The following is a 136,895-nucleotide window of genomic DNA, read 5'->3' on the forward strand; positions in this document are numbered from 1 at the left end:
AAAAACACAGACAACTTGCAGAGGAGCTAATTTCTCCTCCTCCTGCTCCTCCACAGCTGCAGAGCAGAGAAATGCAGAGCCAGACAGGGCATCCTGGTGATGATGCTGGCTGGCAGCAGCTTCTGAGGGTCTGTGGTCCAACCTCAGCCCCCATCAGTGCCAACTTCATAGCTGCAGCAGGTTGTTGAGAAAGCCTCTACCCGGCCTCAAAAAGGCCTCAAAAGGAGCTCCTTGCCAACTCTTTTTTTTCTGCGATTCCCTTCCCCAGTGCGGACTTACCTGCATTGGAGGCTGGTCTCCTCGGCGAATGGCTGAGGCTGGCCAAATGACAGGGAGGCTAAGAAGGAGATAGAGAGCTGTTTACAAGTGCAGTCTGCAGTGGACCCACAGCCCACAGCCAAACAACCAAAAACTCCCCCACCAGCACACACAGAAGGGGAAGGGGGCCAGTAACACAAAAGAATGGAAGCTTGTGATGGCATGGACCAGCATGAAGAAGAGGCTTCTCCCGAAGACTGAGGTGCCCTTGCAGAACCTCTTCACAGCTCTGCAGACTAAAAGAGGAAAGACCCACTGCATCAGAAGAGGTGCTGGAGCTGGATAAGGCAGCCCAATCTGTTGATGCAACAAGCAGCACAACTAAGAAAAGGCGACAGTTGAGAGTTGTAGGCAATTCTCTTCTGACAAGTACAGAGGCATGCATTTGCCAGCCTGACACACTCTCTAGGGAGGTGTGCTTCTTACCAGGGGCTCATATCAACGATGTCACCAAGAAACTACCAAACCTCATACAGTCCTCTATAAAAGGACTCTGTAAGCTCTGTAAAAGCTTCTTGGCTTTTAAGCTTGGAATTATTAACTTTTATCCCTATTTTTTAAATGGAATTTTAATTGCTTTTAGACAGATAAGAGAAATATATTCTTTCTCCAGAAAGAATCTTCCAGAATATCACCTTCACTTTCAAGCCTGGAAGTCTGGATTGTGCTGCAGTGCTGAGCCTAACAAGTCCCCTAGACCATTTCTCTTGTTAGCTGACACTTGGTACACACTGCTTGTTGCATCTCTTTCCCATTCAGGGTCAGATGCTGGCCTGAGCTCGCAGCTTCCTTCCGCAACCCTCTGCCTGGCTGGGGATGCCAACAGAGTCCAGATGTCCCACCAGCTGCAGGCTGCAGCATGCACAGGTCTCCTTTCAGCAGATGGCAGATAAGCCTGCCAGCAAGAAAATGCTGATGCTTCAAGATCTGATTGTGGCTGTTTTTCTTGACTCACTCATGCCTTAATAGTCCGTGAGTAATTCATCCCAAATTCAGGTCATTCTAGGGGCCTCCCAGCCTGATTTTGTCCGTGCTGTGGGAGAGGTGGGTGGTATCCCTGGTGCTGCAGCACTGGTAATAGCGAGATACCATCTGCAAGTGGTGCAGAGGGGTGAGGGGACAGGGGAGAGGGGCAAGTCTGCACCCCAGTGGTGCACAAAGCCTCAGCAGATGTGCTGAATCCTCTCTGGAGAGTCTCCACCCCCCAGCAAGAGCTGTGTCGTGGTCTGCATGCTGGAAATCTCCAGGAGCACCTTGCTGAAGGCTCAGCTCCTGCTTTACCCTCTCTCCACCAGACTCAAGTAATAAGGGAAGTAACGTGGCCCCAGACTTGATGCAAGGACCAGGAGTGGCCATCGTTCCACCACGAGTCTCTCTGACATCCTGTCTCCAAAAGGAAGGCAAGCTATTTTGGTGTGAATATCTGCTGCAAGGCAGGAGGAGTAATTTCTTGTCTCGGCATACTTGATCCTGTTTTTCCACCTTTTCTTCTTTCCTTGTAGGGGAAAGGTTTGAGTCACCGCTCATGTGAGACAGGCTGGGAGGGCTTCTGGCACTGCCTACAGCTAGTCTTCAGTAAAGACCAGTCATTACAGCTTCAAATCTAAGTGGAATTATTTAGGCTTTCCAAAGACTGTATGTTTGCATTTCAGCAAGCGTGGCTTGGCCAGACCTGGCAGGTATCAACACTGGGAGAGGAGACAAGAGCCACAGCATGCAAAGTCAGAACAGGGTTGCTGCAGAGTGCCAGTGCATGGGCACATTGTCAAGGAGTGGAGAGGTGGCCTCAAAGACAGTGCTGCCAAAAATGACAGCCACAGCCCATGCCACCCCTTGTTGTCCCTGCAGGGATGGTCAAAGGCCGGCCAAAGGCTGGGAGGAGGTGCAGTCTGTGGGAGAAGTGCAGGATGGGCAAAAACACATAATGAGGGCTGTGATAAGCACACATAGAGATAATTGACCAGATGGAGGTAACTGAAAATTGGGTGGGCACAGATAGCAAGAAGAGAAAGTCACCTCTCGCTGTGATCCTGATGGGCGTCCTTTGTGCTTAGTGAGAGAAGACATGTCCTCCCACCAAAACTGCACCCCATGGCTGGTGGAAGAAAAAGATAGCTTCATCCCCAGCTTCTTCCCTCCCTGGGGATGGATTTCTTTTCTGTTTTTTAAAGAGCATTTCCAGCAGTCATTATGGGGACTGTGAGGTTTTGCATTTCCAGGCAGTGGCTTGTTACACACCAGAAGGCAAAAAGGAAAGCCAAGCAGAGCTGGGTGAGTTTTCCACCGGAGCTTGCTAGGATGAGCTAGGCTGGGTCCATGCACTCTGCAGTGCCCCATTCACCCTGTGGAGCCCCACAGCACCCTGGGCACCAACACCAGCCCCATGCAACACTGCCAGCCCCACACACCCTGCTACGCCCCTGCACCAACACCAGGCCTGTGCACCAATACCAGCCCTTTACACCAAGACCAGTCCCTTGCACCAATATCAGTCCCTTGCACCAATGCCATCCTCATGCACCAACACCAGCCCATTGCACCAATGCCAGCCCCAGTGCAGGTGGAGAATGGTCCAGAGGCTGCATGTCCTCCAGTCCACAGGGGTCACAGGTGACATCAGATGGTGCTGTGCTGCATCAAGTGATAATAATCAATTTGTTACAGCTCTCAACTCTTCCACGGTGCCATGAAAATATTCCCAAGCAAGCCTAGGTAGAAAGGGTGTCTCCTTTCAGCGCAGACTCCAGCCCTCAGGTAAATTACATGTTCGCAGGAGAAAGAGGGAGTGGCGACCTGTGACGCTCCCAGATGCATGGAGCCAAGGCAATAATAGCCCGATGTGTGGTGGGCGAGACCAGCATGCTCGGGCGGCAGGGACCTCCTGCCTGGTATACATTGGGAAGAAAGGCACCCACGCCTCTTCTGCTTCAGCCCCTGGACCACGACGGGTAATCCTTCCTCCTTGGGTGCCTCTGCCTTTACACAGACTGCTAACAAGGGATCTGCAGAAGAGAGCTGTAGGTAGTTGAAGAGCCCTGTGGATACAACAGTGGGGCTTCCCCAGGAGTCCTGGATCTGAGGGGAAGTTGTTTCTGCTCACAGGAGTCGCAGTGGGAGTGCTCAGGAATCAGGAGAGTCCTGCTGGTGGAAGAGGTTTAACCCTGCTGCACCTTTCGGACATCATCGGGAGCTCTCAAGGTCTGCTGAGCCGAGGGACTCTTCACAAAAACAATATTTTTGCAGGTTGGCTGTTAGGAGGAAAGGACCTTCCCAGGCAAGGCTCTTCCCCTGAATTTGCATGCTGTTCTTGTGACTTTATGCCACAAAAATGCTTTCTGTCTCTCTGCTTTGCTAAAAGTCTGAGTCTTAAAAGTAACAAGACCAGAGTTGTCTGGGGCCAGGAAGCTGCAAGAGGGCTGTGTTGAATGTGTGTGGCTGTTGTCCTTGCTGTGCCTCTCACTTCAGTCTGTGTGTCCCAGAGACCCGCATGCTTCTCAGGAGTGCCCCAGGAACAATCCTTCAATCGCCTTTCCCTGGGGAAGGAGAACCCTGCTGCACTGCAGGGATGTCAGCAGCAACCGGTGATACAATAAGGGGGTTCCAGCCCCAAACCACAGCCTGGAGGGTTCAGAGTGGAGATGAGGAATCCTTTGTCCCCCAGAGTGGGGAGCAGCCACGGGAGGTGAGGTGTCACCATTCTGGGGAGGAGTCAGGGCTCTGCTGGGCCAAGCCACTGCCACTCCTCATGCTGGCAACAGCCTGTTGTGAGCAGGTGGGTGGACAAGGGGTGTCCCGAGGTCCCCTCCAGCAGAGAATCAGTGCCTGTGTGATCCTCCATGTATCTGCTCTTGGGACAGCAGAGGGAGCAGGTGGCCTTCTCCCTAGCTGCAAAACCACCTCCTGCAGCATGGGAAGCCGGTTCCTCCAGCAGGAGAAGAGACTATAAGGATTAGCTGGAAAACAACAGAAACCTGCTTGCAGTTCTCCTTTCTTTACCCGGGAAGATATTTTCCAGGAAAGAAATAAGGTGGATGCAAAATACCTGGCGCTGGCATCCAGCCATGGCCTCTGCTTCCCACGCAGCCCGGCACTGGCACATGCATCCAGTGGGGATTTGATGGGGCTCCTTGCTGTGGACTCCACACAATTTAACTATTTAAGCATGTCACACGACTGCTGAGGCAGTATTTCTGTTGCAAATTTGTTGTCTCCAACAAATAAAATGATAGTAAGATGGTTTGTGGTAGGAACATGCCAAAACAGATACTTCAAAATCCTTCCCAGGAAAAACACTGGGTCTCCTGGGAAAGTATTTCACTCGGGTTTGCAAAAGCAACTCAAGTGTGTCCCAAGGTCTCTTTCAGCCATAAGAAGAGCCCAACCAGATCACATTATTTGATTTCATATTAAGAACAAAACCTCCACGGTCCTGCAACTTAAAATTGGGTAGTTTACTCCTGATTAGTTCAGTTATCAGTTCAACCAAATAATCTATTCTTCTGACCATCCGAGCCATCATTTTAAATGAATCCCCTCAAAGACCAGATTTGCCTGGGACAGCGTATCTGTACACATACACATGCATCTTCCTGAACACAGGGATCTAACAGAGAATGCATGATTAAAATCTGATGGAGTTTGGACTCTGGCATTTTTCAAGATAAGGAAAATGAGCAATTTCTAGAACCAATTAGAGGATTTCAAATTTATAATTGTTTCACCTGTTGAGTGGTCAGATTGATATACTAACAGAAGCATAGTGCATGCCAAGCAAAATGTGTGGAATCCTTGGCTTCTGTGTCAGTTCCATCAATGTCTCTCATGCTCACCATGTTGACTATTTTGCAGAACACCGTGATGTGGCTGTTCATCACCGTTGCTTATTTAACGTGCATCAGTGAAAAGTCAGATGCGAGCCCCGAGGTGTCCATGGATGTTGTAAGTCCTGACTTCTCTCCCTACTTTTCCTGCTTGGGCATGCAAGCTACCCATGCTGGTAGGTATGATCTGGACAGGATCCATTGTCTTGATGCATGTGTCTTCACCAGGGTTTGGTATCAGGGTTTGATTAGAACTTTTGTCTCCCTATGTTTACGTACATGGAAATTTACGGCAGGCATTTTATGGAGGAGTTCAGCCAAGTCAACAGATTTGGTCAATGCAGCTGTCTCTGGCTTAGACCTTTACTTCCATTGCTGCCCTGCTCTTCACAAATGTTGATTGCAACATGAAAAGCAACAATGGGTCTTTCATTACCAGACATGCTCAGGGAGTGAGGGAAACTCACACCTGCCAAAAATTTTAGCTGAAGTCATGACATCACCGCAGCGTTGGTGGAAGGGACATTGGGAGTACTGTACTCCACCCTCACACTGACAGCAGGAGTTTCCACCACTGGCTCAGGGCAGGCACTGTTGGCTTCACCCAGCTGGTCTCCCTGACATCCTTCAGGACAGAGACCCCCACCTCTCTGGGGATCCATCCCATGCTGTCCTTCCCTTCCCACAGGGTGAAATTGTCCGCTACCACGGGTACCCCTACGAGGAGCATGAAGTGGTGACAGATGATGGCTATTACCTCACCATTCAGAGGATTCCTCATGGCAAAGACAACCCAGGAAGCATGAGCACCTTCCACAAAGCAGAGGCACAGGGCTCCAGCATGTTCTGTCCCCGTAAGTGCCACAAGAAGGTCTGTCTGCTCCAGGGACCCTGAGAGCTTTGCTGGGCTAGAGTGGGCCATGGTCACAGCTGCCTCATCATGGGCTGGGTCCTCAAGAAGATAACTTTCCCTGTAGGATTAGCCTCGGGAGCAGAAGAAATGCAAGTGCCCACCATGCCAGACTTCTTGTTCTGAGAGGATCTGCTCCAAAGAGGAAAGAAAAGATAAGAAGAATGAATGGGACAGAGAAACCTTGCCACAGGTTTTACCCCAGCTCAAAGCCAGCCAGGGGAGCACCAAAAAGCATTTGTCAGCAAAAAAACCCCATGTGTCCAATCCAATGCCATCACACCATTTTGGCTCCTTTCTGTTCTTCACTTGAACCACTGCTTCAAAATGGAGGGGGTGGTGTCCCATTCTTGGCAGGGTGTCCCTTTCCTGGGAAGCAGGAGGACTGGTGTATGAACACGGCAAATAAATGTAAAAAGCCAGGTTTCTATTCAGGACGCTTTGTCCTCAGCTGTCCAGGGCAGAAATGTGAGTCTTATATTGAGGGTTTAAAATCCAACAGAAAAAAAAAAAGAGGAGACAAAGGAAGAAAAAAGAAAAAAAAGAAAGGAAAGTCACTTTTATTTTGAACTTTTTCATGCTGCAACCTGTGATTGCCCTACCATGTGAATTCAGATATCCTTATGATGGCCCTGTTGTGGCTATGAAGTTGGACCTACTTTGAGCAGGGGGTTGGAGCAGAGATCTCCAGAAGTCCTTTCCAAACTAAACCTTTCCATAATCTCTCTTCCACTGTCTTCCTACAGCACTTCAGGCTTCCTGGTCCTTTGTAAAAAAGATCTTAAGTTTGTTCTGGGGAGGTGAGATTCATCTATATGGCTGAAGTGGGCAGAAGTGGGTTGGGGACATGGTCCTGGCCCCTCTTGATCCGTGTCTCTTGCAAGGGGGCAGCATGGTGTCACCGTGTCATGAGAGATACTTAGACTCAACTGGGTTTTCAGTGTCTCTTGGTCAGAGCCAGAGTAACTGAGCCAAACAAATGGCACCATGAGAAGGGTAGTCTCCATGTAAAGGGCACAGCCAGTGTCCAGACAGACTTGGGGCTTGCTTTCTTTCCTCCTGGGAGCGTGATACACTGAGGTCCATTCAGTGTGGAGTCCAACTTTATTTTTCAGCTTCACTATATCAATTTTCTCTGCCCTGGGATGACCAAAGAGCCCACTTCAAAAACAGCTCTCCAAAGAGTGTGAGGACATAGGTGACCATCTCCTTGCGCTGGAGTCACTTCCCCAGGGGGTTACTGGCAAAAGTGATACCTGGGTGCGAATGGTCAATTTTGAGAGTGGTCAGAGAAAATGATCCTCTTCTTCTTTCTTCAGCTCCAAAGCCCGCAGTACTCCTGCAGCATGGCCTGGTGTTGGAGGGAAGCAACTGGGTTACCAACTTGCCCAACAGCAGCCTGGGCTTCATCCTTGCTGATGCCGGCTATGACGTCTGGATCGGAAACAGCCGGGGTAATAGCTGGTCACGAAAGCACAGAGATTTTGAGTTTCACCACCAGGAATACTCAGCTTACAGGTATTTTCTGCAAAACTGAAGGGTGAGAACGTATCTGCTAGCCTCAGCAGTGTCCATAGGCTGGAGGAGCAGCACCGCTGACAGTTGCACCATCTGCCAGTGGGCATAAACCAACACCACCAAGACACCATAGGGGTGCCTATATCTTCCAGAGCCCTCAGCCACTCCCCAGTAGTCATGACACTACTTGCTGTGTCCTGCCTGTCGTTCCCAAGGTCAGCAACAGCAATTTTGTCATGTGCCCATCTCCATTGCAGCTTTCATGAGATGGCCATGTATGACCTTCCAGCGACGATCAACTATATTTTGCAGAAAACTGGACAGGAGCAGTTATACTACGTGGCTTACTCTCAAGGCACCACCACAGGTACTTGGGCGGTGATCAGATCACTGTCAGAGTTATGTTTGCTGTGCCCCCCTGGTTTGGGAGTGTTCTCCTGAGAGCCTGGATGGGAGGGTAATGTTCAATCATGTCCAAACCATGAAGAAGAAGAGCAGGTAAAAATCCCTGTTTTCTTTAACAGAACAGTTCTGAGCAATAACAGCCCAAAACCAGTTGCAGTGATGGGTTTTGGTGCATCCCACTGCTGCCAGAGCCTCAAGAAGGGCTTACAGGAGCTGGAGCTGGGTTGAGCAGTCAAGCTGGGAGCTGAAATGTAACAGCAGCAAAGGCTTCAGGTCAAGTCACCAACCTGCTAGAGCCAGCTCTGAGGGTCTTTCCAATGGGCACACACACTTGAGAGCCAATAACTCCTTCAGAAATAACAGGGCAGGGTCTGCTTCCTTCTCCCTCCTGCAGGTTTCATTGCATTTTCATCCATTCCTGAGTTGGATCGCAAAATCAAAATGTTTTTTGCCTTGGCTCCTATTACCACAAACTCAAATATGAAGTCACCCTTGGTAAGGGTGTTTGACCTTCCCGAGGAGCTGGTTAAGGTACGTATGCTCATCTGGTGTGAAAGGGAAGGAGGGACTGGGAAGGTCTTATCACCTGAGACATGCAGTGCTTGTACATCACTTCCATTTCCCTGCACTCTGTGTGCCCTTTGCATTGAGCAGGTACATTTGTTCCTACACTCTTGAGCCTGTGGGGCATTAAACAGTGTAAAGTATTCTCCTGTCCAGCCCTAATCAGAGAAGAACTATTTCTAGATATTGTGTTTGGGTCCATCCTCCTAGGAGAAACCTCTTCTAGGAAGATCAAGGCTCTTCCAAGGCCATGACCACTTCTGAAAAGCCAAAATTATAAAGCACAGCAAAGCTGTGGCAAGGAAGACAGCAGAGAGGTTAGTAGGGGTTAGCAGAGAGGTGAAGAGCATCTGGAGGAAAAAGAGGAACGTGAACAACACTGATCAACACCTTTGACTTTCACAGCTCATTTTAGGACGCACGGTGGTCTTCGATAAGGGCGAGATCTTGAAGCAAGTGATATCCAGTTTGTGCAGCTACCCCATTTTTAAAAGCTTTTGCTCCTTGGTCCTTTATTTGCCTGGTGGGTTTACCAGCAGCTTAAATGTGGTATGTACACTCCAGCTTACCTTTTAAGTGATCCAGTATCTCATTGTTTGAGCTCGAGTTGTCAAGTAGCTGCCTTCACCTGGCTTTTGCATCTTTGATTTGTCAAAAAATCTGGCCATTGTGTCAGCGTTTTCCCATCTGGCCACTGCGTTGGCCATTGTTCTTGCATTGGCACCAGAGGGAAGCCCAGAGTGCACACAAGGTCATGAGTTCACAGGCCACATTGTCTTCCCAGTGGGGAGGATGCCAAAGGGGAGAGTGCAGAAATTTATTCAGTGCTCCAGGGTGTCCCAAGGTTTCTCTTTCACTAAGTGACTTGTAATTTCACATATGTTTTAATATCAAAATCGGCTCTTATGGAACAAACTTCAATCTGCTGCTAGGGGAGGTGGACCCTCAGACTCTTCAGTCTGCCATCTCTTAGAACATGTTTATCCCCAAATCAGGGTCTTTCCCTTTGCTCCACTGCACTGAACACAGAGTCATAGAAAAATTCAGGCTGGAGGCAACAGGGTGGGGGGTCTCTGTTGCGCTCTCACTCCCACCAGGGCCAACCCTACAGCTACAGTATGTTCCTTGGAAACCTGTCCAGGAGAGCTGGGTGGGCCCAATGATGCCCCACTCACATGGGGAAGGTCTATTTCCTTGGGGCTAGCCAAGATTTTGAGGTCCAGATCCTGCCACAAACCGCCTATGTGAGTAAAATTGGAGACAAGTCCACATAGAGTGCCAAGTAGTAATACTAGATCATGGATGGAGTCAGACCTGGGCCACTGTTTCTCAGAGAAAGTGTTGGTGTATTTTCATAATATTCCAAGGAGGAAATGCATTAGAAACAACACATAAAGCTACTATGATGAATTGCACATTGTCTTTGCAAAAGGATCCTGAGCACAAGGTACAGAGTTCTACTTTGGATTGAAAACCACATAGACTTATAACATGACCTAGCATCCCATGGGAATTCCTTGGCTTACTGAAGGGAGCTCTACAGCACCCTTCATGCTTCTGTCTGTGGTGTGTGTTTGCACAACACATGGCTGAGCTGTGCCTTCACAGAGCTAAGAACAAGCAGTTTGTACAAATGCAAGCTCCAGCTAGCCTGTGTGAGTGAAAGACTTCGGTGGCTACTGAACAGGATCATTTTCATTTCTAATGGGATTTCCCTCCATGCAGAGAATAAATGTCTCCAATGCTTTCTTGCAGAGCCGCATAGACGTCTACCTGTCCCGCTACCCTGATTCAACATCACTAAAAAACATGTTACATTGGCGCCAGGTAATATTTCCTGCTGCAGAATAAGACCACATGCAACTGGTTCCCATGTTCTCTTCTCTCTGCTGCCAAGGCCCTCTTCTCAGTGCCTGGGTATAATGCTCCATTGCTCTCCCTGCAAAGGTACATTAGAAAGAAAGGGGTAAAATCACATGAAACACTGGGGCAGCTGCAGTTCTTTTGGCCATGACTTTAAACAAAAGATGACCAAGAGTCTTTGGAGCTGGTAAGAGATGGAGATGGAAGCAAAAACTGGTAATAAACAGGCACAGGAGATGCTAGAGTAAAGGCTAAGAGCTGAGGGTCAGTAGAGACAACTAATCATACAACAACTAATCATTGAAAACATGCAAAGACTCATATCCTTCTGTTGTAGACGTTGACCGTGACAGACAAAGGATACTTGATAAAGGTCTGATCTGTGTCTTCTCTGAGGCTTGCTCTTGATTCTATGCTAGGCGTACTGTGGGTTTCTGTGGCCTCAGCCTCCAGGCACCTACTTCCACAGCTTGCCAGCCACCTGAGAGAGGAGGGATGAAAGACACGAACAATGGCAGGCAATCTTGCAGACCGTGCTGAGATCTTTCTGGGGATTGAGCTCTACTCCCTAATGACAATGTCACATGTAACAAATAGCATCCTTGAGCTTTAGTGGCAGGAGGGAGCAGTGTGGTTCCCTAGTCACTTCTTTTATTTTTCATATGGTCCCCTTTAATGCATGTATAATAAACACAACTCTCCTCCTTTTCCAGATCTATCAAACAGGGGAATTCAAATATTATGATTACGGTAGTGACAACATGCTTCATTACAACCAGGTAAGAGAAATCCATTCTCATTTGACAGTTTTAAAAGAGAAAAAAAAGAAAACGACAATGAAAATATTGCAATGGCTGAGATGGAATTTTATGTGATTTATGGAATTTACATTATATGGTCAAACAGGTTTGTACCTTTCTTGCAAAAAAGAGGTCTGTGATGTCTTTTATTGATGACTTTTTGACCCTTGGTGAAAAGCAGAGGAGCCCAAAGCACAGTCGTAGACTCATAGAATCATAGAATGGTTTGGGTTAGAAGGGACCATAGAGATCACCTGTTTCCAACCCACCTCCCACCAGACCAGGTTGCTCAAAGCCCCATCCAGCCTGGTCTTGAACCCCTTCAGGGAAGGGGCATCCACAACTTCTCTGGGCAACCTGGGCCAGGCTCTCACCACCCTCAGAGCAAAGAATTTCTTCCTAATATCTAATCTAAATCCCTCTTTTAGTCTAAAACTGTTACCCCTCAAACTATTGCTACACCCCCTGATAAAGAGTCCCTCCCCATCTCTCCTGTAGCCTGCTTTAGGTACTGGAAGGCTGCTATAAGGTCTCCCCAGAGCCTTCTCTTCTCCAGGCTGAAGGAGTCTGGTGATGTCAGGTCATAGTGGTGATAGTCAGGATGTCTGGTGACAGTTTCTGTACCATCTCTTAGTATAGGGGAGAAATTCCAAGCAGCAATCAGTAATACTTTGAAGTTTTGGCTTGCTCGTGACCTCCCAGTCTTTCTTTCCTCAAGCAACACTATTTGTCTTCCAGACCACACCTCCCTTCTATGAGCTGGAAAATATGAAAGCCCCACTTGCTGCATGGTATGGTGGCAAGGACTGGATTTCAGCCCCTGAAGACGTAAACATCACGCTGCCTCGTATAACCAATGTGACGTACAAAAAGTACATTCCTGAGTTTGTCCACTTTGATTTCCTTTGGGGTATGCAAGCATACGAACAAGTGTACAAAGAAATGCTTGAACTGATGGAGAAGAGTGCCTAGAGTCATATCAGTGGCAGTAATTGTTGGTTTCTTGTTTAACTTCCAGGGCTTCTTTTATTTGGGGGGGAAAAAAAAAAAAAAGTGAAGAAAAAAAGACAGGGAAAAAAGACTCATTAAACTGCTACGCTTGATTTGGATCGATATTAATCCAATGTTTGGGAAAGCACATAGGATTTAGGTTATATAGGTTGAAGTCCTTGCAGGAGTCAGACCCTGAATCTCCCAAGTGCCTCACTCACATGGTCTCCTACAACAAGCAATTTCAGTGGAATTTGGCTCCTGGTCGTCACTGTGGGCTCTGGTCCCTCTACACTACAGTTCCCAACTGCAAATACCTGGACAGCAGCTCACCTCCCTCCTGGATGCTAGTGTTTCACAAGAGTAGGTATACTTGGATGGGACCACATGGTGGGTTGCGTGATGAATCCTGCTGGTGTAGCTTTATCCGCCTTCTGGTGACTCTTCCACACCAAGAATCCCAACATCGTGACATTCATTGCTCTACATACAGCCGGAAGGAGCTAGAAACTTTCTGCCTGGTGATAATGAAAAGACCTCATGTTTCATTTCCATGAGAATTGTCCATTTTGCTAACGTAGGGAATATCTTTCTCAAATTCATGTTGATTTGGATAACAACAGCCTTGCTTGTACACAAAAGGGTTTTCAATAAGTTCTACCATTTTGCACCATTTTGAGCAATATGCCCAAGACATAAATGCAGATGGAAAGGTCACCTTTTGCCAACTCTCAGGAAATGCTTTTGTTTTCCTTATGTGAGAGAGAGAGGAAGAGTCTGGTGGAAGCCAGTAATAAGTCTAACTCCATTTTCAGCTTCTGGATTACACTTCTTAGTAATATATTGATTAGGGGAGGAATTGTGAATTTGCCTGTTTGTGTTACTATATTCTTAAAATATGCCTAGGAGCAAGCAAGGCAGAGGATAATGCCCTCTTTCCACAAAGATGTACAAATAAACATAATAATAATAATAATTGTAATAATAAAGTAAGATAGGGTCCACTGACCTCTGTGTGGTTGTACTGCCTTAAACCTCTGGAGGAGTATGGGGGGTTTCAGCACAGACATCTTGCCATGCACAGGCAAGGGAGAGATGCTTGTCCGATGCTCCCCCTGCTCAGGGAAAACTTTCAGTGGCTTGTAACACTGGCAGATGCCCATGACCCATGATGCAACTCACATCCCCCACTCTGTGCCCTGCAAAGAAGAGGTGGGTTGCAGAGGGCAGGTTGGGGGGTGAGGAGGGGTATAGAGACCAGGATGGTTGCTGTCCAGAGGCAAACTGTGGGTCTTAGCAGCACACTCTCATCCAAGTGTCTAGAGATGGTGGGATGGGGCTGTTGGTGCATGTCCTTGTAGGTCATGTTTCAGTTATCATCAAAGGGGACTGGCTATAAAGGTGTTTCACTTTCCATCCTTACAACTAGAATTGACCACAGAAAAATACAGGACAGGGTGAGGTAATCTCAGGGTGTAAGAATTAGGCTATATGTTAGATATGATCTATCTGGAGTGACAGTGATTAGCTACCCTACTTAGTGTATTTGTAATGACATATTTTTCCGTGTAATTAGTTATTTACTGCAGGGCTCTGCCGTGGAGCAGCATTCTTACAGGGCTGAACTGTGTTCGTGCCATGGATGTCAATGCAAACACAAGAAGACTTTTCTGTCTTTGCAAATAAACACCCAAAGCTTGGCAAGATGTTTCCTGAAAAGACTTCTCAAAAGCTTGCAAGAACTTAGTTATGTTTAGGTAAAAAGTAGTAATGTTTTACTTCTGAAAATGTATAAGAATTGCAGGGTTTAGTCTCTTCTCTTTCTGTTCAGGTTGTAATGTCTCTGCCACTTCTGTAATTATCTGTTGCCTTCATTCATTGGCTATCTCCCATGACAGAGCGTTTTGGTGAAGTTCTCTCTGAATCAGGTTCTGGAAGCACTCTGCTCCCTGCGGCACTGGTACTTGCTTCCCATCTCCTGTTAAAGGATCAACAACAGTTGAAGCAGTGCATTTTGGAAGCAGACAGAATGGCAAATAATGAAGGTGCTTGCAACATAAATATTGTAATGTTCTGTCTTCTGGGATTACCTTGATCAATAAGTGGACTGAGTTACATGGCAAGCTGCGTTGATCTTTCTGGGACTGGAGTCCTTGCATGTCCCAAGTCTATCAGGCAAGTCAAAAGTCATCAGGCAGGTCCGTGGTGATGGCACAGGCCCAAGGTCAGGCTGGGATATCAGCCCATGATGTTGGGGTCCAGATCAACTCAATCTCTAGCCCTTAGACTTCACAACGCAGCACCAGGCCTTCACCACCTCAGTGAATGTATTCATGGCACAGCAGCGCTCCCTTCCTATTCTTCATGCATGAGCAAACCAACCTCAGTCATATGCCTAAACATGCAGAGGATGGTGGTCATTCAGCCACTTAATTTTCTTCCAGATGTGCTTATGCAAAGTCATTCTTGATCTGCTTGCATACAGAATACAAGGCTAGAAGGGATTAAAACTGTGTCACATCCCATTCAAAACACAGTAGTTGCACCATGTTTGCTGACCTATAATTTTCTATCATCATCAGGGTCAATGCCAAAAAGGGGAGCACACACATGAACTGTGGAGCATACAATCAGCTCCATGAACTGGGCAGCATATGGCCAGCTCCAGGCTGTGTCCACACTGGAGGGGTGGTGAGCACAGTGTTCTTCCCACTTGAGGGTTATGGACAGGCACATGCTTAAAGTGAAGTTGCATTTTGTAAGTAACCCTAGGATTGCTTTGGTGTCTGCTTTAAGCAATGCACTAGCCTGCACTCTTATTTAGAAACTGATTTGTACCAGGGTTAATCTAGGACAAGGTTTCGAGTTATGTCAGATGGTGTACTGCCGTTTCATGATTTTTTCATCCTTAACAGCAAGCCTGATAACAGTTTCCAGCAGTCACCAGCATTGCTGAGTAGATTCAGAGTTTTATTCCGTTGAGGACTGTGGGAAAGTAAGGGAAGATTGGCAAGGAGGGCTGTAAACATGCTCAAGTGACCCGCATGTGGGGTGCTGGAAAACACATATATTGCACTAATTGTTGTTTAGTTTTGTGTGCTCAACAAGTAGAACATCTGCACTTAGATAACACAGGCCTGGGATGGATTCAGGGGCACCTTACTGAACACGCCTGAGATTCCTGCCCTGATGTTGAAGAGATCAAAGCACAGCAGAAAACTCTGCCTGCCGGAATCCTGGAAATACAGGTGGGAACAGCAAGTGGGAGCTCTCTCGCTCTCTCACTCCCTTGCTAACAAGGACTCGCTTGCCAATAAGGACTCTCTCTCACTCTGCCATGCCTGCGTCCCCTGCTTGCCTGACTCTGCCCAGGTGCTGCTTCAGAGGTTCCCTGATCCATGAGGTATTGAGATTAAATTTGTTCTTTGCCTTTAATCCGTGGTTTTGTGGTTGTTCCTGCGTCCTGCCTGCATCAGCTCACACAAGAACATGTCGCTTTCTTATTTCACAAACTATGAGCGATTTCTGTGTTATTTCCTATGCTACTTCCAGATTTTCTTTTGAGATTGCTAGATGAATGGTCAGAAGAGAGACCCAGTAACTGTTCTCCGAGACTTGCATTTTCGTATATTGGTACTTTAGGCAGATGGGAATGGGGTAAGGTCATGGAAAGTTACGGTTAGCCAAAATCATGATAAGATATAACTTCCTTCAACACTCTTCACAAGCCTTTGTTGGTGTCCATTCCTGACCCTAGACCATGTCATGTGGGACATGTTACTGCTCCCTGAAGGTCTCTGATAGCCCTGACCAGGACATTGGCTAAGCTGACCAAATCAGCTTTTCTTTAATACAAAGAGCACCATGATACCAAATTTGAAAAATATTAGTATTTCTTTATTGAGAAAGTTTGATAAAGTTGTCCCAGGTCTGTTCATGAACAGACCAAAATCTTTTAGCTTTAAAATACTCTTTAAAGCTAATTGTACAAAGAAGAGAACTCAGAGAAGTACAACAAGTTCAGGGTTGTTCTGGGGTCCTCTCAACAAAGAAACAGGGGAAGAATTAGCTGAGGCACACCACTGGTGACCACATGTCAGTTATTTCACAATCAACATTTTAGGAACATTATGCTTTTGTTGATTCAGTTTCATTACTGTGTATGAAATGATTGCATGAACAATTCCAGCAAGGTGTTGTGAAAGGAATTAGTTGTTTCATCAGGCTTCACTGTAACTCTAGCATGCGTAAAACTCCTACTTAACTCCTACTTAATCAGAGATGCTGGAGATATCTCAGCCATGCTGAGGGGCTTTAAACTAGGAGAGGTACAACCAGATAAGCACTGCTTTGCTTATCATGTTCTTTACTTGGGGAAGGTTCTTTTCCAAGGTTACTGCAAGGGAATCATGCTTATCTGGCAGGACTTACACAAGAGTTGATGTTCTTTTATTGCTAAAATCAGAATGATACTCTCTTTCCCAGTTCAGGATGTCAAGACCAGATGACAGCTAGTTATTAAGCATCTCCCTACTTACTCTTGTGCTTGGCAAGAGGTATCGGATAGAAGGTAACTACCAGCACACAGTCTTGGGAACACAGTCTGGCGGCTTGTATGTCCATGAAAGCACCAGGGGAAAAGACCAGAGCAGGACTTAAAGGAATGTTATGCAAGGGCATGATTAACACCAATCAAACTGGTAAACAATGAGGAATATGTTGCTTGCACTGTGATGCACCACAGAGGTGACTCATCAGCAGAGGACCTGCACCTGTTAACAAAAGGACAGCAGTGGGGATACAGGACATTTCATGGGCTGTTTCTCTTCCTGTTATCCCAGCAGCAGGATGGGTCACAGTCCTATGATTCCTCAAGCAAGAACATGAAAGACACCCTGCAGCAACGTTGCCTAATATTTATGAACCGTGAAGCTAGCAAGATGCAGAAGCAAAACATTATGCCATGGTAACTTTTGACTCTTAAAGGACCTTAGAGGTCAAGAAAGAGCTGGCCTGTGGACCTCAAGCAGAAACCATATGGAGGCATCAATAGCTGGCAATCCTTGCCTTCCATGTCACACTCAGGTGACCTCAGCCAGACCACTTGGAGGCCCACATTTTGGCCCCTTTGAGAATGTGTGTGTGAGAGTGCTGGTTGGTACAGTCTACTTCGTTAGAAAGTTAAAAAAAATACCTTTCTGTTTCTAAATGCTCTTGAGTTTTCTTCCATTAGTTCCCACAACAATACTGTAAAAACATCCTGTGAGTGTGGTTATACAGCTTCATTTTAAGATGCCCGTTAAAGGCTATATAATATTCGGTTGTGCACCCTACCATGTATTATGGGGTCCTAACATGGTAGGTTAATACTAGTGACTATTTACAATTCTGTTAGGTGTACAATGACAGCAGTACCCTGATGGCATTGCTCTTTCCACCTAAACTCACACCTATGTGTCAAAACACCCAGCTGTGGTCTCCAAACTTCAAGTAACTCAAAGGTCTTCATTTCTTCCTTTGACTAAGCTATACAAGAGTTTCTTGGTAAAAAGCTAGCTGGTCGTTGTTGGCAACCTCTCTCCTTCCTACCACAGTTATGATAGGCACTGGTGCTAAATCGCACATCAGCCTCAGCACTGATGTACTACTCTGATAGCCTCATCCAAGGGCCTGAGGATGCTGGAGAAGTCTCTACTGCCTTTCCAACCTCTATTAATACTGGTACTTAGTACCTCTGCCAGATAATTAGTACTCACTGGAGGTAGAAGGCAGCAGACTTGGTAGTAGATGAAGTACTAGACCATACAAGTAAAAGGTGAGACCTGTCTTGATGCTGTTGAAGGAAACCTGATGGTATAAAATAGAAAAACACAAGATGGGTAGGGGTTTCTCCATTCACAGGTTGTTTTTTAACTCCTCTCAGGATGCACACTGGAATTGCCCTCTACTTAAACTGTGAAGTCCATTTTATGTAGTGGGATTTTTGCACACACGGGAGTGGGAAGACATTTTCAAAAGCCCAAAGAAGACACAGCGACAGAAGCCTTTTTAGGACGGACAGGCAGGGGAAATGAGGAGGAGGTATCACTCTCTATGTCAATGACCAGCTGGAGTGCATGGAGCTCCACCTGGGAATGGATGAGGAGCCAACCGAGAGCTTATGGGTCAGGATTAAAGGGAGGGCAGGGATTGGTGACATTACAGTGGGGGTCTGCTACAGGCCATGCAACCAGGAAGACCGAGTGGATGAGGCCCTCTATGGACAGATAGGAACAGCCTCACTTTCACAAGCCCTGGTCCTCATGGGGAACTTCAACCACCTCAGCATCTGTTGCAGGGACAACACAGCAGGGCATAAACAATCCAGGAGGATCCTGGGATGTGTTGATGATAACTTTCTTCTTCAAGTGATAGAGGAACCAATGAGGAGAGGAGCTATGATGAACCTTATTCTCACCAACAAGGAGTGGCTGGTGGGGAATGCGAAGCTAAAGGACAGCCTTGGCTGCAGTAACCATGAGAAGGTGGAGTTCAAGATCCTTAGGGCAGTGAGGGGGGTGCACAGCAAGCTTGCCACTCTGGACTTCAGGTGGAGACTTTGGCCTCTTGAGGGATTTTCTTGGGAGGGTTCCACAGGATAAAGCACTGGAGGGGAGAGGGGCCCAAGAAAGCTGGTGGATCACCTCCTCCAAGCTCAGGATCGATGCATCCCAACTAAGAGGAAGTCAAGCAAAACGCCAGGAGGCCTGCATGGGTGAACAAGAAGCTTCTGGAGAAACAGAAAAAAAAGAGGCCTACAGAGGGTAGAAGCAAAGACAGGTAGCCTGCGAGGAATACAGAGAAACTGTTCCAACAGCCAGGAATCAGGTTAGGAAAGCTAAAGCCCAGCTAGAGTTAAATCTAGCCAGGGACATCAAGGCCAACAAGAAAAGCTTCTATAGGTATGTCAGTGGTAAAAGAAAAACTAGGGAAGATGTAGGCCCTCTCCAGAAGGAAATGGGAAACCTGGTTACCCGACATATGGAGAAGGTTGAGGTTGAGGAACAATTTTTTGGTCTCAGTCTTCACCAGCAAATGCTCCAGCGACACTGCCCAAGTTGCAGAAGGCAAAGGTAGGGACTGGGAGAATGAAGATTGCCCACTGTAGGAGAAGACCATGTTCAAGACCATCTAAGGAACCTGAAGGTGCACAAATCCATGGAACCTGATGAGGTGCATCTGCGGGTCCTGGGAGAACTGCTGGATGAAGTTGCCAAGCCAGTATCCATCATATTTGAGAAGTCATGGCAGCCTGGTGAAGTTCCCACTGACTGAAAAAGGGGAAACATAACCGCCATTTTTAGAAATGATAAAATGGAAGAACCAGGGAACTACAGACCAGTCAGTCTCACCTCTATGCCCGGCAAGATCATGGAGCAGATCCTCCTGGAAACTCTGCTAAGATACATGGAAAATAAGGAGATGATTGGTGACGGCCAACATGGCGTCACTAAAGGCAAATTGTGCCTGACAAATTGGGTGGCCTTTTACAATGGGCTGACAGCATTGGTGGATAAGGGAAGGCAACAAATGTCACCTACCTGGACTTATGCAAGCATTTGACAATGTCCTGCATGACATCCTTGCCTCTGAATTAGAGAGACATGGATTTGATTGATGGACCACTCAGTGGATCAGGAACTGGCCAGATGGCCGCCCTCAAAGGGTTGCAGTCAATGGCTCAATGTCCAAGTGGAAACCAGTGACAAGTGGTGTTCCTCAGGGGTCAGTACTGGGACAAGTGTTGTTAAACATCTTTGTTGGAGACATGGACAGTGGGATCGAGTGCACCCGCAGCAAGTTTGCCGATGACACCAAGCTCTGTTGTGCAGTCAACACGCTGGAGGGAAGGGATGCCATCCAGAGGGAGCTGGACAGGCTTGAGAGGTGGGCCCGTGCAAACCTCATGAAGTGCAAGGTCGTGTACCTGGGTCATGGCAATCCCAGGCACAGATACAGGCTAGGCAGAGAATGGATTGAGAGCAGCCCTGACGAGAAGGACTTGGGGGTGTTGGTTGATGAGAAGCTCAACATGAGCCAGCAATGTGCACTTGCACCCCAGACATCCAGCTACATCCCAGACTGCATCAAAAGCAATGTGGTCAATGGGTGAAGGGAGGTGATTCTCCCTCTCTATGCTGCTCTAATTAGACCCCACCTGGAGTACTGCGTCTAGGTCCTCCAACATAAGAAGGACATGGACCTGTTGGAGCGAGTCTAGAGAAGACCACCTCTGCTATGAGGACAAGCTGCTATGAGAGAGTTGGGGCTGTTCAGCTTGGAGAAGGCTCCAGGGAGACCTTATAGCAGCCTTCCAATACCAAAAGGGGGCTACAGGAGAGATGGGGAGGGACTCTTTATCAGGGGGTGTAGCAATAGGATGAGGGGTAACAATTTTAGACTAAAAGAGGGATTTAGATTAGATATTAGGAAGAAATTCTTTACTGTGAGGGTGGTGAGAGCCTGGCCCAGGTTGCCCAGAGAAGCTGTGGCTGCCCCATCCCTGGAGGGGTTCAAGGCCAGGCTGGATGGGGCTTTGAGCAACCTGGTCTGGTGGGAGGTGTCCCTGCCCAGGGCAGGGGGTTGGAACTCAATGACATTTAAGGTCCCTTCCAACCCAAACCATTCTGTGATTCTGTAATTCTATGATTTCATGAAGTAAGGTAATGAAACGGTAAGGGCTCTGGCCACACCTGCTGTCAGGAAGATAGTGCCCACACATGCAGTCCCTTTGTGTCAGTGGTTGTGGCACTGACAGAAGATTACACTTTGCAGGATGGAGTAATACATGCATGTTATGGGCTGTGTTTCACAACTTGCATACCGTTCATAGACTATGATGGGTATGAACATTAGAAGTCACCCTAATCTGTGACCAGGAAATGTATACTCAAGCAGAGCACCTAGTAGCCAACTGAAGGCTCGGTCTTTTAGGTGGCTACCAAGCAGTTACAGAAAGGCGTAAGTTGTAAGGTCATGAGCTGGAAGCAGAAAATGAAGACCTTTACTCTGTGTAATACCTGTCACTTCAGCCAAACAAGTTGCACAAGTTCTCCTCCACTCTGCCATCCATCGGCAAGACACTAAGCTCTATGCTTTTCCAGAAAACATTGCAGAGGTTTTGCAAATTGCCAGTTACAAATACAATACCCCTTGGGTGTAAGGGCTGTGTGGAGGTTGCCTTGGCCACTGTCACTTTTGAAGAGTGGTATAATCACTGAATGTCTCCCACCCAGGCAGCTGGTGAAGCCTGACCTCTCCTTGAAGTGTCCACGGAGCGGTCAGCGTGCTCCTGAGGCCTTGTGAAGCTGGTGGAACCCAGGTCCTTTCATTGCCCCAGGAGCTCTTCTAAGAGGCATTCCCAAGGGTGCTCTGGGAGCTTGGAAACGACCCTTTACGACATTTTTTTTACTGTGGCTGCCACAAGCTTAAGGTGCAACTCCATAGCTGAAACTCCTTGCTGCACCACTCCAGCTGCTTTTGGAAACGTAATCCTTTGCAAGCACGAAAGTCATGACCACATGGCCAAGCAGAGGAAGTTATCAAAGATATGACCAGCGTACACATCGCTTAATTGGAGGACACGTGATGTGGTCCAGCATGGTGCCAAGGTAGCAGGGCTCTGACACAACGTGCTCTTTTTAACACCGGTCATGATAGAGCCACCACCATTCACACCACCATCCTGATCAGATACGACAGTGGGCTCTGCGTGGTAATGTATTTTCCTCTGCATAATTCAGATTCGCATTGGAGTTATCCTGAGGGTGAAAATGCATCGATTGCTTTTTTTCTTGGTAACTTGCTTCTTGGTAATACCATAGAGCGGGTTACTGGGAATATTTCAGAGGACAGATATGTCTCATGGTGTGGGAGATGCATTGGGAGGAGGAAGAAGGGAGGTAGAGAGTAAGTAACCAGACAGCTGGTGTGAAGATTTGCAACTCATGCTACTGTGCTGAAGTTAAGCTCTAACTTTTAAGAGCCTGGCGAAGCATTAGAAATCATATATAATATTAACTGTGTATACTAAGAGTAGATCTCTGTCTGCTCTGGGCAGGAGTCTCTAAGGTAATCAAAATTGTTTCCGTTTTTTTCAGGCTACACTGATTTAATAAATAGTCTTCCTGTGAGGCTCTACCAGCTCCAGTTCATAAGATCCTTCTGTTAATAGTGGCTTTCTTGGTGCAAAAGCTAAGCAATAAAGAAACAGCAAAAGTGCATTCATAGTGGTAGCCCAGCCAACCTAAATGTGTTCCTTGTACGGTGTAAACTCTTATTTCAGATTCATTTCCTCTATGTAACAATTGGCCTGATGGCATTTTCTATCACTTTAGTTCTTGCATTAGAAAGCTGTTTTTCTTCTTTTTACTGTTAAAAAAACAGAAATGGGTCTTGCCTAGTACCAGATCCAGTCTGTATGGAGGAGTATGAAGACCCATGTGTGGACTGTAATGGAAGGTGGAATTGGGAGACTCCTCTGCTTCCCTAGCCCAGACCATGATATATGCTCTTCAGATACATAAAGAACTTAACCCACCATAACCAAGTAGAAACAGACATTCATAACAATATTGTTTATTATAATAACTATAATAGTAATAATATTTATTATTTCACACAGACACAAGATGTGGCTGTTTATTGCAATCCTGGTTTTGATACAAGCACCTACGAACTCAGCAGATGCCATCCAGCAGAAAAAGGTTATAAATCCTGAGACTTTCATGAATGTTGTAAGTCAAAAGTTTGAATTTCCACTCTCTCTGAAAGTTTATGGACGTTTAGCTGTGGGAGAGAGGGATGGAGGGTATGTATGTGGAGGGGGCTCAGGTCACCACATGTGCTGGTTTTGTTGAGCAGTGTGATATGACGTTACCTCCATACAATCATTAACAAGCACTGCTTCCTGAAGGAGTCCTCTTCCTCCCAGTAGCATTAAGTGCAATTATCAGCAAGTCAGTTAGAAAAGGGAGTAACCCCAGCCTGGATTTGATCAGACATCTTCCTGGAGGGTAGAAAGCTGTGTGTGGGTCCTCTCTTTCAGCTGCAGCAGGCTTCTTGGGGTCATGTCCAGGCCAGTCCTGAAAGTCTCTAAAAGTGGGTTTAGATGATCCCAAGACATGGGCAATAAAATTGCTGAAATTAATCTCTTCCATCAAATGTGTGACAAAGTAACTATACAGCGACGTGTAGGCAAGGATCACAGGATTTTACCAGACCGAAACTTCCCAATCTGTGGAGTTTTCAGCATAAATAAAGCTCAGGCAGAGCCTCAGGAGCCCTGCAACAAATCCTACAGGGCTTGTCTTATTGCCCTTCCAGTCAGTCCAGCTTGGCAGGTTCAATATGCCTTGCTGTCTATCTGCCCCATGCACCGGCTCAGAGCGTGACATGACATGTCCTGCCACCGGTGTCAGCTGTCAGTAAATCCTTTTCATTTCAATCTTTGGTTTTGGAAGCATTTCAAAGGCAAATGCTGCAGGGGAGCCCTGGTACCACTGGCTCCCCCCTGGCTCCACTGGCGTGAACCCACGGATGAGCATCTCTTCTTGGAGAGGATCCCAAGAGCATCCCCTGGGCATCTCACTGGGGCAGGTGTGGGATCCAGACAGACCATCCTCTCTCAGAAAAGTCCTCAGCTGATCCAGAGACATGCCGGGCAAAGCAATGTCCCAGGCTGCCGCAGCATTTCAGTTTTGCAAAGGCATCCCAGAGGATGAGGGAGGTACTCTTTGAGTCAAATGAGCACCTCAGCTACAGAAAGCTTTCTACCTGAGTTTTTCTTTCCCCAGAGCCAAATAATCTGCCACAGAGGGTACCTCAGTGAGGAGTATGAAGTACTGACTCACGATGGCTACTACGTCAGCCTGAACAGAATTCCTCATGGGAGAGAAAATCCTAGGAATGGAGGTATAGCTCTATTTCACAAGGAAGCCAGGAAAAAAAAAAAAAAGCCCAAAACACACCCCCCCCTTTACATTATGAGCAGGTGAAGGGATGAACCTTACCAGGCCAGGGGAGTATTTATTGTTAAAGCAAAACTACCAAAACCATGGCACTTCTCCAAGTTACAGTCAAGGCTTTAACAGCCAGCATAGGAAAGCATACATGCAGCACAGCCACTGCCTTTCATATCAAGCAGAGACTTGGTTTTAAGGCTCAGAGGGTGCAGGCATATCTTAAGAGAGCTCCTTGTTTAATTTTTTCCCCACAAATTTGTGCCTTTGGGGGCTGAACGATCTCAGGGATGAGCCTGTACATCTGAGCTTTCACATGGTTGTTATCAGTGGTCACAGTGCTGAGCACGTGGGAGTCTGAAAGGCTCAGGAGGGACATCTGCAGCCCTTCAGCCTGAGACAATGAGGGTGACAACCACAAGATGACTATGGCAAGGATTTCTTCACAAGAGATGTCATTAAAATGCACATTGTATGTCCTCTAGCGGTGCAAGAAAGAGGCTTTTTTGGCCTGAATTTGGGGTGAGTAGACAAATTCAGTTCAATGAAACGTGCTGTTTCCTTCACATCTAGAGGCCAAGCCAGTCGTGTTTCTCCAGCACGGGTTATTTGGAGAAGGGAGCCACTGGGTGCAAAATCTGGCTAACAACAGCCTTGGCTTCATACTAGCAGACTCCGGCTATGACGTCTGGCTGGGAAACAGCAGGGGGACAAGCTGGTCCCAGAGACACCAGCACCTTTCAGCTGACCAGGCCGAATTCTGGGATTTCAGGTGGGTTGCAGTGGATTATAAACGCATGGCAAGCTTCTCTAGGCACTGTCACTAACCTCTAGGCAGAGGTGGGTGCCTCCAAGCAGGCAAGCCAGAGCACCTAACCCCCAGGTATGGCCTCCCCCAGACCTCCCAGTGATGCGCCCAGGGAGGTTGGATGTACCTGAGAAGACATGTCTGCTGACATGGTGCCAACACCTCCCTGCAGCTGCCCGGCCCTGCCAGGAGCAGGACACTCATCCTGCAGAGACATCAGCCCTATCTTGTGGCCTCTGTGGGGACCCTAGCCAAGCCCCACCACCAGCAAGGTGTCTAAAAGTGTCATTGCAACCTCCCCTTCTAGACATGGTCTGCAGAAACCTTCTCGCCAAGAGCAGCATTTTAAACTGCCGCTGCTGCTCTGAGTTGATCTTCAGAGAGCACTCCTGGATTTCCCAAGCTCATAAATATGCTTCCAGTAAAAAAAAGCTAATGAAGTAGGTCTGCATTCCACCATGTTGCACTAAAAGGCACATGGGCAAGAACTGGTGCTCCATTCCATTTTAGCAAAGAGCATCTCTAGGAGCAGAGTTAGTGCTGTAATCCTGACGAGAGTCAGCTCTGGGTCTGCAGAGCTGCTGCGTATTGCGCTTGAATGCACAGCTGGCCAGGCTCTGTACAGTTTCTTTACTGGTAGCCGTGGCTATGGGAGGACGAAGCCATTTCGGGGAAGGATGAGACCATGACAGAAGGGATGCCTTCAGACCCTGTGCAGTTTCACCTAGCTCATAGGAATTTTCTCCTGGAAAATCAGCCCCAGATATTAAGCCCTTCAGCATCCGAGCAATGCAAGGCAACCAAAATTCCCAGGTAAGTTTGCTCTCCTGTTGTTACCTTATAACCAATGTACTGTTCCTGTGTTGCAGCTTTCACGAAATGGCAATGTACGACCTCCCAGCCATGATCGACTTTGTTCTGCAGAAGACTGGGCAGAAGCAGATATATTACATTGGCTACTCCCAGGGCTGCACAATCGGTGTGTTAGAAGTGGTTGCACATCACATTGCCTGGACCACCTTGAAAACATTAGTTTTGGTGTTCATAAGCAGAAAGCAGAGAGGTCCCATCTTTGTGGGCTGCCAAGCAGGCACAATTGGTAGAAGGTCTCTCACAGTGAGAAGTCCCACAGCAGCCATGCTTTCCATACAAGGCATCTGGGAGGACCAGCATGCTCCTAGGGTAGTAAGAAAGCTCCTGGTGACCTGTGAAGCTCCTCACTGCAATTACAGCAACTATAATTCAGCCTAGAAAACCAAATTGTAGTGTTCCGCGTCAAAACCAAAGGCATTTACATGGAGGTCACAGCTTCTGCTTTCTGATGAAATGCATGGTGCTTCTTTTGACCAGCTGGGCCACCATGGGTATGAGATAACCTCTGTGACAATGATACTCTTTAGTAGAGGTTGATGGAAGATGACAGTACTGCTCACATCACCTGGTAAATGGGGCAGGACTTTCCATCAGTGGTACTCATTGAAGTGCCTCATCCACCACTTCTAGCCGTAGGAATGAAGGCATTGTCTCCTTTTGGACATCTCTAGCACTAATGTTAAGCAGAAAGGTGGCAAGAGATCCCAGATTTCTAATTGGAGATAATTCCAGCTAAGCAGATCTGTGTGAACCCTTGGAGTAAGCACCTGAAGAAAGATCGACCGAGTCTTAGATTGTTTTTCTGTTTTCTCAGCGTTCATTGCATTTTCATCCATGCCAGAACTGGCTCAGAAAATCAAAATGTTTTTTGCCCTGGCTCCAGTACTGACAATCAAGCACGCCAGAAGTCCCATCATGAAAATGTCCTTCCTTCTGGACAGGCAATTCAAGATGTTTCAGGTAGGGGACTACTCCATGCTCTCCTCCCCTGAACACACTGGTGCTAGAAAAGGGGTTGTGCCCAGACACAGTCCATAGGGCTATTCAATGCAGCAGAAAAGAGTTAATTCCCACTAATTTATAAGCACAGACACAATTGAGGTGCAGATGCACTGGTGCACTCCTGCATGGTCACTTTGTTGAGTGTATGCCTCCCTTACATCTGCAGGATCTTCAGGTGTTGGAACTGGTATTTCTATGGGGGAACTCGTTGAATTCCTGCACAGACCACCTGGAAATGAGCAGCTTTACTGTATTGAGTTTAATGACAATGAGAAATGAATCCAACACTTGAGGAAAGCGGGGGGAAAGAGAAGAGTCCCGAATATTTATTTTCCTGGTGTGCATTTGATCAGTACCACCTCCTGCCATAAGCTGTACACATCCCAGCGAGGCAGGAGTGAAGGAGGAGAGGGTTTGACTTTTGTAGGCACCCTGTGCCACACATCCCCTCACCGCCCAGCTGGTGGGACAGCTCACGGGGATGCCAGCTGGGGGCTGGTTGGGGGAGGCAGTCCAAGGGGATGCAAGGGAAACGCAAGGAAACAACCTTGCCCTTTGCTTCTGCAGCTTCTGCTTGGCAGAACAGACGCCTCACTGCGGATGAGGAAGCTGTGGAGGTTTCTCCCTGAGCTCTGCAGGCATCCACTGCTGCACAAGCCCTGTGCCAATCTTCTCTTTCTGCTGGGTGGCTACAATGAGAAAAACCTCAACATGGTGGGTGTGCCACCACCCCGTGTGGGAGAGAGGGATCCAGAGCTAGGTGACACTTGATAGCATCTCTGAGTTAGGGCTGCCTGCCACTGTGACCAGTTGTACCTCCCACCAGCACCCCTGGGGTGCAGCCCCTGCTCCTGCTCACCCTACATCAAGTCTGCTAAAGCAGCATCTAGATGACCAGGAGTAGTCGCTAAGGCCTTGAGCAGAGTCCCTGAGCCCAGATGAGGTATCCACAGGAGCTAGGGGTGCCTCATCCTTCATCATTCATTCTCCCCCTGGATCTGTCTTGGAGCAATTGATTTTTAATGAAAATTATATTCCTAAACCTCACTCAACTCTAGACAGTGTGACTCATTAGTGGCTGTTTTGGGAAATGCATCATCTGGCAACTACTGTCCTCGCTCCTGTCCATTGGGAAGCAATGATAGCTTGAATATGTTTCCTTGCAGACACGGCTGGATGTGTACACATCCCACTACCCAGATGGAACATCTGTCAAAAACATGATACACTGGGCCCAGGTAGGTTCTCTGAAATGCAGGTGTTTCACCTGTGGGATGGTACCTTCACCGAGAGTCTGGTGTGTCCAGGGCAGGTGTGAGAGGTCAGGGATCTTGGACCTTAGCAGCCTGTGAAAAAGTAAAAGTAACAAATTAGGTGTACAGAAGAGGCGCTGGATGCAGGATGAGCTGCCCCAGTCCCTTTAGGAACCAAGAGACACCGGGGTGTGCATGCTGGGCTGTGCCAGGCAGGACAAGGGAAGGGATAGGAAGGCCACAGTTGGATGCTGGGACCAGATTGGGGCCCCCAGGGATCCCCAAGGCACAGTGAGCCCAGGTGATGTGAGCCCATGGTGATGGTGGGTGGAGGCCAGGGCATATGAGGAGAGGCTGGGGGAGCTGGGCCTGCTCAGCTGGAGACGAGGAGGTGAAGGGGGATCCAATGGTATGTCCCCCTGCCCAAAGGAGTCCTGGAGACACCAGGGCTGGACTCTGCCAGTCTGAGAAACCCACTGCAGCACTGGCTCTGCTGGAAACAGGGCCAGGCTGGAGACTGCCACCCTGGTGTCTCCTTGCAGAGCCAAATTATAGGCAATGGGGAAGGCAAAAAAGGTCTTTAAAATCAATGGAACTATTGTGCAGACATCCGAGCTTCTGCCCCTAGCATAGAAGTAACTTTTAGAATAACTTGGCTCGCTGGTGTCTCTGTACTGAGGCCCAAGTGTCACAAGAAGGTAAGGATGATCCAGCTGTTGAAGGAAAGCTAACCAACATGAATTCCTCCGGCAGCATCCTGCATACACAGTGCTGCTGGTGATGAGCAGGTTTTCAGAGGCACAAGCATTGCACTGGGGCAGCCAAGGAGTCATGCAACACCTTGGTTTGTCAGCCCGTAGCTGGGGACAGGCACGGAGCTGGAGGTTAAAGCATTACCCTGTTAAAAAAGGTGGAAAGCCTGACTTTGTAGGGATGCCACCTCCTCCTGCAACAACCTGTGCGAACACCCTCTCGTGATGTGGTCCCTTGAGTAGGCCAGGAGACGCCGGACCCATGCAGCGGTGCTCACTGGCCTCCTGGTGCAGATCTGTCCTCTTCTCCCAGGTGATGAAATCAGGAGAATTCAAAGCCTTTGACTACAGCAGCGAAAACCTAGCTGTGTACCATCAGGTAGGAGGCTGCAGCAGCAGTGCTGGTTGCTGGAGATGTGAGGGGACCGTCCTGGGTGATGCAGGAATGAGCTGGCTTGTAGGGTTTGGCCAAAGCAATGGTTCCTCAGAGCCCTCTCTGTCCCTCCAGGAGACACCTCCCTTCTACCGGGTGGAGGAGATGCCCGTGCCCACTGCGGTGTGGTCAGGGGGGGAGGACTGGGCAGCTGACTGGAGAGATGTACGCCTGCTGCTGTCCCGTATCACCCACCTCGTCACCTATGGCCACATCCCTGACTGGAACCACTGGGACTTCATCTGGGGCTTGGATGCTCCTGGGCGCCTCTACAGCAGCATCCTGAAGCTGATGGAGGAGTCCCAGTAGAGCGGCGGCTCCCCAGGGATATGCTGATGGCCTGGCCCCTCTCCCTCAGCAGGGACAGTGGAGGGAGGTGGTGGGACATCCCCTGCTGTCCCCTCCTTCCTGCTGGCCTGACATGCTTGTGGTGATGGTGCTTCCCCCAGATTCCTTGGTCATCAGGGTCTGTCTTCCTCCTTGCTTGGGAGCTCCTTAAGGACCAGTGGCACTGTGCTGGGATCAACTGAGGCCTCAGGGCAGGCAGAAGCCCAAGCAGCCCTGCTGGAAGGGCCCCCAGGTGATGGTGGACCCATGTCCTGGGCTGCATGAGAAGGACGCAGAGACCCTGCCATGACCCCACGGTTGGCTGCCAAGTGGGTCGGGGATTAGAGCACCCATCCCCCAAGGAGATGGGAGGGAACTGGGCTTGTTGGGTGAGGCCACAGGGAGGTGAGGGGGGGTCTGAAAACAGCCCCTGATTGCCACATAGACAGGGATGAAGGGTCAAACCCTTCCCAGGTGATGCAATGAGGGGCCTCAGATCATAGCCCAGGCAGAGTCAGGTTGGATGTAGGGAAACCTTCTTCCCCCAGATAGGTCCCCAGGAAGGTGGAGGGTCTCCAGGAAGCTGGTCAGGACTCAGCTGGGCCAAACCGGGCACTTTCCTGCACCATTTAGTCCCAGGAGGTCCCTGGGGATGGCTGCATGGCTCAGCACCAACACGCTGGGAATACCCATCCTCCATCCCTGGGAGGTGGTGGTCCCAAATACCCCGGGGCCAGGTCACAGGGCCACTGTCCCCCCATGAAGCTGCTGCCAGGCTGGTGTCCCATGGCAGTGTGCACCACTTCCTCCATGCAGTCCTACCCAGATGTGGGGAAAACCCCTCCAAAATAAATGCTCAAAGGGGATTCCAGGACCCTGTGCTGCAGCTCTGACACCCCGCCTCTTCCTTGCATGTAAATATTTTCCAGGGGGACTGCCTGGTATCAGAGGCCGGCAGAGATCAACGCTGGTGGGGTGACCCCAGCTGCAGCTGGCCAGGAGCGCAGGGTGGCATGGTGGGTGCTGCCCAGCCGGGAGCATCCCAGTACTGGCACCTCAGCACCGCCAGGGTGGGCAGGAGGCAGGGGCATTCCCCAGGCAGCACCGGGGCAGGAACCATCAATCGCCAGCAAAGAACCACCAGCAGCCTCGGGGTTGGAGACCTTTACCGGTGCCCACAACGGCTGGGAAATCACCAGCAAGCAGGAGCTCTGGGGCTGGACCTTGAGGGCAGCAGCCTGCCTGGGGGGCCACCGGCAGTTCCCCCGGTGCTACCGGGCACACGTACAGCCAGGCCAGCCTGGCTGATGGGCCGGACGGAGGCATCCAGCGGCTCCTCCACCTTTCCGGGCCGTCCGGCCACGGAGCTGAGCAGCTACCGGTGCGGGACGGGGAGAGAAGGAGGGCGGTGAGGTGGCCCCGGGAGTGTCCCCGCGCCCCGGGAAATGTCCCCTTTTCCCACCCCTCCACCTACAACCCGGTGATCGGTCCCGCTCACTGAAGCCACCGACCCACCATGAGAAACCGACCGAGCATCCACGGCGGCTTCTCCTCCAGGCTCCGGGGGCGGGGCTTGCGGAGGGGCGGGGAGGAGGGCGGGGCTTTGGACGGTGGGCGGGGCCGTGCCGGGCCGTACCGGGCACCATGGAGGGCGGCGGCGTGGGGCGGCGGGTGGTTGCGGTGGGCGCAGGGCTGGCGGGGCTGGGGGCAGCCCAGCGGCTGGGCGGGCACGGGTCCCTCCGCCTGCTGGAGGCGGCGGGCCGCATCGGGGGCCGTGTCTGCACCCGCCCCTTCGGTACGGGGGGGGCGGCATCGGGAGGGGGCGCTGCACTGGGGGGCAGGGGGGCTGCACCGGGGAAGGTGTCCGGTCGGGGGTGTGGGTGCGCCGGAGCAGGATGGGGGAGTGGCACCCGAACTGCCCCCATGGTGCTAGCCCTGAGTGGGATGGATGCGGGGCTGGCGGCCTTCGGTCCCCTGGGTGCAGTGGGTCAAAGCCGGAGCTGGCCATGGGCTGGGGAGACCGGGGCAGGGGCGGGTCCCGCTGGCTTTGTAGGGGCACATGGGGTTGGGGGGACCTGCCGCGCCTTGGGGTGACCCTCTCCTCCCCTCCCCACAGCGTTGGGGCTGGCAGAGATGGGGGCCCACTGGATCCACGGCCCCTCACCGGGCAACCCCATCTTCCGGCTGGCCACCAGCTACGGCCTGCTGGGCCCGGAGGCCGCTCGGGAGGAGAACCAGCAGGCGGAGGTGGGAGGCCACCCCCCACTGCCCTCCGTCACCTATGGCAGCTCAGGGAAGGTGCTGAGCCCCACAGCAGTGAGCGAAGTCCACCACCTCTTTGACACCCTACTGGACTCCGCCCGGGCTTTTCGGGGGGCCGAGGAGCTGCCAGCCCCCAGTGTGGGGCAGTACCTGCGGGGAGAGATCACCCAGAGGGTCTCCACTTTGGGGGGGGGCCGTGAGGACGCCCAGCGGCTCCAGCTGGCCATCCTTGCCACCTGCCTCAAGCTGGAGTGTTGCATCAGCGGGACCCACAGCATGGACCTGGTGGCCCTGGAGCCCTTCGGGGAGTACGTCTCCCTGCCCGGCCTGGACTGCACCTTCCCAGGGTAAGCATGGGACTCTGGAGGGGGGCAAAGAAAAGGGGTTTGGAGGGCAACCCCTCCCCAGCAGCACCTGCTCCCACAGTGGCTACAGCAGCTTGCCTGATCGCATGCTGTCGGCTCTGCCGGAGGGCACCGTCCTGCTCAACAAGCCAGTGAGGACCATCCGGTGGAGAGGGTCCTTCTGCGAGGAAGGGGACAAGACCAGGGATTTCCCTGTCCGCGTGGAGTGTGAGGATGGAGACGCCTTCCTCGCTGACCACGTCATCATCACTGTCCCACTGGGTGAGGACACCAACACCTGCCTGTCCCCTCCAAACAGTTGGAGATGGGCAGATGAAGGGCAGGGACTTGCCCAAACCTCTTCTTAGCCTCCCCTCTCCCACTGGGATTCCTCGGCTGGGAAGGCATTTGGGAAGGGGAGAAGTATCTCAGACCCTATTTAGGAGCCCGGTGAACAGAGCTGCCCGACCTTGTGCCTGCAGGTTTCCTCAAGGAACGCCACCAGGACTTCTTCCAGCCTCCCTTGCCCCAGCAGAAAGCTGAGGCCATTCGCCGCCTGGGTTTTGGCACCAACAACAAGATCTTCCTGGAGTTTGAGAAGCCTTTCTGGGATCCCCAGCAGCAGCTCCTTGAAGTGGTGTGGGAGGATGAGTCGCCCCTGGAGGAGCCCAGCACCAACCTGGAAGCCAACTGGTTCAAGAAGCTCATCGGCTTTGTGATCCTCCAACCACCAGATCAGTATGTGGCCAGGGCCGTCAGCAAAGGTGGCATCATGATTTAGGGGTGTTTGGACATCTGGGCAATGTGAAGGAGTATGTTGGTCATATCTGGAGCTTCAAGATCTTCTCTGGGTCACTGGTGGCCCATGAGGCAGGGAGAGGACAATGCCTGGTGAGCAGCGGGAGGGCAGCAGGCAGCTCTCAGCCCCGTGTTTCCTCCCCAGGCACGGGCACGTCCTCTGCGGCTTCATCGCAGGGAAGGAGTCAGAGTACATGGAGACGCTGAGTGATGAAGAGGTTCTTGGCACCATGACACACCTCCTCCGCACACTGACAGGTACCACCGCCTCTGCTGCCCTCATCACCCCAACACCCCCCACCTAGGGAAACGTGCCCCTGGATTTCTAGATCCCCACCAAAATCCACACCGGCAGGGAATCCGCACCTGCCCGCTCCCAGGAGGGTGCTCAGGTCCCAGTGGCACAGCGCTCCCTACACCCGGGGCTCCTACAGCTACGTGGCCATTGGCAGCTCGGGGGATGACATCGACGCGCTGGCTCAGCCCCTGCCTGAGGACCCCGAGGACCCCAGGGTAATTGCTTTACGTGATGGGGGATCACGTGGGGGATCCACGTGAGTGGGATCCCCTGGGCATGGGGACAGATGGACAGGGCACCTCAGGCCTTGAGGAGCACAGGGAGGTGGCATTTCCCACTCCTGCTCCATTCAGGGGGTCACTGATGCTCAGATCAGCAACCAACACCCCTTGACTCTTCCTGCTGAGCTCCATGGGGGTGGAGGGGATGCCATTTTCATAAATTTGGGGACATATAGCTCCTTCCAACTACTTTCCAGCATCCTCATGGCAGGGGGTGAGTCTCTAAGAAAGGGAAGGTGCCCGCTCCTTGGTCTCTACAAGGCTGCAGAGTGGGTCATGCATCCGTGCGGTGCAAAAGAGCAGAGAGATGAGGCTGGTTTAGCATGACCTGGTGTCCTCACTGGGGCAGGGGAGGCAGCACGCCCCCAGTGCTCACCTCCTGTCTTGCCCACAGCCTCTGCAGCTCCTCTTTGCCGGTGAGGCCACCCACCGCACCTTCTACTCCACCACCCACGGGGCCCTGCTGTCAGGCTGGCGGGAGGCTGAGCGGCTCAACCAGCTCTTCAAAGCACCCGATCCTGCTCCTCAGGTTTAAGGCGGGAAAATAAAACCCATGCTTCACAGATTGCTGCTGGTCAGCCTTCTTTATTGAGAAATAAACGAGGGAGGCAGAGGCTTCTCTCTCTCCATGGAGGAGATGGATGCGGCTTCTCGGCTGGGGTCCGTCGGGGAAAATGGTGAAGTGCCATTAGTACCAGTTGGTGCTGGCGATCAGGAAGCGGGTGTCGTCCAGCGGGGCCTGCGTCGGGCCTGGCTCCGAGGTGGGCTGAGGCGCTGGGGGTGGCTGGGGAGCAGCTTGGGGACCAGCTCCCGCGGCACAGGGGGTGCCGGGCCCCGTCCCCCCGCGGGGCCCGGTTCCCCCCGTGCCGCCTGAACGCACCGTCGGACCCCCCGTCGGCCCCGCAGGCCGCGCCTCCGCCATGGCGCTGAGGAGGCGGTGTCAGCTGCGGCCGCTGAGGGGAGCGCCCCGCCCCCGCGGCGTGGCCCCACCCACCCGTAGAGACCGCGCTGAGTCACGCTCCACCTCCCCGCCCCTCGCGCCGGATGTGACGCATGAAGGGGCGCGGGCGCCGCCGCCGCCATGAGAGGGTGGGCTGCAGCGCTGCGGGCGGCGGCGAGCGGGCCCGGGCTAGCGCTCGGCGGCTTCCGGGAGCGCTTCGATTTCGGTGGTCGCGATGTGGCCTCCTGGTTCCCGGGGCACATGGCGAAAGGTGAGGGGTGGGAGCGGAGCGGAGCGGAGCGGGGCGGGCTGACAATCCCCCCCCCGCTCCCGCCGCCGCGCTCACCCGGCGCTGTGTTCCAGGCCTGCGGCAGATGAGGGCCTCCCTGCGGCGCGCCGACTGCCTCATCGAGGTGCGCGACGCTCGCATATCCTCTGGCACGGCTCTTCATCCCCCCCTCCCCTTCCCTGGGGGCAGCACCGGTTCCCCCTTCCCCAGTTGCTCCGTTTCTCTCCAGGCCTCCCCTTCTCCCGGTCCCGTACCCCACTCCAGCTCTGCACCAGCCCCATAAACTCCGCCGTGCCCCCCAATACCGGCTTTCACACCAGTGCACATCATTCTCCTTAGCGGCACTCACATTCCACTGTCGGGCTGTAACCCCATGCTGCAAGAGGCGCTGGGCGTCCGCCCGCACATCCTAGTACTGAACAAGATGGATCTGGCTGATCCTCGCCAGCAGCCGGTGAGCGCCCGGGCTGGAGGCTGGGCTGGCTGACTGGGGGCCCGCAGGTTGCAGGTGTCAGCAGCGCCTCTGCCTGTCCCCTTCAGACAGTCTTGGAGCACCTGAAGCAGCAGGGATGCTCGCATGTCGTCTTCACTGACTGCCAGCGCGATGGCAACATCAAGAAGGTAATGGGCCAGCAGCCCTGTGCCCAGCCCTGCTTCTCGCTGCTGGCAGCTGATCTCCTAGCCCTATGGAGAGGCCTCAGTACCCCACTGTGGGAAGGTGATGCTGGCTGGTCCAGCACGATCTTCGTTCCCAGCTTGCTCAAGGCACCCCTTCCTCTGCTTGGCCATTTTGCTCATCCTCCTGGCACAGCGTCCTCTGAGTGAGTGGCTGCTGGCAGCCCAGGTGCAAGAGCCACAGTTACAGCCTTTCTCCTGTGTTTCTTTGCAGATTATTCCCCTGGCTGCCAAGCTGTTGGGTGACAGCCCACGCTACCACAGGGCTGAGGTGAGACACAGTAGTGAGGCTGCAGACATCTGTGGGTCACCTCTCCAGCTGGAGGGACGAGGCTGCGTGCATGCACATCAGAAATGCTGGCAAGTGCCAGGCTGTTTTGCTGTTGCGGCTGCCTATTTCTCCTGGAGTCGGTAGCCAATAACCATCTGTCCCCTGCCTGCATCCTCCTCATTTGCAGAGCACTGAGTACAACATCCTGGTGATTGGAGTGCCCAATGTGGGGAAATCCTCGCTCATAAACTCCCTGCGGAGGCTGCACCTCAAAAAGGGTATTTCTCCATGGTGCCTGGGCTCGGGGAGGAGCCGCTGGCGCAGCCCTGGAGCAGGCAGCAGGGCACAGCCACTTGCTTCTCTGACTGTGTTTCTCCTTTCTCCAAAAGGAAAAGCCACTGCAGTCGGTGGCGAGCCAGGTGTCACCAAAGCAGTGCTGACCAGAATCCAGGTAACGTCCCTGCAGCACGGCCAGCTGAGTAGGTGCTGGCCTCTGCCTCCCTGTATCCTCTGGCAGGAGCTCTGGAAATCCTTGAGGCACGCAGAGCTGATCTCAAAGGGTTGCTTGGGTCCCCTTTCCAGACAGGCCTTAATGAAAGAGCTCAACGTCTGGCTTGTTAGCCATGTCAGAGTCTACTGTGCTTTACCAAGCTGTACATCATAACAGCCCTATCTCCCCCATATCCCAGGTCTGTGAGAAGCCCCTGATGTACCTGGTCGACACTCCTGGTGTGCTACCCCCCAAGCTGGGGGACGTGGAGACAGGCATGAAGCTGGCGCTGTGTGGTGAGGGGGAGGCTGTGGCTGGGGGGCAAGTCCCCAAATGTGGCTTCCAGCCCTGTCTGGGCTGGTTACCTGAGGCTGGGTTGGGAGTCTGCTGCTCGCAGCCTCCCCTGTGTGCTGCCTGGGTTACCATGGGTGGCACATTGACAGCAGGGAGGGGTGGCCAGGGCTTGGAGCAGGGCTGGGAGAAGCTGGGGTTTGGATCCTCTTTTCCAGGAGCCATCCGTGACCACCTGGTGGGGGAGGATGTCATGGCCGACTACCTCCTGTACACCCTGAACAAGCAGCAGCAGTTCAGGTGAGCCAGCGTGGGAATTGGAGAAGGCCCTGGGCTGCGTCTGTGGCCTGTGGTCCCAAGTGGGTTGCAGAGGAAACATCCCTAGGGAACTGGGGGAGGGAAAGCCATGCCAGCAGCATGTAAGCCATCTCCTTTGGCAGGTACGTGCAGCATTATGGGCTGGCCAGGGCCTGCAACACCATCGAGCCCGTGCTGAAGTGCGTGGCCCTCGCCCGGGGCAGGACACAGAAAGTGAAGGTGCTGACAGGCACGGGTGAGCACCTGTTGAGGGGAAATCCTGGGGCGGCTTTTGGGGTCCCAGGGCTGCTTCTGGTTCTGCTGATACCTCCTTCCATACCCCACCACCAGGGAACGTCAATGTGACAACACTCGACTACCCGGCCGCTGCCTACGAGTTCCTGCGGGATTTCCGAGCGGGACGCCTGGGCAGGGTAACGCTGGACTGACATCTGTCCCCTTGGGGACAGGCGCAGCTGCCTGCAGCCATGCAGGCTGGGGACACCCTGTCAGGGTGTGATCTGTGTCTGTTCTGTGGTGTCACCGTGCAGGGTGACAGCTCTCCATGGTGGGGAGATGGAGGAGATGCCCTCTGGGACGACCATCTCCAAATAAAATCTCTGTGGGCAGGGTGCCAGGGCAATGGCTGGCCCGATGTCCTCATCTCAAGCCCCACATCCAGCCACACTTGCTTTCCATCCACCTTTATTGCCCTCTCCTTGTCCTCTGAATGCTGCAAGACCCTCCGTACCGAGGAGTGGCCGAGCCGGGGGTGCCCGAGCCAGCGGGGTCTGGCATGGGGATGGGGGGAAGGTGGTTGAGGGGCTTCCTCCAGGGTCCTGCCCCAGTGGCAGTGGGTAACGGGGTGAGCTGGGCACAGGGTGGGCACAGCACTGGGAGCCACTGCTAGCCCAGGGTGGGGGAGGCGACCGGTAGGTCCCATCGGTAGCTGCACCAGGCACAGTCAGGTTCCCCTGCCCCAGTCAGTGGCGGAGGATGGCAGCCAGGGGAAAGAGCCAGGGCAGGGCCCAGCCCAGCAGGACCTGGGCCGTTGCGGCGGAAGCCCAGGCGCTGCCCGTCCAGTTGCCGTCGCGATAGCTGCCGCCGTCACCCGCTTCCAGCTCGCCGGCCAGCCGGGCCCGCCGCAGGGCCGCCTCCGCCGCCACGCCGGCCGCCGCTCCCGCCGCCGCCGCCCCCGCCACCCGCAGGGCCGCCCCGGCCGAGCCGTACCGGGGCACTGCCGCTTTCACCCGCCCGCGGGCGGCCCCGCGGGCGACCCCGCCGCGGGCGGCCCCGCGGGCGCCACCGCGGCCCCCCTTGCCGGCCACCGTGTCGCAGAAGGCGGCGGCCAGCAGCAGCAGCGCCCAGCACGCCGCCGCGCTCCGCCGCATCGCCGCCGCTTGGCCGCACCTGCGGGCGGGAGGGAGAGAGAGCGCACCGGCGCTCAGCCCGCGGGGCCGGGACACGTGTGGGCGCGGCGCGGCCCCGCACGCCCGCCTCCCTCCGCCGGCCCCACGCACGCGCGGTCCCCACGCGTGAGCTCGGCCGCGGGGCGCGATCACCCCCCCACACACACACGCACGCACAGACGCACCGCGCAGGCCGCCCCCGCTGCGGGGCTCACCGGGCCCGGGGCTGCCGCCGGCTCAGCTCCGCTCCCGCTCCTCCCCGGCCGCGCTCCCACCTTCCCCCCGCGCCACCCCCCGCGCGGGGCGGGGGGGAGAGGGAGCGGGTCACGACGCCCACGCGGGGGAAGCACACGCACGCGCGCGCACACACCTCCCCACCCCTCGGCCCGCGGTCCCGCCCCACGGCGCCTCTAACCCCCCCCCAATCCCCGCCCCGCTCGCGTGCCGCCGCGCGGGGGGGAGCGCAGGACCCGGCGGCCCCTTCTCCACCCGGGCCGCACCCCGTCTCGACCAATGGGGACGGCGCACTGCGGGGCGGGGCCGCCGCGGCCAATGGGCGCAGGGCCGGGGCGGGGCCGCCGCGGCCAATGGGAGCAGGGCCGGGGCGGGGGGCGGGGCCTCGCTCCGAGCCGCGCTCCGCCATGGCGTCCGCGCTGCGCGTCTTCCTCCGACCCGCCGCCGCCGCCGCCGCCGCCGCCGCGCGCTCCCCTCGCCGCGCGCTCCTCCCGCCGCGCCGGCCCCTCCCGGGGGCGCGAGCCTGCAGCTCCGGTGAGCGGGGCACCGGGGTGGGCAGGCGGGGGGAGGGGGGCCGCCGCCGGGCACGGGGGGCGGTGACACCGGATCCGCGTCCCTGCGCCATGTGTGGGCTGTGGCACTGCCCTCCGGGGGGACAGCACCCTGCGGCGGCTCCCAGCACCGACGCTCGGCACCCTGTACCGTCCCGAGTCCGTCCAACGGGGCTCAGCGCCGGGTGCCGTAGGCTGTGCACCGGGGCTCAGCACCGTGTCAACGGGTGCCTTGGACCGTGCACCGGGTCCCGTCACCCAGTGCAGTCCCAGCACCGGGCACAGGCCCAGGTCAGCGCACCGGGCGCAGCACCACGTACGGTCCCGCTGCCGGGTCCCAGCACCACGTATGGTCCCAGCACCGGACACCGGGGCTCTGGTCCATGCACCGGGTCCCAGCACCACTCACCGGCCCGGCACAGGGTCACCAGGCTGCACCTGCCTGGCTCAAGATGGCACCGGCAACTCCCCACCTCCCCCTGGCCCCCGGGGGGTGACGGCTGCCGGTGACCGCTGGCACATGCCTGCCGCCCTGAATGTCATCTTAAAATAGCTCAGCACGGTGGCAGCAACCAGGCCTGGCCAGAGGGCAGGTGGTGGTGGTGGGGTCTTACCTGGTGGAAGGCAGCTGGTGGTCTAATGGTGGCAGTGTCAGGGTCCCCATTCCAGTACCTGCTGGTGCAGAAGACGGGAGCACGGCAGAGCGTGGGCCTGATCCAGCTGAACCGGCCGCAGGCACTCAACGCTCTCTGCGAGGGGCTGATGGAGGAGCTGCGGCGGGCGCTGGAGGCCCTGGAGAATGACTCACAGGTGGGGGCCATCGTCATCACTGGCAGCCAAAAAGCCTTCGCAGGTAGGGGCAGGGTGCCTCCCTCCACCCCAAATCGTCTCGGGGCGGGGGGGGGGAATTGGTGTCCCTACCCAGTTTCCCTTTGTAGCTGGTGCCGACATCAAGGAGATGCAGAGTAAAACCTTCCAGGAGTGCTACAGCAGCAGCTTCCTTGCCGGCTGGGACAAGGTCTCCACCATCCGCAAACCCATCATCGCTGCCGTCAATGGCTTCGCCGTGAGTGTGTCCCCCCCCCTCCTCCCTGCGCCCTCCGTGGTTCAGCCCTCAGCACCCCCTGACCCCACCTCTTCCTCCCTGCTCCCAGCTGGGCGGTGGGTGCGAGCTGGCCATGATGTGCGACATCATCTACGCTGGTGAGAAGGCACAGTTCGGGCAACCCGAAATCCTGCTGGGGACCATCCCAGGTGAGCAGGGTGGGGGGACACCCACCCACTCCCAGCCAGAGCAGGGACAGTGGGGACACCAAAGTTGTCCCTCTCCTGGACCTTTCCTTTCCCCAAACACCTCCAGGTGCTGGAGGGACGCAGAGGTTGACCAGGGCAGTGGGGAAGTCGCTGGCCATGGAGATGGTCCTCACTGGGGACCGGATTTCAGCAGCGGAGGCGAAGGAGGCAGGTAGGGGGCATGGGCCAGCCCCGGCATGGTGGGGGTCTGGCAGGGAGGCCCCCCACCACCCCACCACCTCCCATCCTCCATCCCAGGGCTGGTGAGCAAGGTCTTCCCTGTGGAGAAGCTGCTGGATGCAGCCATCGCCTGCGCTGAGAAGATCGCCAGCAACTCCAAGCTGGTGGCTGCCATGGCAAAGGAGTCAGTCAACGCTGGTAGGGGCTGGGGGGGGCAACCGGGAACCCATCCCTGGGGGACCAGGCAGCGGAGTCTCCCCAACTTCTCCTTTGCTCTCAGCCTTTGAGACGACACTGGCGGAGGGGACCAGGACAGAGAAGCGGCTTTTTTACGCCACCTTTGCTACCGTGAGTAGGAGGGGGTCAGTCCCATTGTGGGAGGGAGACAGCAGGGCTGCCCCAACCTCTCCCGCTCCCCACCAAACCTCACCCTCTCCGCTCCTCACAGGGTGACCGCAAGGAGGGGATGACGGCATTTGTGGAGAAGCGCAAGGCGAACTTCACCGACAGCTAAGCCCAGGGAGGGGGGAGCAGGTCCCTGCTGCTCCACTGCCCCCCCCCCCGCCTCACCCCATGGTGGGGTCTTGCACCCGGCCAACAGCCATACTGGCCTGGGGGGAGACCATGAGCAGCGGGGATCGCATTTGCCATTTCTATTAAAAGGTTTTCCTGGTGCTGCTGGGAGATGGGGCCTCCTTTCTGTGCAGTCCCCCCCTGAGCTGGGAAATGTTGGGGTTCACTGACACACCCTCCCCCCCACTTCATCAGCTCTCTGATGCTGAGCTGGGCTCGTGCAGCAATAAGGTCCCTGTGTCCCCTGGGGAGGGGACCTTCTTGGGAGTAACACCAGTGTGCTGAGTTTCCTCAGTGCCTGGGTGGCACTGAGGCCAGGGTGATGGGCTGAGACATGCCCTGCCCCTGAGGCATCATCCTCATCCTGCTTGGGGTCTTGGGGCCAGACCAAGGAGGGGGATCCCCCCCCGATTTGGGGGCCCTGCATTTAGTGAGAGGTTTCTGGCAGCAATGAGGAGCCCACCGGGACATGGAGGGAAAAATGGGTTTATTGGGGAGGCTTGAAGGTGGGTAGGGAGGGGACGATTTCCCTCAAGAAGCCCCAGAGGTGGCTCCCACCCCTCACTTCGCAGCCCGGGCACATCTCCAACTCAGCCATGGTGGAGATGGTCGCGGTCCTCCTCCGGGCTCCTCTGCACCTCCAGGGACAGCATCTGGGGTGGCCTGCGGGCATCAGCCTCCCCGGCATTGTCCCGGGGGTGGTGGAGCTGGTCACGGTCCTCCTCTGGTCCCACCTGGGCTTGGAGGGGGCCCCCTCGAGCCCAGGTACTGCTGGAAAAGACCTTTAGAGCTGGTTCCACCTCATTGGTGATCTCATCCTCCTCTGGCGGCTCCACATCTTGTATTCCCAGGAGGCTGGAAGAGTAGAATCGAGAGGAAAGGTCAGGGTTGCTCAACATCCCCCTGCCCCAGGGGAGTCTCCATCAGGGTGCAGGAACTCTGGCGAGACATCCCCCCAGGGAGGCTGCAATTAGGATCTCAGCAAGCAAATGGACTAACTGAGCTGCTTATCCCACGAGCGGGGTCTGGGACAGGGGTGCCACTGCCAGCAAAGGGACACCAGCCAGGGATGCTCAGAGAGTTTAAGTGATTTTGCAGGGATGATGGAGCTGGGAGCCCTTTAATCTTTGGGGGTGGGGGGTGGGGGAGTTGCTCAAAGCAATGAGGGAAATTTATTTCCCCCCCCAAACGCTTTACATTTTGGGGTGTTGCTTTGTCAGTGGTGGGGGCACCCGACGGTGCAGGGAGTGCAGCCACCTCTTACATTTCCCTGGCCAAATCCCGTTCTGTGTCCAGGTCCTTCCGCCTGGTGTCGCTGGGAGCCTGTGGGGAGAGAGAAGGAGGGTGGCAGAGATGATGCATGGGTCTCCCTGTGCCCACTGGTGACAGGAGCGTGAGGCGGAGGGTGGGGGCTCACCTGGGTGCCCCCAGCCGCAGGCAGGAGGAGGCCAGCTCCCAGCAGGAGGGCGATGCTGCAGAGACGCATGGCTGCCAGGCTGGCAGAGAGACGGCCAGGGAGCCATGTTGGCAGGAGTTAGCTGGTGCCTGCCTGCACCCGCAGCCCCTGCCTGTGCCTGCCTGTACCCACAGCCCCTGCCTGCACCCACAGCTCATTGTGCCCACCCCTGCCCATGCCACCAGCCCCCTCCTGCAGCTGGGCAGAGACCTACCGTTCCATGGCTGCCATCCGCGGACTGCCCCAGCCTTTGCCCTGAACTTTGCCTGCTGTCGGGTGCGGCTGCCTCCCGGGGCATCCTGTGGGGTGCTGGGTGGTACCAGGTTGTGCTGCCGGGCAGAAACAGGGCACAGGACTAACCTCCCCCAAAGATGGACTCCAGGCAGCCTTTGGGTTAGAGGGGACCTTCCAAAATCATCCAGTCCACCCGCCTGCCGTGGGCAGGGACATCTTCCACTAGGCCAGGTGGAAAAGCCCTGTCCCACCTGACCTTGACATGGAAAAAAGCACAAGCTTTTCTCCCTCATGGGAAGCCAAAGACTCAGATATGCCCTCTGAAATCAAACCACGATGGGGCAGTTTGAAGCAGCTACACACCTGGGCTGAAGGCCTCTCTAAGGAGATGGGTTGCCTCTGGTCAAGGAGAAACTGCTGCCCAAGTGTTCACACACCATTCATGGTGTTGCACACACACCCAGGCGTGCTTCCTCCTTCTTCAGACTCGACCCTTGGTTTCCCACAGCAGAGTCTCAGGTGTCGGATTTCATAAAAAAAAAAAAATTAATTAGAAGGTACAACAGCAAGGACAGCCCAGGTTGGGTGCCTCCAAAGATAGGGATCCTGAACAAAGAAATCCCTTGGCAAATATACCCTTGTGATCTCTACACCTGCCCATCACACATCTTCTAGTTCAATGGTGATTTTTGGTCTGGGGTCTTCTAATATCTAATTGGATTCTTTTCCCGTGTCTCCAGGCAGACAGGATCTTATCTTGTTGATTTGCAGTTTCAGCCAAGCATTGGAGCCTCCGTAACTTCTGCTTTATACTCCTTGTGCACCTGCCCTTGTTGGCAGAACACGGAGAACTAAAGAGTCCCGGACGAGAAACACTACCAAAACATCAGTGGGACGTCAAAACTGCTGGAGAGGGACTTTTTAGCAAGGCCTGTAGTGGTAGGATGAGGAGTAATGGTTTCAAAGTGGAAAACAGGAGATTTTGATTAGGTATCAGGAAGACATTTTTCACTCTGAGGGTGGTGAGACCCTGGCCCAGGTTGCCCAGAGAAGCTGTGGATGCCCCATCCCTGGAGGGGTTCAAGGCCAGGTTGGATGGGGCTTTGAGCAACTTGGTCTGGTGGGAGGTGTCCCTGCCCAGGGCAGGGGGGTTGGAACTCGATGATCTTTAAGGTCCCTTCCAAGCTAAACCATTCTGTGATTCTGTTACCAAGAAGAGTAACTTTCTCGTGGCTTCAAGGCTTCAGCAAATGTAAAGCCTAAGTAAAGGTAAGCAAGCAGCACAAATCACACCATATTAAATCCTAAGTAATTTGGTTTGATTACAACTTACTTATTTATGTTAAACCATTACTATCTCTTAACACATATTCTCATATCTGGAGATACGTGGTTGCATTGCAAAGCACAGGAAACCTTGCAACCCCAAAATGGGCACTGCAGGTCTGTGTCCTCCTGCTGACAGACAATCTCTGCAGGGGGAGGGATGAGGAACATGCTCTTGAGCCCACACCCCAAAAGCCCCAGCAGCTTCCATGAGGATGGGGAGTCTCAGGAAATGTCCCAGCAAGGTGGTGGCCTCTGGCATGGAGCTGCTTGCTCTTGCTCAGGGCCGGGGGGATGCTGCAGGGGGAAGACCTCTTGACTTCTCTGCTGGTGTGGGTGCAGATGTCTTGCCCCTGCCATGGTGTTGAGCGCTCCCCCAAGTCAGTTGCAACCCTTCCCCTTGCTTCTGCACCATGTCCAGCGTGATGGGATCCATCTCCCTGTTTCATGGAGGGCACCCTGTTTTCACATGGGGCCGGGTGAAGGCAAGTTCCCGGCAGCAGCTCTGCCATCCAGATGCTGGAGGAACCGAGCAGTGCTTTGCTTACAGCCGGGGACACGCATGGGTACATTCTGAATGTGTAGGAAGGAAACTCCCTTTCCTACCATGTATGAGCTTGCCTATAAATGTGTGTATTGTGTGTGCGTGGCTGCTGTGCATGCTTGGATGTGTGTGTGTGTGTGTGTGTGCACGTGCTGCCCGAGCCCTGCTCTGTGCTTGTGATCGCTTGCGGGCATGTACGTCTGGCCAATGCGTGTCCTTCTGATGACCGCTGCTGGGTGACTCCACCTGTTCCTGCCTGCACGAGCAAGCAAGGGAAGCGCCAGGCTTATGCCAAATACCGCAAGGAATAATAAAAAAAAAATATTTATTTTTTTAAAAAAAAGGGAAATTCAAGTTTTGGCTTGAAATTCGGATTTTTGAAAGCCACTGGCCAGCTGGGAAAGACTTACCCATGGACTCTGGAAAAAGTTGGTAACCCAGAAGAGAACTAGTCGTGAGCCCTGAGGCTGTAATTGCAATTTTAATTAATTTTTTAATAGCAAGGGCAGACACTCAGAGTCCTGAAGTCTGGGAAAAAGGAAGGAAGGAATTTCCAGGTGGAAACTTAGGACCTAAACATGTAAGGGAGGGCAGATTGGGCTACTTCTGCCTTATCTTTGTACCATCACGTGCCAAAGCCTGCAGGCATTTCCAGAACCGTGTTGCCTGCTTCAAATTTCCAGTTATTCCAGTGGAGGTAAAGGAAGACTCATCAGGGGCTTCCAGTTGGAGAGTGATTTTGATCATTGCTGGTCCCTGCTGACAGACATCCTTGGGCAGACCTGGAGTGGGAGCACTGGGGGTGGTGGCCACAAGGGTGGTGACAGAGGCTGGTCTGTATCATGGGGCTGCCTGCTCTCCTCTGGCAGCGATCCTGGCCAGAGGGTTTGCCTGCCAGAGACAGTCCTCTCCAGAGGCTGAGGAGCAAGGATTAAGGCTGGACAAGCCGGCTGAGTTTTAAACAGAGCAAAGCATTTTAAAACTCACAGGGAAATGTCCTACGTGTCTGTAAGTATCATTCCTTGCTCCTATTTGCAAGGATTTTTCAAAGCCATTTTTATCCTTTATTCCTCCCAGAGAGAGGGAAGGGGAAAAAAAAGCAATTATAGATCCGAAGTTTCTTGGATAAATACCATTCCAGCAACCTCTTTTTTTCCCCTTTATGGTCAATTTTCTAAGTGTCATGGTTCAACAGGACCCTGCAGCACAATGAGCCTGCCTGTGCTTTCAATGAATCTTTTCTTCTGGCATAATGAGATTAAAAAGGAAGGGAAAGATGAGAGGAAAAATAACCTCATTCTCAACCTGATTTTTGGAGTATTTGGAGCAAGGGGAGGTTCATTCTTTACATCTGACTCTGCCTAGACTTCAAAACAGCATTTAAATTCTCTATGAAGCAATTTTGTAAAAATTCATTTTATTTATTCACCTAGTTGGAAGTCACTTTATTTTAACTCCCCACAGAAATGAGCTGCAAGGCACCGGAATGCTTTTCCTGGCCTGGGCATGTTACCAAAGGCAGGTCTCTGCTTTGTTTATAACCATATGCTAACTAAAATGAGTTAATTACTGAGCATCTTACTGTGTGAGGAAATGTTGGTTCACCGAGCTGATAGTGCTAAGGATGGGATAACAAGAAGGAGTCAGTCACTTCAGTGACTGTCACAGTATGTCCTCCTCTACCAACTAGGACAGAGCTGGGGCTACTCAAGGAACATCCTTATCCTCCTCAAGAAGTTGGCAAACTTACAGTGAACTTTTACCGTCCTGAGATGACTCTATACCTTAAAGGATAATGTGAGGAAGGGTATCCCTACCCAAACGGCCACTGGGGAGCTCACGTCTGTGCAGAAGTGTTTTGCAGACGCTGCAAAATCTAATGCGCACGTGCAAAAGGGATTTTGGGTCATCCTGATGAATATGTCAGCCCAGGTGGAGTTACGGATTAGGTAGAGGAATAATGAGAATCTTTCATGTATAAATAATGGGTGACTGTCCCTGGTAAGGTGTGCCAGATCTGTGGATTTCCACCTAGCACCCAACGTCGAATAAAGCAGTATCTCCTCTCTAAACTACCTTTGGTTTCGAGAGCTTTTGTTTCAGGTAACAGGCAAACCTCTCATGTGGGTTTCAAAGCAAGCTCCAGGGACCAGAGCAGATTTCAGTGAGATGGAAAAGGTCAGAATTAAGGACTTATGCTTTTTTTTTTTTTTTTCTCTGCTTTTTCTTTTTGTCAGTGCTTCCAGCTTCTGTACAGTCAACAGATTTTGTCCGGGAATGTCTTGAATCTATTTTTTATCCCAAAAAGCAAAAAAAAAATAAAATCAAGAAACTCCCAATCCTGCGTAGTCTCAGCTCCAGCAGCTGATCTCCTCTCACTTTCGTATCACAGTGCTCCGCTACAGCCTGAGACTTTCTGCAAGCAACTGATGCAGAGTTCAACCCAGCACACATCTGCATGGGGCTATCATCACTGGGAGCTTTTAAAAACACTGTAAGAAAATGAAAGAACTCAATTAAAATAATTAAATTAATTGCTGTAATCTACACCGCTTTTCCTCTGGATTTTGATTCTCCTCTGTGCAAGCAGGGCTGGCAGGGAAGCGTGACACCCCGCCCCCAGGCCAGCTGAGGAGGCTGGGGCGATGCAGGGCTTCCTGCAGGAAGAGGGAACACGGTGTGTTTTGCTTGGTCTTAACCCTGCTGCATCTTTGGCAGCGATTCCTTGCAAGTTTTTCACAAAGCTTGTGCAATCACCACAGCTGCCTGGAGTTTCAGAACAACATTTGCCATTTGCAAGCTCAGGGTACTCGCTCTGGATGTCATCTCCAAACACACCGAAGATCAAGAAGTTATTGGAAGTGGTCAACTTGGATTTACCAAGGGTAAATCACACTTGACCAATCTGATAGCCTTCTATGACGTTATAACTGGATGGCTGGATGAGGGGAGAGCAGCAGATGTCATCTACCTTGACTTCAACAAGGCTTTTGACACTGTCTCCCATAACATCCTCATTAGAAAATTAAGGAAGTGTGGGCTAGATGAGGGGGCAGTGAGGTGGATTGAGAGCTGGCTGTGTGACAGAACTCAGAGGGTTGTAATTAATGGAGCAGGGTCAAGTTGGAGGCCTGTAACCAGCGGTGTCCCCCAGGGGTCAATACTCAGCCCAGTCCTGTTCAACATATTCATCAATGACCTGGACGAGGGGACAGAGTGTACCCTCAGCAAGTTTGCTGATGATACCAAACTGGGAGGGCTGGCTGACACTCCAGAGGGCTGTGCCGCCATCCAGCGTGACCTGAACAGGCTGGAGAGCTGGGCAGAGAAGAACCTAATGAGGTTCAACAAAGGCAAATGTAGGGTCCTGCACCTGGGGAGGAAGAACCCCAGGCACCAATATAGCTTAGGGATGGATCTTCTGGAAAGCACTACTGAGGAGAAGGATCTGGGAGTCCTGGTGGACAGCAAACTTTCCATGAGCCAGCAATGTGCCCTTGTGGCCAAGAGGGCCAATGGGATCCTGGGCTGCATTGGGAAGAGTGTGGCCAGTAGGTTGAGGGAGGTCATTCTCCCCCTCTGCTCTGCCCTGGTGAGGCCACAACTGGAATACTGCATCCAGTTCTGGGCTTCCCAGTTCCACAGAGGCAGGGAACTACTGGAGAGAGTCCAGCGTAGGGCAACTAAGATGATTAAGGGATTAGAGCATGTCCCTTATGAGGAAAGGCTGAGAGAGCTGGGGCTCTTTAGCCTGGAGAAGAGAAGGCTGAGGGGAGACCTTATCTATGTTTACAAGTACCTAAAGGGTGGGTTGAAGGAGGATGGAGCTGGACTCTTTTCGGTGGTTTCCAGTGATAGGACAAGGGACAACGGGCACAAGCTGTAACATAGGAAGTTCCACTCAAATATGAGGAAAAACTTCTTTACAGTGAGGGTGACAGAGCCCTGGAACAGGCTGCCCAGGGAGGTCGTGGAGTCCCCTTCTCTGGAGATCTTCAAGCCCCGCCTGGATGCTTCCCTGAGTGATGTGCTCTGGGCAACCCTGCTTTAGCAGGGGAGTTGGACTAGGTGATCTCTAAAGGTCCCTTCCAACTCTGACCATTCCGTGATTCCGTGAGATGCGACCGTCTCTCTAGAATGCCACTGCTGCCCAGAGTGGTCCTGATGAATTTGTCAGCCCAGGTGGAGTCAGCCCACTGATGAGACACAAACATCCACAGCACAGAGGCAGACAAATGTATTTGTAGTTTGATTTCAGAGGGGATCAGAAAAGAGACTGTTGTGTCTCAGGAAGGATAAACATAAGCACCAATCGGCTCTGAAATGCTGCCAAAGGGAGGGTGGTACAGAGACACAAAGGGACTGTAGCAAAGTATGTCCCAAGGCACTGATGTATCCCAAACTGCTGCCACAAAATCCCTGTTTTCACCCTTCTGCCTTCCCTGTACAGAGCACAACCCTCGCACCCAGCTGCGAATACCCCTGCTCAGCCACAGTGCCACCACTAACATTTGCAGGCGAGAGCAGCTGGCAATTTCAAATTGAGTGCACTGACCTTCACACTTTCTTCCTTGGTCCTTTAAATCCTCGGGTGGCACCTTGTCCAAAGCAAATTGTGGATGGGATCCTGGAAAGGGAGAAGACAGGCTTTAATACACATTAATGCCCCACCTCTCACAAGATCAGCAGGATGCTTTATACCTTGTACAGCATTTCAAGCTCCCACTCTGGGAAGAATCATAGAATCACAGAATGGTTAGAGTTGGAAGGGACCTTAAAGATCATCTAGTTCCAACCCCCCTGCCCTGAGCAGGGACAACTCCCACCAGACCAGGTTGCTCAAAGCCCCATGTATCAGAGGAGCAGGACATGTAAATTAGCAAGGTGTAATTCAAAAAATGGGTGAAATACTAGTCTGCTTTCCCATTTATTCTGCACATTTAATTTATGTTCTGGAGGCCTCTCCTCTCTTTATAACAGGGTGTAAGGTGTTACAAAATGCCACTGGGAAGTTGCAGTGGGTTGTTGCGGAAGCATACGATTGTGATGAAGAGGAGAGCAGAAGCAGCAGTAAAAGCGTGGCCTTTTCAGCATCACATTTTCCTTTTGGCCTGCAGCATCACATTGAATTCAAGGGATGGTTTCTTTCTGGTTTATAAGCCGTTACACTGGACAAAGCAGTGGAGTTTAAAATGTCACTCGCTTATGGACAGGATTTTGTCAGGCAGATCATGACATACAAAAGCAGACCCAACTGGCTGTAGTGCACTAAGAGTGCTTTCAGACTCCACAACTCCTTAGAAAGCCCTGAAACAGCAACACCCTCCTTGTTTCACAGAGGCAGAGTGAAACGCTGATGCCAGCAAAAGAGGGAGCCGAAGACAGAAGGGGGTTTTCCGGTGTGATTGTGGGCTCATTGTTCTGCTTCCAGACGGCCAGCATGTCACAGATGCGGGAAAATCAAAACACAAGAATCCCTTTGCTAACTGGAATGCTTCAGGCAAAAGCATATGCTGAGAGATTATTAAAATGATGAAAAAAATTACACCCATCTGGGTGCTGGGAAGAGGGTAGTGACCTTTTGATGGCTACCTCGTATCTTGTACAGGTTATACAGCACACGATGAGGGGGATTTCAAAAGTCAAGCCAACATTAGGCAATTCAGTTCCAAGATTTTGTTAAGACTTTATGTAAAAAAAAACACAAAAAAAAAACCCAACCCAGAAAAAACATCAGTGTGGCTCTGGCCTGATCTGCAAAACCTAGGATTCAGAATAGTATGTTCACCTTTCACCTGCTTTATTTGTGTCTTGTCCTGTGACTGCATGGGAGAGCACAGACAGCTACATTGAAAAGCGCCAGCACAGCCCCAAGTCAGCTCAGATGGGAAAGTGTTAAAAAGCAGGAACAAAACTTGTTTCGAGTATTTTAGGGCAGAGGTCTTATCTTCAGACCCACACCATTCTGCAGTACCCTGGGAAGAGATCATAAGTGGGCAGACTAACAGAAGCTTATTGACACGGCTTTCACGGTGTATGCACACTCTGTCCTTCCTTACGCTTTCCTCTTTTAAAACATACATGGAAATCCTACCTCTTCTATCTTCAACATAGAAACACCCTGAGCCATGCTGCACTAGGGACTGGAAAATGCAATTAAGATGATATGGTCCCAGCCCCAGAAATTTTTGCCTGTGGAGGCCAACAGTACAGACCTGGATTTATAGTGCCGTTTCTCTGGCACCTCAGGGCCGGGGCTGGCTGCAGGCTGAGGGATCTCCATGTTCTCACTGGGCCCTATTTCTATGGGGTCCACTGGGAATGGCTCCGATGTCTCCATGCTCACATCCATTGGCATGCCATCATTCTGCTTGATAGGAGAGCTCACGTGCTTGGGACCACTGCAGAGAGAAAATTTTACATCCTTTCACAGCAGCAGCCACATATGCCCAGAGCAAAAGAAATTAAAAGGTATTTCATGATGAAAAAGGTCAAGTCCAACTTGGGTGAGTTACTACATGGAGGCACTACATGGGCTGTGCAACCCACCAGGAGAGGCCAAAAGGCTGCTGGAGAGCTGCGTGATAGGCTTGTACGAGTTTCTACCTTAAATATTCAGGGTTACAGAATTGCAGAACAGTAGGAGTTGGAAGGGAGCTTCCAAGATCATCTAGTCCAACCCCCAGGGCTGCCAAAGCAGAGTCACCCAGAGCAGGTTGGACAGGTTGGCTTTGAGTATCTCCAGAGGAGACTCCACACCCTCTCTGGGCAGCCTGTTCCAGGACTCTTCCACCCTCAAAGGAAATAAGTTTTTCCTCATGTTGAGATGGAATTTCCTGTGTTCCAGTTTGTGCCCGTTACCCCTTGTCCTGTCACTGGGCACCACTGAAAAGAGTGTGGCCCCATCCTCTTGACACCCACCCTTTAAACACTGATGAGGTCCCCTCTCAGTCTTCTCTTCTCCAGGCTAAACGGACCCAGGTCTCTCAGCCTTTCCTCATGAGAGACATGCTCCAGTCCCTTGATCATCTTTGTAGCCCTTTGCTGGACTCTCTCCAGCACTTCCCCGTCTCTCTTGAACTGGGGAGCCCAGAACTGGACACAGTGCTCCAGATGGGGCCTCCCCAGGGCAGAATAGAGGGGGAGGATGACCTCCCTCGACCTGCTGACCATGCTCTCTTTAATGCACCCCAGGAGACCATTGGCCTTCTTGGCCACAAGGGCACGTTGCTGGCTCATGGTCAACTTGTTGTCCACCAGGACTCCCAGGTCCCTCTCTGCATTACAGCACACAGCTCTGTCCCCAAGTTCTTTTCTTCAGTCCATAAAGCGCAACTCATTCAACAGGCTCAGAGGGTTCAGGCCAGGCTACCCAAGCAAGCTTTGAAAGACTCCACAGACCCAGTCCCCTGACCCTTTGGGCACCATCCAACTCTACCAGGTGAGAAATTTTTTCTTCATTCCATCACCCAGGTTTCTGTTAAACAACATGCTATTAATCCCTGTGGTGAAAGCAGTGCTTGAAATGAGTAGCCAGCCGAGAAAGCCATTTGCCAGACTTACAAAGCTTCCCTCTGCTCTCCATGGAGTTTTGGAGAACGGGAATATTGCAAGGGTTGGAGAGAAAAGCAGGAAACGTGCATAAAGTGACGCAGAGAGATGCCGGACTTTGTGTTTACACTTGAGACAGCATGAAGGAAGCAAAGCCTGAAGCCATACAAGGAGAGAAATACAATGTGTTTCAACACTAAGATAAAGTAAATCATTGCCACAGAAAGACTTGCAAGTTTACCTTTTCTTACAAGCAGCAGAAAACATAATTTCTAAGCCTCTGCTTGCTTACTCTGGAAAGGGAGCACGACAGCAGAGAAGCACAACATCAGCTCTATAGGGGAAAAGCAGTTGTGCTATTGCAGTTCTGCGGTTACCTTTGGGCTTTCTTTGGTCTATCAAACCGAAAGTCAGCAGGATAAAGGTGAACAGTGACCAAGTGATCCTTCCTGTCCTTGCTGCTCTTGAACTTCTCCACACAGCCTTCTACCAAACACTTGTACTGAAAGGTAGGTGGGGTGCAGGGGAGGGGGAAGAAAAAAAAGACACAATTGGAAAAGGCAAGTGGTGTCAGCTGGGGACATGGGTGCCTTCCCTGAAGGGTGCCAGACCACGCTGTGCACACCAACCAGAAGTAAAAGGCTGGGCACAGCAACTCACCATGTTTTGCTTCTCTGCCATTATCTGGAAAAGTGAGTCATGCCACTCCAAGATGTGAATATCCAAGAGATGCCCCGATGGAAAGGAGCGCTTGCAGAAGCAGCAGACGTTCCTGTGCAGCGTGTTGTAGTGGTGCTCGTAGCCCTCCAGTGTATCAAAGACCTGGCAGCACCCAGAGATGTGGCAACTGAATTCAGACACCCTGCAGGGAAATTAGGACATCCATGACATAAATTAAATTAGAACCTTAACTTAAGCGGCATATATCCCTCTAGATGACTTTATTTATTTATGGCATTTTTTTTGTGAATAATACTTAAATTAAATGAAAGGTGCAATGGAATGAAGATTACAATGGTACTAGCAGTTGGAAACTCTTATTTGCCATTATGGCTTGAGCATCGTATATATTATTGTCCTCTGAAGTGGTGCTTCAATTAAGTATAAACACCAAGCAGCAATGATAGAAATAAGCTCTTTGACCTTAAAGACACAGTTGTGGATTAAAACTTTGCACCAACAGCTTCTCTGGGAAACCTGTTCCAGTGTCTCACGACCCTCACAGTCAAGATATCTAATAATCAAATTAGATATCTTCCTGATATCTAATCTAAATCTATCGTCTTCCAGTTTGAAGCCATTACCCCTTGACCTACCACTACATGCCCGTAAAAAGTCCCTCTCCAGCTTCCTTGTAGGCCCCATTTAGGTACTAGAAGGGGCTCTAAAGTCTCCCCAGAGCCTTCTCTTCTCCGGGCTGAACCCCCCCAACTCTCTCAGCCTGTCCTCACAGCAGAAGTGCTCCAGCCTTCTGATCACCTTCGTGATCACCTTCACCTCCTCTGGACCCGCTCTAACAGGTCCATGTCATTCTTATATTGGGGGCTCTAGAGCTGGATGCAGTACTCTTGGTGGGGTCTCACCAGAGTAGATGAGTAGAATCAAAATGTTTTGCAATGCGCCCGTGCCTTCTCCCTTTTAACTTATTTATCCTTCTCAGCTGCTAAAGTCAACAGACAAGAGGAACAGCACCCATCCCAGTCTCGCACCCACACAACGCGAGTTACCAGGGCTCAGTGCCACATGCTGATATGAAAAGGAGCAGGACATACAAACTAAGAGGCACACCTGCCACCACCATGCTGGGGCAGTACGTAGACCCTGCCTCACTTACTTGGGTCTCTCCGCCACCTCCCCGAGGCTGGTGAGGACACCCTGGAGGTAGAGGTGCCTGTGAACGTCCCCATCCTAGGAGAGGAGGAGAGAGAGAGGCTGTGGGCTGTCAGGCCGGCCTCCACAGAGCAAACCCTTCTTCTCCACAGAAACAGGCCGTGCTGAGGAAAGGCTCTGAGGGAGCACAGCCGTTGTCCAGACCAGGGCCCGGAGGCCCAGGCCCGAGGCGGGCTCTGAGGGAGCACGGACGTTGTCTTTCCACACAGACCAGTCCCGGGGGCCCAGGCCCGAGGGGGCTCGCCCGGTGGGGGAAGGCAGCCCCTCACCTCCAGGAGCGGGTGGTGGGGGCCAAGGCGGAGGCAGCGGGGGGCGAAGGCGAAGGGGGAAGACGGCGGGGTGATGGCCAGGGGCGGCGGGGTGATGGCCAGGGGCGGCGGGACGGGCGGCGTTCCCCGCAGTCGGCGGCGCAGGCCGGCCGGCAGCGGCAGCATGGCGCGGCGCTCTGCTCGCGCGGCGACGCGCACTTCCTGGCGCCCAGTGGTGCGCACTTCCGGGTGACGGGCACTTGGGGCCGGGCAGGTAAGGGACGGGAGAGGGTTGAGGCGTAGCCCGGAGCTGCTGCGGGGGCCGGGGAAGGTCCAGGGGCCCTGGGTGAACGGCGGTGGGGCAGAGGGATCCGCCGTAGGCGTCTTCCGCTCCCAGCAGGGCCGTTGCCGCAGCTGGTCACTGGGGGCCGTGTCCGGGCGAATCGAGGCATCTCCCGCCGCTCGGGGCCTGGTCCCAGGGATGCCCCACTTGTTTCCGGCCTGTTTCCTTGGGGCCGGCCGGGGTTTCCCGTGGTGCAGCTTGTATCGGTGCCTTTGGGACTCTCGTTCCAAGCAGAGTCTGGCCCCGCAGCCTCTGGGGCCCGTTTGGGCAGGAGGAGACGCTTTTGGGTCTGGCTGAGTAAGACCAGCTCCCCCAGCCTCTCCTTTTGCAAGAAAGACAGGGAACTACTGGAGAGAGTCCAGTGGAGGGCTACGAAGGTGATCAAGGGACTGGAGCACCTCTCTTATGAGGAAAGGCTGAGAGACCTGGGGCTGCTCAGTCTGGAGAAGACTGAGAGGGGATCTCATCAATGCTTATCAGTATCTAAAGGGCGGGTGTCCGATGCTTGCAGAAATCCCTTCCAGCCTAAATGATTCAATGATTTTGCAAACAAAAAGTATGTTCATATACTTGATATTCTGCATCTGTACAGGGTGTCACATTAAACTCTGTACTTGCATGATGCCTCAACCAGACTCTTACTTCTGCAGCTATTATTTAAGTAGCTTTGCAGACTTTGGTGCTTCGCCATTAATAAAATGGGCAGTAGAATATAAAGACCCCTAAACTTGGAAAAACTGCTTTTTAGTAACTTCAGAAGCAGTGGTACAGTTAGGCTGCTGAAGCCAGTGATTTCAGCTGTATCTGCAGTCTTTCAGTACACAAACCACCACTTCTTACGACAACTCATTAATTTTTCCACCATCAGTGTGATTTTGAGATTGAAAAACCCTCTGCTGGCTCACTTATATTCAAGGTAGAGTTTGTACCAGTGTAGTTAAATCACAATATTTACCAGTATGTTACATCACAATATGTAGCAGTATAGTTAAAGCACAATAACATGTATCTCTTTTTTGCTTACTTTCTCCCCTTACATGTATTTCTTTATTCAAGTCAAATATTTTAGCATGCTCTCAAGCCTCATAATGTAGTCAAGAAATGTTGTTTGTGTGGGTATATTTTCATTTGCAGCAGTAAAACAATAACTTACTGCCTTTGTGTCTGCATCCCATGCAGCTTGTAGCCTCAGGTAGGAGTATGAGTGAGTTCCGCATTCACCACGATGTCAATGAGTTGCTTAGTCTGCTGCGCATTCACGGCGGGGAAGGAGCCGAAGTCTACATCGATCTTCTGCAGAAAAATCGAACACCTTATGTTACCACGACTGTCTCTGCACACAGCGCGAAGGTAGGCGTCAACGTACTGTAATCACAGCTGAGATGCATTTCAGACCTTATGAGGGGAGCAGCAGGACTCCTGAGGCTGCGTGCTTCCTTTGCAATTGTAGATAGAGGTTCTGTCAGCGCACAGTCCTTCCTAAGGAGAAATTCCAGATAAATATTCCTCGGCGTTATTTCTCTTGGGCAGTGATGTGAACTACCTGTTCCTTACCCTGCTCTTCTGTGAGTTAACTTGACTTCTGTGGGTGCAGAGCTGGACACATATTGGGAGGGGTAATGGCTGTCCCAAGTTTTTCTGAGAATAACAGTGAAATCATGTGGGAATTGGTAAAAAAAAAAAGGGGGTAATCTGATTTGGAATCTCAATTTTGGGTATAATGTAGAAAGATTATATCAAGGAAAAGGTAAAAATCCTTGTATCTTGGAGAGATTGGTGGAAGAACATGAGAAGGATTTTTAGAACAGAATGAGGGGAAGTTTAAAGGAGCTTATTTTGTGCCTGTGATGGTTGTTTCAAAATTTAACTTCCTCTGGAGGAATAAAACAAATGAAAAATAGTAACGGTTTGAAATGTGATTATATGAACAATACCTGACTTTTTTTCTGAGTATCACCCAGGTATTGGGGATTAAAGCCTGATACTCTCATGACTGGACTTACTTCTGTGGCCATACTGCTTTTCATTGTCATTTTTAAAAGCAAGCCATCAGTCAAGCTATAAGAGCTAGAAAATTGCTAACTCTCTGAAAATTCAGATCTTTGTAGCCTGAACTGCATGTTTTCACTAATTTCAGTCTTAAGCATCATTTACATTGATAGCTACAGTTCATAGACTTGTAGAAAGATGTAAGTAGAAGGCATAGCTGGAGACCCGCAGTCCAACACCTTGTCTGCAGGAGGGTGAACATCACAGCTACAGCAGACTGCTTAGCTGCATTTTGAAGATCTCCAGGAGATTCTTCCATTTCTCTGGCTATGGCCAGGGTCACCTCTGTCTTCAGAAAAGACGGTTTCCAGTTGTGGGACAGCTAGGTTTTCCATGTCGTGATTTGTGGCAGTGCCTGTGGTGCTTTTGCTGTGCCCCTCGGAGCAGGGTCTGTAACCCTTTTGGGCAATGGGCAGCACACCCCACCATCTCCATGGCTCAGTACAGTTTGCCGATGTCTCTCTTGCTAGTGGGGCCCCCAAAGTGGACCCAGTGTCCAGATGTGGCTTCATCAATGCCAAATCCCTTAAACCTGCTGATACAAAATTATATTGCTTCAGACTGAGCATGTGCAAAGCGAGCCCTGCTACAGTTCTTGTGCTTACCTTCATCTGTTCTCTCCTGCAGTCCCTTCTCCATCACCTGAAGTGCTAGGACCCCGACTTTCCTCCAGCATTTGTTAGTAGGAGACCAATGCTGCAGCATTCAGTCCAGAAGTCATTTCCTGAAGTACTTTGGCGGCAGCAGCAGCCTGCACCTTGTCTCCATCTTTGCATAAATCTCCTCTTTTGGATGCTTTGATAATAATGTACATGACAGTGAGACATTCTTTGATGATTATGGCCTGTTAGAGAGGGATGGGATCCACCTGACTAGAAGGGGCAAGGAATCTTTGGCAGCAGGCTGACCAACGTGGTGAAGTGGGCTTTAAACTGAAGGACTTGGGGGGTGGGGTCCAGGATGGCAACACTTAAGCCAATGTAGCCAACTGGGAAATAAGCCAGGCCTTAGCTGACTCCCAAGACGAGATCCAGAAGGCCAACTACCTGAGGGGTGTGAATGGCTGTGGTGGATCCTCTTGCTCCCCTCCAGGGAAACCCTCACGCTCGATTGCCTCTCTGGAATGCGTGTGCACCACCACATGCAGCATGGGGCATAAACAGGAAGAACTAGAGATCTGTGTGCGGTCGCAGGGCCATGATCTCATTGCAATTACAGAGACATGGTGGGATAGCTTGCATGACTGGAATGCTGTCATGGATGGCTACCTACCTACTTTTTAGGAAAGACAGACCAGTGGGGCGTGGTGGTCCTATGTGCAAGAGCAACTGGAATGTAGCGAGCTCTGCCTAGGAGTGGACAAAGAACGTGTTGAGAGCTTGTGGATAAGAATTAAGGGGCAGGCCAATATGAGTGACACTGTTGTGGGTGTTTACTACAGACCACCAGAACAGGAAGAGGGAGTCGATGAGGCCTGTTACAGACAGCTAGAAATAGCCTCACAATCACAGCCCCTGGTTCTCATGGGGGACTTCAGCTACTCTGACATTTGCTGGAAAGACAACACAGACAGGCATGCACAGTCCCGAAGATTTCTGCAGAGCATTGATGTTGACTTCTTGACACAGGTGGTGGAGGAGCCAACAAGGACAGGTGCTCTGCTGGACCTTTTACTGACAAATAAAAAGCTCTGGTTGAGGATGTGAAGGTCGGGGTAGCCTTGGCTGCAGTGACCATGAGATGGCGAAGTTCAGGATCCTGCGTGGAAGAAGCAGGGCAAAAAGTAGAACTACAACCCTGAACTTCAGGAGAGCTGACTTTGGCCTCTTCAAAGACCTACTTCGAGGAATTCCATGGGCTAAGGCTCTAGAAGGAAGGGAGGTGCAAGAGACCTGGTTAATATTTAAGCACCACTTCTTCCAAGCTCAAGATTGGTGCATCCCTAGGAGCAAGAAATCAGGCAAAGGAGGCAGGAAACCTCATAGATGAACAGAGAGCTTGATGGGGCCAGATTCTTCTCAGTGGTGCCTGGTGACAGGACAAGGGGTAACGGACACAAGCTGCAACACGGGAATTTCCGTCTTAACATGAGGAAAAACTTCCTTTGAGGGTGCCAGAGCCATGGAACAGGCTGCCCATAGAGGTGGTGGAGTCTCCTTCTCTGGAGACATTCAAAACCCACCTGTATGCAACCTGCTCTGGGTGACCCTGCTTTGGCAGGGGGGTTGGACTAGATGATCTCGGAAGGTCTCTTCCAACCCCTACTATTCTGTGACTCAGTGTGATTCTGTGATTAAACATTTAATATTAATGTGGTGTTTTACAGGTAAAAATAGCAGAGTTTTCTCAAACTCCTGAAGATTTTTTAAAGAAGTACGATGAGCTGAAGTCTAAAAATACAAGACATCTAGATTCTCTAGTTTATCTACTATCAAAACTCACGGAAGACAGAGAGGTTTGTTTATCCTTTAGAACTGTATGTGTTACAAGTATTCAGCAGTAGCAACAATGCAGTGATTTCAAGTATAACACGCTTTCTGGTGACAATGTTCATCGAAATGCGTTGAAACCAACAGATAACCAATTCTAGCATTTTCTTAATTGTTAAAGCACTACTGAGAATTACACTCCTTGATATAAACCACTAAGACATGGGAAACTGGGACAGAAAGACCCGTGGTCTGATTCAGCACAGCTGTCTTATGGTCATAAGGGTTTTTTTGCTTTAGCGTGTGCTATTCAGCATTCACAAAATCTTTTCTTTTTTTTTTGTGAATGTACAGACACTCCAATATTTGCAACAAAATGCTAAAGAAAGGGCAGAACTTGCAGGAACTGCAGCAACCAGTGGCAGCACAAATTTTTCCATTCCCTCTACTTCCAAGATATCTCTACAGGAGCTCGAGGAGCTACGCAAGCAGCTGGGCAGTGTCACAGCCAACTCCAGTGTACAGCAGGTACTGTTTTCCCAGGCTATGGGCACAAAATCTTTCCTTTCTGCTTGTGGGTGTAGCTGTGTTCTTAACTTTTATCATCTAGTGGAGTTATAAATGTTCCTTTTTTATGCAGATAGTCTAAATTCTCTCTCAATATTTTCTAGTCAGATTATATTAAATTTTTGTGCTATTCTTAATAAAAGTTTGGCTTTTTTCTTTTTAAGTTAGTTAAGGTAAGTCCAACTTAGGCCATTACAGTTCTAACTGGTGGGTGTTAATGTAATTTCATTTTCCCATTTCAAACAACCACTTGAAGCTGCGCTGACTTTTCCTTTTCTGCCTGTGGCAATGCTTGCTCGGGAGCTCAGCAGCCATTGTGGTGTGTCCCCATCCTTGCTAGGAGTTCTGCTCTCTCGGATAATGCGAGTACAGTGCCTCACATAACCATTCATCACACACGTTTTTCACACAGCCATTCCCTCTACTTAGCTATTTGAGATCCTGAAATAAATGCTGCAAAGTGACCCCAAAGACAAAAAAGAAGAAAAAAACCTGCTGTAGAAGTAAACTGTATCATTGCAAGACACAGGCTTAGAAAACAGTTAAGCAAGTGTCTCATTATCAGTAGGCCAGGAGGTAGGAAGTGCAAAAGGGCGATTACTTAAATCCAAAATTTTATGTCCTGTGATCATTTCTATAAATAACTATTGTGATGGGTTGACCTTCGCTAGCCACTCTATTACTCTTCCTGCTCAACAGGACAGGAAGGAATAAAATATGACAAAAAGCTTGTGGGTCAAGATAAGGGCATTTTGGCTACAAAAGGCACAGGAGCAACTGTGTATGGACAGTTATTTGGACAGAGGTGAAAAGGTGCTAAGTGGGGAGAAGGGGAAGAAGAAAAGATGCTCAGAGGTCTGTAGCAAGTGAGCAACTGGACAACGTGCAAATGCATCCATTTAAAATTTTGCAGCTTACTTTTGTCCCAGAGGTTTGTTTCTGTTCTGCCTTCTGATGACTGGTCAATAAAATCTTAACAGGGGACAAGCCTCCAGTCTCTGAATGCAACTCTTTCTGAGGATGCCGCCTGCTTGTGTATGCTCAGAAATCACACGCTGGCGTCGTCTCTATCTGCAGTCTATGTTGTGGCAGTCCCACGTCCTCACTCAGTGGAGGCATATCTATGTCTTGTTAGTGCACAGCATCTATCTGCCTTGGTGAGGTGTGTGCTTCACTCAGCTGTCTTGGCCACATGGAAGCATTCACTTACATGGTGTGTCAGGGAATCACAGAGTGATATGGGGTTGGAAGGGACCTCTGGAGAACACCTAGTCCAACCTGCCTGCCAGAGCAGGTCCACCTAGAACAGATTGCCCAGGAACGTGTCCAGGCGGGTTTGTCCTACCAGCCTTTGCTGTTGAGTTCCCTAGCTGTGGCCGTATAATGTGGTTTATTGCCTATGCTGCTTCTCAGCAGATGTGCTCTTACTCTTTCTGTGGCAGTGGCTGAGCAGAGCTAACACCTTCCAGGGAACACCCTTCTGTGAAGATGATTGCAGTAGATCTGCTGCCAACTGGAGAGTTTGCTGTGATGGTCAGATCACTTCAGGCCATCAACGGCTAGAGGAATGGGCCCTCCATGTTCAGTGTTTTGGGACATGTGCAGGTTTTTTCAGCTTGAAGGGCTGTACATGCATGTGCACATCCTAAACAGAGAGTTCAACACTCTCCCCCTTTCAGGCAATGATGAAACCAGCCTTGTTCCATGTACCATGTGAAATAAGTGTCTGCACAGACTGTTTGCCTGACTTATGCAAAACCTTCATAGATGATCTGAGTCAAGTGCTTGATTTAGATCACAAAGGGAAGATGAATTTCCACTAAAATAACTGATCTTTCTAATAGGATTTATGTGCAGACTTGCTAAAAGAGGAAGTAAGAGTAAGTGGTGTTCCCTGGGATGTGCAGCTCACAACCAAAGGAATTAAAACGGCAACACAAGCCAAATAAAGAGATTTGTGCATCCCTGCTGCTCCATTTATACTTTCTTCAGACTTAAAGAGCTGAAACTCTTTCAGGTGCGTGGGGCCTTTGTGTCAGTAGAGCTGTATCAACTCACACAGCTGAAATCTCTTTACCCAGAGTTTCCACTAGAGCCACTTCCCAAGAGGACTGTCAAGTAGCCATAATAATTGCAATTGATTTGTTTCTCTATCTCTTTTCTAGAAGCCAGGTTGTGCACTGGCACAAGCCCTGGAGTGATTCTTACATGGACACAAGGGTCTTACTTGAGCAACTGTATTTGTGATGCTTGTGGTACCATCTTCATTCAGCAGGCATGGAGGATAGCTGCCAGAGTTTCCACAGATTCGTTGCAGCACTGGTGGGAGGAATCGCTGGGGTTGTCCAGTCCAGCCCCACTCTCACAGCAGAAAAGTCCCCCCCACACACTAGATTAGGGCAGCTGGTATCTTGTGCATCTGAGTCCTGCAGCCTACAAGGAGGGAGATACCCCATCTCCCTGCTGACCCTCTGTGGCTGCTCCCCCTCTGCAGGAAGAAGTGTCTCTTCCTGCCCAATCTCAATATCCCAAGAGGCAACTTTTGTCAATGGCCGCCTGAACCTCCTGCCACTGCTGAGAGGAGCTTGACTTCACCCTTCAGCTTGGTACTTGTCCTTCCTGTAGTTGCAGGCTGCTCCTACACCTTCTGTTGGCCAGACCCAGCAAAGCGCAGCTGCCTCCACCGCTCCTCCTTGGTCATGTGCTCTAGGTCCAGTGTATGCCCACTGCTGCCCATCTTCCCTTGCACCAGGGCTGTAGTCCAGGAGCGGTTGGCATTCATTGAGCACCAAGGTGAGCTCTTCCTCTACCTTGATGGATGTGGAAGATGTCAGATGCAGGTTCATCAGCATGATACTGGCAAACTGCCCCCTTACCACATGGGCTTTTAAGTACCAGGCTGACACCTGACGGCCACATTTTCAGTCCTGGGAGTTTTATCCAGGCTGTCATTGAAGGCTGTAATGACAACAATCTAAATTTTACATTGCAGAGAGAAGGTGATTCGTGCCTCTGAGACATGTGCTTTGTCACTGGTGCCACAAGTGCTGTGCCATCTGCTCTGTGATTACTTGGCAGTGTCAGATCATCCAGTGATCTTCCAGTGATTGGAGTTGCTGCTTGGATCAGTTTTGGCCCAAGAATTATTGAGATGGTAAAACTTAGGTGTTCCCTTTCATGTAGTTATGCCTTTTATAGGGCCATGAAGATCATCAGGGGGCTGGAGCCCCTCTGCTGTGAGGACAGGCTGAGAGAGTTGGAGTTGTTCAGCCTGGAGAAGAGAAGGCTCTGGGGAGACCTTATGGCAGCAGCCTTCCAGTACCTGAAGGGGGCCTACAGGAGAGATGGGGAGGGACTCTTTACCAGGGAGTGGAGCAGTAGGACATGGGGTAACAGTTTAAACTGAAAGACAGTAAATTTAGACTAGATGCTCTAGTATACACAGTAAGAAATTCCTTACTGGGAGGGTGGCGAGACACTGGAACAGGTTGCCCAGAGAAGCTGTGGATGCCCCATCCCTGGAGGGGTTCAAGACCAGGCTGGATGGGGCTTTGGGCAACCTGGTCTAGTGGGAGGTGTCCCTGCTGACAGCAGGAGGGTTGGAACTTGGTGATCTTTAAGGTCCCTTCCAACTCGAACCATTCTATGATTCTGTGATTCTATGATTTGTAGCCTAAGTATGTCAACTTTTTTGAATTCTACCGGTTAACAAATTCACACTAGAGCTGGTTGAACTCCCAACAAAAGCTCCTTACCTCTTGCTATCCCAGAGAATCACTAATAAAGAAGAACCTGTCCCTCAATGAAGAAAATTCTGCATTTGTTTCAGGGGTTCTCTCTGTTCCATTTCATGATCACTCTAAGGAGCAGGCCTCAGTCCCTGCCTTTTTATTAGGAACAGATGCCGCAGCCCACACCCTTACTCCAGGCATGCCCCAGCACATAGGCGGTGAACTCACAGGGACGGAGGTGCTAGCATGCTCCCTCATGGTGCCATGAGCTCATCTCATTTCAGGGACTTCCCTCAGGCACTGGGAGCTATTGTGTTTATTCTTGTATAGTATGGAAGTAGGGAATTTTACAGTATTTTCCAGGGCCAAGAAGGAAAAGAGACTACTAGACGGATAAGGAATCGGCTGGATGGCTGCATCCAAAGAGTTACAGTCAGTGTATCAATGTTGAAGTGGAAACCAATAGCGAGTGGTGTCCCTCAAGGGTCTGTATTGGGATTAGTACTATTTAGAATCATATAGTCATAGAATTGCCTAGGTTGGAAGGGACCTTTAAGATCATCTAGTCCAACCATCAACGTAACACTGACAAAAACTGTCACTAAACCATGTCACAAAGCAGTATGTCAAGCCGTCTTTTAAATACCTCCAGGGATGTGGCCTCAACCACTTCCCTGGGAAGCCTGTTCCAATGCTTAATAACCCTTTCACTGTAAACATTTTTCCTAATATCCAATCTAAACCTCCCCAGCACAACTTGACGGCATTTCCTCTTGTCCCATCGCCTGTGACTTGGGAGAAGAGACTGACCCCCCCTGGCTACAGCCTCCTTTCAGGGAGTTGGAGAGAGCGAGAAGGTCTCCCCTCAGCCTCCTTTTCTCCAGGCTGAACACCCCCAGCTCCCTCAGCCTCTCCTCACAAGACTTGTGCTCCAGACCCCTCACCAGCTCCGTTGCCCTTCTCTGGACCCGCTCCAGCACCTCACTGTCTTTTTTGTGGGAAGGGGCCCAAAACTGGACACAGCCCTCGAGGTGGGGCCTCACCAGTGCCCAGTACAGGGGGACCATCACCTCCCGAGTCCTACTCCCCACGCTGTTCCTGATGCAGGCCAGGATGCTGTTGGCCTTCTTGGCCACCTGGGCACACTGCTGGCTCATGTTCAGCCCACAGTCCACCAACACCCCCAGGTCCTTTTCTGCCAGGCAGCTCCAGCCACTCTGCCCCAAGCCTGGAGCGCTGCAGGGGGTTGGTGTGACCCAAGGGCAGGACCCGGCACTTGGCCTTGTTGAACCTCATCCCATTGGCCTCGGCCCATCTATCCAGCCTGTCCAGATCCCTCTGCAAAGCCTTCCTACCCTCCAGCAGGTCGACACTCCCACCCAACTTGGTGTCATTTGCAAACTGACTGAGGGTGCACTCAATCCCCTCGTCCAGATCATTGATAAAGATGTTAAAGAGAACCGGCCCCAGTACCCAGCCCTGGGGGACGCCACTCGTGACCGGCCGCCAACTGGATTTAACTCCATTCCCCACCACTCTCTGGGCCCGGCCTCCAGCCAGTTTTTAACCCAGCGGAGAGTCCTCCCACCCAAGCCACGGGCAGCCAGTTTCTCCAGGAGGATACTGTGGGAAACCATGTCAAAGGCCTTACTAAAGTCCAGGTAAACAACTTCCACAGCCTTTCCCTCACCCACCAAGCAGGTCGCTTTGTCACAGAAGGAGATCAGGTTTGTCAAGCAGGACCCGCCTCTCATGAACCCGTGCTGGCTGGGTCTGATCGCCTGGGTGTCCTTCATGTGCCGCATAATGGCACTCAGGATGTTCTGTTCCATGACCTTCACAGGCACCGAGGTCAGACTGACAGGCCTGGAGTTCCCCAGATCATCCTTCTGACCCTTCTTGTGGATGGGCGTCACATTTGCTAGATGCCAGTCAGCTGGGACCTCCCCAGTTTGCCAGGACTGCTGGTAAATGATGGAAAGTGGCTCAGTGAGCGCTTCCACCAGCTCCCTCACTGCCCTCGGGTGGATCCCATCTGGGCCCACAGACTTGTTTATATCCAGGTGTTGGAGCAGGTCCCTCACCACCTCCCTTTGGGTTACGGGGGCGTCATTCTGCTCCCTGCCCCTATATACTGGCTCCCCTATGTTCCCTGGGTACTTGGGGAACAACCAATTTTACTACTAAAGACTGAGGCAAAGAAGGCATTAAGTACCTCAGCCTTCTCCTCATCCTTTGTCCCTATGTTACCTCCCACATCCAATAGAGGATGGAGGTTCTCCAAGTCCGCCTTTTGTGTCATGGTTTTGACCAGATTGACCAATCAGAATGACAGATGGCCCCTCCCTCCCCCTTCTAAGGAAAAGAGAGGAGAGGAAGAGATAAAAGAGATTTATGAGTTTAGAAAAAACTAAACTACTTTAATGAAAATATTAATAAATAATGAAATAATAAATAATAATAAGAAAAGAAAAAAAAAGAAAAAAACTATGCAGTATATACAAAACCATATCAAGCTCCCAGGATGATGATCACGTCACCAGCAGGCACAGGGGAAAGTCCCAGGCTGGACATGGTGATGGACAGGAGCTGGATTCCGGATCTGGAGTCAGGAACACACGGATCTGGATCAAAGGCAGACGAACAGACAGGGTCCTCCTCAGACGTCGGCCATTGAAGGAAGGGAGCTGACCCTTTGATCCCTCAGCTTTTACACTGAGCATGGGGCAGATGGGATGGAATACCCTGTTGGTCAGGTTTGGGTCACCTCTCCTGTCCGTTCCTCCCCACAGGTGTGACCCCTCTACACTTTTCCATTTTCAACCCTCCAATGGGGCTGTGGAATAATTCCTAAAATATAATTTTTATTAGAAATATATGTCATTGTTCACACATTAAGGAAAGGTATGAAATCGAAACGTTTCCAGGGTGGAACACAGCAGCAGCTGGTACGCGAGGAATCCGCTACATCTATGACTCCCTGAACAATATTGCTTGCAAAAGCAACACAGAGGATGGAGTGGAGTGAAGATTCCACGGCCAAGCTCTGTGATTACGCAGCAGAAATGGGAACAAGGTGATCCTATGGAACTGATAAGCGGCATGCTTGCTACCCTGAGCCAACAGTCCGTCAAATTTTGATGAAATGCTGTCCTTTGTGCGAACTTTGCTCATTATAATGTCATTATAATACCAAAACACACCTCCAGCCCGAAGGCTGCCCGCCTCCAAGGTGCGACCACTCCTCCTTGAGTCTGCGCCCTGAATTTTTCGTAAACTCTACCCTTAAATGCGAGGCGAGAGAATTTTACACCAATCATAATAAAGGTATTTATGACTAAAGTCACTCAAACTCCACCTTGAAGGTAAAAAAAAATATAAAAATAGCCCGAGAAAGGGGGGATGCTGGGGAAGACACCATCGTAAACAAGTCAGGGAGGACCCCATCACGGACTGCCTCTGACTCCCGGGACCACTCGAGGGGCTGAGCCTTTCTTCCCCCACATAGGGACGCCTGTGGGTGAGACTTAGACTATACCGAGTGCTTCCTCGGGGAACTTGGAAACCTCTCTAGAGGGTTACCTGTTACGGTTATAGCCAGGCTGTATTGTTTGGAACTTTGGCGTGCATTTTGTACCATTAACATCTTTTCTTTAACTTGCACGTGCTTTGCAGACTGTACTTAGCACCGGCAAACCATAAGAACCTTTATATCTGTTGCTTAAATAAACTGCACTGCTTAAGTAGCTAGCCGTTTGGGCTTCTCACTGAACGCGACCAGACACTGAAGTGCGGCCGTGCTAGTTCGTGAGCACGACTAGACTGAAGGTGCAGTCCACTGTTAGTGCATCCAGAATCGTGAACGTTTAAAATGCATTAAACGCGACTGGACTGATAGTGGTGAATTGGGCATCACTCAGAATTTAAACCCAGCCGCCCCTAGCCTCCCACCTCGGTGAGGATTGTTAGAACACAAAGGGGTTTATTTTCTGCCAAAACTATTTTGCCCCTTCACGCAACAGGGGCAAATAACAAATTTACCTGACCTTGGTTGTTATAGCAATAAGTATAAGCAGGAGCCTCTCTGCACACCGTTCCTTGGTATAATCAGGTCTTATCACTGTGAGAGTGAACCGTTTCTGAACAATATGCTGTTAATTTCAGAGTTTAGTTAGTTAGAAGAGGCCCAGCTAAAAAGGTAAAATTACTGAACAGAAAACTAGTTCTGTTTTACCTCAAACCAGGACATCTTGTTACTAATATATTTATAGAAATTCTTTTTATTGTTCTTAACATCCAAAGCCAGGTTAGTTCTAGTTGGGCTTTGGCCCCTTTAATTTTCTCCCTACATAGCCTTACGAAACCTTTGTAATCTTCCTGAGTGGCCTGCCCCTTCTTCCAAAGACCATAAAATCTCCTTTTTTCCCTAAGTTGTAACCATATCACCTTGTTCAGCCAGGCCGGTCTTTTCCTCCGACAACTCATTTTTCAGCACCTGGGGACGGCCTGCTCCTGCGCCTTTAGAACTTCCTTGTTGAAAATCGCTCAGCCTTCTTGGAGACCTTTGCCCTTTAGGGCTGCCTCCCAAGGGACTCTGTCAAGCAGGCTCCTGAAAAGACCAAAGTCTGCCCTCCAGAAGTCCATGGTTGTTTCATGATCGCTGTGCCCAAGACGGCCTCCAATCGTCACATCCCCCATTAGTCCTTCCCTGTTTACAAACAGCAGAATTTAGTATCTTCATCAATGACACACCTAGGGAGACTGAGGGCACACTCAGCATATTTGCAGATGACACCAAGCTGAGTAGTGCAGTTAGCACACTGGAGGGACAGGATGCCATCCAGAGGGGCCTGGACAGGCTGGAGGAGCGGGCCCATGTGAACCTCATGAAGTTCAGCAAGGCCAAGTGCAAAGTCCTGCACCTGGGTCGAGGCAATCCCCACTATCAGTATAGACTGGGGGATGGAGAACAGCCCTATGGAGAAGAACTTGAGGGTGAAAAAAAAATTGGACATGAGTTAGCAATGTGTGCTCGCATCCCAGGAAGCCATGTGTATCCTGGGCTGCATCACAAGAAGTGTGACCTGCAGGTTGAGGGAGGTGATTTTCTCTACTCTGGTGAGAGTACTGCACCTGGAGTACTGCATCCAGGTCAGGCGTCCCCACTGCAAGAAAGACATGGATCTGTTGGAGTGGGTCCAGAGGAGGCCACAAAAAATGATCCGAGGGCTGAAGCACCTCTCCTATGGAGAAAGGCTGAGAGAGTTAGGTTTGTTCGCCTGGAGAAGGCTCCGAGGAGACCTTACTGTGGCCTTTTGATATATAAAGGGGGCTTATAAGAAAGAGGGAGTAAGACTTTTACCAGGGCTTGTAGTGGCAGGGCAAGAGGCAACAGTTTTCAACAAAAAGAAGATAGGTTTAGATGGGATGCTGCATCCCTGGCAGTGTTCAAGGTCAGGTTGGACAGGGTTTTGGGCAACCTCATCCAGTGAAAGATGTCCCTGCTCAAGACAGGGAAGTTGGACTGGATCATCTTTAAAGGTCCCTTCCAACTCAAACCATTCTATGAGTCTATGATCTTGTTTCATTTTGGCAGTTGGAGACAGGAATTACTTCATGTTTCTGATTCTCCAAGGTCATATAGTCCATCATACGGTCCATTATGTAGCCCATCTCACTGAACCAGCTCTATTTTATAGTACTGTCTTCCATCTACATGTGCTGTTGAGTTTTTACCTGGCTCTTCTAGGTAAGAGCTCCCATTCTTAGCGCAATGCTTCAGAGGCTTTTGGACTTAGATACTTTCTTAGTCTGCTCTCTCATAAGTATGCATGGTTCATGGAGATGTTGTGATGGTGAGGTTCATGGTTTGTGGAGCTTTTCTTCCAACTTATTCCTCCCTGCCGTTTGGGAAGAGGTAACAATGGCTGCCCTTCTCCTAAGCAGAAGCTTGTTCATACAGCCATCTTGCATAGGACCAGTGCTACAAGGAGATCTTCCATTCCAGGTCTTCCTTTAATGACCTGGAGCTCAAGATGATACAGAAAGTGTATGTGATGTTTTCATCTTTTAGTCAATGTGTGTCCAGATTGTGATGGACAAGTAAATTACTATATATACCTTCAATACAGAAGTATTTTCTCACTGTGTTCAAGATTTATGAAGGAGTTCAGGTTGTTGACCCCGGCAAAGGACTCAGTCCTACACTGAGATCTGCAATTCTAGGTGAAGTTTAGTTACTTGATGCTTCATCCTTCTCCATACCCTCCTATGAGAGTCCTGTTTCTGTTAAGGGAGCAGAGGAGATTGAGGTCCTTCTAGCAGATCACACATACACAGTATAAGTAGGAATGTAGTGTTGCTTTGGGGTGCCTCTCTGACCTCAGGACATTGTACTGGCATTACCAGCAGCGAGCCTGCAGGAAACATGCCCAGAACTGGTACTGCTGCAAGGCGTGGTCTCACAGCTGATGCTTATTTGAAGAATTTCAAGACCCAGCACTGGGCAGCTCTGAAAATATGAAAAATGTCTGGGGCCAACCACAGTGTGCATCAATTACCTCTCACAGTGTAACAGCACTGTTCTTTAAGATGCAAAGCTCACACATACATTTGCTTCCTTCCCAAATTAGGAAAGACCTCCTATAAGAGGGAAGTAAAATGACCCCATGTATATCCCATTTCACAAGTGGCATTCATAAGCATGTCCTTCACGTTTGTGTCTTGGGTCTCTAAATGTTCGTGTAGGTTGTACAGCTCACAGGCCTCTCCAGCTGATAATTAATCTTGCGCTCCATTTAATTTCAGTGTCAGAGACCCACAGCCAGGGGTGGAAAGTTTTTTGGTCTTTAAGAGCTCACTTCCTTTGCTTACTCCTATTCAGAGTAAAAAACTCTCATTTTCCAGCTATATGTGGGTGGAGTATCTGGACTGCATTTGGCACACAGCTATTCATGGGCACTGTGCAGAAACCGAGTTCAGAGATGTTTGTTAGCAAGTGCCCCTTGAATAAGATGTTACTGCTTACTGCTTCTGGAAGGAGTTTGCTGCCTTTCACCTAGCGCGCTTTGCAAACTAGTAAGCTATCTGGTGGTTGTGCATGTCCTCGTTCTGCTCCTCTACGTGTGCCTTAGCACCCAGGCTGGCAGGGAGGGGTGCAGAAAAGTGTTATTTGATGTACCCGCCAATAAAAAGAAGGCCAACTGTATAAAAAAATCACCTCTGCAGCACTAAGACCAGTAGACTATATGGTATTGTGAGACCAAATCCAACACTGTGCTACTGAAACATCAGCTATTTTACTTTCTGTTCTCAAGTTATAAGTTTACAGTCAGTTTCTGCTTAAAATTCAAAATTTCTTGGACTTCTGAAGATTGTTCTTTCTCTGTCTTTTTCCAACAGCCTCTTGAGCTTACACGAAAAATCCTCCGAGATAAGCAGAACAAGAAGAATTCTGGTCAGCCCATTCCAGTATTTCCATCCTGGGTCTATGACAGACCTGCACTTATTGGCGATTTCTTAATTGGCACCAGCTTAAGCACGGACACAACGGTACCTATAGGTATGTGATACATGGGGAAAATTGCATTAACTTTTTATGTTTTGTACTTTTTCAGAAGCACTGTTCAGATTTCATCACACTCAGGATGAAAGCAAAACTTGGCTCTTTGGACTCTGCAGATGAAGATCAGCGTTCAAAAAAACCCCAAACCCTAAACTTACTTTGTTCACAGTGTTTCTCCTCTGCTGAATCCCAGCCCCATTGTTGATCCACGGGATCTAATCTGTTTTGAGTTTCCCAATCCTTTTCTCTCTTGAGTTGCAGCCCCCATAAAATCCTGCTGTAGGAGTATTTCATCTGTACTTTCAGCTGAAAAATCTGTACCTGCACCTGATAAGGGAGTATTCATCAATCCACCCAGCTCAAAATCCTCTCCAGTAAGACTATAACAACCTCCCTGATTTGCTGTGTCTCTGCTCACCAGAGCAGCTGGGAATTAATCTCTCCCCATTGTATTCTAGCTTTAAGCTGAGCTATGTGTAGTTTCTTATTCATGAATTAGATTTAAGAACTTTCTTGGAAGAGAAAAGCTGAGTTAGAGACTCATGTTTCCATTCCCCAGAACTTACAGAGACTCCTGTAGCATTGTGGATTTGGGCTGCATCTAAGGAGGGGATATGAAGGAGGTGCCCTTAAATAGCTTGTCCACTAGTGCATTTCTGCCAGGCCTTTTGAGATGTGCTATGAGGGTATGTTCCTAGCAAGCTCAGAACCATTTGTTCTCTCACATACGATCCTACAAATAGAGAGGGATTGTTGCCTTGTTTCATGAGATAAGCTTTCCTGTAGTTAGTGTTGTAGCCACTCTGTTCCCTGATCTTTTGATGCACTTGATTATATTTTGGGTTGAGTTCTTCTTGCAGCTGGTTTGTAGTTGACCGCACCATTCAGAGACCCTACAGTTCACAGTTCACCTGCAGCTTTTGCTGGGCTAGTGTTTCTTTGTGTCTGTATTTGAACTGTTTTCTTGATACTTGAATATTTCACTGGAGGGGAGGTAGGGGAAATTGTTGACAAGTTTGGAGCTGCTCGGATTCAGTATAATTGAGCCCTTTTGGGTGGAAGGATCAGCAACACAAGCTGTGGGTGATGCATCTTTGGCCTCTGCATCTTTGACCACAGATGTCGGATGTATAGCCCTGTCTGCTTGGTTTGCTTTGGATATAAATGAGCAAAGGATTCTGTTTTCTTGAAAGGCAAGGTCGATGATTTTGGAGTTGACCCTAACTCAGTTTCATTTCTCTATATCTTGTTTCTGCTTTGTGTGTTCTTTCTTCGTTCTCTTTGAATGGTAGTATGTCTTCCTTTCAAGCTTCAGGTACTACATTGAAATGATATGAATGGATGATCAGGTACTACTATGGCATGTTCTGATTGTGGGGTTTTTTTGGGTCTTCTCTTTGAAAACAGGTACCTTGCCATTAGCCTCCCAAGAATCCATGATTGTGGAGGACTTGCTGTACATTCTGATTGGTGTGGATGGAAGATACATCACAGCACAGCCTCTTGTAGGCAAGCAGAACCGAGCATTTTCAGTCGATCCAAACTTGGACTTGTCCATCAAAGAGCTGGTGACCAGGATTCTTCCTGTAGCATCAAGTTACTCTGCTGTCACCAGGTACCAAGTTGACTTGTGTCAGAGGAGGGTGTTCTCCTTTGAGCATCAGGTTGTAGAAAAGAAGATCTGTCATTGTGCAGATGATAACTTCCAAGCTTAATTTAAACTTACGGGGATATAAAATAAGAACGACAATTTTTTTGAATTAGTTTTAGCTACATTTCTTTTTGCTGGGTTTCTCGTCTGTGCTGCCAGTTCACTTTTTTCATTCACCCCACCTTCGCTTTGCCCAAACTTGGTCTTGGTAAATTCAGGCAAAGTACAAATAGGATATGTCTGCTTTTTCTGGCTTTTCTCTTCTCAGTCTGCTTTGAATTTCTCCATGTTTCCTGCTTTTTGCTCTGCTCTGAGCATCCAGGACTGAGACAAACTTCGTGTGCTTCTGAGCAGGAGAACCTACTGCTGCCTAGTTTCTGGTAGCTACCTTAAGTAATTGTTAAAAGGTCTTGGTATAAAGTACACCTCACTAACAGCAGATGTTTGTTATGTAGATGTCTGCATTTGATTGAAAGTCCCTAAAAGATCAGCAAAGAGAAATAAGCATTTTTAGAATGTGATTCATCCAGTCTCTTTTACATGTCTCGTTACAGACTTGTGTTCAGAAGCATCTGTCTCTCTCCACTGACATGTATGGAGCCATCTAAATGCGGTCAGATGAATCCCTGCTGTGGCATGTGGTATCAGAAGCTAGCAGCAGTGCTTTCCACACATTGCACATGGCTCCCTTTTGAGATCTTGTCTGCTAATCTGTTGCTTATGCAAAGACAATTGCCTTGAAAATCCTGACTCTCACTATTTCCATAGTGGTTTTGCAAATAATTCTAGTTCCCCTGCAATTTGAGAGGAAATGTCTTGCCACAGCTGTCCATACTAGGAATTGCGGTGGTGGGAAGTAAGCAGGGGGACACAGAGCAAATGTGGAACCTGAAACTCCAGCTGAAAACTGGTGTGCTTTCCACCATATGATCTACTCATGCACTTATATAGTGTCCTGAAAATAAAATTCCTGAAAATGATAGAAGGTGCCTTGCCTGAAGGAGTTTTCATTTTGCTTTTTACAGATTTGTAGAGGAGAAGTCTTCCTTCGAGTATGGACAGGTAAATCATGCTCTGGCTGCTGCTATGCGGACTCTAATCAAGGAATACATGATACTAATTACCCAGCTGGAACATCTTCAGAGACAGGGACTTCTGTCACTGCAGAAACTCTGGTTTTATATCCAGCCCACAATGAGGACCTTGGAGATTCTTGCTTCACTTGGTAAGTTTCAAAAATACAGTCATTACATTTTGGCAGGTGCATGACAGCGGCTTCTGAAAACCGTACAGAGTAGCAATACGGGCAGGGCACATGTCATTTTAATTTTATATTATATTAAAGAAAAAAGCCAAGAGGAATGTACTTGAGTCATGGTTTAGGCTGAGTCGGCCAATGGTGGGATGACAGATGCTCTCCCCCCACTTCTCGCTCCAAGAGGAAGAGGAGGACAGATAAAGAGATTTACAAGTTTAGAAGGAACTAAACTACTTTAATGAAATATTAATAATAAAATAAAAAGGAAATATTTAAATAGATACAATATATACAAAACCATATCAAGCTGCCAGGATGATGTCACCGGTAGGCACTGGGGAAGTCCCAGACTGGACTCAGTGATGGATGGGAACTGGGTTCCAGCTCTGGAGTCAGGAACACATGGATCAGGATCAAAGGCAGATGAACAGACAGGGTCCTCTTCAGATGTCAGCCATTGAAGAGAGAGGCTGACCCTTTGATCCCTCAGCTTTTAGACTGAGCATGGGGCAGATGGGATGGAATTCACGTTTGAGTCACCTCACCTGTCCCCTCCTCCCTGCAGGGGGGACCCCTCTACACTTTTCTGTTTCTGACCCTCCAACGGGGGAAATAATGAAATTGGCTATCTTGGTTGTTATAGCAATAGGTATAAGCAAGAGCCTCTCTGTACACCGTTCCTTGGCATTGACTATAAACATTGGTCTTATCACTCTGAGAATGAATGGTTTTCTGCACAGTATGCTATTAATTTTGGAGAGTTAGAAGAGGTCTAGCTAAGAAGTAAAATTACTGAACTTACCTCAAACCAGAACAACTTGTCTGCTCTTTTTTGAGAGCTCCTTCAGAGCTGTCATGAGGCAAGTCCATGTCTTTCGCCTTCACAATCCATGGCTCCCATCTTCATGTTCTCTTCTCTCAGCTAACAAGCCCACCTCCCTGAGGCTCTCCTTGTATGCCTTGGGCACCATCTTATTAACCTCCGCTGGACTCTTCATTTTGTCTTTCGTACTGGGGACCTCAAACTGAATCAGCTGGTTGTCCACCAGGAGTCCTGGTTGTTCTGTGAGGTGCTGCTCCTCAGCCAGCCGGTCCTAGCCTGTACCATTGCATGAGGTTATTGGTCACAGATGCAGTTACCTCAGTAATTTTGGTTAAACTCTTTGGCATGAGAATACTTGTATATTTCTCTCTACTCAGCCCGGAGAATTTATCTGGACGTAAATATCTGTTCTATTTACAGTCTGGAATGGGATAATCCTTCTTGATATTCATGTTTCCTGCAATTTTCAGTTTTTTGGAATACAGCAGTTAGCCAACTATATGAAGGTTTACTTCAGTCCAAAACTCACAACAGTACTGTAGTCCTCTGTCCCTATGTCCCTTTTGCAATGGCAAAGTACAAATTTCACTATCAACCTACCTAACTCCTGGTGTTTGAGCTATGTGCATGGTTACCTCAGTGTTACAGTTGAGAACAGAAGTGCTTTTGAGATCAGAGGTTTCTCAAGCAAGCCACTGAAGTGTGTGTTTCTTTCATTACCACCTAGAAAGTGGATCTCAATACATGGTCCCCTCAGTGTAGGAGGCCTTTGGTTCTAAGCCACCATATACCTTGTATCTACCTGAGTCCAGTTCTCCTTCCCTGGCGGGCTGGGTTTGGTTATTGCTCTTTTAGATTGTGGATCATTTGGGTTTCCGTTTCAGATGTAAGCTGTTGGCTGTGTGGTGGAATGGCCTTGCATCTTCGCAGGAGGGGTCTACAACTGTCAACTTTATGATATTTGACAGCATAGCTTGTGCAATTAATCTGTGTCAGCTTTGTGTCTTATATCTATATTTTTAAATTTTAGCTACTTCTGTGGATAAAGGTGAGTGTATGGGAGGATCAACCCTGAGTTTACTCCATGACAAGACTTTCAACTACACGGGGGACAGCCAGGCCCAGGAACTGTGCCTGTATTTAACTAAGGCAGCCAGTGTGCCTTATTTTGAAATTCTGGAGAAGTGGATATATCGAGGCATCATTAATGATCCATACAGGTAAAGAACAGTTAAGGAATGAAAATGAAATGCAAAAGTTAAGAAATACTGTTTGGGTCTTTGGCTTTACTTTTTCAGTGCACCCATTCCTCTGCTCACAGAGCGCACAGCCTAGGGGCATCAATGTGGCAGCAGTAGGTATACAAGGCAGCATTGCAAGGAAGGGGAGCTGCTGGAGCACGTTTAACTACTTTTCTTGTTTGATTCAGTGGTTATACAGTCATAGACCCTGTCACTTGCTTTATTTTTCCAAATTCAAGGAAATTATATGCAAAAGTCAATAGCACAACAGTTCAAATATGCAGTCCACTCCAATTCCACTTCATCATGCCTGTCCCTCTGAGTATTCTCCCCGCACATCCTCATCCTCTTCATGACAGCAGTGAACCCTCTTCTCATGGGCATGAGGGTGATAACTCAGAGAATCTGTGTTAAATGTAGTCCACTAATATGCTAATCTGATGAGCTAACAACACTCTCTGAAGTTTCTTGTCTTTTGTAGAATCATTAGAAGCATTTTGCTGTGTTTAATAGTTTATGCAGCATTTCTGTTTCCCACATTTGCAGAATCCTAAGGGGGGCAAAACTCAAGTTAAAATAGCTAAAATTAATGCCTTCCTGATGGTGAGAAGCCAGACAACAGCCAGCTTCCTCACCTCTACACTGGCAACCAAATAACGTTTAGACTTGGTTTGTGAACCCTGTACAATTCTGTTTCTGTCATAGTTGGTTGCAGATTAGCAGAAACACTCTACATAATGCTTCTCCTCTTACTACAAATACAGACTAATTTCAGTTCTTCATTGGAATGTATTTTCATGAGACCTTATTTCTGATAGATCATATTACCAGTTTACAGGTCAAAAGAAGCAATGCTCATTGTACCACTTCCTGCTTCTGAACATCTGCTTTAACTTTTCAGTGAGTTCATGGTGGAGGAACGTGAGCTGCAGAAGGAGAAGATTCAGGAGGACTATAATGACAAGTATTGGGATCAAAGGTACACTGTTGTTCAGCAACAGATACCCTCATTCTTGCAGAAAATGGCTGACAAAATACTAAGCACAGGTAGGTAAAGATACACTTCTGACATAAGAGGAGTCTTGAGACAAGCATTACCATTCTTGGTGTAAAGATAAAGCAGATGTCATTGTGCTTTGCCAGTTTATGGGGTTGTCCAGCTGAACTTCTCAGAGGAATAGAAGAGTCAGATTGAAAAAGAACCCTAAATCCTATAAATAAAACAACATGTGGGAAGGAGTCCAGCAGGAAGGGGAGCTGTCTGTCTTACTGCTCTGTTTCATGGGTACAGTTTTCTAGCAGCTAGCCAGATGGAGCGAGACAACCGAGATCTGAGCATGCTGAGTTTTAATTTGAGTGCTTAAATGTAGCATGCAGCCTGATGGTTAGCATTGTTCTCTTCCATAAGTACAAAAACGCCCAAAAGCTACTTTTGAAATGCAGCACCAGATCTTCAAAGTTTCTGCTATCTGCAGAGATGGTTTGCCACCACTGAGAAACAAAACCATTTCTAAATCTTTCCTTAAACAAGATTCTGACTAATTTAAAATTCTGTATCATCTTTTGAAAGGTGTCTAAATCCTTTCCAGCTTTTAGTAGAAGTTAGTGTAAACATTTCACAGCGTATCTTCCACTTGAAGGCAGTGGTCTGAAAGTTTCCCTATGGGATATACCATAGGTATGAATATGGGTCCTTCTTTCTTTTTGCTTCTAGGGAAATACTTAAATGTTGTGCGAGAATGTGGACGTGACGTTACCTGCCCTGTGGCTAAAGAGGTCATCTATACTTTAAAAGAGCGAGCATATGTGGAACAAATAGAAAAAGCATATAACTATGCAAGCAAAGTTCTTCTGGATTTCCTAATGGAGGAGAAAGGGCTGGTGGCTCACCTAAGGTTTGATTTCTTTTACTGAAGAAAAGAATGTTAAATAAATTGGTTCTGATAGTGAACATATGTTTTTGAAGTTAGCTCTCTCTTCTTGACATATGTTAATGTATTCTCTCTATTTCCATTAGAAAGATTGACCTGAAAAAATAAGATTTAGGATTTTTAAGAAAAAGAAAAGTGGAAAATCATAGAAATGTTGGGTGGGAAGGTTGTCTAGGGGTCTGTAGTCCAAATTCCTTGGAAGGCTGTTGCCAAACCTAGGTCAGGGCAGCTGTGGCTTTGTCTATCCCAATACCACCAACGCCACCCTCAGGTATGGACATCCCCCACCTCTCTTATGACTTGTTCCACGTCTGCATGTCACTCCCACCTGGGAAAGGAGTTTCCTAATATGGTCTGGTATGATCAAGAAGAGTTTCATGTGAACAAGAAATAGTTTGATATTAAGCATCTCACCAAATGTATGCCATGGTTATTTTTCATGCAAACATAGGTAGTTGGAAGAGAGTCTATTAGCCCCAAGTTCCAGTACAGGATTTTTCTTAACATTGTCCTTTTTTTAAAGTTAATTTTAATAACCTATATTTTGATTCTTGTAACACATTCAGGCAATAGCAAATGCAAGTGCATTCTAGCATGTAAACTCCATCTTTCTTGTGTGAATCAAGCTTTTAGTTTATTACTATCTCCAGAAAACACTAAAACCAGGAATCTTAACTCTCCAGAAGACCAAGACAGCAACAAATAGGTAGGAAATTGCAGTTGATAGCTGGTTGTAAGATAGTTTGTAATTGGTGTGAGACTTGGTACTAGCAGTTATGCTTCAAACCAGTGCCACAGTGTGAAAGAAAGTGATCTGAGCTTCATGGGACAAACCTGCCAAGTGACTTGCACAAGAAGACGTCCCATTGGGAGACATAACGTGGAGCAGTAATGGCAAGTGAAGTGAATACGCCTAGCAGGCCAGGTGGAATTGCTTTAGGCCTGTTTTTGACTAGGTCTGAAAAAGTTGTAGCCACAACAAAGGTGTCTGTTCCAGACCTGGGAACACTACAGCTCCAGCTGCGAGAGGCTGTGGGAAAAGCTGAAGATCCATGTTTCGCTCCTTTGAAACTGATACATGCCTTCCTGCTCTGTGAAAACCACCAGAGAACATGCCTTGTTTCATGAAAGGTTATGAGACCTGCCTAAAGCCTGCCAGTCATTAAGGAGATTCTTCCTAGCCTTGCTAAAGACTGTCATCCTTCTAAGCCTTCTTTGCTTAATAGGACTGTTCAAAAGACACTAACTTCCAAAGTTCTGGTGACACACATCCTCCATTGGGCCTGTCTATCACCATGTAGTTTCAGATTGAGGTGTTGCTCAGCCTCTGCAGCTGGGGTTGATGTCTGTGACCTCCTCATCTTTGAAACAGGCTCCCTGTTAGATCTTTCAGCAGCTGTCCTGCGTGTATGTAATCTGCTGGGTGCAAGTGCAGGAGCAGCTGGTTGAGGAGGAAGCTACTGAGTTTCCAGCATGTGTGTGCACTTTGAGGGCTGAAGTGGGATGGTTGTGATCAAGCCCTAGGGACTTGTGAAAGATAACCTCTTCTCCTCAGTTAAGCAGGAGTACTGACTCACTCTCTTTCCCAGAGAGCATTTCTTGGTCTCTCCCGGAAATGTTGGTTGGAAGGAACCAACAACCTCGGCAGATCTCTAGTTCAACCTCCTGCTTGAAGGGGGATTTTCACCAGCATTAGGACAGGTTTTTATTTGGGTTTGCGCTCTAGGATGTGTCAGCAGTAGGTATCTCACCCCTCTATCTGTTGTGTCCTCTAGTTAACCACTGACACTGTCATGGCTTCCTCATAATGGGAGTTTTCTTGGTTCAAGAGAGTGATGACAGTCAGGGAAACAGAAGGGCTGAGCATTGTCCTAAATGGACAGTGATCAGGAGTCTGCAACCACATTGTGTTAAGGCTGTGCTGGTCCTATTTTACTCTGAAGACTGCAGTTACCATGTGTGATTTTTGGCCAGGCACTAAGTTAATCCTCAGACTCTCCTCTGAGCTATTTCCAAGCTCCTGGCCCAATGCAGATAAAGCTTATCCATACTACTGTAGCAGAAGTCAACACGAGTACCAGGAGTACTTAAAAAATCAGCACAGAGACTTGATCATTCAAAGGAGTGCAAGATTCTGCTCTGAATTGGCAACTGCCTCTTGGGTGAATCTGCACATTGTGGAGGTTGGGGTGTTGGTCAGGACAGTGGTATGAGCCTTTGCCTAGCAATGTAGTGTATACAGTTTTTTTCCTAAGGTGCATTTTTCGAGGAAATAAAGAACAGCAGCAGCCCTGATCTGACTTCACAAAAGCATGCTGACTGAGGTGGCAGGGAGAAGGGGACATGCGTGAAGGACTAGTCTCCAAATGGGTTATTTATAGCTCTGTGTTCTCTATGAAGAGGAACATTTTGTGATCAAACCCAGCAGGCTATGTGAATTGATTGCTTTTGTTCCTTTAGGTTTAATATGGATTAACTTGGGCTTTAAAAAACATAATCAATTGTCCGCTTTCTTGAGCAGATCTATAAAACACTATTTCCTGATGGATCAGGGGGACTTTTTTGTTCACTTCATGGATCTCACAGAAGAGGAACTTAAGAAACCTGTAGATGACATCATAACAACAAGGCTAGAGGCTCTGCTTGAATTAGCCCTGCGAATGAGCACAGCCAACACAGATCCTTTCAAGGATGATTTAAAGGTGAGAATGTATGTAAGCAGAAGATAATCGAATTTGAGCAGAAGGCCTGCCATGATTTGGAAAGATCTGTGTGCCTGTAAGAGCTTGCTGAATGTACAATGAAGGAAAAGAGAATTGATGGCTTTGCTTCTGTAGACCTTCCTTGGGTTAACTCCTCTTTCATCCAGATTAGCAACTGGAAGCCCCCACCCTGGATAAGGGTCTGTGTTTTCCTGCTGGAGTTGGAACATGGAGAAGGTGCTTTTGGGTGACCTCAGGATGAGGTGGAAACAGTGATGTGTCTCTCATGCTTATTCTCAGCTTGGGTGCTCGCTTTAGAGTACACAAAAACACCTGATGAGTCCTGTCCATTAGTGATTGCATATTTTACAGATGTGAGACAGCACAGAGAGTACCTTGGGAGTGTGAGATCTGACTAGACCTTGCAGAGGCTGAGGGCAAGGCAGAGCGATGAGCAGAGTCATGTGTTGTATGCTGATTGTTAAACAGTACAGCGACACTGCTCTGGTGTCTGCCGCTGCGTTGTCCAGATCATACCATTCACTATTGCTTCCTAAACTGATCTGATGGCTTGAGAGCAACTCTGATGACAATTTGGACTTCTGCCGCACAGCTGTTGCTGTACAGTAGTCATGAGCATCCTGTAGCTTCATTTTTTTCCTGCTCTTCCTTTATAGATTGACTTGATGCCCCATGACCTCATTACACAGCTCTTGAGAGTACTGGCCATAGAAACGAAACAGGAGAAGGCCATTATCAGTGCAGATCCCACAGAACTCACTCTCAGTGGTCTCGAAGCATTTTCCTTTGACTACATTGTTAAGTGGCCTCTGTCCCTTATTATAAACAGGTAAAGTATCAATCCACTGAAAGTAAAAAAGGCAGAAGCTTTTGCATGGGGTTGAAGCACGTTTCCACACAGCAAAATACTGGAAAACCTGTATGTTAAAAGTGACGTTATAAGTTGCTGACTAGCAGGGAATGGTTTGGAGTTGTTGAGCCCTGCTTGCTCTGCTGGTAGGCTATGGAATATGGATTGTCTCTTCAGTAGATCCCTACTAGACCATGCCTATGGCATGGTTGGAAAGTCAAACTTTTTTTTTAAATGGTGGGGATACATAGATTAAAGGATGCTTTCTCAGCCTGGTCCCTTGTTTTACCTGTGACTGGTCACCCAGTTTTCATTTGTCCGTGGCTTTCTGAAGTATCTCCCCTGAGAACATGAACTCTCACAAGAGGGTTTCCATGCAAGAATCAAACATTTCTTCAACGTGGAGAGCAGAAAAAAATGCACTTTCTGATATCCCCAGTTGCAAACTAGAAGGATACAGGCTGTTTCTAGAATTACTATAGCAAGCTGTTTTGCATTTAATTGAGTTATGAGGGACCGAGTGGTTCATTTTTCGGCAGTGATTTGTCCCATTTCCCTGAAGAAACACTAGCAGACCTGGTACTGTGAGCCAGGGCAAATGGGATAAGAAGCATTACAAGAACGGAGTGACAGATGTGGAATTGTTGACTGCCAACAATGTTTGTCCCTTAATGTCCCCTTTAAAGAATCAGTTAACACAGTGGGACTTTTCTAATGATGTGATGCTTTTGCATTTATGTGTCTTTCTTTCAAATCGAGTGCATTAGCTCTGATGGTAGCTATGGAAGTGAAAATACTACTTGGTAAGGCTTCACAAACTGTGTCGACTGGAGCTCTGTAGACACCTACACTGAAGTGTCTGAATGCAGACCTGAATCCAGTCCCTGAAGCTATAAATAAGCATTTCCATCTGCTTCTGACAGTGCATTGGTTGCAGGGGAATGCTGCCTGTAGCTTGGTTGCAGCTTTTTCTTCACCTTTTTGGAGAACCTTGGTGAATTGTTTTGGTGATCGGAGCAGTCTTATTGCAATGAATATATGACCACGGGCTTTCAGCCCTCCGTCCTGGCACATGTGTGAGTGACCTTTCTGCAGATGGCTCGAAGGAATTGAAGAAGGAGGCTGGTAATGTACCCGCCTGCAGGAAATATGGAGGAGGGACTCCTTGGAGAGAAATTATATAGGATAGTTACAAATGTGATTTTTTTTCTTTGGTTCAAATTATTTCAGTGTGGATCTGTGTGCGTCTGAAGGTGTAAAGAACATTTTGTGTAAAGTCTCTTTGCCTTTGAGCAGCTTCAGCCTTCACAGCTTAGTCTGTCAATCAGAACAGAGCTTAATCAGGATGGGTTTCTCCTTTCTTTCCAGGAAAGCACTGACAAGATACCAGATGCTTTTCAGACACATGTTCTATTGCAAACATGTGGAAAGACAGTTGTGCAATGTTTGGATCAGCAATAAAACAGCCAAGCAATTCTCCCTGCATTCAGCTAAGTGGTATGGCCTTTTTTTCTGCTGGATTGGATGGGAAGGCTTCGTTTTCCTTCTTGCTACTTAGATATGTCATGACATGGATCAGGTCATTTTGTCTTGAAAAAGATCTTTACGAATTTCTTACAGGCTGAGAGAGGTCAAAATATAACATTTTGGGTTTCAGTAGGAAGTGTCTGCTCAATGACCTCTGCACTGCTTGGCTTTGCTGGCATGAAGTTTTGAAAAGGAAGAGATGGTCTTTAGGGTTAGCTCATTTTACACTGTGCAGTTACAGCAGAGGACATCTGTGCGCATGTCGTCTTGGTCATGACTTTAGCCTCAGCAAGATTAGTAAGGACCCCAGTAGTTTAAAAGCAACATCCTTCTGTTCTGGCCAGACCACTAGGAAGGACTGATGACCTCCACACAGGTTGGCTAATCTTTGGCGTTTTGTATTCAGTACAAATTGAAATAAGGTAAAATTGGTAGGGTGTTTTCCCAGGAAATCATTGTATCTTGTTCTGTCTGTGAGAGTAGATTTTCATCTTTGGATCTGCACTCCAGGTGCCTGTTTGGAAAGCAAGGCAGACCCCAGCAATGCGAGGTAGTACACTCTGCCTTGCCAGTGGCACTTTCTTGTCACAAGGTCACCTCGGCTGCATTGGTGCTGACCTCAGCCAACCTGACTGTAGCTCTGCTTCTCCTGTAATTGTGGAGGTGTTAGCAGAAGAGATCTGAGATGGTCTCTAGTCCAGCCTCCAGCTCACAGGACAACTGTGATCAGCAGGGGACAGGGCTGCTGTGGTTGAAAACCCCTAGGGTGGGTGTCCCCCACCTCTCTGATGACCTGTCCCAGTTTGCTGAAGTCAGTTCTTAGTTTGCCATCACAGAGCCTACATTGAAAGAACCTCTATACAATCACACTATTGTATTTTAAGTTTAAATAGCATTAAATACTGTAGGTAGCAGGTGATTAAATATTTGGATCCCCTGAACTTATTGATGCAAGGCATAGAATATTTTTAAGTGTTCATTTAACAAGTAAGGCTGGAAAGAAACATGAACCATTCATCGTGTTAAGTTTTGCCCTCCTGACAAATGTGTCTCAGTAATAAAATTGCTTTAATATTTAATATTAAAATGTTAGTTCAATATAATCAAATATTCAAAGTAATTGTCAAGCCTATAACAGGTTCAAAACTCTGACTAGCAATTGAGAGAATGCCATTCGAGTATGTGGAAAATAATCAGAGATGGTTTGCATTAACTTCATAATCCCTCTCACGCTGCAGCAGTGAATTTGCTAGAACAGAAATATTTAGCTCTGCTTTACTGTGGAAGCCTGGTGATAGTTCCCCATGGCATTTGCTAGCTCTAAGTTGTGTGGGTGTGATTTCTCCCCTAGGTTTGCTGGTGCTTTCACACTGCGGCAGCGGATGCTGAATTTTGTACAAAATATCCAGTATTACATGATGTTTGAAGTGATGGAGCCAACATGGCACATTCTTGAGAAGAACCTGAAATTGGTGAGTGTGTGTGCTTGAGAGAAGCTGGAACGGAAGTCTTAAATTAACAAATTTAATATAGGGGAAAAATGCCCAATTTCAGTTGCTGCAGGTGTCTGTTAATTTTGTTGAAGGCACTTAAGTATCTTGGAACTGTCGTTATTATCACACTGCAAAGAGTGCTGCTGTTCTACATCACCTTTCTGCTTTATTAGTCAGTATCCCTTTCCTCTGCTGCATCCTCCTATCTATGCCCAGCTCATACTCTGCACCCTGTTACATAAAGGTGGTGTTTTGCTGACCATCGCTGTACACAGAAGAAAGAAAACTATGGAAAAAGAAGAAGGATGCAGGGTTCGAGAATCATAAACTGGTCCAGACATCTTCAGCTGATTCCTTGGCTGACTTACAGTGCTCTTAAAAGCCAAGTCTATGCTTTCTCTTCTGTGAAGCTGCCAAGGACTGGCACATTAGGACTATCTGTTGTAAAACAGGGCCTTCCCTATTCAGGTGGCTATTTCATATGTATATTCCCACTGCAGCTGGGCAAAGCTGGAGTACTTTTCCACATCTGGTTGAGGCTAAGCTCACTTCCCATTTTTTTGTGCCTGACAAGGGGCTATATCTGGGTAAAGGATGCCTGGCAGCATTTTAGCTCCTTTCACAGAGATGTAATGTTCTGAGCTGTGGGATTTTCCGGGTGTGTTACATAGTATTTCTGGTTCACTAATCCAAGTCAGTGACTTCTCCAGAAGTTCTTCACCATAGAAAAAACTGCAAGAATCATTTTTTATCTCCTGATGGGCATGAGATGCCTTTATTATCTCAGAGAGGAGCACATTCTCAGCTAATATCCCACCTACCTGTTTTAAACCAAGAATGAGAAGTCATTGGCAGTTTGCCTTTCAGAACAGGCTGGTCAAGAAGCCCATAAAGGCCTTCTCATATCTGGTTTCATTTACATCAGATCTTTTGATTCCATCCTCAACAACAGAGAAAAAAATCTGTCACCAACAAATCAAGGGCTATTCTCAGTTTGTCTAGAGCAAGCCCTTCTCTCCCTTTTTTACCTGACTGTGGTAAAGATCTGGTCTTTCAGGGCATACAGTTACTGTGGTAGTTCATTAGAGAAGTGAAGGATGATGCCTGAGTACTGGTGAATCTCATGAAAGCCACAGCAATGCTGCAAATCCATGTTATCTTTCTTGCCATCAGCCTGGGCTCAGCCCATAGCTTCTTTGTTCCCCAGGAATGTGTGCTGGAGCCAGGCCACTGGTGGCCTCACTCTCAGCACCAGTGGAGCTACCTGGCTTCTGCTGGTTTCTGGCCTACAAACTAGTCTTTGTGGGAGGAATAAGAGAGCAGAGATGGCATCTTAGGTTACTTCTGTATTGCTGCCTAAGCAAGGGCAGAGACATAGGCTGTCTGCTCCACATTACATAGCACGTCTTCACTGGGTCCCACATGGTCCTATCTGGTCCTATATGATTGTTTTGTGTTCTTCCAGTTTCGAGTGTTTGCAGCAGTCTGAGGAGGGTTGTACTGTAGCTGTTTTCATAGCATGAAGCTGCAGGGATGCGTTGCATAGGCTGGGGTATGTTGTGAAGGCCTGTGAAAGTGCTTGAGGTTATAAAGCTTGGTGGAGTAGCATTGGAGGGCTTTGCCAAGGAAGGGAGTCTGATCTGCTGCCGTTTCCTTCATGGCAGGAGACAAGCTGAAAAGGCCCTTAGGAAGTGCTGTCCCTGAGCTTTGTATGACGGTTGTCTTGGTGTATGTCACTTGGCACAGACAAGGGCTGTGCCAGGCAGTGAATTTGTGTTTAATTAGAGTAGATGATCAGTGATCCATTCCTTAAACTTGCTTATTTTGATGCATAACCTTTGTGATGGCTGTAGTAATTTTCCTTCTCCGAAGGGATCCTGCATTCCTTATGGTCCTTCTCAGCTTCCTTACCCACTGTGGTGCTGCTGTGTTGGGCTGATGGTACGGTGCCCCAGCTACTGTGAGGAAACAGGATGCAGATGTACATCACCTTATTATTCTTCCCTCTGGTAGTCATCCCGTGATCAGACACCTCTGTGTTTCACATCTTTTTCCTCTTACGCCATGAAAAACATTTATCTGAGCCCAACACTCCTCCTTCGATCTGCATTAAGCGTCAGTAGCTCTCTTGGCAACTCTCTGATGAGTCTTGTGCACAGCTGACCCTGTCTTAGTTTATACTGTGTATTGGAGAGTTGTTCTGGGGTCAGCTTAGCAACATTTTTGATGCCTTCTCATCCTTTTTCCTGGAGAATTCACAGGAGGTATCATGCCTGGGATTGTGAGCATCATTGCATATGCTTGCTGAGAAATTCTGAACAAGAATAGGTTATAATGTCAAGCTCCTGGATGATCCGAGAGAAGTGTACTTTCTTCTTAATTCTGTTGTTAAGTTTAGGTTTGCTAAATATAATACTCAGTTTACTTTACTTGAATTGAGGGTCTTGAACAAGTTATCTGGTCCTGGATTCTTCCATAGTGATTTCAGGTAGCGCTTCTTTTCAGTTGCTGCTGATTCCAGATGTCCTCAAAGGGACAGAAGGCACGCGGTCTGTACTGACAGCATCCCCTGTTCAAGAAGGGACAACCTCCTAACTTCAGAGTTTTTGCAAAGACTTTCTGTCTGAAGATCCCTCTCTGCTTTGGGTCTCAGTCATTGAGTTTTTCTGCTTCCTCAGAGATTTAGTGGTGTCGAAGCATTTTTATTTCAGGTCCAAAAAGGAATTTGCAATTTTATACTGTTTCACAGAGGAGGCTATTCCCAAGAAATGTCTATAGACCAAACCTTTTCGATAGCCCACATGGGCAGAATTTTTCCCTCGCTATGGCACATCTGTGAGCCTCTTTAGCCAACCAGAGATGTTGAGAAAGCAGGCATAAAGTGACTTTGCTGGCACTGGGGAAAGGTGTTTTGCATGGCAAGAGGGAGATCTCGCTGTGCATGCACAATACACTTCTTCATCTCTGAAACCTTGAGGGCTGCTTCAGCGTTCAGTAGAGCTTTTCTACCGTTGCTCTGTACAGGAAGGGCTTCTCCAAGTAATAGTGCAGTAGTACCGACTCAAAGATGCCCATGATGTGAATATGTACACAAGTCATTATTTGAAAGTGAGAAAGTTTTTTGGCAATTAAGCAAAGTCTTTGAGATGTAATCCAAATGTATGTTTGCCTCCCATACTCATCAGTGTCCTTCAAGGCTTTTAAATCTCTGAGAGATGGAGCATGCCCTTTACCAGTGCCGGGGCAGGAACAGTCTGGCTCTAAAGCAGTGTTGTGATATGGGTACCTGCAAGTCAAACATCTCAACACTGCCAGCTAAAGAAGCTGTTTCCGCAACCACTTTGTTATGCAGTCCTTTAAAAGAGCTGCTCACCAGGGATGACATAAGCCCAGCTTCTGAGTAAAGACTTTTTTGATTTAAATAAAAGCATCAATTATTTCAAAACAGAGGATGAAGAACGGGCTCCTTAACCTCTGTAGCCTAGGGACTGGGGTAGTTTTTTCCTTTCATTTGCATTTTAGGAGGGAAAAGGATGATCCTCACTGGTCTCATGTAGTGCCTTATTCTGTTTTTTTATTTGTCAGACTTCTCTCTTGTGTATTTCCACTTGAAGTCAAGCTATTTTCATAAAAATATAGCTAGTATATTCGTCTTCACAACATCATTGTCTTTATCAACACAACTAGCAACTTCATGGCATTAAAAAGCAGGATTTATCCCCTGTTCTAAACAAGTTGTTTACAAGGTTATGGAGGTGGGTTTTTTGGGATTGATCCTGTTGGAGCAGTGTGGATACTTTGGCAATTTTAGTCCTGTGGCTCTTTCCTAAGCTTGACTTGTGTTCTCAGCTTCAGCACATCCCGTAATTGTACAGAGTGAGAGAGGGGGTTTAATCTGTCATTTAAAACTCGAGACTGAAACAGCCCATTGAAGAAGCAGAGCTAGACAAAAATCTTACAGAATCCTGCAACACTGCATGTCCTGGTTTCTTATTGTGCTCCTGAAAAATCTTTCTGAATAACCTGTTTGTTTTAAGCCTTGTAAACTTACTGATATTTGGGGTTCTTTGAAAAGAGAAAAGTAATTTCTCTTTTCCACTTATTGTAGTTGACTTCATTGAGATTGTGGGAGTGGGTGTGCCAAGCAGATTTAAAAGCAAAGGAAGTGCATGTTCATAAAGCAGATAACTCCGTCTTGAGCCACCTTTCCAGTGAAGGGTTTGGATGATTAAAAAAAGCATAATTTGGTTGAGAGGGTGATATGACAAATCAGAGGTAAGAAGCCCATGAAGGGCTGTTGAATGCAGTAATGGAAATATAGTCTCCATCTCAGGGTGTTTCTCAAAGCTGGAAGGCGCATGAGAATTATCTCAACATGCCCTAGATCATGTCTGAGAGGTCACTATCAGGGGCAGGATGCTGGGTTAGAGCTTTGGTCTGGTGCAGCACAGCAGTCCCGGTTTGGTTTTTCATTATTGTACTATCCTGTCACAGGCATCTAATATTGACGATGTCCTGAGCCACCACACAAGCTTCCTGGATAATTGCTTGAAGGACTGCATGCTAACCAACCCAGAACTGCTGAAGATCTTCTCCAAGCTGATGTCTGTCTGTGTCATGTTCACAAACTGCATGCAGGTATGTTCAGCCTCCCCATATTGACCATGCCACTCCGGGTTGCTTTGGGTGCCAGCCAGCTATGACAGTCCCTTTTTTCAACTCGACCCCTCTTGTCCTTGATGCATGTGGAAAAGCCTCTGTTCTTCATGCCAGGAGGCTCTACAGCTTGACTGCTCAGCCTCTCGTCCTTTCTACCAAATGGTTTCTGTGGCTTCTCCCTCCACAAAATTCTTTATGCTCTGTCTTTTCAATGTTGGGATCAGGTTCATATGAAATAAGTTACCTCTCTTCAGCCAATCCTGCAGCAGAATTTGAGGTGTAAGTTGTAGGGCTCTGTAGTTTTTAGCATGCTCTTTTGAGGGTCAGGCGAGGACTGGTGATTGGACCCATGGAGACTGATCTCCATGGGCACAGTCCAGCCACTCAGGGAGCCCGTAGCTTTCAAACAAAACACACCTTCCTCTGCGTTTAGGGAGCTTTGTGTATTGACATTGTAAATTTAATCTCGGAGTTAGTTTTCGTAGGAGTTAGCTAGCTGCAGGGCTAGCAGAACTGAGTCAGCTTCATGCTTTGCCATAGTTGAAAAAATGGGATCTAACCATTTCCCCAAACCTCTGCCCTTCCAAGAGGTTCACCCAGAGCATGAAGCTGGATAATGAGATAGACCGGCTCACCTTAGAGCATGGCACAATGTTGGGCCCGCCAACAGGGGAGGAGCACGCTGAAGAGACTGCGAAGAAGCAGCTAACTGACAAGGTGAGACACAGGACAGACAGCTGGGCCCCATACTCTGTGAACGCTGCCTGGGTTGCCATCTGGTCAGGGTGGCTGTCCTACCTCTTGGAGATAAAACTTCCTTGTTTCTAGAACACCTCTGGCCCCAAAAGCAGAATCTTTGTGGAATTATAGGCATTTTTTGAGGGCAGTGTGGAGCGCTGATGGTGTTCTCAGTCTGCTTTGAAGACTCTGTCTCCCACAGCAGTCCCTGCACTTGTTTTTAAGTTCTTAGTTGTATTTTCAGCTGTGCAGTGGGTACCCACATAATGGCTTTCTGCAACTCAAGAACTTTTTTATTTCCAGAACTAGCATTTTGTGATGAATGAGCCAGTAAACTATTGGGTGTGACTTTGCAGCCCATCCCTTTCATATCTGGGGTATTTGTCTTGTGCACATTTCTCTATCTGGATGCATGCATACTACATGATTTGTTTGGCGTGCTCTGTGGTTAGCAGGCTGCCTCTTGTCCCACTGAAAGCCCCTCTCTGGCACACAGCCGGTAGGGTCTGTCACACTGCAAGTGCAATCAGAATGCTCCAGTTGCAACCTGTCTTAGGAAACACTCGCTTTCTGCTTATTGGCTTTTCTCCTGCTTGAAAATAAATAACAACAGCATATATTTGAGGATAACTCTACTGGGATGTTCTCTGGGGTGCTCCCAGATAGGCATGGCAAAGTTTTTAACCACCATGGACCTTGCAGCTGTTTTGAAGGATTTATTTTAGTGGCTGAGCGTCTGTTAGGTTTTATGGCAGTGTTTTTGAGCAGGTTAGGGAATAAGTTTGCATTGCTTTGGCAAGTGTGAATCAGGAGACACATGGGCCCACTATGCCTTTGTCTTGATAGCTTTTAGCAGAGCATGCTGACAACCTCCACCTGACATCTGGCTTCGAAGCCACAATCAGCAAGTTTGATAGCAATTTCTCTACACATCTGCTGGACCTGTTGGACAAACTGAGCGTTTACAGCACCAATGACTGTGAGCACAGCATGCTCAACATCATCTACAGGTGAGCCAGTAGTTTCTCTTTGTAACTTGCCCTCCTGTGGTTCCCAAATTGAGCTCAGCAAGAATAATTACTGTTTATAATTGTGCATGTCTGCCCCATCAATGAAAACACTGAAATCACAAGAAATATTGCTTTGCATTTCAACCCAAGGCTTTAAAAGAACCCCACATTCTTTTGAATTATGTGAACTTTGTCTGTTAATGTTGTAAATGTAATGCAAGTGTTAGTTTTTTGGGGATTGTCTCACTGTGTAGACAATGAGTAAGCTGATTCCTGAATACAGTGTAAGTATTCCAAGATAAGAAAACCATGCAAGGGAATGATCATAAGGGGCTATTTTGTTTTAAGTTCACATCTTGTATTTATTTAAATAAACATCCCTTAATATGTTTTCATTGTGGCCTCACCCATACTTACTAGCTTCTTAAAAAACAAAGTTGCACCCGTAATACCTAGAAGTCAGGTACACAAGATACACTGCAGGAAAAGAGGGGTAGAGAAAAGGAGATCTAAGTTTTGCTGGTAGGTTTGTAACCTCTGTATTCCTTTTTAAATAAAATGAGAGGCACAAGACCTTCTTTGGAACGATTAACATTTGGTTTTGCTGTAAGAGTCATACATTTTAGAGTTGCTAGGTTTTTTAAGATCCATGTTATAGATTGGTGTAGCATGGAGGGACCTGCCCTGGTATTTCTAGATTTGAAGAACCACAGATCATGCTCTAGGAGCATTACCCTGAGTTGAGCGCTTGTGCTGTGCAAGCAGAATGCTTCTCTGATCCTTCTACCAGGGCTTTAGGAGCAAAACAGATATAACTGCAACTATGGACTTTGTTACTCTGAGCAGCTGTTACTGTTTGTGGCTGGAATATGTTTTTCAAGAGTTAAGCACCCATGAAACCTAGCAGCCTGCAGACTGGAAATGTTCAGCTGAGGCGTGCATATAACCACAAAATAAGAAGGCAAGTGAGGGTCAGAAGTTGACATTTCTTAATTCAGAGTCACCTTGGTGGAAGCCACATGTAAGAGCTGCTGGTCGCCAGCTGCCTCGCATCTGGCGAAGACTGTGACACTTCATAAATGCTGCTTGCAGGCTGTTAGGCACATACAAAAAACAATTAATTTTTACAGTGACACTTTTTCCAGTGAAGAGGCAGGATATATATTGCATCTATGCATAATTTTAAGAGGCTAGGATTTTCGTGAATATAAAATATCTCAACACTAACTTTTTAAAGTGCTTTTTGTATGTTTGTAAGCCTAATAGACACATTTGTAATGTTATGGTGAGTGTAAGCCTGGAACATTTGAGACTTACCTTTTTTGTTGTTGCTTTCAGCTGGGGAAAGAAAACAAAGCCATCCTAAACATCCATTAGTTTCTTCATGCTGTCTGTAAGCCGGTGTGCAGCCTTATTTTCATCTGTAAGCAATTGTTAACAGCTCTTACAGGACTAGCTAGAAATGAAGGTCATTTTTAGGTGTTGATTTTTTCCTTTGATTTTTTTGTGAGGAAAGCCCTTGGTTTACGAAGGAGTTCTCCGTACTTTTATGAATGTTTTTAATCTAAAATTGTAATGCTTTTCAATGGTAGATATGCTAGAATCAGTTGTCAGTGATATGTAATTTTGTTCATAAATGTGTCAGATAACTGGTTAATCACATACGTTTTCTTTTTCCTCTTGATATTATGGGGATTCATGCCCCAAGCCCTTTGATATTTAGTACAGAACAGAGTAGGTCCTTACTTAGTTCTTTTTAACCACATAGGACTAAAAGATACTTTGAGCTTTCTCCTAACTGTGCGTTGTTCTCTGTTTTTATTTAAGTATAGTCTTATTGCTGCTCTGCTTTGTTTGGTCATCAGGACTGTCATCGCTATCAAGTCCCCAGTTTGGACTGTCTTTTCTTCAACTGAAATACCGCATGTTAACAGGCTGTGCAACAGAACATGTCTTTCCATTTCTACAGGCTGCTCAGTAATGTTTTAAACAGTGGAAGTCCCACAATGAATGCCCAGACCTGACATTTAGCTCTCACTCGGTCTGTAGAGATTATTGGATGGAGTCCTGGACTCTGTGGCAACAGGAACCCAAGAACCAGAGCAGAGACAGTTGCCATCTGAAATAACATATTTGACAGAGAGGCAGAAGAGCTTATAAGATATATTGGTCTTTTCTTATAAGTGATAGCCTTTTTATATGACTGCTTTTCAAGGGTGATAGTCAACATGTAAGATAGATAACAAAATATCCCCTTTATTCATAATTCTGGTACTGTGGTTTTATCTGTTTGATCCTGGTTAATATTTATTCAGTTTGCAGTACTGAGTAACTGAGGCGCCATCATATTTGTAGCACCAAACACCAGAAGACAGAGACCAGAAGGGTCTCCTTCAAAGCAGGAGTATGTAACTCACAGATCTTCAGTGTGCTGGTGTCCTGCTCGAGTGCCTTGACTCCGTCAGTAGCAGCGCTGACAGAGGGCTGGCAACTGCAGAACATCTCCAGAGTCATTCCTTCGCATCTCAGTAGTGAAAAGGAGAAGAATTACAGCATAGAGGACTTTGTCAGAAGGATTACTTAATTCCAAATGCTTAGAAATCTTACCTATCAAGTGCTATTAGAATTCATCAGATATCCTTCCTTTACCAGTTTGGAGGAAACAACAGTGATTGAGCTTAGAGTAAGACTGGTAGGACTTATGAAGTGATGCAAACCCCAGTGAATGAAAGGTCCAGCCATAAAACAAGAAACTGAAGCGTAAGCAGAGTTTGAGGGAGCACCACACAAATTCTTAAGGGATATTTAAAGATCATTAAATCATATCATTAAAGATATTAAAGATCAAAGATCATTTAACCCTGAAAACATAGCTGAAAGGGGAAGCAAGTCAAAATCTGCTATTCAAAAAAGTTTGGAATAAAGCAACTTTAGAAATGGAAGGATATAAATGAGTTCTGGCCTTATATTTGAATCAAAATTTGGTAAATATGCCTGCCTCAGTGTCAGATTTCCTTTGTACAACACTTAAAGCATGAAAGAGATGTGAGCTTTTCAACCAGGAGAGAGCAACAGATAAATTCCATCTGTCGAGGCTCTGTTTTCCAGAGTCACCAAAAAATGTCAAGGAACAATTTGTTGCCATTTGTGTAAGGTTGTTAAGCAACATGAAACTCAAATATTGTATCCATTCATTTAGCATTGGAGCAACTTAATTTGAGAAATGAAGAGACTAACTTTTGTGTGATTGGTGGACTTGTATCAACTGTTGCTTAGTGTTCCCAGGGCACGCATTTTTAAGAGCTGCACATGTCTCAGTTGGTTTTGCAGCACAGAGATCTGCCTAAGGAAGGTCATAGCAGGAGTGGATCTGGGTGGTTTTGTGGCATTGTTTTGGCTTATCAGGGAGTGAGGGTTATTCTATTGCTGATGTCACCTGCTTTGGAGAGGTGTTTACAAGAATCAGCAACACTTGGGATTTTGACTGAGCGTCTTCCAACTGGTTACTCAACTTCTTGAATAGCGAATCTGTTTGAAGCTTGCTTGTGTTAGCAAGGAGGTGGTGGTAATGGAACTGGCAATGTTTTGTGGTAGTCATGGTGGATTTCATGTGGGGATGAATAGTGGAGTTGAGTGGTGGTGAACTCTGGTATTAAGGAGTGGTGGGAGTGGCCGGGAAGGTGTGGAAACTAAGGAACCCTCACCCCTGGTGCCTTGTCCCTGAGTGATATGTGTGGTCAAGCTGTGACTCTGGAGAGGTCCTTCCCGATGTGTTTTATACACCTGTAAAGAACAAGCAAAATTTAGCCTGTTGTCAGGAGACGAGCACAGAAGAGGTGTCACTGACAACTCCTGTGGCACAGCGCAGATGTCCCACTCTTGCTGTGTCTACCCAGCCCGGGGCAGTCCTGTGCGGGGATGTCAGGTTCGAAGCTCGCTGTGTTGTGGTCTGGTTCAGCTGATGCCCTGGGAGACATTTCTCCTCCAGGGCCCATGGTTGGGGAAGAGCAAGGCTGCGCTCAGCAGGGTGGGCACGTGGAGTGCGGCTGCTTGAGAGGTCCATGCTTCTTCCCACAGTGAGACTTTTTTTGCTTTTGCATTACACCCCCTCATTTCAACCAATTTTCTCCTAAAATTTGTCTGATCCTATAAAAGACTTCATGCATTTTTGGATCATGCTGTCTTTGAGCATCTTGACAAGCACATGCGCTGTGGCAGAACCGAGCTCTCAGGGGACCCTTGGTAAGTGTGTTCAGCATGCTGTGTGCCGCTCTCAGGCACTGTTGGGCCAGTGGGCTGCTGCAACTGCTTTGTTTTCTGTCTCTCTCAGGTTGGACTTCAACGGGTTCTACACCGAGCGCTTGGAGCACATGTCTGCCGAGCGCAGCCAGAAGGCAGCTCCCCTGCTTCCCCGCCTGGCCATGCCTGCCCAGTGAAGTCCTGCTGCTGCACCTTTCCGCTGGCGCCTCTTCTGCATGAACTGAGAACCGGACACTCATTCCCTTCGAGCTAAGAGTACCCTACCCTTTACATTCACAGTGTGAGCTGGAAACGAACCAGAAGGGTTGACCCAGAGAGACAGGGGGAGTGGTTGCTCACTTGAAATTTATGTAATAGATTTTCTCTTCTGAGAGGCTTTTGTTAAGTCTTTTTTTTTTTTTTTACTACATTGTAAAATGATGTATTTGTGTGTTGTAAAATAAATTTAAAAAATAATCAGGACTTATTTTGTCTCTTAACAGAACTCGGGATGCAAATTAGTCTTTTAAGTGACTAAATTTTGGTCAGCTCACAGAGATCTGGCTCAGCTGCCACGCGGCATTATTTTGTGGGGGAGAGCCTAACCAGGGGGGAGGGGTGTGCTGGAATGAAGCTGCTCAGCTGCTCTAACCGATGAGATGGGCTTCGCAGCTGATGAGCGGGAACATGATGTCCATATCACATTGGCCAAGTCCTGAGCAGAGGATTTCTAGGGTGTCTTGCAGGGTTGTGCAGTCATAAAAATTGCTTGAGCCAGTTTGGAAGTAGTTGTGGTAGAGAGTGGAAGTGTCACAAGTGGTGACCAAGTTACGTGCCAGAGACGCCAGTGGTCTCAGTGGCAAGTGAAAGCGGGGAGACATGCAAGGGCTGTGGATAGAGGGCTGAGTGCTCCTGTTAATGACCTGCTCTTCCTCTCCCTCACCTCCTCCTTTGCAAAGACCTTCTAGAAGGTTCTTTGTTAGAGGGAAGAGCCAGATTCTCCTTTGCTTTGGTGGCTGAAAACTGGTCCTCCAGCTTTGCAGAGGGAGGGAGACACAAGGAGAGGATGGAGACCACCAGTCCTGGCTATGGAGGACTGAATTTCTTCATCTGAATGTTGAGGTTGAGGACTGAGACCTCATCTGGCTCTTCAGGGAAAGGACTTGTGCAGTTCATGGGGAAGGGAAGGTTTTGTGTTCCTGCCACTGAGGTGGCTTCTCAGTCCTGGGAGGCTTGGAGAAGTTGACCTGCCATTTCCATTAAGTTTCTGTGGACCTACAGACTTCACTGTAGCCTGTCCCTCAAGATCAGGGTGGAACCTCAAGATCAGGTCCCTGGAGGAACCTGCTCCCCTCTCAGTGCCCAAGATCTCAGGCTTGAGAGACTCCTCTGGAATCTCACTGTGTCACCCGTTGGTGTCATGCATTTTTTATGCCAATGAGCAGCATAGTGGCGGTTTGCAGACACCCTACGGCCAGTCCCAAGCAGTAGTGGATGTGTGTCTTTTCCCCTCACCAGAAGCCAGGAGGTGCCAGGAGAGGAGCAAGAAAAATTCCTGTGTCAGAACCCTGTGTCTGAGCAGCTGTTGGGTACCTCCTTGCCCCGAGTCGTGATTTGGCTGGTCTGTGTCTCCCTGGCAAGCCGGGTTATTTGCCGTGCTTCATAGACTGTGGGTTGGTCCATAGCTCCGTCAAGGACAGCTCAGCTCCGCACACCTTGCAAGGGTTACCATCGTGGTGGGGACAACTCTACTAGAAACATTTAGATAGTCAGGAACAGACAGGACTAGGAGTGTTGAAGGTGAAAGCCTGGACCTTTATTATTAATTGTTTTTTTAATAAACTTGTCTATTTAGGAGGGAATTACAAAAAAAAAAAGCTGCAGGGAGAAAGAGGGAAGACACTGGAACAGTGCTTGGCTACAGTGGTTTCTGTGCCATTTTGGAGGAAGCTTGTACTCAGTGATAGTGCTGTGTGACAGCCAAATTTGGCATCCGGTCCTCTCTTTCGATAAAAGCAGCGTTTCTTGGCCTGAAACAGAAGTGACCGGGCAGGGTGTGAGAGAGCCTCATCCAGGCTCCCTTCTCCACCACAGGTCAGACCAGGTGATCTTCAGAGGTCCCTTCCAACCTGGGTTGGTCTGTGGACAAGGGTGAGATGGCAGTCAGCTCCGGGTCAGAGCTCACGGTGCAGTGCACCTCCCAGCTCAGCCCCGCATGGTGATCCCAGCCTCCTCCGATCCTTTGGGATCAGAGAGGGTCCTGAGTGCCCCACTGATATGCACTGATGTCCCATGATCCTCCCCAGGCCCCCTGACAGTTCAGCCCCTCATGGTGACCCCAACCCCTCCATCATCTCAGTGCTCTATCATCTCAGCGCCCTACCAACACCTCCCGGTGCTTCCCCAGTCCTCCTGCTGCCCTCTGGTAGTCCAGTCACCCTCAGCTCCTGCGTCACCTCAGGGCCATCCCAGACACCCCCTTCATGTCCAATGCCACCAGCCACTCTGTCACCTTAGAGCCAGGTGGGCACCTTCATTGGCCCACGGACACTTCCCCCAGTGCCCCACAGGACACTCCCAGCCCTGCTGCCTCCTGTGGGAGCCCCGCCACCTCAGCCCCTCCACCACCTCAGAGCCAGGCAGGGCTTCCCAGTGGCCCCAGACCACTGTCCCCATGGCCTGCAGCCCTGCACGGTGCCCGGGGACATGCCCCTAGAGGCTTTGATCACATCCTGATGCCCTGTGGACTCTCCTTGAAGCTACACAGTTGTAAATACCACTCAGACTGTGTCATCACCGTCCCTGTCCTCCCCACCCCCCCCCCCAGGCCACGTGCACACCATCTGATACCCCACAAACCATCTCCAGTGCCCCACGGACCCTCCCCAATGGTTCACAGACACCCCCTGAGGCCCCACGGACAGTCTGCAATGCGCCGTGGACCCTCTCCTGTGCCACATGGACCCTCCCCTCATGCTCCACGGACCCTCCCCAGTGCTCCACGGACACCCCCCCAGCATCCCCGGCCCCCCCCGCCGCTCCGCCCCGCCCTCTCCCGGCCCCGCTCCGCTCGGAGCCCCCGGCCGGGGGCGGCCCCGTCCCTGCCCCGTCCCGCCGCTGACAATGAGTCACGGCGGGCGGGGGTTACCGGCTCGGCGCGGCAGCGCTTGGAGCCGGCCACCTCCGAGCCATGGCTCCGCCGCTCCTCCACCTCCTGCTGCTGCTGCTGCTGGTTCACGGTGAGCGTGGGGCGGGCGGGTGCGGGTCCCCCCCGGCGGGGCAGGCAGCCGTGCTCGGCCGACGGGACGGGTGTGAAGTTCTCGGCGGGGGCGTGGAGGCAAAGGCCCGGCTCCTCGGGGGGTTCTTCTGCCGTGGTTCAGGGTTGGAGGTACCTCCTCCATCCCTCTGGCAGGGATGCTTTTCTCTGCGAGAATGAAGGGGACACGTGGGAAGCGCCATAGGAGGGGATGTGCCAGCTGTAGGGTGGCTTTTTGGGACGGGTCATAGCTTAGCAAGATTTCGGCTGCTTCGTCGTCCCCCAGGGGTCACGGAGGGATTTGACAGGCATCTCCTGCATCGCCTTCCCAAGCTCCCCCGAGGACAAAAGGGGCTCAGAGGACCCCCGGCAGAGGGACGCTTTTGGGTGACCTCCCGCCCCACCACCGCCCCACACAGATGGGGGGCCCACACCTCAGCCAGGAGGCTCTTGCCAGCCAGAGGAAATTTGTCACCACCAGCTTGCAGCATGCTGGTGGGGGGGAGGGGGGGGGGAGGCAGTGACTCATCCTGGCTCCTGCTCTGGTGCTGTGAGTGAGGGCCACCAGGCACCTGCCAGGGGCTCAACTGGCCTCATCTGACCCCCCTGAGCATGGGCACAGCTGCGGCATGCGCTCCCAATTTGGGGCTGACAGGGAAGGTGAAGCATTTGTCGCAGAAATGTCTTCCTTCTGACATCAAAACAAAAAAGAGGATGGGAAGAGGACTGAGCCAGCCCAGGCACAAGCTGTTCTCCAAAACACAACCCCCAGCAGCTGCCAGATGCCAAGGCACAAACTGTGGCATCAAGACAGGGAGCTAAAAAACCTCTGTCTTGATTTGTCCACCAGGGTCTCAGTAGAGTTTTCCAGTCTTGAAGGGACTGCTCACACATGGGTGATGCTGAGCACTCTCTGGGCGCTGGAGCATCCCTGGAGCCTATCAGGGAGTTGCATTCCCAGCAGGTATTTCAGGAATTGCTATTTTGGCTCTTCCCTGTGCCTTCATGTTGGCCACTTCCATTATCCCCCGACTTGGTTGTTTCTGGGCATCCCAGCTCAAAGCTCTTTGACCTTTCCCAGGTGCCACTGCCAGGCTGAAGGAAAAGCTTGCCCATGTCGAGAAGTATGAGACGGTGATGCCACGCAAGATGCCAGTGCCTTGGGGAAAGAGGGAACTCTCTGCACTACTGGTGAGTAGCGGCTTGGCATAGCTGCCCTTGCTTTTGCAAGGGGTCCAGGGAGGGTGCTGCAATTAGCAGAGACCATTGGCCCACCACTGGGCTTGGAGCTGGACCCCCTTAAGCCTGTGCCAGAAGGGTGCACGTTTTCTTGCATTGCTTCCATCCCAGAGGATGGAGATCTCAAAGTAGTTGACCAGCTCAGCTTTCCTGGACTGTTTCGGGGTCAAAATAGGAACTGCAGATAGCAGGGTGGACTCTTGCCGGGGGTGGGAGGGGTAGGGGGGGGCGAAGCTTCTCCAATGTTTTTTTCTGAGACCTTATCCAGTGGTGCCACCTCTTGCAACTTTGCAGTGATCTTGTGACATCTGGTCTTTGTGTAAGGAGGGATTTGCAAAGCCTCATTGAGCTGTAAGCACTTTTCTTGCTGTGTTTGCTGAAGTTGTATTTTTTCATCCTTTGGGACAGGGAAATAAGAATCAGAAAGTTGCAGAAACCCACATGAAAGAAAGCCAGTGTTATTTTTCTTGGGAAACCTTGTAATTTGGGGGAAGGAATGGGGTTTGACTCAGTACTTTTGAGCACTTGGGGCTGACATCCATAGGATGATGGCCTTGATCTCATTGGTTTCCTCGTTGCCTTAAAGTGGAATTCAGACAAATACAAGGATTCATTTTCTAGGACCGAAAAGCATGAACTTTAGCACCTGATGAGATAGAGGGGCTGTGGACATTTATTTCCTAGTAAATTCTTCATACAGCTTGTTCATCTATGATTCAAACCCATTCTGATAAACTAGCTTCAAAAATGCTCCCCAAGAGCATCTGTTTTCTCTGCTCTAGAAACCTAAACTTGCCCACAAGATAAACATTCCCCAGGCTATTTAGAGATACCATCTGTGCTGGGTGCATTGGGCAGCTCTGCACTGATCCCCCTGGAAAGGGGAGCTCACCCATCTCGGTGTCCCTCTGCTTTCCACAGCACAGGAGAAGACATTTGCCTTGAGCTGTGTACTTTGGGACAGCCATGGGTGGTGTCTGCCAGGTGGCACCTGGATTTGGTCTTGGATGGGGTGGTTCTTGGACCTCCCAAACCCATTGTGCTGAGGATATGTGGTCTCCTGCCTTTCAAGCGATTATTCTTCTCTTCCACAAAAGGTGGGTTTGCTCTTCCAGTAACCTTGGTGGGGAAGAGGTTCTCAGCAAGGCTTGACCACGACCAAGCCCCTCTTTGAAGTGGAGACAGGTAGCTGGATGGTCGTTTTCTGTGCCAGCTCCTTCTGTGGCTTTGCATTAGCAGTCTCTGGCTGGGATGGGCATGAGCCAAGAGCTGGTTCCTATGTCAGAGCAGTTGGGACACATGAGGCTGGTCCAACAGAGCGTCTGCGAGGTGAGGTTTGAAGCAGACCCCTCTGGCTTTGCTTAAATCAAAATGTTTAGCCCTGCAGACAGGGTGGAGATCTGGGTCCTGCAGCACAGGATCTCCTGTGATGCCAGCCTTCCCACAGGCCATGGTCTTCTCCTCCCACCCACCCTTAGCAGGAGTGTGACAGGACATGTGGCAAACCTGGGTTCCTCATGGAAAGGGACCTGAAAAAAAGCAAGAAGGGCCTCCAAAAAGGTTTATAGTTACATGCTTTTGATTGCAGAAGTGACATCTATTTCATATCCATGCTCCAGCATTTTAAAGAGCTGTATTGAAACAGGAGGGTGGTTTCCAGCCAGTGTAAGACCCAGTGTAGCAAACTGCTGGCTTCTCCCTCAGTGCACCTGTGCTCACACATCCCTGCTGATGTCCTCCACCGTGTCCATAGAACCGGTTGATGCAACAAGGCAAGCCGTTTGACTGAGTGGGGATAGCTGAGCATCAGCTAGCCCAGCCTGCAGCTCTGCTGGAAACAGCAGGACATTGCAGAACAAGCGATGGGGCCAGATGGAGCAGGAGCAAGGGACAGTGGTGGCCCAGAGACCCGCCTTCTCTTCCTCCTCTCTTGTGCTGCAGCTCCTCTGATACACAGCATGGTGCAATGAGCCCCATCCCTACTGTCCTAGCCTGTCACCTCTTCCCAGCCCGGGAAGAAATACCTTGTGCTGGGGTAGGATGATGGCATCGTGTCCCTGATCCTCTGCAAGCTCTCTGGGTCACTTAATAAGACCAGCTGGAAGAAATCCCTCCTTTCTGTGTGCTGTGGCCATAACTCTGCTTTGCTTGCTCAGCACGGTCATGGGGCTGGCAGGGCCAGGGCTGAGCTGCCTGCACTTTCAAAGCCTTCCCATCTGGAGCCCTTGCAAAGCCCATGCTAATAAGGAAGGGGGTGATTCAGAGAAGATTTAGCAGGACTTTTCTTTTTTTTTTTTAACTTGCCCTGCGATTGTCTCCAAGAGACAGTCCCTGACCCATCACTCCCTTCCAAGTGCTTTCCTGCCATTTCTTAAGACCTCTTCTGGCTCCAGCGCTGCCAAGAATAACAAAGCATCACTTTGTCAGCAGACACGGGACAGGATGGCCACGTCAGGCAGGAGACGCTGTTTCATAAGAAAAGAATTTTGTGGGGACCCATGAGTGCACCCACATGTCAGTGGTGTGCCTGCCTGCAGCCGGGGCTGCCTGGCAGGCTTGCTGCAACCTGCTCAGCATGCTGATAGGACATCTCGTGGCCAGCAGCCTGCCGCTTCACATTGGAAATGGGTTGAATTGAGGGGGACAGAGTGATGGGCAAACCCTCTTACCCAGCCTTGCTAGTGCTGAGTCAGCACGACTTTTGGCTCAGCCCCAGCTCCTGCCAGGCTGCAGATCATCCCACTGGGAGCGCTGAGCCATCCTATGACAGCAAGTGTTGTCATCCTCCCCGGGGAGAGAACACACATCTCATCTGGGAGGAATGCTGGCCCTGCGTGAAGTTCTTACTTTGCCTTTTGCTCAGCTCTCCACCCTGGGATCCCGTAAGAGTGAGGATGTGCCCTCAGGAGAGGTGTCTGTGCTGCAGTGGTGACTAAGGAGGTCCCTAGTGCCAGGGGTGCAGCGTGATACAGGGCACCATGCAAGTGATCATCGTCTCTCTCAGTGGCCCGGGTGGGACGAGACACCTGGAAGTCTATGGCTCAGTCTCTTCAGATTGAGATCACAAGACATTCCAGGGGAAAACACTTCTGGAAGGGACATCTCCATCCTGGGAGTTCAGGGCTTGGCTAGGCTGAGCCACGTCCACCCTGACACAGCCACAGTGACTGGAGTTTGGACCTGAGATGCTTTGAGGTCCCTTCTACCAGCACTAGGGTGATGCTCAGGGGATCTGGCACATGGTGATACTAAAATCCATTCTCAGTAGCAGAAGAGAACCGGGAGAAGGTTATTCTCTAACCATGGTATGCATGTTAGATCAGTCAGAGATAAGGAAGTCTCTGCTGATGAGAGCTGTTGGGCACTGGGGATTTTTGCGGTTAGCCTGTAAGTAAGTGCTGAACTCAGTGCCCAAAAAAGGACCTTTGTGATTGATGAGTAGGAAACCTCAGCTTCTGGCATGGCCATCTGCAGCCATGTGTCAGAGACAGGAAACCAGACTTTGCTGACTCTGTTTCTTTGCTGGTGACCTATTCTTTATCTCAGGATGTGATGGGGATTTGTGTTATTGTCCACATGCTTGCCTTTTTCTCTTCTGATTTCCTGTGTCTTTGCTGGGTGACTCCATGGTGAGCAGCCAGGTTCCCCATCCTGCAGCCACCTTCCAGCGGGACACATGCACACCCCATCCCCTCTCTGGGCAGGTCCTCTGTTCTGTAGCTCTTGCTTCTGGTGATGGTGGGTCTGTGATGTTGTCTACCTTTCATGCAGAGCACCTACCCGGACCGTGTCCTCTACAGCATCCGTGCCGAAGGCAGGGACTACCTCCTGTGGCTGGAGAAAAACAAGTGAGTGAGGGTGGGCACAGCAGGATGGCTGGGGGTCCTTGCCGTGAACATCACTTCTCCAAGGTCCAGCATCCCCACACCAGCAATCTAAGCCCTCAGGCCAGACCCTCAATAGCAAAATATTGCAATTTTTTTTCCCTCCTTGCCAAACCCACCCAGGGAGGTCATGGACCCACCATACCCAACCTGACCAACCTCATGCCCAAACTTCTCCCCAAAACCGGGGTCACTGCTTACACCCCTTCCCCCTCCTGCAGGGAGCTGTTGGGGCAGCAGTACACTGAAACGCACTACTTAGCCGATGGCACAGAGATCACAGAGAAGCCAGAAATTCAGGTATGGAGCTGGCTCCGGGGAGGGCAGTTCTCCTGCTCCTGCAAGGTCCTGCTGTGTGAACAGCGGGTGCAGACCTCCTTCACACCTCTCCTCTCTCTTGACAACAGGATCACTGCCTTTATCAGGGCCACGTGCAAGGATACACCAACTCAGCAGTGAGCATCAGCACCTGCAGCGGGCTCAGGTAGGACCTCCAACTCCCCAGGGCACTGCAGCTGGCCAGAGGACAGCAGCAAGCCTGGTCTTGGCACACTGTGCTGCTCGTGCCGGATGTGGTGCCATGTCATGGTGAGCTGGTGTGACCAGGCTCCGTCCAGCCGGAGCTGTGCTGATGGAGGGAGAGCTCAGCTTTCCCATGAGGAAGAGAAGATGTCCCTTTTCCTGCTGGCAGTGGGAGTGCTGACCTCCCTGGCTCGGTGCCTAGAAGGAAAGGCATTTTACATCTCCTCCTGGCCACACCAAGCTCCTAGAGCTGATGACCGGTGCCTTTCCAAAAGAAAAGGAAAGCACACGGAGGTGTCTCCCTCTGCCCACTCTGCTGGCCATGTTGGGGCTCATTCCTCAAAAGCTGCCTTGGGTCTACCTTCTTTTAATGGCAGAAAGCATCCTTGCAGAGTAACCCAAGGTCCACCAGTTCCATGCAGTGTTGCTCAGTTTGTCATGGGAGATTTGTACTCTGCTGTTCTCTTTCTTTTAAGGTCACCTGGCAGCCAGACATTGCAAGAGAGTAAGCCAGAGAGGAAGGGGTCCCTGGCAGGGGGACGTGTGAGGAGGACAGGTGGTCCCTGGAGCACCCATTTGCAGGAGAAACACCCACTGGAGCTGCATGGCAGCCATCTCCTCACTTTGCGAGCAAGACTTGTGTCTGTGGACACCTTGGCTCGCACATGCATACATGGGACACGATATCCTTGTATAGTAGGAGAAGATGTGCAAGAGCAGGACAGGAGACAAGGATGATACAGACAGGGCACATGGGACACCTTACAGAAAGCATCTTGGAGGCCAGAGCTGCTCAGTAGAAATACTGTGTTACACCTGGCCTAGCAGCACAGGGCAGTTCACCTTGCTGAACCCTGGGAGATTTCTGCTGCCCAAAGTACAGGATGCTCCCCTTGCCACAGCTGCCATGCCATGGTTTGCTGCCTCCCAGCCCAGCAGGCAGTCCTTAGCCTCCCTAACAGTTAAATGGTGCTTCTGCAGCCTCCAAAAGCAAATGTTGTGGACATGTTTCCTATTGCTCCTCATCTCCTGGCATGCCCCACGTCAGCTCAGTCCTGCAGCACCTCCTTGATGGACTCTTGGGCGAGGTGATGTCACAGAGAAGATGCATCTAGTCCCTCACATTGCTGTGAACTCCTGCACCCCCGTACCTCTGCATAGTGGTGTGAGGCTTCATGCACTGCCGAAGGGCTGCTGGGGGCTTTGCATTGAGTATGGTTTCATGTATATGGCGAGAAGGACCTGACTGTTGTGTCCTGCTAGTGGCTGGTAGTCATCCAAGCTACCTATCCAAACCATGAAAGGGTAAGGTGGTTTCCTAGCTGAGATTTAGCAGCTGTATTTTGTATCACAGGCACTTGCAAGGGTGTGTGTAGGTTCTGTCCATGTCCTGCCAGATATCTCCCCAACCTGGCACTCACCCTCTCTCTCGGCAGTGGATTTTTCCGGGTGAATGAGACCACCTTCCTGCTGGAGCCCCTGGAGGAGGATGCGGCAGGCCAGCATGCAGTGTACAGAGCAGCTCACCTGCAGGGGAAGCGCGGCACGTGCCCAGAGTCCAGTGCCACCCTGGAATATGACCACGAACCGAAAATTCCTGCAGCCATGAAGCTCTACCACTGGGTTAAGGATTGCATTGTTTCTCCTTGCTGTAGCTGAGTTTGCAAGAGCCTAGGTCCTGTGAAGTCCAGGAGAGGAGTGGGACCCATACCGCATACCTTGGATCTGCTCTGCTCCCACACGTTGTTGGTTGGGCACACAAACACAGGTTGCTCCCAGTGGCCTAGCTCCTGATGGGAAAAAGTCCTCAGATCCTGTACCATTAGCAGGAGCATCCTCCTACCCCATGAGCTTTGTGATGATCACAGAGCGTCTCTCATGCCTTATCCCAGTAGCAGGCTTGAGTTTTAACTTGTGTGTTGGAAGATGTCTGAAACACCCAGCAAAGTAACATCAAAAAGCAGAGCTAGACTACTAGACCAATATTGAATAACATTGGAAGATGTCCCAGGATCCAACACATCCCACAGGAGGGTCAACTGCAGGGCTTGGAAAACTGCAGAGCTGAGCCCATCTTTGCACTCACTTTCCTCTTCTCTTCCAGAGGTCAGCTCCATTACACAAAGGTCCCCGATATGTGGAGCTGGTCTTGGTCGTGGACAATGAGGAGGTAAGCACCAGGGCAGGAACCCAGTACCTGCATTTGAGCTGTCATCCACTGCAGCAAGGAAATCGAAGCCAGCCTGGAAATATCTCTGTGTCCTTCCGTAGTTCAGGAAACACAAGGATTTGCGTGCAGTGCAGAACCGCATGAAGGAAATTGTGAACCATGTTGACAAGGTGAGTCCAGGGGTCTGGATCTGCACTCCTTGCTCCCACACGTGCCCTGCAGTGCCAGCACAGGCATGAACACGGCAGAGGAGAGATTGGCGTGGGTAGGGTGATGGAGCTGGAGCCGATCTCAAGCCTGTAGGAGGACTGCCAGAGGGTGACCAACTCCCTTGGCCAACGGGGTGTGCAAACTGGACATGACAAGCAGCTCAGCCCTGTGTCCTCAAGAGCATAGGATGGCTGCCTCCCAGCTCTCTCATAAGGGAAGGGGTGGAGAAATTTCTTCTCATAGCCCCTGGGAGCACATCCCACGGCCACTCTCAAGCTGGAGCGGGTGCTAACAAGGGGAGGGTGATGGATGCAGTGCACCGAGGAGGAGTTTCTGTTTGCCTTGCTTCAGCCTCAGTCTTTGGTCAGCAGCATGGGAGCATCATCCCAACCTTCACCAGCCAAGAGGGAGCCCAGAGGTCCTGGGGTAAATCCCCATCTACGTGGTCACTCCAGCTTGTGTTATTTATTGAGGGGGTAACAGAGCTGATATTGCACAGTGAGGTGGGATCCTGGGCTTGGTTGCAGTTCCCCAGGGAGGGTGGGGCCTTCCATCTGCTTGTGCAGATCAAATCTAAGCAATCTCTCCGGGCTGTCTCCCACCCCAGCTTTATCAGCCTCTTCACTTGCGGGTGGCCTTGATTGGCTTGGAGGTGTGGAGCCACAAGGACAAAATTGTGGTCAGTCCCAATCCAGAAGTGACACTGGACAACTTCCTCCACTGGCGAGAGGCAGAGCTGCTGCGGAGGAAGCCGCATGACAATGCCCAGCTGATCACGTAAGGACGGGGGCTACCACCTCGCCATCCTTGCAGCCCTTCTGCCACCCAGGCCACATGGCCATGGTGGCATCTCAATCCCACAGGGGCATAGACTTCCATGGCACGACTGTAGGGCTCGCCAAGAAGCTTGTGATGTGCACCAGGGACTCAGGCGGTGTCAACCAGGTGGGTTCCACTGCCCAGGCGTGTGCTGGGAGGGCAGCAGCGGTCCCACAGTCTGCACTCCCTGCATTGTGTTTTCCAGAGCGGGTCTCCCCAGAGGAGTGTTGGGGCCTCAGGGAAGGGTAGGTGTGGAAACCCCACTGGGTGCTTGCAGAGGGCTCTGATACATCTGAGCCCTGAAGAGCCTCTCAGAGCAGCTCTCTGGACAGAAGGCTTCTCCCACCACTTGTCAAGTGGCTGAGACTTGGTTTACAATTGCTCCTTGGCCATCCTGGCTGTGCTCCTTATCCCACTCCAGGGAGGGCATCCTTTGCTGGAGCATGAGTCATGGAAGCCGATGGGACCCACGGCTATCCAGAACCACCACAAAGCATTCTTTCAGGGTAGCTGCTATATCTAAACACACTAACACTCCTGAGGGGGACCATTCTGAAGGTCCTCAGGGGCCATGGGAACAAGTCCAGCTTTTGTCTTCCTTTACCTCAGCATGGCAGCATTAGGGAACAAAATGCAGACAACAGCAAGACCTGGTACTCAGCTGCCCCCATGGAGATGTCATGGAGAGCATTTGAACCATGCTGCACTTCTTGTCCCACAGGACCACAGCATGAATCCTATTGGCGCTGCATCCACCATGGCTCACGAGATGGGGCACAACCTGGGGATGTCTCATGATGAAGATGTTGCTGGCTGCCTCTGTCCTGTCCCCAAAGCTGATGGAGGATGTGTCATGGCAGCGAGTGTTGGGTGAGTGAAGGAGAAAGGGGAATATCCCTGGGCAGAAAATACCTTGAAGTGTCTTCCGGCATTGTCCTGATGGGGTGAAGCCTGCGAGATGGCCAGAGCTGGGTAGATGTTTCACTTGAACCTGCACTTCAAAGATCTGTTGGTGGCCCTCCACCTTCTCCCGGGCTCTTATCTCTGCTCATGACTGCCTGTTTTTGTGCCCCTTCAGCTTGGCTTATCCCAAGCGTTTCAGCCACTGCAGTGAGCAGGACATGTGGCAGTTCCTCAGGGACCCCAGGACCAGCTGCCTGCTGAACGTCCCCAGGGTGGATGAGCTGTACGGGGGGCCAGTGTGTGGGAACCAGTTCGTGGAACGGGGAGAGCAATGCGACTGCGGCACGCTAGAGGTAGGGATGCTTTCTGAGAGCCCAGGAAGGAGGGTTGGTGGCAGGGACCCAAGACCTGTCATTCAGACTTGAAAAAGGTTGTGCAAGGCTCTTCACTGGACATTGCTTTGCAAGATTCATCTTCCTTATGTTCCTCATACTTCTGCTGAAAAATAATGTATGCAGGATTTGTTAACTTAGACACGTGCCCCCCCCTCATGTAGCTGGAGCAGGAGCATGCCTAGGAAAAATGGACATCCCGCCAACGTGTCCTCCAAAGAGGTGATCCAAGAAGAAGGGGGACATCATGTCATGTTGTCCTTTCAAGAGCTGTGCTTGGCTTTTTCTCATCCCTAGGGGAGATTTGAGACAATGTCTCTGGAATAAACCCCTGGGTCACAGCCCTCCTCTGGGACCTGAAGGGATGCTCTCCTGATACAGAGAGCACAGAGATTCTCCTGTTTTCTCCTTCCTGGAGGTGTGCAAAGGGTGCTACAAAGGAGCAAAGGTCCACGTCAGGAACCATCTTCTGAGAAAAAAAAAAAAATCTCTTCTTGTCCTTTGGTTTGGTGTTGGTAATGGGAGTAAAGAGGCATGGTAATGGTTCACACCTGGGATGATGCAGTGGTTTTGCCCCATGGTTTAGCCCATGGCAGCTACGCTGCTGTTGGCACCTGGTGATGTGGCAGCCAGCTTCCCCCAGAAAGGAAGGAAAAAGGTCTTTCAGGGGGCTTTTGGGAGCATTTCAGTCCCTCCCTGTCTTGCAGGAGTGCTCTGACCGCTGCTGCAATGCCACCACTTGTCAGCTGAAAGAGGGAGCCGAGTGCGCGCAGGGGGACTGCTGCCAGGACTGCAAGGTACTGCTGCCGATAGGGGGACCAGGTTGGCAGGGAAGGGAGCTGGTGGGTTCACAGTCGGAGCTTCCCATTAGAGGCAAGCTGTGTCCATACCCCTCTGGAAAGCCTGAAGGATCTCTGTAGCAGCCTGCCCAAGAGCCAAATGCACCCAATGGTTTGGGTGGGAATCATGCTTTCTGTCTAATGTTCTCACTACATGGACAGTCAGCATCTTGGGCAGGAAGTGATCAGGAACATGAAGCAGCCTCTGTTTCTGGCATCCTGGAGTCCAGGTCCAGGTTAGGTGCAGGATGAAAGGTATTGAAGAACTGGGCAATGTTCAAAAGAGATCAATGTGGGCCATTTCTGGACCAGGAAACCAACCTGCTCCATTCGTCCAAGAGAAAGTTGAATTACACGTGTTGGTTCCTACACACAGGCATACGAAATGCCTTAGGGAGGAATAGCCCCGTACACCAGTACAGGTCAGGGGCTGACCTGCTGGAAAGCAGCTCTGCAGAGAGAGATCTGGGAGTCCTGGTGGACAACAAGTTGGCCATGAGCCAGCCATGTGCCCTTGTGGCCAAGGCCAGTGGTCTGCTGGAGTGCATTAAAAAAAGCGTGGCCAGCAGGTCGAGGGAGGTCATCCTCCCCCTCTATTCTGCCCTGGGGAGGCCCCATCTGGAGCACTGTGTCCAGTTCTGGGCTCCCCAGTTCAAGAGAGACAGGGAAGTGCTGGAGAGAGTCCAGCAAAGGGCTACAAAGATGATCAAGGGACTGGAGCACGTCTCTCATGAGGAAAGGCTGAGAGACCTGGGTCTGTTTAGCCTGGAGAAGAGAAGACTGAGAGGGGACCTCATCAGTGTTTAAAGGGTGGGTGTCAAGAAGATGGGGCCACACTCTTTTCAGTGGTGCCCAGTGACAGGACAAGGGGTAACGGGCACAAACTGGAACAGGGGAAGTTCCATCTCAACATGTGGAAAAGCTTCTTTACTTTGAGGGTGATGGAGCCCAGGAAGAGGCTGCCCGGAGAGGGTGCGGAGTCTCCTTCTCTGGAGATATTCAAAACCCACCTGGACGCATTCCTGTCCAACCTGCTTTAGGTGACCCTGCTTTGGCAGCCCTGCGGGCTGGACTAGATGATGTCCCAAGGTCCCTTCCAACCCCTGCCATTCTGGGATTCTGTGATTTTGTGAAGAGATAAGGCTTGAAGAGGACCCCAGGTCATATCCAGACTAAAAGCAAACCACAAAGTGTTGACTGCAGGGAGAGACTTAATGGGAAGACCCAGTCCAAGGCCTGACAGATCTCTGTCCTGTGCAGTAGCTCAGTCAATAGTAAATGTCTTTGTGCCAAAGTAGCACAAACTGATGTGTCTGCATCGGTCAGGTGCTGGGAGATGTTTTGAAGACCAGGGTGCTGCTGGTGCTGCCAGTTTGGATCTGGGGATGCGAGAGCATCGAGGCAGTGCCAACATTCCCTTTTCTGTGCAGGTGAAGGCTGCCGGTGTGCTCTGCCGGGCCAGTAAGAATGACTGCGACCTGCCCGAACACTGCACTGGCTTCAGTGCCGAGTGCCCGGAGGATGTCTTCCAGGAGAATGGCATCCCCTGCCAGAACAGCAATGGCTACTGCTACAATGGGGCCTGCCCCTCGCACAGCGAGCAGTGCCGCATGCTCTGGGGTGCAGGTAGTTGCTCTCCCATGCCACCCACCCCTCCTTGCCCCCATTGCTGGGTGATGTACCTGCAGCTCTGGCTCCTCAGGCCAAGGCATTGCTGGGCTGCAGTCCCCTCCTACATCCCTAGCTATGGCTGCTGACCCTAAGGTGTGGCCAGTGGTGTCAGTGCTGTGGGCTCTGGCTCCACCTGACCTTTTCCATGTGTCCTGCAGGGGCCCAGGTGGCTCCTGATGTCTGCTTTAAGCACAACAGTGAGCAACACCATCACCTCCACTGCCTCACCGACTATGGGAAGCAGCCCTGCAGCCCCAGGTAAGGAGCTGGGGAGGTGGGGTGGTGTCCATGTCCAGCAACAGCACCATGGGACCAAGCAAAGCCCCACAGCCCCGTGCCACCCCCACCACTGGTGCTCACGGCTGCTTCCCCCGCAGGGATGTGAAGTGTGGCACACTGCTGTGCCTGAGCAACACCACCAGCCCTGTCCTTGGTGGTGGCTCCTATTCCCTCTTCCTTGGCCGCTTCAAGTGCAAGGCAGTCATCGCCAGCAATGATGCCAATGAAGTGGTGGCCAAGCTCAGGCTGGTGCCCACTGGTACCAAGTGTGGAGAGGAGATGGTGAGTGGGCTGCCTACCATGCTGAGGTGGCAGAGCTGGGAGTGACAACCAGCTATGGGGACCCAGGGCAGCCTCAGAGCCCCCTTGTATGCCCCCAGGTCTGCTATGCCGGGCGCTGCCAGAACCTCCTGGTCTACGGCAACAAGAACTGCTCAGCCAAGTGCAACAACCATGGGGTACGCTGTGGAATCATCCTCTCCCAGAGCAGCTGTGGGGCCCAGGGCAGCAGTCCCGGCCCCTACAGCATGTCTGCCACCCTGACACTTTCCTCCCTCATCCCAGGTGTGCAACCACAAGCAGGAGTGTCACTGTGAGCCGGGCTGGGCAGCACCCTACTGTGAGCAGATTTCAGGGATGGTGGCAGGTACAGCACACCCACTCTGTGCATGGCTGGCACCAGCTACCTCAGCCTGATGCCTGTGCCAGGGAGGGAGCCTGGGGATGGAGGTTGGGCTCCATCACCACAGTGCCAGCGGTACCCATCCCAAGCCAAGTGGGTCTCCACAGGGAGCAGCAGTGTGGTCTTGGCGGCGGTGCTGGCCATGCTGGTGTTCTCCAGCATCCTTCTTGGCAGTAGCTTCATGCTCCTCAGAGGCAGGGTGACCAGGCTCTTCCAGAAAGGGTAATTCTCTCTGCCCCATGGCATGGCTGAGCCACAGGCTGAGCTCGGGGGCGGGGGGGGGGGGGGGGTTGCCCAGACCTCAGCCCCACATCGTCCCTGTGCCCCACAGGAGGACCTCTGGCGGGCCCGCTGCCAGCCTTGCTGACCCACTCTTCCAGGAGGGCAGCCAGACGGCCTGTCCCCGCCGCCAGCTGTCCCACCGTGACATCAGCCACCCGAACCTGCTCAGCAGCACGGTGACCCTGGGGAATGCCCGGCCCCTTGCGCCCTGCTGCCCAGCGCTGCAGGTCAGGAAGCCAAAGGGAGCCCCAGCACAGAGCAGCCATGGCCAGCTGGGCGGGAGGGCAGCCTCTCATCCCTGCTTTTTGCTGACCCTGCAGGCCCTGGAACTGGTCCCCAAGGTAACATCTTCAGCCTCTCCAGGACGGCCCTTGCAGGTAACTAGCCCTCCAAAAGCCACCATGGCAGGGTGGCCTGTCCTTCCCTCTCAGACATCTCCCTCTCCACCAGCCTCCCTTGGCCTGATCAGCTCCGGATGTGGGGTACATCTGTGGGGTGGGCCCAATCAGCTTATGACTTGGTGGGGGGACACCCTTCCTCTGGCCCCCCTGTAGCCCTCTGGGTCCCTCCTTGGCACCCAGGTGGGAGACTTGGGTCTCTCCTCTTCTCCCACCAGGTGAAGCCGAAGCCACCCACCAAGCCTCTCCCAGCACTGAGGAACAAGGCACCGTGCGATGATGAGGGGCTGCCGGGACTAGCCCTCTCTCACCCTCCACGGACAACCCCCTCGGTCATTCAGCAGGACATCCCCCTGAAGGTGGCCCTGAAGCTACCACCCCCAGCCAGGAGGTGACCAAGGATGCTCCATCCATCGCCATGGCTGAGGATATGCTGGGTCTGGTGGCACAGCCAAAGCACCACTGTCTGGCTTCCACCCTTACTTGAATTGGTCACCAGACCCTCCCCCAGGAGGACACCCGCGTTTACAGATATTTGAGTTGTGCCTTAACAGACTTTTGTAGCCTCATGGATGGCCCAAGGATAGTCACCAGCTGGGGTTTCACAAGGAGACCAGGAACGGGGACAATGCCAGCTCCGGTTTTGAGGCCAGCCCCAAGTTGATCCAGGCTCTCCTACACCCTGGGAGCTGCTGCTTTCTCTCCTGACATCCTGAATGTGTGCTGCTCCTCATGCCTTCCCTGCTGGGGCCATGGCAAGAAGCTCCCAGCACCGCCTGCCAGGGCTGGAGTAGCACTGAACCACAGGGACTACGCCCCAGGGCCACCACCCTGCCTGGGGACAGTCACAAGGGGGGTCTCACCAAGGGATATGGCAGGTCCAAACTGGGCTTGGGCTCCCCGCAGGGCTTTTATCTCTGAAGTTACCACTTTAGTGACTGTTGTCCTGGAATTTCCTGGAAGCCTTTTTATTGCAGCTGTTAACTTGTGACCATTTTGAGCCATCTGTCATGAAACCAGCCCCCCCCCCCCCATTTTTGATATAATTTAGGTTGAAGGCTTTTATACCAATAAAGACGGAAGGTAGTGGTGTCATGGGGTGTCTCTTGGCAGAAGGGAGCAGGAGGGTGGATCTGGCACAGGTGGAGCTGGGGCGGGGAGAAGGGCTTGAGCTGAGCTGCCAAATCCTGTGCCAGAGTCACAGGGGCCCAAATGGCAGTACTTCCCTGCCGGCTGCATGGAGAGAGGCTGTCACAGGGGCTGCATCAAGTCCCCGTGACCCCTCCCCCCCCCCTCGTGACTCCCAGCACTGCTGGCCCCCAGATGCCACAAGAAGCCCTGGGCTTGCTGTGTGACAAAAGACTAGCCATCCTGACTCCCACCAGCAGCTCAGCTCCCAGCATTCTGGTCCAAGACTAGGTTGTGCTTGCACACAACATCAGTGCTCAGGGATCAGCCCACAGTCCCCAGGGACACAGCTCACACACAGTGGCCATGCCTGCTTGGGAAATGCTCCTGCACTGGCCACACATAAGCAACAGGGCAGCAAGGCTCAACTCCCACCATGAGCTTCAGAGAACAACAGCAGAAACAGAGCAGGACTGCAAGTACCACCCCTGCTGCTCAGCTCCACGATCCTGCAGTTTTCTTTGAGCCCAGGCTGCTCATGAGGCTCCTAGGGTGGCAGTCACCGCAGCTGAGGACATGCAGCATTTCTGCAGGGTGAGAGGGACAGGTGCCCCCCCCCCCATGTCTACAGTGACACAGGCCCTAGAACACATAAAACCACCAAGGAAATGGTAACAAAATAATTTTATTCTGCTTTATCAAAAGAACTTAACATTGTTTGTGTAAACCTGAACATATTGAAAACATAACTGTGTTTCCTTAAAGAAGGTGTGGATCCAGCGGCAGACCCCTTTTGTCACACAGGAGCACAGAGGCCTTTTGAATGGAGAGAAAAATCAGTTCAATCCCACACTCCTGGCTGCACCCGTGTTCCTGCTCCGCAGCTCCCAGCTTAGAGAGGAGGAAAGCCCAGACGGAGATGTTAAAGCCATGGAGATTCCCTCCTCTTGCACACCTACTCAGGCTTCTGAAGCAGTGGGCTGGGGAAACAGAGAGGAATGGAGGAGGCTTTTGCAGAAGATGCTGAGCATCACGCACATGTTGCTGCAGGACTTCAAACCACAGAAGCATCCCCCGATGTCCATCAGACCACATGGGTCAGAGGTGGCTCATGCATATCCAACCAGAGCAGGACGACATTTAGCCAGAGTGACGGCCACTAATAGTAAAGTCATACATCCACTTGGATGGCTGCAGGGAGGCCCAGCAAGGCTCAGATCCAAAGGGAAGCAGCCCTTCCTCCAGTGGCCTGGAAGGCTTTCCTGCTCTCCACACTGGGATCTCATTCTGATCACTGCAGGAGAGCGGTGAGCTGCCTGGTTATTGCTTCTAGTGGTTCCCCTCATGCCCTTGCTTCTTGTCATCTGGCAGAACCTGGCCTGATGCCCAGGGTTTGACGTCAGCACTGGGTAGCGCCCAGCCTCAGTGAGTACCACATGGAGATAAGTCTATGCCTCCTGCAGCAGTGCTTCTGTTCTAAAAAGGCTGCCTTTGTTGCAAAATACAACCAAAGTGGCTGCTGCAAGCCAGCAACACCAAGGAGGTGGAGGGTTAAAGAGATGCAACTCTGCTGGCTTCTTTAAGCCCTTCCCACAGAAGAAATGGGACCTTGTAAGTCAAACAGTACTTCAAGAGACATTTCAACCATCACAGCTACAAAATACACTACTATTCCCACTGCCCAGGTGCCTTTCCCCTTGGGAGGGTACTGCAGGATCTAATAGGGTTAATGCTGTGCCTGCCTGTTCCTCTCCTGCCCTCAGCCACAGGTTTCAGCTCGGCCCTGCCTGCTGGCTGAGCTGCCTTCCAGCAGGACGTACAGACATCCTTCCTGCTCCTGTGCCCACCAGTGTCCTTTGAAGGCTGCTCTTTACCAGAAGGGCAGTGTTTGCTCAATCCTTCTGCAGGTGAAGATGTGAGCTCCTCCATGCAAAAAAGCTCGGCTTAGCCCTCCCTAGGCTGGGATTTGCAAGGCACGTGGCTGTGCCACAACCCCTGTGCACCAGGTGTGTACAGCGAAAACGCGAGAAACCTCTCCTCCTGGTGACAGCAGTACCCTTCCTCTCTTCCTTAGAGCACGAGGGAAGTACGCTAACCCACAACCTCCCTGGAAGCCAGGATTGGTGCTCAGCACCTTCAGCTGGCCTCTCACTGGGGCACAGCCTTGGTCCCCAGCTCCTGTCATGGCTGGATTTGAAAAGGAGCTGGTGTCCTGAAGCAGAACACCAACCAGGCCGTGGGAGTTTGCAGACAGATAGAATAAAGACGTAACACCCGAAACTGCTGCAAAGTCCCACAGTCATGTATTACCCAAGCTGGCCAGTGGTGGCAGCAGGAGAGACAGGGTAAATCCATCCCTGTTCTGCCCCAGAGATGGAGCAGAAGCAGCCCGGGCAGGAGCTGAGACACCATAAGGCACCACAAGTTACCAAACTTCCTTGAGAGACACTGCCATCCTCTGAGTCAAGCCACACAGGCTAGGAAAGCAGCACTGGAAAGCCTGAAGCCCACACATCTTATTTAGGGAAATCACTAGCAGAGGTAAAGTTCGAGCCATTTGTTCTGGGTTAAATGTTTCCAAGGCAAAAACTAAGCATGTTCCTTCCCCTTGCCACAAGGTTGCAGACGCTGCCAGGGACAGAAGACCTCAACACCAACACCAACTGGCCCATCCGGTGAATGCACCATGGCTGCACCCGAGGGGACAGGAAAGCAGGATGAATGTACAGATATCCCAGGCTGATGGAGGAGAGGTGGTCTCGAACACGTAGTGGGGTTCAGAGGCAGACAATGCTGCAGTGCTACCTACTGGGAAACAGTGTTTCAGCTCAAGATCTTGCCAGCTGCTTCCAGAGCCATTGTCTTCTGGGATTGCCACAGAACGCAACTAGAAACAGGTCCTAGAAACAAGCATGTCCTCACAGACAAAGGGGAGGAAAGAGGAAAAGAGGAATGCAGAGCATACCAGCAGATTTCCCTCCCCAAGCACATCTTTCTCTCACCCTGCAGTGGCACACGGGGAGCAGGGGTTGGATATATTACAATGCATGCCAGAAGAAAAGATCACCTGGCTAGCACTGCTCATGAGTCAAAAGCCCTGCAACACAGCAAAGCGTGGCCAGCAATGAGAGGACCAGCAACAGTCTCCCAACCACAGCTGTTGCAAAAACACACGAGGCATATCCTGCTTCCTCTTGGAGCAGTGATGCCTCGCCTACTTTGCAGCTGAGGTGTCAAACATCTGATCTGCTCCACAGTGAGGTCCCTTTGCTCTTATCTTCCCCTTCACTCTGCCAGCAAGGCAGAGCAGTGGAAATTCAGCCCCCTTTTCCTGGAGAAAAGACCTACAGGGCAAAGATTGCCCAGCTCTGTTCCCAACCAGCTGCTCGGAGGTGCTACACACACTCTGAAATCTGGTTTAGGATGCAAGGTGAGACTCAGCTGCCCAGCTGAAACATACTACAGTCAGTCACAGGCAGCCAGCGTGAGGCTCTTGCTTGGAGTTACAGAAGCCCTTTAGAGATTGCTTGCTCCAAGTCGTTATCTAGTGCCACTGCCTACAGGAAAGAAGAACATTATGGCTATACAGATCCTATTCAAATAACCCATTCCACACCAAACCACTCTTTGCCACGCCTTGCCCTGAGCAGGAACACGCAACCTCCACTGGCCAAGGAGAGCCCACTCCAATGGAATCCTTAAGGAGAGTTAAAATAGTGCCAGTAAAAACCTGCCTCGGAGTCCACAAAGCAAAGCTTCATCAGCAGGACAAAGGAAACCTCTTCGCTTGGCCTCAGTAAGGAGCACTGGGGAATGAGCAGTGTGCAGCAACATAGTACTCAAAGCCACATCTCCCACTTCCAGAGCAATACTTGCTAAATAATTGCACCTACTGCGGAAGGCTTTCCTGGTGTCTGTCTTTTAATATTCCAGTATAGGTATGTTAGTACAGGATTAACCCTCATTTGGAAGCACCAATTTAATAGGGGAAGAAAGAGAAGAGGCAGAGTACTTGCAATGTGTTGCTAGAAGAAAATCAACCCAACTGCCACCTATACACAAGATGTGCATGAATGCGCTGCATCTGCCCCACCAGCACAGGGCAACATCCCCATTCACAGCTGGGCCAGCTGTTGAGCTACACCAGGTATTTTTCTACCTCTGTCAGCCAGTGCTTTCCTTTGCTCTGAGGTGGCTTTCTCCAGAGGTCTGCGGGGCCTCCTGTGAAGGAAGGCTGGTTTCTTGGGCAGTCCTCAGATTGGCTTGCTGGAAGGCACAGGAATCCAGAAACATGTTGGGGATGCGGTCACCAAAATACAGCTTGCTGTTGGCAGCTATTGCTTGGTATTTTATTAGTTCCAGATACTCAGGAGTAAGTTTCAGCTACAAAAAAAGAAACCAGAGACTGTAAGAGACAACCTTCTGGGCTTCATTACATTTCATCTCAGGCAGCTGCTTCCTGGGATGTGGGCTGTTAAATGAAGTGTTTTTCCAGTGCTGCCCACCTGAACCTTATCTCCTGTGCAGAGGAAAAGAGTAAGCAAGTCCTCTTCTGACCAGCTTTCAAGTGCTCACCTTGTTGGAATCAGCCAGCTTCCGAGCAGTGTAGTACTCCGCATCAGCTTTGGCTTTCTCTCTTGCTAGGAACGCAGCGTCTAACACAGCAACAGAGGACAGACAGGAAAACAAGCGTTAGCTCTATCACACTGAGCACCTGAGGCTGTCCTATGGGGATGAGCTGACCCAGGTGTGCCTGTGTACCTGCACTGCTGGCTTCTTGGAGAGGTACCTGCAAAGGGGAGGAACGACCCCAGTAAATAACCTTGCGCTACTGCACCCTTTATTATTTTTGCAGGATGGTGAGTGATGCTTGTCAGCCCAGTTCTGAGGTTCTTCTACCTGCTGCCACCCTTAGCTGAAAGATGACCCCAGCAACATGGTAGCACCACAGTTACCTTCAATTTCAGAAATTCGCTTCTCCGTTTCCTTCTCCATAATCTTCTGTTGATAGTGAATCCTGGCCACCTGAGCAGCCTTCTCTGCCTCTGCAATCACAACAGGCTCAGCTCAGACAATCGCTTCTCAGGGCTTGAGCATCAGAACCCTGACCCCAGCACCTGGCCGCAGAATCTGCCATGCAGGTAAGTTGCTCTCTGCTGCCTCCCTTTCTGCTCGGATCCCACAGCGCCAGTTTATACTCCAAGCAATAGTTATAGGAAGAAAGCACAGCACTAATGTTTCTAGAGTTGCACTGGCTGACATCCCTTTTACAAGCATAAGTCCCCCCAGCACAGGGACATTAAGGTTCAAGCCCAAGCAGCTTTTTGGCAGATCTGTCACCTCTTGGCCTGCTGTAGCAGGAGCTTCGCTGTAAGGCAGAGGTGTTCGCTGCTCTGCTGCTATGGGGAAGGAGGTGGGACATAGCAACAGCAGCACAAACACTCATTTTTTCTAAATGACTGTTGGTGCAGCCTGGATGTGCCTCCTTCAGGGAAGCTGTCAGCAATGAAAGACAACGTCCTACCCCACCTTACTAGGGGACGCATGAATGGAAATTCAGTCTGGCCACTGTCCACTAGTGCTCCCAGCTGGTAACATACCAATAAGCGCTTTCTTCCGGTCTGTCTCTGCCTCCTTCTCTACTACCTTCTGCTTCTGGGCTGCGATCAGCAGCTTGGTCTTCTCAGCCTCCCTGCAGGGCGAGAAACAATATCACAAGGAAACAGAGCTGGGGAGCAGCTCTGCAAACCAGGGCATGAGAGGCCAGGGGGACGAGAAGCCGACCAGTTGCCAGCATCATGTCTTCACAGCCCAGCCATGAGGACTAGCTCTATCTTCAGCTGTATGAGCGCATGTGTAACCAGCAGGTTGAAGGAAGTGATTACTCTCTTTATTTGGTACTGGTAAGGCTGCATCTGGATGCTATATAGAGTTTGAGGCCCTCAGGACAAGGCGAGTTCAGTGCAGGGCTACTGCAGATGTGGGGTGGAGGCCACAGCATTGAGGAGAGGCTGGGGGAGCTGGTGTTGCTTAGCCAGACCCAATGGCATTTTCTCCTGCCCAAAGGGGTCCCCGAGGCTCTGGGGCTGGACTCTGCTCGGAGGGGCACAGCGAGAGCCCCAGGGGCACCAGTACAGCTGGAACACAGGAAACCCCGTTCAGCCCCAAGGGAACGGCCTGTCCCCATGTGAGCAGGGCATTCCGACAGGGCCCAAAGCAGTGGAGGATGCCCCAACTCGCTCAGACACGGCTCCCGCTGACCTGCTGCGGCTGCAACGTTGGATCTGCTGTCCAAGCCCTTTCCCAAAGATCTCCATGAATATGCATCAGACTAAAATCTGTTTGCAATTTTGTGAGTTTGCTGGAGGGGAACTTATGGATGAGACATCCAGACCCCTGAGCCCTGAATTGAGATTACGAGTCTTCTACAGGTGTCTACATCAGTGCCCTCTCTACATAAATGAGTAGGAACATATCCTTGATACAGACTCTGTACAGCTTAACAACCATCTTTGTGAAAGGTTGAAAGGCTTCAAGGTCAAAGAGCTATTGAAATAGAGAAACAGAATGAACAAGTGCACACAGTCAAGCACACACTGTCTAGAGCCCACCTCTCACCTTCTGAGCACCAGGTAAGAGCTTTCTAATAGCATTATACCTGTGCTGGACCTTCAAGACCAATTCATACACTTTTGTATACTCACATTAGCTCAAAATTTCTCCGGATTGCTTCTGGAATTTTAGGTTTTGTAACACGCACGGCCTACGAAAAAAGAAGTGCATTTGAAGTTAAACATTTTGACGTAAGCTGAGCTGCATAACTAAGAAATGTCTTTGCAAAACCAGCTGTAGTGCTCTGGACAACTCCACATTGATCCAAGACAACATATAATGGTTCCCAATCCTCTTGTGCAACACGGCTGAGCACAGTCACTCTCACTGAGGGGCCTTACATTGGTATTTCCTGTCTTTGCTCCTTTTATGGCACCTAAGTGATCACGTAAGGCCTGTGGAATAGACTGCTAAAGAGGTCCACCACCTTTGTTAGAAGAAACTTAGTTCTCCACTCCAAAAACTCTTCAAACATCACCAGACAACACTTCCCAAAGTACTGCTCAAGAATGGGACTCATGAACCTGAAAAAATTAAATTGCAGGAGTCAGACTTGCAAAACAGAGGCAGGGCGACAAGCTCAGGAATGGGTTTTCCAGGAGAAAAGCTTGCGAAAGCGACAACACAACAAGAGACATAGCCGTGAAGATGGGGGATAGCAGCAGGGCACAGGTGACAGCTGCTGTTTGCAACTGTGGGTCATGAGGAGTGATGTACATGGCAACGTTGACACTGCAACTCAGGTACATGTCAGAGACATCTGCTAAGCTGTTCTGTGGAGGACTCTCTCTGAAATATGAGGGAAACATCTCCAGAGGCAGGACCAGGAGCTACTGCTGCTCAGCTGGCATATTGTGTGGATCATTACTGAGCTTTGGGAGACATGGATTGACAGTCCACAGCTGTATAATTGCTTTACAACCCTTCTGCTCCACCTCCACTAGTGCTGAGCCTGCTCCGTCTCTCTGGAGTCAGTATGTCTGCAAAGAGCTGAGGGGGTCCCACAGAGGGGAATGAGATATGGACACACTCAGGCAAGTCTTCGTACGCAGTGCAAAAAGGGAACTGTTTCCATGTGACAGGCATCTTGGCCACGGCAAACACACCCTGCCTGGGGAGAAGGAGCCAGCCTGTCATCAGAGCACAGAATGGTTTGGGTTGGAAGGAACCTTCCAGGATCATCCAGTCCAACCCCCTCCTGCCACGGGCATCCACATCTTCCACTAGATCAGGTTGCTTAAAGTCCTGTCCAACCTGACCTTGAACACTTCCAGTGAAGAACACATCCACAACTTCCCTGGGCAACCTGTTCCATTGTCTCACTACCCTTATAATAAGACATTTCTTCCTTATATCAAATCTAAACCTACCCTTTTTCACTTTAAAACCATTGTCCCTTGTACTGTCACTACAGGCCTTGGTAAAAAGCCCTCTTTGTATATTGATAGGCCACAATAAAGTCTCCCTGGAACCTTCTCTTCCCCAGGCTGAACAACTCCCATTCTGTTGCTTCTCCGAACAAGCAAAGAAAGCAGACATATGGGGCATTAAACCAGAAAATCCTTCAGTGAAAGGATTTTTCTAAGCTCCTACCAAGTCCCTAGGAAGGTACCACAGGCAGAAAGCTCACCTCACCAGCCACTGCAGGGTACGCAGATGGATATTCTTTCAACCTCCATAATACCCCCTGCACCAAAACAAAGACAAGTTTCCAGAAGGATGGCTTTTCCAACACAAGCAAAGATTCCTCTGTAATCAGGAAAGCTGCCAGGTCTTTGAAAATCTCCAGTAGCTGCTTCTTTTTCAAGCCAATGGCTCAATCTACCTAAGGGTGAAATCTACTTAAATCTACTGGATGGAAACACTATCATGTATTAACATACTGCCAGTATGTTAATAATCAAATGTTAAGGCATTGGGAGATGCTGGGACTAACTAGCTGAGCAACAGCTTTGCAATAAAGAGCATGACAGAATCAAAAGACAAGTTGACTATATGACAGCATCTTTTCCCTGTGGCCATGAAGTCCAGCCACATTCTGAGCTGCACTGGCAAAAGCTCAGCAGCAGGCTGAAGGCAGTTTTTATTCCAGTGTGGGGAGCTCAGTATAAGGGATACCAATAAGCCCGAGAATGCAGTTGAAAGTCACTGAGATGGCAATGTAAACTGCAGAGAATGGGAATGGGTTGATGGTACGGTACTTCTCCTCTCCTGTTGATCCTCCTCCTCCTTAAATATGGGTGCAACGTTTGGCTGTTTCCAGCTATTAGGGACTTTCCTTGACTTCTGCCATCTTCCAAAGTTAAGAGAGTGGCTTCACAATGTGCAGGCCAGCCATTCAGCACCCTGGGATACATCCCACACGGTTCCACAGGGTTGTGTGTGTTCATCTGCTCAGTTGTCCTCTACTTACTGCGGGTAAATCATAAAATCATAGAATTGTCTAGGTTGGAAGGGATCTTTAGGATCATCTAGTCCAACCATCAACCTAACTCTGAAAAAAAAAAAAAGCTTCATCTCTGCAGACACTGCTGCTAGGGGAGCCCAAAGGCAGACCTTGCCAGAAAGAAGTCAAAAGGTATTGAGTACTTCAGCTTATTCCACATCCTTGGTTACTGTGCGCCCTGCTTCACAGCTTCCTTGGCCTTCCTTTTGCTGTGGACACACCTCAGAAGCCCTGTGTTGCCCTACACAGCCATCATTAGGTCCAAGTCTAGCTGAGCTTTGGTTTTCCTAACTCTGTCCCTGCGCTCTCAGTTCAACTAGCTTTATTCCTCCCAGCATATCTATCCCCACTCCACTTTTTGTGAGATTACTTTCTGCTTTTCAGCTTAGTCAGAAATTCATCCACACCGGCTTTCTGTCTTCACCTGCTTGACTTTCCACACTTTGGGGTGTCCTTGGCAATGACGTAGGGCCTCCTGGCCTCCTTTGCGTGGCAATCTCCCACAGGATCCTGACAAGCACACTTTGCACAAGCTGAGTTCTGCTCTCCTTAAGCCCAGGCTGGTAATTCTCCTGTTCACCTTGCTCCTCCGAGGACCTTGAACTCACCACTTTACAGCTGCTACAGCTCACACTGCTTCCACACTTCTTCCTCATTTCTAAAAGGTCCAGCTGAGTGTCTCCCCTAGTCAGCTTTGCTGCCAAAACCTGTGTTCAACACCCCACAGAAACATCCAGCATGCCTTGCACCCAGCCTTATTGCTCTTCCAGCAGATACTGACATGGTCAGAGACCCCCATGAACACTAGGGTCTGTGATCATGAGGCTTCCTCTGGTCTTTGACAGGCAGCTTACCTACTTCATCTTACTAACTGGGTGATCTGCAGCAGACAAGGACCATGTGGTCCTCCATGTTGGTCTGATTCTTACCTATATTGGCTCTTATCTCAGCTGTTCATCATCCATCCCAAAGTGAAGCTCCAGGTTATGTGAGCCAGTCCTATGCAGGCAGCACGACCCTGCTTGCCTCACCTTCTCAGCCCATCCTCCCTAGAGAGCCTGTACCCATCCACAGCAGCACTGCACTCATGTGAGCTATCCCACCAGGCCCCAGGACCTCAAATGCACATGGATTTCCAGTTTCTCAGCGTTGTTTCCCAGGAGGCATGTGTTTCTGTCCAGAAACACACTTGAGACAACCCCCAGGGTGTGCCACTTTCACAGGGGAAGTGCAGGAGCCTCCGCTACGACACTGTCCCTAGACACTTCTTACCATCCACTGGTCTCCACTTCTTTTCAGGCTGTGGCCATCATTTCAGTTAGGGAAGAATGTTTTACATCATGCAACGTGGAGGACTTGTGAGGGTTTCATACACATTAGTTTTGCTAAACCTAGAAAGAAATGCTGCTAATTCCCTCTAACAGCATCTTTTCAATGACGAATTGCTTTGTGTCACTTTGAAAAACAAATTGTCAGTGATCTCTGAAGCACTCATGGGTGCAAACGTGCTCTTGAAGAGAAAAGTATTATGCCCAAATACAGAATTATTTCCCTTAGAGTTCACAAACCAATTCAATTCTAGGTACAGTTAGGTTAATCTGGGTTACATAGCTGCACGTGGAGAGTGCAAAGAAAGCTTAGCTCTTCACCACAGGAACAGGGTATTTCCTGACAAGACACAAAGCAACACAGCAAAATTGTATGCTCAGGCACAATTTTACTAGAGGCAAGGGTGCAGCTCTGTTTTGAAAGGGAACAATAGGAACACGAGGGCAGGATCACAATGTCTTAAGTAGCAGAGATGAACCACTTTCCTCACTAGTTAGGACACTTCTTCAAACTGCTAGGGTGGTGAGCTCAGTGTGGGTTGATGAAGGTAGGATATCGTTCACCTTTTGACCAACAGTGAAGATCAGGCATGCCAAATTGAGATGGGATAGTGTATGCTGAAGATCAGATTTAACTCTGTAGCTAACAGCTCCCAGCAAAGAGCTGTGAGCTTTGCTTACACCCTTCCATACCCTGAGATCAAAAAGGGCCTTTGCACTGCGACCATAATTTTTATGATGAACTTTGTTGGAAATCTCTCTGCAATGTACTGCTCAAGTTAACTTGGATATTTGGAAGAGAGGTGCCATCTCAAATTCTTTGTGATAAGACACTGCTTGTGGTTCACCCCCATCAAAACAGAGCGGGCCTGTGCACAAATGAGCTGCAAAGCAGAACAGTATTTATCATAGCTCTTCACATTCTGTCAATGGGAGGCTTCCCCTCCCTGCACACAGCCAGCCAGCCCAGCTAAATGTGGCAACAAGAACGGCAAAACAGATTTGGTCTCACTCTTCCCCTACAGTGTAAATCTGCAGAGACTTCCAAATTAGCCCTTGCAAGCCAAAAGAATATTTTTCCCAGTTGGTTGCCCAGAACGTCAACATGTCAAAAGCCAGTATGTCCCACAGCCCAGCTAAAATTAAACATAATTTTCTAACGTTAAGTGTAAGCAGAAAATAATTAAAGATATAACATCTTTCCCTATCTCTAGTACAAGTGCAGAAAAGATGAAGCTCTATTCTTTTGCAATTACCTGTAGGAACTGTGCTGGCACACTGGAGTGCCCAGCTCTACAGGGGTGCCAGAAGCAGTTTAAAGAAAAACGTTTTCTCGCTCTTTGCAAATTAAATCCAATATAAAACTAGCATTTAGAAGTGGTCGCTATCATATGGACAGTCTTCAACTGACGAAGGTCAACTCAAGGCTCAACCATTCCACATTAAGTGGAAAATCGAAGCAAGAAACCCCATCAATCTAGTGAAAGGTAAGCAAATGAGAGGTGGAAAAAAGAATAATCTTTGTTAGGGAATGAACCTACCTGGATAGTGAGACCTGGTGCCATGACATTGAGATCTTTCTGTAGGGCCAACTTCAGATTCTCATCTATCTGATCTGTGTTTGGAGGACAAGAGAGAGACCACTTAGCTTATCACTTCTCCTACAGCTTATGTGGTAGAGTCAGCTGGCCTTGAAGAGCAGGTGTCTCTATGGTGTAAGATAAAGATGCTTTTTGAGATCATTCGGTACATTGCTTCCCTTCTTATACCCCCTTGAAAATGCTCCCAAGAGGAGAGTCACATGCTACTGTCTCTAGAAAGGTTCAGCTATTCATGAACTGAGCATGAGGGCAAATGGCTTTCAGCACCTGGGCAAGAAAAAGCACCCAGAGCCTGTGGTAGATATCTACCCCTTCTAAGCCAGAGCCACATCAACCCCTCTGCCTTAAGTCTCTAGGGACCTGCAGGACCCAGTACTTGCTACTGAAAAAACCCATATATTCTGTCACTTCCAACCTCCAGGAAGATCTTCCCACAGAAATGGCCAGTTATTAAATGATTAAGCTGCACGTACTACCAGTAAACTCCTCTCTGACCACGGATATTTGGCAGGTCTCAGTACAGCATTCAAAGATTGACAGTCTCTTAATATTAAAACTCTTACAATCTTTTATCTTCCATAAATCCATCTTCCCCTGCTCTGCCACTCAAGAAGGAACGTGATACTGTTATGTCTCTGGGGGCATAGGTAGGTACCAAGCAGAACATTGTATTTGCTAATTCCTGAACCACTGCTACCCCCTTGTGAAAAAACTAGAGCATTGCAATGAGCCAAGAGCACGTTCCTTCTGGCTCTCACTTGCTAAAAACAGCCAGAAGGAGGTTTTTAAAGTAAAAAAGTCAATTCAGCAACAGAACAGGGGCCTAAAAGCAGAAGTAACAAGACAAAACCATCATCATAGTGAAGGTAATGGGCATGACTGCACAAACCAGAGACGAGTGGCTACTTCCTGTGTCCAGAATTCAATCCCAAATGGAAAAGGGCTGAAATCAAATTCCCATGTGCAGATGTGGAAAGACAAAGAAATTTGAATCATTAAAGAGTAAAGTTACATGGGAAGTGACATATGGATATATAAGGAGCTGGTTTCCAGCCTGCAACTCGAGCACGGAGGCTGTTTGCTCGCAGGAGCCTGCTGTAACAGTAGAACAGGCAGATGACACAGTTCTTGGTGGGCAGATCCAGCTGCCATCCACTTACCGAACAGTTCAATGTATACTTCCTGCAGGGTATGCGCACTGCAAAACTGATTCAGCTCATGGTGAATTTTATTGAAGATCAAGGTCTTATCGTAGTCTGCAGTGTAGTTTCTCACAATATCATACACTGAGGAAGCAAGAGAATTATCACAAGTCACCACTGACACGTACTGCTTTCTGCAATGCCACAACCACAAAACGACAGCTCAGGGCATTAGGAAAGTAGTGCAGCACTGGGACAGGTGGGTAGGGGATCTCCATCCTTGGGAGTCTTCAGGACTTGGCTGGACAAAGCCACAGCTGCCCTGCCCAGCTGTTAGTCAGAATCCTGCTGTGAGCAGGAGGGAGGTCAGAGGAGAAACCTGCAGAGGGCCCCCTCACTAGCACTGCTGGGATTGTATGACTTCAAAGAGCAGAGTAATTACAGCAAGATATACTGCACAGTCCTGTTTTATGATTTGCATAAACAAACGAAAAGGTAAAGCCTGTCTAGGACCTGCATGCCTGGGAACAGATACTACTATAAAGTAAAAACCTGTGTGAGTCTTTGGTTCAGCAGCTGGTGAACTAAGAAGGTAAGAGGCTTCTATACAGGCTTTGCCTTTCTAATTTTCCAGCAGCTGAGCCAACAAGCACTTGGGGGCTTTGTCCCATGTATTTGGTTTCACAGGTTGTCTCCCCTTCAGCAGCAAGGAATAGACCAGCTTGAGCACCCATCACATTTCTAAATGTACAGGGGAGAAGCAATCCTAGAATTTATTTTCATCTCTGAAAATCTGTGGCTCTTCAAAAAGCTTGCAGACACAGGCATGAAACTAAGTGCTACCGTACTGGGAACCATAAGGATAAGGACACACAGAAAATGGAAGTCTTGCAAACCAAGATAGAGCAGCTACAGGATGAGTGAGGGCAGTCACAGTGCTGCTTGTTGAAACAGGATGGGAAATACCTGCGTACGGTGCCAATTTATTCACAACTTCTATTCGGTCAATGTAGATCATAACACCACCACTAAGAGAAAAACAGAATTCATGAATTATTACCACAACTGTTAACAGTGGTGCATATTTAAAGCAAAGTCATCTTTTCCCCCTTTTTTACTGAATTCTACTAAACTTAACCAGAACAATTCTGACTTCTTGAGTAAACCCTCGCTTTGTACAGACCAGTCCCTCTCTTTGTATAAAACAAAAGCACGCTCCAGCAAGTCTGCAAAGCACTTTCACTTCGCTTTGTTATCTCCTGCTTTGTCAGCAAAAGGAAAACATTTTTTAACAGGAATGTAGCTGCAACTATCAGAAAGGGAGAATCCAGCACAACAGAGGGAAGGCAACAAGGAGAGCAGACACCACCTGCAAGCAGCAGAGCAGACACAAACTCAAACACACCACAGCTCTTCTAGGCAGCAAAAACATTTTAAGTAGAAAAGCCCTTACATTCATGCCTTTAACTCCAGCATGAATCTGACAAAGCCCTTGTTAGAAAGCAAGAAACAAAGCATGTAACAGAGTTTAATTCACATTCCCTGCATCAATGTCATGTTGCAAACAGCTCGCCAGTAACACCGCAGCTGTGCGAACATGCCCAGGCATGTGCACTGTCAAGAAGCTCCAGACACCTCATTGGAAGAAGCCTGCAGACAGTCCCCTCCCCAAGGGATCATATGCTGCTGGAGCAGTAGAGAAAAGAGGGAATCAGAGGTAGGGCTGGATCCCAGCCTCTGCTCTTACTGACATGGCTTTCAGCAGGTCATGCCTCCGCTTAGGTACCTGTGGCACTGGGGAACATCCCAAACTCTACAGCGAAGAAAAAAAAAACCTTAATTTTCAATAGGTTGTAAGTTTATTGAAAAGTGTATTTTTAAAGCACTTTTGTGATTTTGTCCTCAGAGCAAAGGCAAATCACAAATGAGAGGCCTTAGCAAAAACTGTTCAGAGACAGCTGGTCCCCAGAAGCAGACCTCACACGTTTCCAAACTTAGTCTCAAACATATCCCCATGACAAACTTGGTTTCTGATTTTGCAGATCTTAATCTCTGGCAGTTGAAAGCTAAGTGCAGAAAAATCACGCAAACTTGCCCATGTCTGTGTCCTTTTAGAAAAGATCTCACAGGCACAACCTGTGTTCACTCTTGCAAACATGCCTGCTTCATGGCAAGCTACGAGCTAGAAACATTGGTGATGGACTGAGCTTGCCTGCTGGAAGGTTACAAGCCAGCAGAAAAAGTATTTGTGGCTAAATAGAGACTTATTTCCCAGTGAGATATTACTATTAAGAGTATTAATCTCTTTTTCACTCAAAATTTCTTTTAAGGCCATCGTCATTCTTGCTGGTTCTCTCTTAAGAGCCGTTACTATTATTTAAAAATAAGATAGGGTTATGTGTCCTTTATGGGTATGTCAGGCTGCACAAGCAGTTATAATTCTCGATCTCATCTGTTCTGCACTCCAACTGTCCCACCAAATCCAATCAAATGACTATGGATCATTGCAAGTGTCGTTCAACAGCACTCCTTGTGATTTTCTGAACCTGCTTTCATCCTCTTGATTTATTCCTTATGACATTTCCAACAGGACAGGGAAACTCAGCTACCTTCTTGGGGTATCCTCTAGATATCCTGGTGAGGGAACCAAAGCAGAGTGTGTGGACTTCTTCCAACAGAATCTCCTCCACTGCACATGTTTATGTTGAGGTCCTTTTGGCATTTCAATTTTATGGGGATGTGAGAGGAGAGCACCTGAGACATTCTGCCTCCTAGGCAGGACTCATCCACAGCCCTTTATCACCTCACGTACAAAAAAGGCTGGCATCTCAGACTAGAGAGGACTGCCTGATGTCCACCTGACTTAACCTTAACACTACCCACAGCAACTCTGCCAAGCATCTCAACCAGCATGGGGCATAAGTGAATTATAGAAGTCCTGTTGGTCAGGCAGTAGCTTTGAGGAAAGAGGTGCCACTCAAGAGTCCAAATACACTGGCCAGCCACTTCCCCACCAAGGGCTTAAGGTTAAATCAAGCCTGCAAAGCACTTACACTGCAGTTTCCAGCCAGCCAGCTGCTGGAGCCACCATCATTTCACATTGTGCAGTGGGGATGGCCCTCTGGACCCTGCTGCTGTAAAGCCAGGAGCCGAGCCAAACCAAACTGTGACACTCTGATCTTAAACTGAGCATCTCAGGCAAGACATCCTCTTAAACAGCCTGGTCCAGAAGATGTTAGTTAACTCCTGGGCTGCAGGGGATCCTGTCCTGGGCAGTTTTGGGACAGTTGCCCTGGCAGAGCATCATAGACTGATTTGGAGTGATTCACACACTTGTCGACACGGAACTGTACAAATGCTCTCATCATCCACAGCTGCTTTACTTGCCCTTTGACACCTGCAGCTTAAACGCTGGCTCAGACGGTGCTCTTGCCATTTTGACAAGCCACTACCATCCTCAAAACATCCTCGTCTCCCAGATGCACGGCAGGGTGTCTCTCACAAGGAGACTTCCAGCGCTTGCAACTTTCCACTGCCATTTCTGCAGCCGTTCTAATACTGGCATTTGCAGCCTCTGCAAGAGCTACTTGCAGCCCCAAAGGTCCTCACCGCAGAGCTGGTGATCAGGCTGGTCAGGCAGAGCAACACTTAGTTGAGCGGGCTCTTTGGTCAGGGAGAGAGGAACCAGAAGGAAGTCTGAAAGGAGGATCAACACACAGACTATGTGCACCTGGTAGAAGTTGAAGCACAATTAGGCAGCAATAGCGCCTAAATTTACAGGACAAGGTGAAAGCATGCAGGGGACTAACAAACACTAACAGGCATTTCAGTAGACCTTAGAAAGCCTCATACATTTCAGGATTTTAGCTTATGCCAGGCCAGGAGAAGACAAGGGAAAAACTGAAGGATGTTGCCATAAGAAAGGGGACATAAAATAAGGTCAAGGTCTAATGCTTATTGCTAGAGCTGACCACAAACAAGCCAAGACCAGGCTAGGCAATCAGGGTATGTAAAACTTGGGCTTAAAGGTCAGATCTGGCCTTTCTAGAGATACAGGGATTAATGCAATACATTCACTTGCAATATTGATGACACAATTTTCCATGTGGCTGGCTAACAAGCCAGGATCTGCCCCAGAAGAGCATTTCTCCAGTGCTCTACTTGCGTTCCTGCCAACTATCTGCAGCGCGAGCACAAGATGACTCTTGCACCTCTTGCAAATAAACAACTAATGCTTGAGCAATGTTACTGCTTAGCGTCCTGGCTATTTACTGTCTCTTGGCATTGTAAAAACCTGTACAAGATTTAGCATAATTGTTTCCAGTTAAGTTTATAAGAAAAATGCTACTTATGTAATTCTCTCATGCAGTATTTGCACAACACCATTTTTCAACTCATTTATTGTATTCCACAATTAATATGAGTATACTAGTTCTCCAGTAATTCTTCAAGGCAGTCCTTTGGAATACTTTGCTCTTCTAAAACTAGTTTATTGAACTGATTTTGCATCAGTTTTTGGAGATCAGCAGACCTGCCATGAGGAAACTGCTGAACTCTCCAAGGAACCGTGTACACATTTTATTGGGGAAATCTCAGACACCAGAGGCAATTCACAGCTTAGAGCAGACATATACTCTACCTGCTGTAATTAGATGTTTTTTTTTTTTCTCTGGGGTGACAGCTGTTTTATGAAAAACAGTCATCTAGTGCCAAAGTATTTTAAAATCTGTATTTAACATATTCACTTAATGCTGTCAAGTATAAATGGGACAGGTAAGGCAGAAACTGGGGATGCCACAGCCACACAGCCATTCAGAAGCTTCTTAATGCAGATGAAAATACAGGGACAGGAGTATGAATATGGGAGAAGAGAAATTCAACCTTTAAAATCTGATGGCTTAATACATAATTACAGAAATTTAAGCTGTTTCAGATCTATTCTTATGATGAACTTTGAACTGGGAGAGTGAAATTTCAGATTTGATCTATTTGTTATGGAAACGTGGATTCAAAGTTTTGGCATGGAGCAGTGGCCAACTTCGGTGCAAATACAGCAAACTTAAAGGCTCCTGCAGTAACACCTTAAAAATGGGCAGGGCTACTGGGACCTTTAGACTGAAGTGTATTCAATTATTAACTAAGAACTGCTTCACCAGCTGTTTGGTGTTCTAAAGCACATTTATTACCTGGAACTGCACAACCACTTGTATTGCACAACTGAATCCTGCCACACAGAAATGTAACAGGAGCTTAATAAACTAACTATAAAGAATTAAACAATATTTAGCTCCTAAATCACAGACGCACAGAATAGTCAAGGCTGGCAGGGACCTCTGGAGGTCATCTTGTCCCACCTCTCTGCTCAAGCAGGGTCAAAACAGCACAGTTTCATTTTGATTGTGTTAGCACGTCTAATGTGGTTAAGCTTCAGCGTAAAGCTTTCCTTGGTCTGTTGAGAAGGCTTGCAGGACAGCAGGACATCATCCCTGGCCCAAAGACATGATGCTGTTTTACAACGTCCCACAGGTGAAGTATTACTCCTATTTATGCTACTTATGAGTTAAAAGTTGTCATTAAACACATTGCTAAAACTCTGCTCTGATGACTTATTTTTAACTTTGCCATTTAAAAGATACAGATATAGAACACAATGAGCCTTACTCCTCCTTCCCATAATTACTTTCTGCTTGACCTAGAGTCTCTTCAGACAAAGCCCTGGCAGCAGCACTGAACACTCACATTATTTACGGACACTCCTGAAAGGTTTGAGATGTAAAACTAAAACCAGTGAGGGCCCACAAGAACTTTATGTTAATATTTAAGCCCAAGTGATGTCTGATGAGTTACTATAGGAATAATTCCAAGAACTCATTTCAGTAAGGGCTAAACCAGATTGAAATTAACTCTGCCTTATTAATGTTGCCACTAATGTTGCCACTAATGTTGCCACTAATGTTGCCACTAATGTTGCCACTAATGTTGCCACTAATGTTGCCACTGTTGTTCAGCTTTTAATTTCAGCACAGTTGTTAGTTGTCATCATTCAGGTGATACTTTTTTTTTTCTTTTATACAGAAATAATGTTGAGTACCCTAAAGCTAAAACACAAGCACAATTACCATCAGTTTTGCTTTTGTCCTGAAGAAACAGATCCAGTCAACATTTTAATTTGTGAATGAACCAACACAACAGGATCTGCAACCCAGCTCAACTAGCCCTCTCCTCCTGTTACTGCTCTGCTTGTTAAAACTATACAGATCTGTGCTGCAAAAAGGATCAGCTTAATTACAAAGCAGGCTGGTGCCACCTGTGCATAGGATTCTTCTTTATTCTGTCTCACTCTCTCAGTCAGGTGAAATGTCAATTCCAAAAATGCCCAATTGATTCCAGGAGATTCATTTTTTTGAGATGTTTTTGAAATGAACCACCTCCCATCAGGAGGATTCCCATTCACCGTTTACTTTTGCCTACTGTGTTAAGTCACTTGTCAATGGTTGCATTAGCCACAAGATTCAGTGTAGAAATACTGCAAAGCAGAGGGCAGACCAAAGAACAAGCAACAGGCTAGCAGAGTAATTGAGGGAAGAAACCAAGAAAAATCAAGGTAATATCACTATAAATGCAAATACCCTGAGAACTTCAATTCCAGCAAAAGCAAGAGCATTCCTTCCCATATCTCCTGCTCTATTATTTCCAAGTGTGATGTATGTGCATATGTTTGGGACTAATTTTAGGGTATGAGCCTTTACTTTTCAGCCTCTGTGTCACAGCACTGTCAATGACTAGCTGCAAACCACACAATAGAGTGCATTTGCTTATCACCAGAAGAAATATAAAGCAAAAACATACCTTGTCCCACAAGGCACATTTTTCACTTCATCAGTCTGCAACGTGGTCTGAAATAAAAAGACAACCAGTGCTCTCAAAACCTCTCCGTTCTCCAGGAAGATGATGCTGTGTCCAGACTCTCACAACCATTAAACAGGAACACAGAACCAAAAACGTGCCCTCTGCCTTCCTCCCAACTTTTGCAGGCGTAGACAGAAGACAGACTTCTTTTCAATTTACCTTTCCCTGCTCTCAGTTCCTGCAGCTCTCCCAGGGGACAATTAGGGCCACAAACACAGACTGTCCTCCCAGAGCAAGACATGTCCCATCCCAAGCAACATGCGTCGGGGAGATTCCGACAAAAGGACAGGTCCCAGTGCACAGCTGGGTCTGGCACCTGAGGCAGAAGCAACCAAGGGCTTCCTCAGGGCTGCTGCTGCTCTGACTACCACATGACTGAGCCCCTCTGCAAACACCAGTTGCCCAAGTCACCCTCCACCTAGCAATATCCCTACCAACACCTGCTCCCACTCACCCTCTTCCAAGATGAGGAGACACTAACCTGCACGGATTTGAAGGTGGTAATGAATGGGAGCATGATGTGGTAGCCTGGTCCACTCGGACTAGATAACAACGCACCACCCCTACAGAGAGAGAGAGAGAGAGAGAGAATTTGGGAGAAGGCTCAAGCAACTGGAAAAACTAAGTGCTGGCTTTGAGAGCAAGCAAGTACATTCAAACTGCCAGGGGTTACAGCTGTGGGAGCACAAATTACATCACTCACCTGCACCAAATTTGCTGCTACCTCACCTGCAAAAGGGTTGATGCCTACGATACTCACATGGTGCCACTTGAAAATTGTTTACTTCAGTTCTGTGAGCAATTAATTTTTAGAGAAGGCAGATATTGCTTAATTATTCCCTCACTGGAACACTGTAGAGAGCTTCAAGACCACAGATTTTGCTCTCCAAATAGTTCACTGGTAACCATGGAAAAATCCAGCAGCTGATGCGATACTGCCAGTTTGGATTTCTGCAAGGCATTCAGCACAGTCCCTCACTGAAAGTGCAAAGAAACCCCGCAGCCTCTCACAGGGACTGACAGGTGATACAGGAGAGATTGAAGTGATTGATCGTCATAGTGCAGTACGGTCTCCTGCAGCGTCTCACGAGGGTCCATGCTGCTCAAAACACTTGTAATTAAAGGCAAGAGCAGTGCAAAGGAAACTGGTGGTGGTGAGGGCAAAGGGTATAAGGGACAGGACAGAAATATGGCAGAAACTGCAAAAAATGCGGAAAGGCTGGTGCTGAATTTCTCTGTTCCTTTATTCAAATTCAAAGCAGAATCTAGTCAAGAGGTGCCATTAAGTGACTGTGACCGCTCACTGTTGAGGAGTGACAATGAGTTGCTTTACAGATGGTGTTCACGGCATTTATAAGCCCCAGGGCTCTCCCTAAGTCCAGAGCCAGGGAAAAGACCCATTTAAAAACAACAAGGTGGGTACTTCGGCTCGCCAATAGTCTTGGAACAAAGGTGACAGCCCTCAATGTAAGAGGGAGAGATCAACAGATATGAAAAGCCTAGATGGACCAAGAGTTTTGGTCTTCCAAGCTCTGAAACCCCAATTGTGACCCAGAAAAAGGGGAGGGAGGAAAAGCAGCTGAAGATTCAGAAAGACCGAAACTCATTAAGGGTTCTGCACAGAGCCAGACCATCCAGGCTCACCTCATTCCTGATGCAAAAGGAGCAGAAACAATGCTGTTTGCCCACCTTGGGGCAAAACCTGGAGAGGAAAGACAGGAACCTCCCGAGGTGACCTGGGGCCAGGGATGAATCCCAAGCGGAAAGAGAGGGAAACATAAGGGAAGCTCCGGATGCCGCTGCGGGCACTGGCAGGGAACGACAGTACCTGTAATAGACAGCCAAGTGCCCCTCCTCGACCTTGTGGATGGAGAAGTAGAGGAAGAAGACCAGAAGTCCCGCAGCAGCTGCAATGATGGCTCCAGTCTGGGCCATGGTCATCCTCACATCGCCTGCGGGACAGAGAGACCGAGATGCGGTCAGGTGGGGCCTGCTTGCACAGAGCTCTGCTTCCCCTCCCCGATGCCGGCCTCCCTACCCGCTTTTTCACACAACAAACCCCCTTTTTCGGACCCAAAAAGCTAGGGAATAGCCCCAGAGCACGCAGCGAGGGGAGGGAGGCCGCCCCACCCCTCCCGCTCGTCGCGGTGGGCGAAACGGCGGCCGACACGGCGGCCAACCAGGACCCCCCATTCCCGGCGGAAGACCGCGGGCACACGGACCGCACCGGGGGCTGCTGACCCGCCGCCTGCTCCCGGGCCCGGCTGGGCCCCCGCCCCTCAGGTTGCTCCATGGGGCGGAACAAGCTGCCCCCCCTCACGGCTGTCCCCCCCTGACGGTCGGGGTACCCCGACCCTCTCCGGATACCGGGCACCGAGGCGAGCCGTCCCGCGCCCCCCACCCCCGTACCCGCCGCGCCCACGTGCGGCCGAGGGCTCGCTCCCGCCCCGCCGCGCCTGCGCGGCACCCGCTGATGGCGTCACGGGACGCGACGGCGGGGACACGGGGGGCGGACACGCACCGCCTTGTTGCCCGGCAACGGGGGGAAAGGGGTGTGTGCGAAGGGCCCGCAGCGAGGACCAGCGACACGGCCTCTCCACAGCGTTTATTGCGGTTAATTCCACTTAACATAGATACAATCTGTACAAAATTCGTGTTCCGCACATTGCGGCAGTCATGACAAGCGGCGGGAGGGTGGTGGTGCGGGGAAGGCGGGAAAGACCCAGCCCTAAAGCAGCTGCCGGCCCTTGGCTCTCCTCCCAGCCTGTCCAGGAAAGGTTTTGGGGAGAAACCACACATCTCCAACAGGCACGTTACTCCTCCAGCGGAAAGCCTGAGTCGGCACCAGCCTGCAAAACGCTGTTTTGTTGCCGCCAACGGTGTTATCTGCCACCAACCACCACCTTTGCAATCAGCTCTGCTAAGGTTTACAAAACCACAAGGTGACTGAGTGACCTCTGGCTTGTCACACTGGAAGCTGCCAAGCCACCTCGCAGC

General features: G+C 49.7%; 11 protein-coding genes across 17 annotated transcripts in view; 7 read left to right on the plus strand and 4 right to left on the minus strand.

Moving 5' to 3' along the window:
• Nucleotides 1-5,148: 5,148 nt before the first annotated feature.
• On the plus strand, nt 5,149-12,170 carry LOC141469450 (putative lysosomal acid lipase/cholesteryl ester hydrolase). Its single transcript, XM_074154972.1, has 9 exons — nt 5,149-5,256; nt 5,827-5,992; nt 7,368-7,566; nt 7,824-7,933; nt 8,366-8,502; nt 8,941-9,084; nt 10,291-10,362; nt 11,112-11,177; nt 11,937-12,170. The coding sequence occupies exons 1-9, from the start codon at nt 5,149-5,151 to the stop codon at nt 12,168-12,170; spliced, it is 1,236 nt and encodes a 411-aa protein (XP_074011073.1).
• A 10,688-nt stretch (nt 12,171-22,858) lies between these two features.
• On the plus strand, nt 22,859-29,617 carry LOC141469202 (lysosomal acid lipase/cholesteryl ester hydrolase-like). Of its 4 annotated transcripts, XM_074154602.1 has the most exons (10): nt 22,916-22,963; nt 24,023-24,140; nt 24,761-24,959; nt 25,865-25,974; nt 26,683-26,821; nt 27,169-27,207; nt 27,488-27,584; nt 28,037-28,108; nt 29,189-29,254; nt 29,384-29,617. In XM_074154602.1, exons 1-10 carry the CDS (start codon nt 22,955-22,957, stop codon nt 29,615-29,617), a joined length of 1,083 nt encoding a protein of 360 aa, XP_074010703.1. In that variant the 5' UTR covers nt 22,916-22,954. The 4 variants fall into 4 exon arrangements, with proteins under 4 accessions (XP_074010701.1, XP_074010703.1, XP_074010705.1 ...); XM_074154600.1 differs by lacking the exon at nt 27,169-27,207 and having other exon boundaries at nt 22,859-22,963; nt 26,683-26,828; nt 27,438-27,584; XM_074154604.1 differs by lacking the exon at nt 27,169-27,207 and having other exon boundaries at nt 26,683-26,828; nt 27,480-27,584.
• Nucleotides 29,618-31,279: 1,662 nt separating this feature from the next.
• On the plus strand, nt 31,280-34,184 carry PAOX (polyamine oxidase). The gene is made up of 7 exons (XM_074154796.1): nt 31,280-31,430; nt 31,752-32,244; nt 32,324-32,523; nt 32,724-32,979; nt 33,185-33,297; nt 33,395-33,552; nt 34,013-34,184. Exons 1-7 carry the CDS (start codon nt 31,280-31,282, stop codon nt 34,151-34,153), a joined length of 1,512 nt encoding a protein of 503 aa, XP_074010897.1. The 3' UTR covers nt 34,154-34,184.
• Nucleotides 34,185-34,655: 471 nt separating this feature from the next.
• On the plus strand, nt 34,656-37,568 carry MTG1 (mitochondrial ribosome associated GTPase 1). 3 transcript variants are annotated; one of them, XM_074154259.1, is made up of 11 exons: nt 34,656-34,829; nt 34,922-34,986; nt 35,197-35,301; nt 35,388-35,468; nt 35,737-35,793; nt 35,981-36,071; nt 36,183-36,244; nt 36,483-36,579; nt 36,793-36,874; nt 37,015-37,127; nt 37,223-37,568. In XM_074154259.1, exons 1-11 carry the CDS (start codon nt 34,700-34,702, stop codon nt 37,318-37,320), a joined length of 981 nt encoding a protein of 326 aa, XP_074010360.1. In that variant the 5' UTR covers nt 34,656-34,699; the 3' UTR covers nt 37,321-37,568. The 3 variants fall into 3 exon arrangements, with proteins under 3 accessions (XP_074010360.1, XP_074010361.1, XP_074010359.1); XM_074154260.1 differs by having other exon boundaries at nt 34,667-34,829; nt 36,483-36,558; nt 37,223-37,557; XM_074154258.1 differs by having other exon boundaries at nt 34,667-34,829; nt 35,981-36,244; nt 37,223-37,557.
• A 286-nt stretch (nt 37,569-37,854) lies between these two features.
• On the minus strand, nt 37,855-38,262 carry SPRN (shadow of prion protein). Its single transcript, XM_074154973.1, has one exon. It carries the CDS (start codon nt 38,260-38,262, stop codon nt 37,855-37,857), a length of 408 nt encoding a protein of 135 aa, XP_074011074.1.
• A 625-nt stretch (nt 38,263-38,887) lies between these two features.
• Nucleotides 38,888-41,221, plus strand: ECHS1 (enoyl-CoA hydratase, short chain 1). Its single transcript, XM_074154737.1, has 8 exons — nt 38,888-39,048; nt 39,721-39,918; nt 40,004-40,131; nt 40,220-40,319; nt 40,426-40,530; nt 40,617-40,736; nt 40,819-40,886; nt 40,987-41,221. Exons 1-8 carry the CDS (start codon nt 38,922-38,924, stop codon nt 41,050-41,052), a joined length of 912 nt encoding a protein of 303 aa, XP_074010838.1. The 5' UTR covers nt 38,888-38,921; the 3' UTR covers nt 41,053-41,221.
• A 4,853-nt stretch (nt 41,222-46,074) lies between these two features.
• On the minus strand, nt 46,075-54,571 carry ZNF511 (zinc finger protein 511). Its single transcript, XM_074154961.1, has 7 exons — nt 54,382-54,571; nt 54,057-54,130; nt 52,883-53,084; nt 52,600-52,724; nt 50,887-51,072; nt 49,227-49,298; nt 46,075-47,163 (listed from the first exon to the last, which is right to left on the minus strand). The coding sequence occupies exons 1-6, from the start codon at nt 54,544-54,546 to the stop codon at nt 49,229-49,231; spliced, it is 822 nt and encodes a 273-aa protein (XP_074011062.1). The 5' UTR covers nt 54,547-54,571; the 3' UTR covers nt 46,075-47,163; nt 49,227-49,228.
• A 1,313-nt stretch (nt 54,572-55,884) lies between these two features.
• TUBGCP2 (tubulin gamma complex component 2) lies at nt 55,885-95,668 on the plus strand. The gene is made up of 17 exons (XM_074154842.1): nt 55,885-56,053; nt 59,079-59,207; nt 59,536-59,709; nt 70,881-71,040; nt 72,451-72,658; nt 73,720-73,919; nt 75,806-75,995; nt 76,918-77,063; nt 77,731-77,911; nt 80,469-80,649; nt 81,327-81,499; nt 82,889-83,017; nt 84,399-84,519; nt 89,035-89,178; nt 89,788-89,916; nt 90,784-90,947; nt 95,278-95,668. Exons 1-17 carry the CDS (start codon nt 55,904-55,906, stop codon nt 95,381-95,383), a joined length of 2,685 nt encoding a protein of 894 aa, XP_074010943.1. The 5' UTR covers nt 55,885-55,903; the 3' UTR covers nt 95,384-95,668.
• Nucleotides 95,669-98,376: 2,708 nt separating this feature from the next.
• On the plus strand, nt 98,377-113,826 carry ADAM8 (ADAM metallopeptidase domain 8). Its single transcript, XM_074154562.1, has 22 exons — nt 98,377-98,425; nt 99,524-99,633; nt 103,453-103,529; nt 103,787-103,865; nt 103,973-104,049; nt 105,524-105,710; nt 106,192-106,257; nt 106,359-106,427; nt 107,075-107,244; nt 107,331-107,412; nt 108,008-108,156; nt 108,365-108,542; nt 109,289-109,378; nt 110,851-111,046; nt 111,250-111,349; nt 111,469-111,652; nt 111,751-111,828; nt 111,935-112,016; nt 112,160-112,274; nt 112,387-112,561; nt 112,655-112,711; nt 112,951-113,826. The coding sequence occupies exons 1-22, from the start codon at nt 98,377-98,379 to the stop codon at nt 113,125-113,127; spliced, it is 2,547 nt and encodes an 848-aa protein (XP_074010663.1). The 3' UTR covers nt 113,128-113,826.
• A 699-nt stretch (nt 113,827-114,525) lies between these two features.
• ERLIN1 (ER lipid raft associated 1) lies at nt 114,526-136,357 on the minus strand. 2 transcript variants are annotated; one of them, XM_074154715.1, is made up of 13 exons: nt 136,308-136,357; nt 135,727-135,850; nt 134,380-134,461; nt 133,839-133,885; nt 127,956-128,017; nt 127,008-127,133; nt 125,788-125,861; nt 120,565-120,623; nt 119,461-119,552; nt 118,816-118,905; nt 118,436-118,515; nt 118,020-118,243; nt 114,526-114,840 (listed from the first exon to the last, which is right to left on the minus strand). In XM_074154715.1, exons 2-12 carry the CDS (start codon nt 135,837-135,839, stop codon nt 118,025-118,027), a joined length of 1,044 nt encoding a protein of 347 aa, XP_074010816.1. In that variant the 5' UTR covers nt 135,840-135,850; nt 136,308-136,357; the 3' UTR covers nt 114,526-114,840; nt 118,020-118,024. The 2 variants fall into 2 exon arrangements, with proteins under 2 accessions (XP_074010816.1, XP_074010815.1); XM_074154714.1 differs by lacking the exon at nt 114,526-114,840 and having other exon boundaries at nt 117,767-118,243.
• Nucleotides 136,358-136,488: 131 nt separating this feature from the next.
• CHUK (component of inhibitor of nuclear factor kappa B kinase complex) overlaps nt 136,489-136,895 on the minus strand; it is a 33,688-nt gene continuing 33,281 nt past the window's right edge. Inside the window, exon 21 of the mRNA XM_074155205.1 lies at nt 136,489-136,895. This exon is cut by the window's right edge and continues 68 nt beyond it. The gene's annotated coding sequence lies outside the window, so the exon portion shown is untranslated.

This window comes from Numenius arquata, chromosome 10 (genome assembly GCF_964106895.1).
Source record: "Numenius arquata chromosome 10, bNumArq3.hap1.1, whole genome shotgun sequence".
In the NCBI taxonomy this organism is placed as follows: Eukaryota; Metazoa; Chordata; class Aves; order Charadriiformes; family Scolopacidae; genus Numenius; species Numenius arquata.

Excerpts from the sequence above, each read along its gene's own strand:
- LOC141469450 (XM_074154972.1), top strand. The coding sequence starts at position 5,149 with ATGTTGACTATTTTGCAGAACACCGTGATGTGGCTGTTCATCACCGTT. Across the intron at positions 7,567-7,823 it reads CAGGAATACTCAGCTTACAG|CTTTCATGAGATGGCCATGT; the intron begins GTATTTTCTGCA and ends TCTCCATTGCAG. Across the intron at positions 8,503-8,940 it reads TTCCCGAGGAGCTGGTTAAG|CTCATTTTAGGACGCACGGT; the intron begins GTACGTATGCTC and ends TGACTTTCACAG.
- LOC141469202 (XM_074154600.1), top strand. The coding sequence starts at position 22,859 with ATGTGGCTGTTTATTGCAATCCTGGTTTTGATACAAGCACCTACGAAC. Across the intron at positions 22,964-24,022 it reads CTGAGACTTTCATGAATGTT|AGCCAAATAATCTGCCACAG; the intron begins GTAAGTCAAAAG and ends TTCTTTCCCCAG. Across the intron at positions 24,960-25,864 it reads GCCGAATTCTGGGATTTCAG|CTTTCACGAAATGGCAATGT; the intron begins GTGGGTTGCAGT and ends CCTGTGTTGCAG.
- PAOX (XM_074154796.1), top strand. The coding sequence starts at position 31,280 with ATGGAGGGCGGCGGCGTGGGGCGGCGGGTGGTTGCGGTGGGCGCAGGG. Across the intron at positions 31,431-31,751 it reads TGTCTGCACCCGCCCCTTCG|CGTTGGGGCTGGCAGAGATG; the intron begins GTACGGGGGGGG and ends CCCTCCCCACAG. Across the intron at positions 32,245-32,323 it reads CTGGACTGCACCTTCCCAGG|TGGCTACAGCAGCTTGCCTG; the intron begins GTAAGCATGGGA and ends CTGCTCCCACAG.
- MTG1 (XM_074154258.1), top strand. The coding sequence starts at position 34,700 with ATGAGAGGGTGGGCTGCAGCGCTGCGGGCGGCGGCGAGCGGGCCCGGG. Across the intron at positions 34,987-35,196 it reads TCGAGGTGCGCGACGCTCGC|ATTCCACTGTCGGGCTGTAA; the intron begins ATATCCTCTGGC and ends AGCGGCACTCAC. Across the intron at positions 36,875-37,014 it reads AACAAGCAGCAGCAGTTCAG|GTACGTGCAGCATTATGGGC; the intron begins GTGAGCCAGCGT and ends CTCCTTTGGCAG.
- SPRN (XM_074154973.1), bottom strand. The coding sequence starts at position 38,262 with ATGCGGCGGAGCGCGGCGGCGTGCTGGGCGCTGCTGCTGCTGGCCGCC.
- ECHS1 (XM_074154737.1), top strand. The coding sequence starts at position 38,922 with ATGGCGTCCGCGCTGCGCGTCTTCCTCCGACCCGCCGCCGCCGCCGCC. Across the intron at positions 39,919-40,003 it reads CAGCCAAAAAGCCTTCGCAG|CTGGTGCCGACATCAAGGAG; the intron begins GTAGGGGCAGGG and ends TTCCCTTTGTAG. Across the intron at positions 40,737-40,818 it reads AAAGGAGTCAGTCAACGCTG|CCTTTGAGACGACACTGGCG; the intron begins GTAGGGGCTGGG and ends CTTTGCTCTCAG.
- ZNF511 (XM_074154961.1), bottom strand. The coding sequence starts at position 54,546 with ATGCTGCCGCTGCCGGCCGGCCTGCGCCGCCGACTGCGGGGAACGCCG. Across the intron at positions 53,085-54,056 it reads GAGGTGGCGGAGAGACCCAA|GGTGTCTGAATTCAGTTGCC; the intron begins GTAAGTGAGGCA and ends ATTTCCCTGCAG. Across the intron at positions 49,299-50,886 it reads AAACGGCACTATAAATCCAG|GATCCCATCCACAATTTGCT; the intron begins GTCTGTACTGTT and ends CTCCCTTTCCAG.
- TUBGCP2 (XM_074154842.1), top strand. The coding sequence starts at position 55,904 with ATGAGTGAGTTCCGCATTCACCACGATGTCAATGAGTTGCTTAGTCTG. Across the intron at positions 72,659-73,719 it reads AGTTACTCTGCTGTCACCAG|ATTTGTAGAGGAGAAGTCTT; the intron begins GTACCAAGTTGA and ends TGCTTTTTACAG. Across the intron at positions 89,917-90,783 it reads AGAAGCAGCTAACTGACAAG|CTTTTAGCAGAGCATGCTGA; the intron begins GTGAGACACAGG and ends TTGTCTTGATAG.
- ADAM8 (XM_074154562.1), top strand. The coding sequence starts at position 98,377 with ATGGCTCCGCCGCTCCTCCACCTCCTGCTGCTGCTGCTGCTGGTTCAC. Across the intron at positions 106,258-106,358 it reads TGGTCGTGGACAATGAGGAG|TTCAGGAAACACAAGGATTT; the intron begins GTAAGCACCAGG and ends GTCCTTCCGTAG. Across the intron at positions 112,017-112,159 it reads GATTTCAGGGATGGTGGCAG|GGAGCAGCAGTGTGGTCTTG; the intron begins GTACAGCACACC and ends GGGTCTCCACAG.
- ERLIN1 (XM_074154715.1), bottom strand. The coding sequence starts at position 135,839 with ATGACCATGGCCCAGACTGGAGCCATCATTGCAGCTGCTGCGGGACTT. Across the intron at positions 127,134-127,955 it reads TAAATTGGCACCGTACGCAG|TGTATGATATTGTGAGAAAC; the intron begins GTATTTCCCATC and ends TTGCTTCCTCAG. Across the intron at positions 125,862-127,007 it reads AGTATACATTGAACTGTTCG|ATCAGATAGATGAGAATCTG; the intron begins GTAAGTGGATGG and ends CTCCAAACACAG.